The following is a 144,179-nucleotide window of genomic DNA, read 5'->3' on the forward strand; positions in this document are numbered from 1 at the left end:
ATATAGAGAGAGAGAGAGAGAGAGAGAGAGAGAGAGAGAGAGAGAGAGAGATGCAGTGTGGGGTGTATTGCCTATGGAGCATAGATCTAAAATTATGCTGGTCGAAAATCGGGTGTGAATTTTCTTCCATTGAGAGATTGACGACGGTGAACTGCACCAGTGCCAGCATAGAAAGGGCCATTGTGCCCATTCATGCCCAACATTTCCACCTACAGAAAACGAACAACCATTAGAGGATAGAAGGACGTCATACAAAGCCAGCCATGATTTCTTGTTGTTGTTGGATTCTTACAAGGGCATTTTCCTGTCAAGTGCATATCACTATCATACATGAGGCTATACGTCCAGCAGATTGACCCACCCTTTGTTTGTTGGCTCTACAGTGTATGTGCCATGATTAAAAATAAAAATAAAAAAAAATCCTACAAATTGGATGATCTCAACCATTCAATGTGTTATTGACCCAAAACAACGTCTCTGGGGCATCAATCACAATAATAATAATAAAAAACCATAGCCATTTGTGTGCAATGTTGGGAAATTTTAAGTAATGGAATGGGCCAGCCTGGCCTTCCTATGATCCACGGCCAAGGCCTGGTCCATTAATTAAACTTGACCAGAGGATTAGATCTGTGCTTGAGATCTAGAAAATGTTTCTGGGCTGAGTTGGGCCCATGCAAATGATAAATGGATGTAACGAGGTCTGGCCACCAAAACATTCACCATTTTGAACAAAGATGTGAATATGTGTTGAATATAAATGTTAAATCTAGTGCATCCATCTTGAGGGTCCTTCCATGTTACTTAAATGCTTTGTTGGTCCAAAAGTCGGGCCTTCTCACTGTTATAAACAAACATATGATCACCTCCTCATATATATGGAACCCAACTTTTTAACTCACTTTTACTTATGATAGGGCTAGGACTAGCATAGCCCAGCCTCTACGCTCTTTCATCTGGATTTAGGCTAGGGCTAAAGGCCAACAGTGGTCAAGCCCTAGCCTGGCCCATTGCCATGCTTATGGTAAAGGTTTCATTATGTGATTAATTCTGTTTGTATCATTCTTTTAATTTCAAATAGGTGTGGTGATGGACTGGACCATGCAACCTGGCCCTGGTGGCCAAGCCCTATAGGGCTCTGTGTTCAGACCAAGCCAAGCCATGGCCAGTGATGAATGACCTGTGGTCCAATAATCAAGTAGGTCACTGTAATAATAATAATAATAATAATAACAACAAGATGGAAGATGAGACACTTATGAGGGTCTGGTTAAACTTTTATTGTAGTTTAAAGACACCTTTTGGATCTAGGGTCATGCTTCTATCATCAAAAATATGTATATGATGATAGAAGCATTTGGTCAGGTTACCCTTTTCCTTCCTGGGCTGGTCCTGTCCTTTCCCAATTGTATATGACATTTTTGAGTTCGATTAGAGCTTAGGGGACTAGTGTCAGGCTAGTTCCAGGTCCATATCCACACCTAAAGTCAAATGACGCAACATCAGGTTTAAGCAGACACTGAATGATGAGTCCATGGGCCATCCCAAATGGGGTTTAAAGCCTTAACACAAACATGGGTCCACGCACAGCCAGTAGCTTGTAGACCGTTATTGTCGATTGGGGTCCACAGGATGATCGTGTGTACCTCATAAATCCTCATGCCGCTGTTTGCATATAAGTCATTCTCTGTCAAGCCTAAGAAGCCCTGTTGGAACTGAACAAACCCGATTTGGTAGCCCACTTTTGGGTCTAGGAAGAAGCACATTGCATGGCGAAGCGCTTTGGAGTTGTTTCAGTGCATGTCACAGTCCACGTTGATGATGAAGGGTGCATTGCTTATCACCTCCGACACTCGATTCTGCCCAAAACCCCAAAATATTATCAACAATTATTAAGAGGAAATGCTTGGGAGATTGAGATTCCATCCCTCAAAAGAACAAAGCAGATCTTCATGACATGCTCATGTTCTAGCTAGGTCATTCTTCATGTGGGTGGGCCACAAATGTAATTGAAAATTTGACTGCTAGAAAAAAAAATAAAAATTGAAAATGGTCCACTTGCTTACGCAGTCAAAACCCAGTAAATGGCCTTCACAACCCATGCACATTGACACTCTTTGCTCAACTCTCTCCTTCACATACTCCAGTTATCATATAAAAAGAAATGCATATAAGATATCGCTTAGTACTAATCTCTACCATCTAATCAGTGACAAACCCGTCCATCCAATTTTTTGGGACGCATCTTCGTTAGTAGATCAAAATTGGACTGATTGAGACCTCGCTATTGCTTCATCAGTGGAATTTTTTTTTTTTTGCAATATTCCCCATAACATTCCCAGGTCACCAAAAATAGAAAGTTGCTATGATGCTAGGAACATTGTTTTGTGCAAATTCAAGCTAGGGACCGCTGACTGGATGGTCCAGATCGACCAGCACATAAACTAACAACTAGCTAGGGACCCCTGACTGGATTAGCTTGGATACCCAGTTTTAATAATTGATGTCTGGCTTTGTACACATGATCATATATCTTCCATCCAAATTGGGCCAATTATCGAACCCTCTTCAATGAGTTACAAGTATGCAACATGTAGGGAATTGAGTGTCCATTGTTCACCAAACCAGTGGCAATTACGCAATAATCTGTAGCCATAATAATTATTTAAGTGCATTTTATAAAGGGATTAAAAAGAAAAAAAATGACTAAATGCAAAAGGTTGAATTATCTTGTATGAATATCACCATCTATCAATCATCAATGCTGTATAACAATGAACTAATATAGGTAAGAAGTTGATAGGTATTATCACAAGCAAGCTTTCTTTGTGTGTTGGCATATCAGATACTTTCTTGTGCTAAAATAGAAATGACGAAGAAAAGAAGAAGAAGAAGAAGAAGAGGAAAGATAGAAACATGGAAAGATTACCATGGCATTGAGGGGCGCCAGCCTTGTAATGATGTGGGTGGCCTAGTCGTTTTTCCCTCGAAAGGTAAACAAGTGTGGGCATGGGGTTACCATCAGCATCCAAGTCTCCACCATCTCCTCTCAATAGAATCTAATAAATCCCACAAGTTAGTGCAGCCATCCATTTAAAGTACCCACTCTTTCAGAAGGAAAATGCATCTTTTATTGTTGAGTATTACTGTGTCTATACACCGAATGAATGTATTGAGACAATCTAGTTGGACGAATTTTCAATGTCTCTACATCCTTAGGAAATGAAGTAGAAAAAGTTGGATGCAAAAAGATTTTGTTACCTAACTTGTCCAATTCTTCGTACACCTAGAATATTTTCATGGAATTGGGCAACAAGTCGGGATAGCATATCTTAGGGTTACTATCCATGGTGTGCCTGTTGAATGTATGATGAGTACCTGACATGAGAAGACGTCCCGTACAAGTGTAGTTGTGTGTGCATTCTTACACATGAACTAGATTTATAAAGAAGAGCTTAATTTTTAGGGTTTGGCTTGTACTTCTTATGCTTTTTACATTATCCTTAGATTTGAGAGGACCTAGGCTCTTAGTAAGGCTTGATTAGTTACTTTGATTCACCAACATATAAACCTCTCGGTGGATATTCATGGTGAGTTGTGTGGTTAATTAGGTGCCTATTGGGTCCAAGAGTCCCAATGGAGAATCTATGGTCTTTACAAATTTAGCCTTGTATCAAGAATCAGAATGATATATCAACATGATTTGCAAACTGGCTTTTTGTAAATTATTTTGATTAAGCAATTTTGAGATTATGAGTTGTAGTGCTTTAGCTATTATTTTTGTAAATTATTTTGATTATGCAATTTTGAGATTATGATTTGCAGTGCTTTAGTTAGTATATTGTAGGAGTTTTGGGTAAAGAAACCTCCTAAGAGTACCCTAGAGAGAGAATTCTATGACAAGAAAAGGTAGGTGGCAAGAGGGTAAAGTGTATAAATGTAGGTGAGTAATTTAGGGAGATCTTGCAGAGTTCTACACCCTTAGATAATTTCCTTACTACATAGAATACTTACCCTTAGCACCTTCATTGCAGTGATTGTATGAAGGAGGAGAAAATGCATTAAGCTGATTGTCTCGGAAAATTTTGTTTCAGTAATCGATTTTATTTTTTTTATTGAAGTTAAAAATATGCATGTGTAGAAGTAGATGCTTCTAGATTACTCATTGTGTAACTATTTCAACTTCCATTGTTGATTATTAATTATGAATTCCCACAAATTGCATAAGGTCTGATGCCTGGTCACCAGCCATGTTGATCTGAGCTAATGATTTGTGCCCATGTTAAGCCTGGTTCAGCTAGCTAAGGTCCAAGAGCAGATTGCTAGCCCCATATTAAGCTCGAAACTAGTTTAATTTAATTTGTAATAAGGATTGAAATCAGTTTTCATGTACGATTTGGGTCACTTGTATGGTCCGATCAAAGATGTCTAGACTATCCATTCATCCATCAAACATTTCATCAGCTACCATGGAAAATATAGACCCTTCATTTGCCAAAAACTCAGTCTTATTTTCATCACCATCCATTTGCATGTCCAAGCTATCCGCGGGATGACAGGAATTGCCTCATAAGATGACTATTTAATTAGTGATAGTTGATTCCTCCAAGAATTGGATGGTTAGAATCATACCATTGGGATGATTTTGCATAATCGCCAATGCAATGCTCTTTGAATGCAATGGATAGTCCAGAAATTAATTGGACTTACAATGCTCTAGATAATCTCTCATGTGTTGTGCGTGTGATACTTAGTGATCATGTAGTTGAACCTTAGTTTTTGTTTTGGTAAGTACCAATGTAACATGTGTGGATGATATCAAACCCATCAAAAAGGTTGGCCCCTCCCTAGAGATCTTCTATGGAAAAATTGAGCACAAGTCACTCATCAATTGGGCCACACTTGTAATTTGGATTAAATCAGTGACTATGTTATGGTTGGACATGCAACTATCAATTTTCAAGTGTCTTGCATCTGCCAATATGTATAAGTACCACATTTTCTTGTCTATCAATTTCTCTTTCAAGGTGTTTCATAAAAAAACATTGAAGCTATTTTGCTACTTGGACAATTGTTAAAGAAAATGTAGAGAGAGGAGGAAGGATCTCTAAATTGTCTTTAGTAACTCAGAGAAAGCATGAGATAGGTTACCAAGAAAGTTAATATGGTAGGTGTTGGAAAAGAACAGTCCCAGGAGGTTATATTGATATTGTTAAGAATATGCACGAGGTGCTGGTAACAAATGTGAGGACCGTCGGTAAGTAAGCAAGTGAGTTCTTGATTACTATAGGCTTACACTAAGGGTTGGTATTGAGCACATACCTTTTTTGCATTGGTTAGGAATAAGTTAATGGGGCATTTGTGGGAATAGATTGCTAGTATATATTGAAAAGATGAGAGAGTGTAACTAGAAAGCTAGATTTATGGAGGGATTCTTTAGAATCCAAAGGATTAAAAAATTAGTCAAACTAAAATAGAGTATATAGATTGCAATTTTAGTAATAATAACAGTAAAGAAAAAAAAGAATTAGTTAAGATTATCGACAATTTTTTTCTCAAAATGACAACTTTTGAAAAAAGGAATTAGTTAAGATTATTGACAATTTTTCAAAAATGACAACTTTGGATACCCAGGGTCAATAATTCATGAGAGTAGAGAGATTGATGAGATGTTGCCCATAAAATTCAAACTAATGGAAAGAAATGAAGATGTGCCTCTTGAGCTTTATGTGATTATCGTGTAGCACTCAAATTAAAAGGGAAATTTATTAGTATGGCTACAAGACCAGACATGCATTACAGTGCAACATGTTGGGCAGTTAAATAACAATATATCAAAAGGATGAGGATAGCTGAAATGAGAATGTTGAGATGGATGAATGACAAGACCAGGAATGAAAGCATTAGAAATGAATGCATTACATGAAGCTTACAGGTAGTACCAAAGGTAATTAATAAGATAAGGAAAAATAGACTTAGATCATGATTTGGTCATGTGCAACATGGAACAAGAACTGCGCTGGTTAGAAGGAAGTTGGCATAAATTGAAGGATCTAAAATGACAAGGGAAAGGCCTAAAGGGACATAAGTAGAAAGTAGTCAGAAAAGACTTGATGAATTATGTCCTAATGGAATGTTTGGCCCATGATAGAAAATTTCTCACCTTGATTATCGATTCATGGTCACTTGGATCAACCTTTGACTCCCACTCGCTGAACCCCATGTGCTGCTCCCTTGTCTCATTGGTCACCTTCCCACATGCTCCTGCTTGTTCTATCTGATCATTCATTTCTTCAAATTTTTTCTACACAAAAGAAGATTATAAAAATTATACAAGGTCTCTGAAATCAATTAAGCTACCTATTCACTTAGAACTATTGATATATCTACCTTCCTTACCCATTACCAAGCAGGTCCGCAATGTGTGATTCAAAGGGAAAAAGTCAGCTACCTACTGTTATATTCTAAATGTAATTAATGACTAATGCTCTATCCACATTTGGATTAGGGATTTGGATGGTCTAGGCTGTACGTAGTTCAAGACATTTAATGCTACTTTTTTTCTTAGGTGACCAGGCTTTGTGCAACTAGGATTGCCTAGTTTTTGCGGCTTTTGCCTGTCCTTAGCTTTTTGCTCCCATACATCCCGATGTATTGGAATATGATAAAAAGGATTTAGTTGTTGGATTTGGGTTCTTTTCAATGATTCAAACAATTTATTTGATAGGACTTTTTTAAGATGGGGTGTCTGAAATATCTCAGTGGAACAATTAATCCTAGATTATCCAAAGGTCCAAAGGTTCATGGAGACTGCCCACTTTCAAAGCACAAGAGCAAAACTTTAAAGGGTTGAAATAATCCAATTTAATAAATTTTATTTGTTGTTTGTACAACATACAAGACAAAACTCGTAATATAAGTAGTTTGGATCATTGCAAGATGACTCATATTGAAAGTCTCAAGTTCAACTCATTTATAGTGGTTGGAGCTCCAAGTTAAATGGTCTATTACAATTAACCATAGGGTGGCAATGGGCAGAGCTAAGGTTGGCCCTAGCCCAGTCCTGTCCCTAATGGGCTAAAGAGCCCTCAGCCCTAGTCGTGGCGCTTATATGTTGGGCTAGCTAGGTTAGAACAGTCAAGGGTCAAGACAGGGCTAGGCCTATAATTTATGCAAAGCTGATGTGAATGCTAATAAATTCAAATAAAATTATTTGTAGAGAAAAGTTCCCATGCAATTAGCCCATAAGATTATGACCCTTGCATAAAATGCTTGATAGTGTTTACACCCAACCTGACATTGTCAGTTCCAACAACTAGCTAGAAAATCAAGACGTAGTAGCACCACTATATGAAAGATCAAGATGAGATCCTTGTAGTCGATACAATAGTAGAAAGAAGTTATGGAAGATCACAACAACCACCACTAAGGGGAATCCTTACTCTTGCTCAGGTGATAGACTTCCGGGAGTTTCAACACCCAGTCAAGGGTTCGAGTATCCATAGGTGGTGAAATTCCCTTGCGTGAGTGTGTGGGGGTGTGTGTGCGTGTATAAAAATAAAAAATAAAAATAAAAATAAAAAAACCACTAAGGAACACATGTAAGATAATTAAGAAGACTGAGAGCATACGGCTGTCACACAGATGTGACGGAACATGAAAGACAATAATTTATATAATGGCCTAAGAAAATGCGTAATTGAATAGCAAGTTGATGGTGATATGCTCCAAGACATATGGCGAAATGTTATTGGCTACGGTTGGCTAATGACTGCATGGGAACACGAAGATCATAAAGATTGATCCATAAGATAGAAGCATAATCAGCCATGTTTTCTTTTTAGTCAATTGATTAAGAGAAAATCATAGAGATGGATCTCAACTACAATTCTCCAGTAACTGCTTTATGTGTATAAATAAAGCAAAGAGAAAAAGAACTCCAGGCCCACGTCAATCCAATACATCTCCTATATGGCACAATTTTGCCTATCCTTCGTCTCTCATGGACTCTTATATAAGTTTAACTTAGTTTTGATATATGCTATGTTGCCTATCCCTTGCCCCTCATTGATGTTTATCTTAGTTTTAACTTTTCGATCTAACTCCTCCACTAATAACTAGTCAATCCTCTAAAAAACATGGTCCAATTAGATTGCTTATGCTCTCTTCACCTTATGCCCACAATCACACCACTACACTACAAGGATGAACCCTAAGTTTCGAATAAAAAGCCAGCGGGACTTTCTCACTAATGTGGTTAGAGATTTGGTCGACTGTCTCACATATGAAGTTTGACTGTGTATGACAAACAGACGATCATCTAACCACGGCTATCTCGCTTACGAAGCTTGGTCGAGTAACAAACAGATGATCAAATCACAATAGTCTCGCCTACAAAGTGAGGTCTTGAGCAACTAAAAGATAGTCGTTGGCCACGACCATCTCACCTATGAATTTTGGTTCCATGACCATCGCGCCTACGAAGTTTGGTTCCATGACTATCTCGCCTTCGAAGTTTGGTTCCATGATTTTTTTGGCTGGTCTCAGTTCTTCTTCCAATTCCATCTTTTTGTTTTCTTGATTAAAAAATGCCTCCCTTGTAGGTACCTAACACCTCAAGGGTTAGCTGAGACTTTATGTGGTTCACCATTATACATGGCTCCAGAGATCATTCAGAACCAAAAATATGACGCGAAGGTGTTATTACACAACTTGTTCCTCACATCATTACTACCTATGGTAGAGTTTGTGCAGATATTTTTCTGTTCTTCAAGTTCATGAGTGCTCTGTGCAGGCTAACTTATGGAGTGTGGGAGCAATTCTGTTCCAGCTGGTCACAGGGAAGCCACCCTTTGAAGGAAATTGCCAATACCAGGTTCTAATTAAAACATACATGTATTGCGAATTTTTGTTTATTTGTTGGTTTGTCATGATATAACTCAGTACTCATCCATAATGAAAATGAAACCACTTGCCATCATGAATTTCTTTACTCCTACATGTGTAGGCCGACAATGGGTGCTGGAGATAAGGAGGCACTACTTAAAATACTTCTATAAGGAGGCACTACTTACAGTACTTACAGATAAGGAGGCATTACTTAAAATATCTACTTATGGACATCTCATGTTTCTTATATTCCCATATCTCTTAAATTAGTCAGTTTCTCTAATACTTCTATAATATTGTGACTATTTTGCTGATTCAATAAGAGGAAATTTAATTATCCAAACACTTTCCTCACATTTCTTATGATTTGGAACATATTCAAGATATTTTAGCATTCTCAAGTCAATATATTTCTATTTTGTTGGAGTGTTATATGCTAGTTTTATTGATCATTTGTGTTCAATCAGGGCTTTTTTTTTTTTTCTTCTGCATTTTGTATGCTTTGCGAGTAAACATTTCTTTACTATAGGTTGTTCAGAAGGAAAGAGAAGAGAAACTTGCAGAAATATTGAAAGATCGGCTCAACCAATATGTGCAAGGAAACAAAGATGCCTTCATTAGTCAAGCTGAAGCTGAAGTCTCAAGGCTCTCCAATGCGGGTAATATTTTGATCCTCATCTTGCTTTCAGCTTGTTTCTTTCTGAATCTTGCGTACTGTAGTCTGTTTGGGATAACTGGAGGCCAGAAGTAGCTAGACTAGACCCTTGTTTTAGTGAACAGATTTCTCCAAGTTCAGACATAAAAGTTAAAAAGTGGCTGCTTCATAGTAGATGCACCTTTTGTTGATTGGTTGGAAATCACATTACATGCTTGATACAGTTTCAGTTCAAGAGTTTGATGTAGGTCCACCTCTGTCCTATACAAACTGGTCCTCTATTTTCTGATCTCAATAAAAGAATCAAGTGTGAAATATATGAAACAATCATTAAAATTGTTGGAAGACAACTTCATTAGGCTTTAAAATCGTGTTGGATGCACAATTTTCTTTTGGTTCAAGAGTCTTTTTAACTAAAATGGAGCATGAAGTTGATTAGAATTCTGTCCTTACTGAATCTTTGAAGGATTGCAATCCCATCAGTCTGCAATTTTAGGTTGAATTTACATTTACCAGAAGCAGGAGTTGGTGCAGTTGCAGGAGTGGCCACAAAAAGTATAACATATTAACATGAGTTCTTTCAACGCCCAAAGTTTCTGAGGATCATGATTTTTGAGATGGTGGGGGCAGGGCTATTTGGGATTGAATGATTCTGCTCTGCTCAAATCGAATCTTGAAATCCAAAACATAAATGACCTTCATTGTAATTGCAACTTTTTCTTTTTTGTGCATTTTATGCAGGCATTGAGTTTGTGCATGAAGTCATTTGTGGATTGCTTGCATTTAAGACTGTGAACATGTTCTTACTGGTGGCATTTCTTGGAAAGTGTCCACTGGTTCTTGGCTGGCACATGCATCCATATGCCTGTGTTGTGTGCTGTACAGGTGCAGGTTGTGTTTCCTAGCAACTTTTAGCTCGCAACCAGAACAAGCCTGGCTACCTCATTGACCAGGTTGCCTGTTTGTGATAATAAGTGATTAACTGGAATTCAAGCCATCAAATGGATGTGTTTGCAACATTTGAGCTTCCAAAAGATTTTCTTGTGACTATTATGAAAGGTGATATGTTTATCTTGTCTGCAATTAGTAACATAATTACTCATTGTGTTTTTGTCCAATGAAATGCATTTGGAATGGTTAGGATCATGTTTCTCTTGTGCTGTAGTTTATATTTTGTTGCTATTAGTACTATGTTTTTATGATTGCATTTGGAATGATTAGGATCATCTAGTTTTGGGCATGTGCGTTGATTAGGCAATTAATTATTATTATTTTTATTTATGAGAAACATTGACGGCCTTTTGCTGTCGACAATGCTGACGATTTTTCCATCCTCCACAGCTGTCGTAGACACCAATGGCTAAAATCCGTCGGCGAGCAACGCCCTCGTCCCTTTTCCTGACAGACCATCCGACGGCTAAAAGCCGTCGGGGAAGTTCAGTGCCGACGGTTTTTAGCCGTCGACATTGCCCTTTTTTTTGGTAGTGCAATCACACTGCCAGTTGTCTCACCTACAAATTGCTGTTCTAAACGATGAATAGATTATCATTTAACCACGATCGTCTCACCTATGATACCCACCACATGATGAATAGATTGTCATAGATCCACTCACCATCGACCGTCTAATCTTCGAAGCTTAATTCATGCTAAACGAAAAATAAACGACCCTCTCAAGAATCATGATTGCCTCACCTATGAAGTTCAGTCGAGCAATGAATAGATTATCGAGATTAATGATTTTCTTACCTATGAAGTGCAATTAAACGGTGGATAGATCGTCATGACTGACAATTGTCTTGCTTACAAAGCCTAGTATATTGTTGAGGAATGATAATGTCATCAGTTATTCTGTTTTTTTTTTTTATGTTTTTGTTTTTGTTTTTTTTTTTTTTTTCTATCTTTATGTTGATTGTAAGCATTCATTCAATATCAATAGAATACTTTTAGCTTTAGATTGTTTTCCTTTTATCAATATTGTCTTATCGTTAAACAGTATAATTTATCACACGTTTAATTGAAAATATTTTTATTTATAAGGCAAAGAAAACTCATCCAAAGGACAAACTCTCTCCTTTGCAAATTGCCTGATTCTTTATAATCGATGGCTATATAGATGGTCAATCCATATAAAACTTAGTCTCTCTATCAATTTTGGTGCCTTGGGGTCACAAGGCGCTCAGTTCGATTCAAACCACATTCAGCTCTGGTACACCCATCACGTACACACCACACAACCAAAAGAATTTGGGCCAAACAGATTGTACACACGGCACGATTGCACACCACAAAAACTATACAAACCATATAAATTAATGCACACCACAGAAACTATACATACCATATAAATTAATCAAATTAAATAAGTTAAACTAGACCTATTGTTTCTTTTGGAAAGTGAGATTACTAGTCGATCTTCATAGACAAAGAATCTTTGAAAGATAGCTAAGTCTAAACACAAGAAGAATAAAAAGTTATCATACCCTAATAAAATATGAACAATCATATAGAAGTACATGACACTGTAGATATAATCCAAACTATCAAAATGTGGGTCCTTTAGAGATGGCTTAAATGAAAAACTAAACTTTTTTTTAATGACAATGAAAGTTAAATTTGTGGATTGATCAAAATGGTTAGGTTGTGGGCACCAATGAATGTATAAATGAAAGCCATCAATGGTCAAATTGTCCATTAATCAAAGGGTGAGATTCTTCAATCAATCCAATGTTAAAAGAAAATTCTTACACCATGGGGAAAAGTTGAGAATGTTGTATTTGATGTCTTAAATCTAATCAGATTCTACGCAGATTTTTTTTGCAAAACTGTGAAAGTACGAGATTTGTTTCCGATTTCGTTTATGATTCTTTTCGATTTTCTAAGAGATTCTAAGATTTTCTAAAAGGGTTCTAGGGTTTCTAAAAGGGTGGAGCAAGGGAGAGATTTAAGGATTGCTCAAGTCTAGTAAGTCATTCCTCTTTGTAATTTCTGCTTTCATAGTGAAGATTTGTTGCTTTGTGTCGTGGTTTTTTCCCAAAAGGGTTTTCCACGTTAAATCCGTGTTATCTTATGTTTGCTTAGTGCTCTTGGATTGCTATCCTAGATCCATCTCTGTGTGATTTTGTAGCACAACATGTGGTATTAAAGCAATCGTTGGGGCACAGATCTGGATCTGTAGGATTAGCATCGATGGGAAATGCCAAGTTTGATATTGAGAAGTACTCAGAAAAAATAATTTTGAGTTATGGAAGATCAAGTTGATTAGTCTATTAACCAAGCAAGGCGAAGTTAAGGCTCTTATGGATCAAAAATCGACTATGAATGACGAAGACTGGAATACTCTTGACATGAATGTTTTAGCTTCCATCTGTTTATGTCTCACGGATGAGGTTCTCTACAATGTTTTGAGGGAGAAAACTACGGCTAGTTTATAGGAGAAGTTAGGAGATATTTATAGGAAAAAATCCTCCGAAAATCACTTACACTTGAAGCTACAGTGGTACACCTTTAAGATGTGGTAGAGCGTGGAGATCTGGAAGCTCACATTAGCAACTTTAATAAATTGGTTTGCAAACTGCTGGATATAGAGGAAGTGATCAAAGATGAAGAACAAGCATGTATGTTGTTGAATTCTCTTCCGGCATCGTATGAGTCATTCAAGGACACAATGTGCACCGCAAATAAAACTCTAAGTGTCTACACCATTATCTCAGCCCTTCAAGGGAAAGCCATTAGAAAGCTAAACGGCGACATAAGGACATCTTCCGATGCACTGATTATGAGGGGTAGGAATACTGATCGAGGTACAGGATCCTCATGACCTAGATCCAAAGCCAAGGGCAATGGTAAAGGAAAACTAAAGTGTTGGAACTATGAGATGACTGTACACATGAAAAAGGATTGCAATAATCCTAAAGCAAAGAAAGAAACTCAGAGGCTTCTTTTAAGGAGGCCAATGTTGTCACATCTGATGAAGAGACAAGTGGTGGTGATGTTCTGTCTATGTCCATGATTGGTCACTTGTACGATAATCATAAAGATGAATGAATCCTTGACACAGGAGCATCATATCACATGACTCCTCATCGGAGTTGGTTCGCCAGTTACAAGGAATATGTGATGGTGGACAGGTCTTTATGGGCAATAACAATGCCTGTAATGTTATGGTTATTGTTATGGTAAGCATCAAGATGTTTGATGGGATGGAATATACCTTGACTGATGTCAGGCACATTCCTGATATGAAAAAAAGTTTGATTTCTCTCGGTGCACTCGAGGCTATAGGGTGCAAGTTCACTGGTATTGATGGTGCCCTTAAAGTTTCAAAAGGGGCACTTGTGGTTATGAGAGCGCAAAGGCACAGAAACCTTTACATGTTGATCGGGAATACTTCAGTAGGTGAAGCGGCAGTAGCTGTTGCAGATTCCATGTTTGTACATATGTGGCATGCTCATCTGCGCCACATGAGCGAGCGAGGCATGAAGGTACTATCTGATCATTGTTTGATTCTAGTTTTATTAAGAATTCCGATTTAGATATATGCGAGAATTGTATATATGGTAAACAATCTAGATTATCTTTTAAATCCAGAAAAAAAAATATATGTAAGGGAGTGCTTGATTATGTGCACTCTAACGTATGGGGACCATCGCTAGAGGTTTCCATTAGAGGGGTCGTCATGGTTTGTTTCATTCATTAACGACTACTCCAGAAAAGTTTGGGTTTACCTCATGAAACATAAATTTGAAGTTTTCACCATGTTCAACCAATGGAAGATAATGGTAGAAAAATAGTCAGGGTAAAAAATAAAGGTTTTAAGGACTGACAATGGTGGAGAATTTACTTCCATTGATTTTAATGAATATTTCAAAGATGAAGCGATCATTAGGCACAACACAGTGCGCCACACGCTCAAACAAAACAGTGTGGCTGAGCGGATGAATCGAACTTCTCTTGGATAGGGCCCGATGCATGTTAAGTAATGTTGCGTTGGGCAAGGACTTATGGACTAAAGTCGTTAACACGGCTTGCTACTTGGTGAACCGATCCCCGTCTACATCAATTGAATGTAAAATCTCAAAGGAAATATGGAGTGGACATACGATGACCACTCAGATTTGTGCATATTTGTTTGTGAGGCTTACTTTCATGTACCGTCAGTTAAGAGGGATAAGCTAGACCTTAGAGTAAAAAATTACATCTTTGTTGGCTATAATATTGGTGTGAAAGGTTACATGTTATTCAACAAGGTCACATGCAAGGTCATCACTAGCTTTGACGTTAGGTTCGATGAAAGCTCTCAATTCCACAAGAATGATCGGGGGGAACAAGTGGAACCAGAAAGGTTGATCGTATACCACTAGATTGACACAGATGATACTCAAGCAGAGACATGCACAGACAGAGGTACAGGATAAGGTGGAGCAGCCATCTATGAGAAGTAACCCACCACGTGATCGCAGGTTACCAGCAAGATACAGAGATGACTTTAATATCACATATGCCCTCATTACGGATGAGGGGGACCCTTGTACTATTCAGGAGGCTCTTACTGAGCTTGATGCAAAAAAAAGTGGAAGGTGGCGATGGACGATGAGATTGACTCGTTGCACAAAAACCACACATGGGAGCTGGTGGAGCTTTAAGTGGGCTGAAAAGCGATCGGATGCAAGTGGTTATTCAAAAGCAAACAGGATAGATACAAAGCGAGGCTGATAGTGAAGGAGTATGCTCAGAGAGAAGGAATCAACTTCATAGAGATATTTGCACCAGTGGTTAAGCAAGTATCCATCAGATTCGTGTTGGCACTGCTTGCTTAATACGATCTCGAGCTGAAACAGATGGATGCCAAGATTGTATTCCTGCACGGGGAGTTGGAAGAGCAGATCTATATGAAGCAACCAGAGGGGTACAAAGTTAAAAGGGCAGAGAAAAATATTTGCAGGTTAATGCGTCGTTGTTCGACTCGAAACAGTCGCCTAGGCGTTGTTATAAAAAAATTGATTCTTTCATGTTGAGTCAGAAATTTACTCGGAGTGAATACGATCACTGTGTTTATTATAAGACACTGAGTGGTAGAAAATTCATCATCCTAATATTGTATGTTGATGATATGTTGATCACCTATCATGATATATCTGCAATCAACGTACTGAAGACTCAGTTATCAGGAACATTCGAGTTGAAAGATTTGAGAGGTACAAAGAGGGTTCTCGGCATAGATATTCATAGAGGCATGAAGAGGAGCAGACTTTGCTTATCACAGGCAGAATACCTTGAAAAAGTGTTGATCAAGTATGGGATAGACTAGGCAAAGCCGGTGAGTGTTCCCCACACGGCTCACTTCAAGCTTTTTTCAAAATAATTTTCTAAATCAAATGAAAAAAACAGGTTATGTCTCATGTGCCTTATTTGAATGTGGTTGGTAGTTTAATGTATGTCATGGTCTGTACGAGACCATGTATTTCACAGGCAGTCGGTATTGTGAGCAGATACATGTCAAACCACGGTATGCAACAATGGGAAGCGGTGAAATAGATACTTTAATACATTCAAGGTATAAAAGACTATGTTTTAACTTTTGAGAAGACTGACAAAGTTGGTAGAGTATCTGGATTCAGACTATGCAGGCAGTGTGGATTCCAGAAAGTCAACTTTAGGATACTCATTTGTATTAGCGAGTGGAGAAATTAGTTAGATATCGAAGCTTCAGTCTGTGGTGGCACTTTCCATAATTGAAGTAGAATATATAAAAGTGACGGAAGTGTTTAAGGAAGTGTTTGGTTAAGAAGCATGATAAATCAGTTGGGAATTCAGCAGGAGGTTGTGCCGGTTAATTGTAATAGTGAGAGCACTATCAATTTGGCTAAAAATTCTATTTATCACTCTTGTACTAAACACATTGATGTTCGTCACTATTTTATCCGACAGGTGCTTGAGGAAGGAGGAGTAACTCTAGAGAAGATTCACACCAGCGAGAATCCAACAGACATGCGCACCAAGGTTGTTCCTACAGAGAAGTTCATATTATGTGCAATATCTCCGGGCTTGACGATGGCATAAAAAGAGGACGGAGTGTGCATGAGAAGCATTGATGAAGCTATGATATGAGGTAGATATAAGAGAAGAGGATAAAGAGCTACACGTTTGAAGATTGAAGACATGGTGGAGATTGTTGTATTGATGTCTTAAATCTGATTAGATTCTACGCAGATTTTTTTGCAAAACTAAGAGATTCTACGGCTTTCTAATTTTCCAAGGGATTTTAAGGCTTTCTGAAAGGGTTTTAGGGTTTCTAAAAGGGTGGAGCAAGGGAGAGATTTGAGGATTGCTCAAGTCTAGTAAGTCATTCCTCTTTGTAATTTCTACTTTCATAGTGAAGATCTGTCGCTTTGAGCCGTGGTTTTTTTTTTTTCCGAAAGGGTTTTCCACGTTAAATCTTTGTGTTCTCGTGTTTGGTTGGTGCTCTTGGATTGCTATCTTAGATCCATCTCAGTGTGATTCCGTAGTCCAAAACCTAACAGAGAAGAGAGAAGTCTTACACCATAAGGAAAAGTTAAGATGGGTAGTCCCACTATTAAAATTGTCTTAATTGTGTGTGGCATCCAACATTTTATGTATATGTCATCCAATCCTCTCCTTTAATACACCTCACAAGGGCATTCCAAGACTTATGTGGGTCACACCATGTGAATGAAGAATTTTTAGGGATGATTTTCTGCCTTTTTCTATGCTAAGGCACACCTAGGTCTTGGATTGGACTAATTTTTAACTTCTATAGAGAAAATGTAAGAGAGCACATGATGAATTGGAAGAATTAATGTGCATTCTGCCTGGCATGCTGTTCGATTAGTTGTAGACATGGCTAGTGCAGTCCTTTCAAATAAGCTTCAGTTTTTGCCAGAAATCCCTGGTAGCGCTGTACATGAGTCGAACCAAGTCGAGCTTCGCACAACTCAGCTTGGCTCTGCTAGTAGCTAACCCCAGCTCAAACTTGGCTCAGCTCGGTCCTCGAACCTGACTGGTCAGCTCGACTCGGTTCAGTCAGCAACTCGGGTGAGTTCGATCCAAGTTCGAGCCTATGCGGCATTTTCTCAAACACATACAAAGCATCTTCAATTTTTCACATAATGCAAAATGGTAACAACAACATACAGATATTTCATCAAACACTGGGCGAGCAACATCAAAATCATGATTAGAGGGCAATTTTATAATGTGAAGTTTGTTTTTTTAATAATGATTTGTTTCATATCCATTCCTTCCTTGCCACTATCCGATCCCGTGGAGAATGTATGCACATGAAACAACACTTCATTGAGTAATTTCATCAAACACTTGACAAGCAACATTAATATTAAAATAATCAAGTCACCAAGTCGATTCAAGTTGAGGTTCAATCCGAGTCGAGTCGAGCTCGATCAAGCTCAAACTTGGCTTGAAATATTTTTAAGCTAAAAAAATCAGCCGAGTTAAATCGAGATTTTTTAGTCGAGTCAAGCGAGCTAACCGAGCTAACTCGGTTTGTGTACAGCTCTAATTCCTAGCCATATCAAGGGGGATGATCATGGGGAAGAAGGGACTATTGTGGAAACGAGAAACTTTGATACTTTGGTGGAGTTTAATGAAAGGTAAACAACACATGATTCAAAACTATAAACTTGCACATGTAAGTAATTCAAATTAAATTGTTTAATAAATGAGTTTCTAAATCTATATGTTTACACCCGACCTGACATCATCATATTTGACCACTAGAAGTCGACACATGGCAGCACCACCATTTCGAAGATCAGGATGAGATCCTTGCAGCCATTAGAATAAAAAGAAGAAGATAATGGAAGATCAAGATGATCGTCACCCATTAACACATGTCAGACGAAAAGAAAGATAAGAGCACACAACCGTAGCGGAATACAGAATTCCATAATTTATGTAATAACCTGAGAGAGTGCATGCGATCAAATAGTTAGTTGACAATGATATGCTTTAGGACACACTCGAGAAAGTGTACACAATCGAATAGCTAGTTAACAATGATATACACCACGACACATTGCAGAATGTGACTTGGCTAATGATTGTTGAGATTTTTGGTTAAAAGGTAAATAAAAAAAAAAATAGCTGTGTTTTTTTTTAAAACAAGGGTTTTGAAAATATTTCCAATAAAAATTTGAATTTCCCTCATAACCTTTTGGTAAAAAGGTATTTTTCCTACATTTCATTTGTCCAACATTATTGAGGGAGAGGAAAGAAAAGTGTGATAATAAGTATTTGATAGAGGAGTACCTTTACTTTAAAAAAAAGAGTGAGGGAGCATGGGTTTGCCTATTCCAGTGCGGGGCATTGGAATGTAAGAACACACGCACTCTTGCACACGCGGCGTGGGCATAGGCATGGGCGAGGGCGCGAGTAGTGAGGTAGTGTGGTTGTAGAGGCGCTAGTGGTGCACTTTGCACTTCGTACATACGCATCATGTCACAAGTGGTCGTTCCTTAGCAAAGTTACACGAACCATCGCGAGATAGTAAAATCATAGTGTGATAAGAGTGTAAAGTCTGGTCGACCAAATGCTTTATATACGATAATTTTTTTACTGTTGCATGGAAAGAATTGTTTAGAATGGTGTTGGATTTGAAACATTCTATAACTATCTGATCTTTAATCCAAATGGTCAGATCTTTAATCCAATGTTTAAATTAATGATCCAACAATCTAAAACGTTTGGATTAATGAACCAACATTTAGAAATTTTTTTGCAACATTCTAAACTTTAATAGCCTTAGGTGAAACAATCCACTCCCTTCATCTATATAAACTGATGTTGATGGAATAAAAAACACAACCAAGGCAACAAATCTCCTTAGAGACTAGAACTAATATCCCCAGACTTCTCATTTTCTCCTCCTTCAATAAGACCTCTCATAGTTGTAATCGGACTTTTACATACAAAGTCTCCTATTATGATACTGATTGTGTTAATTGAGTTTTTAAGATGGTTCCTTGGTGATTGTTCCATGCAGGACCAAACAAGGCTTGTCATATCCTAGAAGCAATTCACCAGCAACCCACAAGCGATCTTAAATCGATAGGAGGGGAAAAATCACGCGTTAAAGCATATGTAAAACATGCTTCAACCTAGTTTTAATAAACTTATTTAGTTCTTGATTTCCAAAATTTTAATTTCATAATTTTTTTGAACAATCCTAAAGCATGACTAACATGGATACCAAAAGTATTGCATCGATCAAGCGGATTAACCGAGACTTAATGAGGCTTGACTGGATCGATGACACAAACTTCACCAAGTTACAAGATAAGATAAAATTCCTTCTCACCATTCTAAATATCTTCTACATCCTGGACCTGAACTTGCAACCACTTTTAAAAGCAACTAAACATATTTTTTACAAAACAAATCACTATAAGAACCAAACCATAAGAGGATGAATTTTTATGTTGTGATCACATCTTGAACGCCCTATCCGACCATCAATATGACCTCTGCATAGAAACAACTCTGGCCAATGAAATCTGAAATGCATTGGAATTCAAGTATAATGCTGAAGAAGAAGGAACAAAGAAATTCTTAATTGTTAGCTACTTTGATTTCACGATGGTAGATAATATGCATCTACTGACCTAGATCTAAGAATTATAATTGATCGTAAATAAAATAAATGCCTTAAAAATTGACCTACCTGAATTCTTCCAAGTTGGGCCTATAGTAGCTAAACTACCTCCAAGTTGGAAAGATTATAGGAAGAAACTACTACATAAATTTGAAGAATTTACCTTAGAACAAATTCAAAAGTGTCTTTGAATTGAGAAAGAGTCTCATGACTGAGACAAAAAGATGATACTAATGGTGTGTCCTCATCTAAGGTGAATGCAGTAGAAATGTCATCTCAATACAGTAATAACCCTAAGAAGAATGAATCCCTAAAACTTAATAAAGATAACGGGAAATTCAAAAAGTCTCAAAAGAAGAAGAACAAAAAACCCAATGGGCCTTGCTATGTTTGCAGAGAGACCAGGCATTTCCCTTGACTTTTTAGGGACCACAAAAAACTTAAAAAAGAAGTTAGTGCAATTGAAGACAACATAATCACAATGATCAGTGAAGTGAACATAGATCAAGGAAAAGTTCATATGTGGTGGTACGAAACAATTGCAACAGTCTATGTATGCTACGATGGATCTATCTTCAAAACCAATGAAGACGTAACCAATGGTCAATAGGTTCAAATGGGGAATGAATGTTGGTCGAAGGTCATCGATAAATGAACAGCGGAACTTATGTTTACCTTTAGAAAGAATGTAATATTGACCAACATACTGTGTCTCCTGGACATAAGAAGAAACTTAGTTTTAGGAGATCTTCTAGATAAACCCGGAATTATGGTAGTATATAAATCTAGCATATTAATATTTTCGAGGAATGATAATTTTGTTGTAAAAGTGTATACTTGTAATAGGATGATCAAGTTCTCGCTAAATAAAAATAATTGTTCTACTTATATGGTTAAGTTTGTATCCCTGTGGCATGATAGACTAGCACATGTAGGCTATAACATCATAAGACTCATGACTAAAAATGACTTAATCTCATATAATGAAAGTGAGAATGATAAATGTAAGTATGCGTATGGTCAAAGATGATAAATAAACATTTTCCAAGTATTGAGAGATTTAAGTCAAGTGATGGACGTAATACACACTAACATATGTGAGTTAAATGACATTCTAATCCGAGGAGGTAAAATATACTTTATAGATGATTGCTCTATATATATGTATGTGTACCAACTGAGATAAAAATATGAAGCATTTAATGTATTTAAGATCTATAAGTCAGGGGTAGAAAATCAACTAGATAAAAAGATAAAAATTATATGTAATAATAGAGGAGAATAATATTTTTTTTTTGTGATTTATTCAGCTATAAATGGTGTGGCTAAGAGAAAAAAATAAATAATTAGTTGAAATGGTCTACTCAATGCTAATACAAAAAAAAAAGTCATTTAATTTGTGTAGAGAAGCGCTACTAACAGCGTGTCGTATTCTAAATAGGATCCCATATAATAAAATCAAGACCTTTCCATATGAGATATGAAAAGGAAGAAAATCAAACTTAGGATATCTTAGAGTATGATGATGTCTCATGTATTTAATAGCACTTGATCCTAGAAGAACCAAATTAGGGCCCAGAGCTGGTAAGTATGCCTTTGTGAGTTATGCGCAAAAAAGAAAGGCCTCTACACTCTTAGACTTAGAGTCTAATGTGATCATAGAATCTAAAGATGTAGAGTTCTTTGAGAACACACTATTTATAGAGACAAAGGATACTGAGATCTAAACTCCTAGTGGTAATCTTATAGAGAGAACTACGCAAGAGCTTGAAGCTCCTAATGAAACTCATAGTAGTCAAATGGAAAGGGTAGAAAAGAGTCACAATCCTGATTAGATAGAGTCTCAACATGTCTCATTTTATCTTGTTGAGGGTGATAGAGATAAGGTTATAAGGAAGATATATATAGTTTTAATTGTAGAAGATGGCTATAAAACCTTTAGTGAGGCAATGTCTTCAAGAGACTCTTCTTTTTGGAAGGAGGCCATTAACAACGAGATGGACTCAATTGTATAAAATAAGATATGGGAACTGGTATATCTGGATCTAGGTTTCAAACCTATAAGGTGTAAGTGGGTATTCAGAAGGAAATACCACAGTGATGATACTATCCAGACCTTCAAGGCTCAACTAGTAACAAAAGGCTTCCCTTAGAGGGAAGGAATTGATTACTTTAACACATAATTACTTGTGGTTAGAATAACATTGATTAGAATTTTATTCGCATTGGCATTCATACATCATCTTCACATCCACCAAATAAATGTAAAGACAACATTCTTGAATGGTGACTTCAATGAGGATTTATACATGAGCAACCAAAAGGGTTTGTTCTACTAGGAAATGAGAAGAAAGTATGTAAGCCCATTAAGTCATTGTATAGATTGAAACAAAGACCTAAATAGTAGCATAAAAATTTTGATTCAAAGGTATTATCTCATGGTTTCATGCATAATGTAATTGATAAGTGAATTTACTCTAAAGCATGTAATGACTGCATCATTATTATATATTTATATGTTGATAACATACTAATTATTAGTAACACAATGAAATATGTAACTAAAATAAAGCGGTTCCTCTATTCCATCTTCAAAATGAAGGATCTTGGACAAGTTGATACCATACTAGGTATCTAAATTTTATATATATATATATATATATATATATATATATATATATATATATATATATATATATATATATATAGTGGTGTTCAGTCCTATTACATTGAGAAGATAATAAATAAGTTTAATCACTTAACAAAAAAAAAAAAACAAATACCCCATTTGTTCCAAGTATTAAGTTGAGAGAAAACGATGGAACAACAGTTACAAAGTTTGATTATGTGAGTGCTACAAGTAGTCTTATTTATGTTATGCAATGCACAAGACCAAATATAGCATAAGTTGTGAGTAAAGTAAGTAGGTTTACAAGTAATCCCAGTGAGAACCCTATAAAACTATTATTAGGGTTCTTGATTACCTCAAAGTTACTCATAATTTCTGAGTGTGTTGGAAAGAGACAAGGATGTGAGTTAGATATCAAGTATAAGGGACAATAAGTTTACAACAAGTTGGGTATTCACCCTAGGAGGAATAGTTCTCTTGGGGATTCAAGAAACAGACATGCATAATACATTCGACGATGGAATCTAAGTTTATAGCTCTTGCTGTAACAGGAAAAAGGTTGTGTGGCTAAAGGATCTTCTACTAGAAATCTCATTATGTGTGGAGCCTATACCAGTTATTTTACTACATTGTGATAGTGAAGTCACTCTAGCAAGAGCCTATAGTGGAATATATAATGGATAGTCTAAGCATATAAGTTTGAGATGTAACTATGAAAAGCAGTTAATTCGAGATGTAATCATTGCGATCTCATATTTGAAGTCAATTAATAACTTGATAGATCCTTTCAATAAATCTTTAACAAGAGAAGTAGTAAGGACATCATCTATATGGATGGGGTTAAAACTCTTTACTTAAAATTCAACTAGTGATAGAAATTCAACCCAATATTAGAAAATCTCTAATTTTAGGTTCAATAGATAAGAACAAGTCCTTGATAAGTGAAAAGTTTCATCACTAAAAATAATATATAATCTCATCCAGGATAAATAATGTTAGACGTTAGGCCATTATAGATAGATGGCTGAGTCTTAAAATTGTTAATGAAATCTAGTCTAAAGAAAAAGTGTTTTAATAATAAGATGACACTTGAAGGATTTCATGAAAAGGCCAAGCTATATGTCCTAGAGGGGGGGTGAATAGGACAATGCCAAATAAAAACTTATAACAGCGGAATAATAAAGAATATGATAGCCAAAGTAAATCACAATGTAGTAAATTAAAATAACCTCAAAATTCAGATCTTGAGAGGTTGATACAAACGTTGTTCTAAGGACAACCTTACACCAAAAACAGAGCTTATGGTAGGACAACCTTATTTCTAGAAAGATCTTTGTATCAAGTCTCAAACCAAAGAGGAATACAATAATAAATATAAACTGAATTAAAATAACTTGTAATTAAAAATGTATTGTTCTAGGGACAGCCATACACCATAAAAATGGCAGGGCAACCTTGCTGGAACAACTTTCAAATGAAATTGAAAATCAAGCGATAAAGGAATAGCAGAAAATAAATTCTAAGCTATTACAACATTCACACAAAGCTTGAATTAAATAATTACAACATTCACCGCCATACATACATCCCACAAAAGAATAATTAAAAATTAGAAGAATAAATCAATCAAACACAAGGGTTTATAGTGGTTCGCCTGTGTGTTCACCAACTGTTAAACAACAGCCGCACAAAAAGCTACTCCACTCCTAATATCCTCACACAGGGGATATTAGCGTTCACTAAAAATAGGTTTTCCCAGGTTCACCCAAAACCCTTACAATTGTGTCTTTGTATGTGGGCTTACACAATTAAAAAAAAACCCCACTTCTGAGTTTTCCTGGCTTTCCTCAGATAACTAATATAACAAGATTTTTCTGACAAATCTTGAAAGAAACCAAAATAATAGAAAGGAATTTACAATATATAAAATACCTGAATATCTCCTTCGTTGTAGCAGCCCGGTAGAACCAAATCAAAGTAGATGATTGAATGTCCAAGTTCAATGTCCAGTACTTGATTACAATGGTTCTAATTCTAATAGATTTTAAATTAAACCAAATAGGGCTTGCCTTAATTGATTTTGATTCCAAAGAAAGGGAATAACAATTCCTCTTATCAAATTAGATTGGAATAGCAGAAAAAAAATCAATTAAAATAAAGCTAAAGAAAGAGAATATTAAATAAGCACACTTAGCTTAGATGGAGCACAGAATTATCTCTCAGAAGTTCGACGAAGATTGGCTTGAATACTTTTATTAATTCGATGATTTCTTTTGAGATTCGTGCACTATTTATAAGTGAGAAGATCGGGTCTTCGACTGGTCTAGAGTGCTCTTCGACTAGTCGAAGCCATAAAAGATATTTGAAAAATCCGGCGGGATATGCTTTGACCGTTCTACGACTGGTCGTAGGTCTCCTACGATTGGTCGTAGGTCCAGAAAATCTTCGCTGGCCTTCGAGTCGAAGATTGTACGACTGTTCGAAGATCAGTCGACACTGTTCTTACGACTGGTCGAACAGATTCCTGGACTAGTCGAAGGCTAACAGATTTTATCCGGAATTTGTAACAAACTCACGACTGGTCGAGGAATTTCTTAGACTGGTCGAAGCAAGTCTAGGACTAGTCGAAGAAGGCCTAGGACTAGTCGAAGAACAGACCAATCACATGTAAAATAAACATTCGGTTTATGTATCCAAAATGACCTACTTCTAAGGTCAACCTATGGTCAATCAAACCTCAACCATGAAGTATGGACATTGAAACATTCGGAACTTGAGACCTTGAAGTATGAGCCTTGAAGTCTTGATGTAGATCAAACCTTGATGTAGCTCAATCTTGAAAGTGTACAAACTGTCTTGAACTCTTCTTGAAGTCTTGCAGCTTGAGTCTTGTCTTGTGAGCAGTTCTTTCATTCAAGATTGATCCTTGTACTTGTGAGCAGTTCTTTCATTCAAGATTGATCCTTGTACTTGTGAGCTTTGCTTGATGTGAGCTTAGCTTGTTCATGAATGTTGATCCTTGAGAGAGCTTCACTTAAGCAAGTTATATATAACATAACATTGATTTTGGCACCACAAATTTGACAACAGACAGGGATATAAACTATAGCACTTACAATCTCCCCCTTTGTCAAATTAGTGACAAAACACATAATCAAGATAAACAAGAGTAAAACAACTGGTTAATAGCTGCAAATCAATATTCAATATTCAACATTCAACCAGTTTCAACCAGTTTCATTCAACAAGATCAAACATATACTCAAGATCAAACATATACTCCCCTTGACTCCCCACTCCCCCTGAGTAACATAACCAATGCTACTCCTCTCATAATCACATTAAGATCAAACCATTCTCTCCCTTTTTGTCACAATATGACAAAGGAGAACTAAATAAAGGAAGTCATGAGAGGAAACATGAGGAAGTAAGAGAGTATAGCAAAAGAGTCATAGAGATACTCAAGATAGCATCACATATATCCAGCATAAATATTACATCAAGAACAAATATCCAGCATAAAATCCAACTCAAACTCAAGCAAACAAGTGCTAAGTAATAAAGTTATTACAGACCAGAAGTCTCATAAAAACTAGTCAGAACTAGAACTTGATGACGGAGCAGGAATAGAGGGATCAAGTTGGTGCATGCCTTTGTTCAAGCGCCTAAGATATTTGCGCATGTACTTGAATTGCAAATCATGAGCAATAGACATGTTTTCCAACTTAACATTAATATCCTCAACTTTACCCTCTAATGCACTTAGACGTGCATCAACATCAGATGGTACAAAATCTGGATCATTTGCTGAGTCAGAATCCAGTTCCTCAAAAATGATGGATCATCATTGGGAACAAGAATGCCCAAAAAATTCATATTTCTAGCAAATTATACAAAAATTAGAATTCAATCTAGCAAACATATACACTATAATACAAGTAGGCATAAATAATCAATTTAAAATGCACATGCCAAGATCAAATTTCATCTTTTTGAACCTGCTTTTATCAAGAGGTTTTGTGAAAATATCAGCTCGTTGATCTTCAGTAGGAATATATTCTAGAGATATAACTTTTTCTTCTACTAATTCCCTTATATAATGAAATCTAATGTCAATGTGCTTAGTACGAGAATGCTAAATAGGATTTTTTGAAATATTTATCGCACTGGAATTATCACAATGTAATAACATAAAATCCTGTTTAATTCCATAATCACTTAGCATTTGTTGCATCCAAACAAGCTGTGTACATGCATTACCAGCTGCGATATACTCAGCTTCAGTTGTTGAAAGTGATATAGAATTTTGTTTCTTACTAATCCAGGAAACTAGACAATTTTCAATGTAAAAACAACCACCACTGGTTGATTTTCTATCATCTAGATTACCAGCCCAGTCAGCATCCGAGTACACAGCTAATTGGACATTAGTTTCATGAGGATACCAGAGACCAAGATTTACAGTACTTGCGACATATCTAATAATTTGCTTGATAGCAGTCAAGTGAGATTCTTTTGGATCAGATTGATATCTTGCACAAATACCAACACTTAGTGAAATATCAGGTCTACTAGCAGTTAAATATAACAAACTACCAATCATACTCCGATAAAGTTTTGAGTCAACATTTTTACCATTAGAGTCTTTTGATAGTTTCAGGGTAGTACTCATAGGAGTATCGAAATTCTTCCCATTCTCAAATCCAAATCTCTTGATTAGATTCAAGGCATACTTAGATTGAGAAATGAATATTCCTTCAGGTTGTTGCTTTACTTGCAATCCAAGGAAATAAGTCAATTCCCCAACCATGCTCATTTCGAATTGTGATTTCATCAAATCTGCAAACTCAGTAGTCAAGTCAGTACAAGTTGATCCATAAATAATATCATCAACATAAATCTGCACTATTAAGATATGATCATTATGTTTCTTAACAAACAGAGTTTTATCAACAGATCCCATTTGAAAATTATGACTTAAAAGAAATTTCGTTAGTTTCTCATACCATGCCCTTGGTGCTTGTTTTAATCCATAAAGTGCATTTTTAAGTCGATATACATGATCAGTATTTTTGGAATCTTCAAATCCCATTGGCTGTTCAACATAGACTTCTTCATGTAAATCGCCATTTAGAAAAGCACTTTTCACATCCATCTGATAGATCTTTATCTTTCTAAAACATGCAATGGATATAAATAGTCTGATAGATTCAAGACGTGCTATTGGTGCAAAGGTTTCATTGAAATCAATCCCTTCAATTTGAGTATAACCTTGTACCACCAGTCTAGCCTTGTTTCTAATTATATTTCTACATTCGTTAGACTTATTTTTGAAAATTCATTTTGTTCCAATGATGTGTTTATCTTTAGGTCTTGGTATGAGATACCAAACATCATTTCTTACGAATTGGTTGAGTTCATCTTGCATCGCAACAATCCAGTTCTCATCAGCAAGAGCTTCTTTTACGTTTGATGGTTCAATTTGGGATGTAAAACATACATAATTATATATATCCTCAAGTTGTCTACGGGTGCGAACACCGGTGAGAGGGTTTCCAAGAATTTGTGTGGTTGGATGATCTTTAACAGTCCTCAACTCAGAATCAGTCTGATTCGATGAAGTATCGGGTTTATCAATGATTAGTACTTCATCATTATCTGAATTAGAAATTGGTGTGTTTAAGTGATCATCAATGACAACATTAATGGATTCTTGAATCACACCAGTCCTTTTATTCAGAACTCTATAAGCTCGACTGTTTAAAGAATATCCTAGAAAAATACCTTCATCACTCTTCGTATCGAACTTTTCCAAATTTTCACGATCACGTAAAATATAGCACTTGCTGCCAAAAACTCGAAAGTATTTAACAGTAGGCTTTTTGTTGAACCACAATTCGTAAGCCGCTTTATTATTATCTTTTCTAATGTAGACTCGGTTAATAATATAGCAAGCTGTGTTGACTGCTTCAGCCCACAGATTTTTAGAGAGCTTCATGCTATACAACATGACATTAGCCATTTCTTGAAGCACCCTATTCTTTCTTTCTACAATTTCATTTTGTTGTGGAGTTTTGGGAGCAGAGAATTCATGTAATATACCTTGGTCGGTATAGAACTTCTCAAAATTGCTATTCTCAAATTCAGATCCATGATCACTACGAATTTTACTGATTTGAGAAGATTTTTCAGTTTGAATCCTTTTGAGAACTTTTCTTACTTCTTCAAGGGTTTCAGATTTATCCCTTAAGAAGACTACCCAAGTGAATCTGGTAAAGTCATCAACTATTACTAAGATGTACTTTTTCCCACCTTGACTTTCTGTTCTGGTAGGTCCTATCAGATCCATGTGGAGAAGTTCGAGTGGTCTTGATGTGGTATTTGAATTCACCTTTTTGTGTGAGTTCTTTGTTTGTTTGCCTATCTGGCACTCACCACATATTTTATCTAATTTCTGAAGTTTGGGTAAACCTCTTACAAGTTCTCGTTTGCTCAATCGATATAAATTTCGATAATGTACATGTCTAAGATGTTTGTGCCATAAATCAGTCTCGTCTGTATGGACCATGTAACATGTTTGATTAGATTAGCTGGATTCACTAATAATATAGCAATTTTCAGACGTTCTACGTCCAGTTAATATTACAGAACCCTTATTGTTTAGTATTTCACAGCTTTGATTAGAAAACCGAACATTATGGTTATTATCACATATTTGTGATATACTAAGCAAGTTGTGCTTTAGGCCTTCAACGTATAAAACATTTTTAAACACATGAAGATTAAAAAGTTGAACCGTACCTTGGCCTATAATCTTGCAGTTGCTACCATCACCAAATGTGACTGAACCATCAGTCATATCTTTCAGATCGGTGAATAAAGCTTTGTCACCTGTCATATGCTTGGAGCATCCACTGTCTAGGTACCACTTTGAATGACTTGTTGCTTTGAAAGCAGTGTGAGCAACCAAGTAGGTAACTTTAGGAACCCATTTCATAACTGTTTTGGGTTTAGGAACATAGTTGGTCTTCTTTTGTGTACATTTGTAGAAATGACCTATAAAGTTAGATTTTAAGAGCTCCTTGAGTAAATCAACTATCTTTTCAGCTAGTGGATTTCATTTTTGATTAAAGTTGACATGGCTGTTTCTAGGTTTTTAAAAAGTTTTTGAATTTTTAGAAAAATCTTGATAAGTATTTTTCCCTTTTGAGTTTGAGGACTCTCCTTTAACAAACATAGGAGGAGTATATTTTTGTTTAGGACGTAAATTTTTATCATAGCCCAACCCGGATCGATCGCCACATTTTCTTGATCCAGATAAAAGTTTCTCTAACTTTGGATCACCTTGGGCATATTTCCATGTGTCCTTTAGACTCAGAAGAGAAGATACTTCAGTTTTAAGATTCTCAATTTCAGATTTTAAATCAACAATTAGTAAGTTTTTGAATTTCAAATCGCATTTTGATTTTTCAAAACAATCTGAAATTTGTGATTTTTCTAAGACAAGTGATTCAAAACAATTTTTGAGTTTAGAAAACTTTTCTTTTTGAATTTTAAGTTTAACAGCAATTTTACAACTTTCCTTATATAGGGCATTGTAAGCGTCTTGAAGATCATCTTCATTTTCACATTCACTATTCAGATTTTCTTCACTTGTAGAGTCATTATCTGAAAATGTGAATTTGGCTAGAGTCATAAGAGCTTTAACCTCATTGCTCGACTCAGTTTCAGAATGATTCAGAAGAACCTTCAGAATCAAATGATTCATCCCATGTAGCCAACATACCCTTCTTCTTGGGTTTGTCCCTTTTAGGACATCTATTTGCTAAGTGCCCATATTCTTGACAGTTGTAACATTGACTATCTTTCAAAGATTTTCGAGATTTGGGTCTAAACTTCTTTTTATCATTTGATTTTTGAAAATCAACCATTTTCTTGCTTTTCAAAATCTTGTAAAATTTTATAGCTAAAAGAGCCATATCATCTTCTGAATCAGAATTTTCTTCTGAATTACATTTAGAAGATTTTAGTGCGATAGATTTTCCTTTAGGAGCTTTAAAGTTTAACTCGTAGGTTTGTAGTGAACCAACTAGTTCTTCTACCCTCATATTATCCGTATCACAAAGTTCCTGGATCGCGGTTACTTTAGAATTGAACCGTTCAGGAAGTGAGCGTAGTATTTTTGCACACACTTTACTTTCTGGGATTTTATCGCCAAGACCCCACATTGAGTTTACAATATCATTCAATCTAGTTTAAAAGTCCATAAACATTTCATTTTCCTCCATATGAATTTCTTCAAATCTGGTTGTGAGGAGTTGGACTTTAGATTTTTTGACAATTGTAGTACCCTCGTGTGTCATTTCTAATATATCCCAAGCTTGCTTTGTAGTATCACAGGAAATGATTCTTTTGAACTCATCCGGTGATAGTGTGCAAGTAATTGCATTTAGTGCTTTAGCATTTGCACTACTCTCACTTTTCTGAAGAGTGGTCCATTGGTAATATGGTGTTACTTTCATTGATTTTGAACCATCAACCCCAGTAACTTCCATGATAGGAGGATTCCATTCAGTCACTGTGGCTTGCCACACATTTTCATCCATTGATTTGAGGAAGATCCTCATTCTGGCTTTCCAATAAGCATAGTTGGAGCCATCAAAGGGTGGAGGCCTAGTGACTGAAAGGCTATCAAAATTTGACATCTTAAATAGCTTAAATCGTTAGCTCAGGAATTAAATCCAAGAATAAAAAAGAGCTATTAGGCTCTGATACCACTTGAAAAGGTCAAGCTATATGTCCTAGAGGGAGGGTGAATAGGACAATGCCAAATAAAAACTTATAACAGCGGAATAATAAAGAATATGATAGCCAAAGTAAATCACAATGCAGTAAATTAAAATAACCTCAAAATTCAAATCTTGAGAGGTTGATACAAACGTTGTTCTAAGGACAACCTTACACCAAAAACAGAGCTTATGGTAGGACAACCTTATTTCTAGAAAGATCTTTGTATCAAGTCTCAAACCGAAGAGGAATACAATAATAAATATAAACTGAATTGAAATAACTTGTAATTAAAAATGTATTGTTCTAGGGACAGCCATACACCATAAAAATGGCAGGGCAACCTTGCTGGAACAACTTTCAAATGAAATTGAAAATCAAGCGATAAAGGAATAGCAGAAAATAAATTCTAAGCTATTACAACATTCACACAAAGCTTGAATTAAATAATTACAACATTCACCACCATATATACATCCCACAAAAGAATAATTAAAAATTAGAAGAATAAATCAATCAAACACAAGAGTTTATAGTGGTTCGCCTGTGTGTTCACCAACTGTTAAACAACAGCCACACAAAAAGCTACTCCACTCCTAATATCCTCACACAGGGGATATTAGCGTTCACTAAAAATAGGTTTTTCCAGGTTCACCCAAAACCCTTACAATTGTGTCTTTGTATGTGGGCTTATACAATTAAAAAAAAATCCCACTTCTGAGCTTTCCTAGCTTTCCTCAGATAACCAATATAACAAGATTTTTCTGGCAAATCTTGAAAGAAACCAAAATAATAGAAATGAATTTACAATATGTAAAATACCTGAATATCTCCTTCGTTGTAGCAGCCCGGTAGAACCAAATCAAAGTAGATGATTGAATGTCCAAGTTCAATGTCCAGTACTTGATTACAATGGTTCTAATTCTAATAGATTTTAAATTAAACCAAATAGGGCTTGCCTTAATTGATTTTGATTCCAAAGAAAGGGAATAACAATTCCTCTTATCAAATCAGATTGGAATAGCAGAAACAAAATCAATTAAAATAAAGCTAAGGAAAGAGAATATTAAATAAGCACACTTAGCTTAGATGGAGCACAGAATTATCTCTCAGAAGTTCGACGAAGATTGGCTTGAATACTTTTATTAATTCGATGATTTCTTCTGAGATTCGTGCATTATTTATAAGTGAGAAGATCGGGTCTTTGACTGGTCTAGAGTGCTCTTCGACTAGTCGAAGCCATAACAGATATTTGAAAAATCCGGCGGGATATGCTTTGACCATTCTACGACTGGTCGTAGGTTTCCTTCGACTGGTCGTAGGTCTAGAAAATCTTCACTGGACTTCGAGTCGAAGATTGTACGACTGGTCGAAGATTAGTCGACACTGTTCCTACGACTGGTCGAACAGATTCCTGGACTAGTCGAAGGCTAACAGATTTTATTCAGAATTTATAACAAACTCACGACTGGTCGAGGAATTTCTTAGACTGGTCGAAGCAAGTCTAGGACTAGTCGAAGAAGGCTTAGGACTAGTCGAAGAACAGACCAATCACATATAAAATAAACATTCGGTTTATGTATCCAAAATGACCTACTTCTAAGGTCAACCTATGGTCAATCAAACCTCAACCATGAAGTATGGACATTGAAACATTCGGAACTTGAGACCTTGAAGTATGAGCCTTAAAGTCTTGATGTAGATCAAACCTTGATGTAGCTCAATCTTGAAAGTGTACAAACTGCCTTGAACTCTTCTTGAAGTCTTGCAGCTTGAGTCTTGTCTTGTGAGCAGTTCTTTCATTCAAGATTGATCCTTGTACTTGTGAGCTTTGCTTGATGTGAGCTTAGCTTGTTCATGAATGTTGATCCTTGAGAGAGCTTCACTTAAGCAAGTTATATATAACATAACATTGATTTTGACACCACAAATTTGACAACAGACAGGGATATAAACTATAGTACTTACATTTCACTTCTGTGAATGTAGAGGTGATGCCCTCTCTCATGAGAGTTAGAGTTTTTCTCGAGATCGTTCATGAAACAGAATGAACACATGACCATTAAATGTGCTAAGCGAGTAATATAAGGTAACTCATGTAATGTAGATGTGATTATGTATGTGGCCTCTTCAGTTATGTCATTAAGAAATAACTGGTTTAAGGTTGTGGATAAGGCTGTGGCTTCTTTGGTACAAGAAGACTATAAAGTCTGGTTAATCGAATGCTTTATATATGGTATTTTTTTTTTATTGTTGTAGAGAGAGAACCGTTCAGAATGTTATATTATGTGAAACGTTCTCCAATAGTATGATCTTTAATCCAAACGACCAGATCTTTTATCCAACGTTTAGATAAAGGATCCAACGATCTGAATGTCCGAATTAATGAGCCAACGTTTAAAAATATTTTTTTAACATTTTAAACTTTGATGGCTTCATGTGAAACAGTCCACTCCCTCCATCTATATAAACCGATCTTACTAGAATGAAAAACACAACCAAGGTAACATTTCTTGTAACAACCCCAATCCTAGTACGTACTTACAAGCCCTTGAGCATATAAGCATACATCACAAGGAAGGTGGCGAATGCTAAGAGACATGATAGAATACATTATCCTCATTCCCATTTAAGGTAGAAGTATCAAATTTCAGGGACGAAATTCTCTTTAAGGGGGGTAGATTGTAACACCCCGTACTTTTCAGTACTCGGGTGTTACCATAAGAACCTGACTTAGTATAAATACAATCCCGATTTAGGTGAACATTCACACTCTGACCTATCTTAAGTTAATACCATAATAATTCATTTCAAACGTGATGTGAGTGTGTGTGTGTGTGTGTGTATACTATAATAAAAAGTAATTTTATAGTTATACGTAGTAACACATATATTACTTGGATTATTCAAATTTTTGTATATTATTTAAACTATATATAAAATAAATTGTATGCCAACACATTATCATATAATTGATGTACATTGACTAATATTTGTATTTTTCAACTATACATTATTATCAAAGATACGTTATAAATAGTAATGATTGTAAATAGATACTTATCTATGACTATTTATATGTTATACTAAGCAAAGATAAATATATATTTTATTATATAATCTAGCTAAGACATTATTTACTAATATTATTATAATAAATGTATAAGAATACTACATAAATTAACTATAGTACACTTGTAATATTCTTAATGATAATTATGAAAATATGTATATATATGCTATCACCAATTAAACTTTATTAATTAATAAACGATTGTTAATATAAATTATAATATGATAGTAATTGTATTTAAATATAAAATAATGCAATATATATATATATATATATACACACACACACACACACACACACACATATTCTTATGTAAGATAATACTTACATAAATGGGTTGTGGACCTGATTAGTCCACTAGCTAGATGAACGGTCCTGATCTCATAGTGAACCGTAGATAATCAATGGGTCAACAATAATTGGCACTCAAAGGCTAATTTTCAAGCTGATATGGTCCACTTAAGACTTGGATCGGCCTCATTCGTTGGATTGGACCCTTTTTTGGGCTGAAAAAACAGATGAAAGGAGTGGATGGGAGCACAGACATCACTATGGACCCCACATTTTCTGCGAGCACACAGAAGATATGTGCACTCGCTGTGCACTGAAACCGGAAGTCCGGTCATATCGGGTTTGACCCGATATCTCCTGAAATGGAGATTTTTCTCCAGCGTCCCGCCTGGACGATTTTCAAAAAGGGGGTGACTGTTGTGTTGGATCGTGGCCCATCATCAGGGGTCCTATGGACGATCCAAACCGGTCATCTCGTAGAGGAAATGGTGAGGACCAATCCCTGGCCATTTCACTTGATTTCTTGCATACGCGTGACCACAAACACCCGCGCACGCAGGCTGGTTGTGCTTCTTTTCTTTCCAAAAACGGAAAGGCTGGGTTTCTCCCACGCTAGCGATCCGCGCAGCTGTACTTCTTCCCATCCTAGCCCTTCATTTGGGGCGATGTCAGCCATCCGTTTCTGCCCTCATGGATTGGGTTTTCTGTAGAAAACCGGTGCAAGAAAACCACCGGCTGCTAGCTGTTTCTAAAGGCCGGATTGTGGGATTCAATCCAGGTCGTGCATTTTCCATCCGACGATCTCAGATTGCTCAGGGCGTCAAGAAAAGAGAGAAGAAAGAATAAGGATTCGCTGCTCTCCTCCTTGCAGCCGCACCCCCAAAACTCGCCCGTTTTCTTCCAAAACGCGAACCCACCATTGAAACTAGCCTGGAGCTCGGAAATCTCCCTCCTGTAAGCTCCCTTGGATTGATTCTTACAGTCCCAAAGGCTCAGGTTTGAGAAATATCCATCGGATGGTGATTTGCCATTAGAAGCCGGTCATCTTCCTCGTCAGAAACCACCCACCGCACCATCATTTGTGAGCGTTGATTCGTGATTCATTCACCCACCAGGTAGGCATTATCGATTGTCAATAATAGCCCTGAAACAATGTTTTTTCTTCTTCTTATTATTATAATCCAAATCTGTAGAGGGAACATAGTAGCGTGTGAAGCTGCTGACGAGTTGAGGTTGAGTCAACTCGCTGCGACTCAGCTGCTATCACTTTGGTGGAGCGCTGGTTGACATATGTCAGTCTGTTGGGTTTGAGAGGATTAAAAAAAAAGAGAGAAAAATAATAGAAGAAGGAAGTAGAAGAGAGGAATGAGGAAGGGAGTTCGGGGGTGGTTGCTTCTCCTACCCAACTCAGTGAGTCAGCGTGACTCAGGCACTGGTCGGGTCCAGGTTGCTGAATGGTAAAAAGAAAAAAAAAAGGGAAGAAAAAGAAGAGAGAGAGAGAGAGAGAGAGAGAGAGAGAGAGAGAGAGAGAGAGAGCTGTACCCGGTTAGAACCAAGTCGACTCGGCTGAAACCGAGCCTGACTGGGCCAAGACAGGTCTGGACCTATTTCGGTTTGGATCTTGCTGGAGTCCCAGCTGGGAGTGAAAAGAAGGAAGAAAAGAAAGAAAAAGATAAGAAGAGGGAAAAGAGAAAGCAAGGAAAAAGAGAGAGAGAGAAGGGCTTTTCATAGTGGTTGCTGAGTCGACTAAGCGGAACCGAGTCCAGCGAGTCAAGTAGGGCTGGGGCCGCCCAGGTTCTTGCTAGACGTTCTAGCAAAAATTTTACAAAAAAAAAAAAAAGAGAAAGAGAAAGGAAGGAAGATGAGGAGGGAAAAGAGAGGAGAGAGAGCGAGTGGGTCTAGTGGGCCGCCCCGATTGAAGCTCATCGAGCCCAAGTGAGTTGATCCAGGTTGAGGCCATCTTCATTGAGAAGGATAAACCACTTCGAGCCAGTCCAGATCCAAGTTGACTTGGATTGTTGGTAAGCAGGCCCTACTCTATCTAGAATGTTCATTATAAGTAATAGTGGTTAATTTAGGATTTGAGATAATGCACTTCCTTGGATTTGGATTATGCTCTAATTTGTCTAGTTGTGTCAATTTGAATCTAACACTTCAAGAAAGGGGGTTTTTAGCGACGAAATTTTAAATTCGTAGCTAAAAGTCACTTTTAGTGTGGATTACTTTTAGCTACGAAAATTTTCGTAGCTAAAAAACGTGTATGAGACGTTTAGCGACGAAAAGTTTCGTCGCTAAAGGCTGTAATCAATTTTTGGAAAAAATCGAAAGGATTACTTTTAGCTACGAAATGTTTCATAACTAAAAAATGTGGATAAAACTTTTGGCGACGAAACGTTTCGTCGCTAAAGACTGTAGACAATTTTTGTAAAAAATAGAAAGGCTTATTTTTTGCTACAAAAATTTTCGCAGCTAAAAAATGTGGATGAGACTTTTAGCAACGAAACGTTTCGTCGCTAAAGGCTGTAAACAATTTTTTCAAAAAAAAATGAAAGGTTTATTTTTAACTATGGAAATTTTCGTATCTAAAAAACGTGGATGAAACTGTTAGCGACAAAAAGATTCGTCGCTAAAGGCTGTAAACATTTTTTGTAAAAAATTGAAAGGTTTATTTTTAGCTATGAAACTTTTTCGTAGCTAAAAAACGTGAATGAGACTTGTAGCGACGAAAAGGTTCATCGTCGCTAAAGGCTGTAAACAATATTTTTAAAGAATCAAAAGGTTTATTTTTAGCTACGAAATGTTTCGTAGCTAAAAAACGTGGATGAGATTTTTAGCGACGAAAGTTTTTGTCACTAAAGGCTGTAAACAATTTTTTTAAACAATCGAAAGGTTTATTTTTAGCTATGACAATTTTCGTAGCTAAAAAACGTGGATGAGATTTTTAGCGACGAAAATTTTCGTCATTAAAGGCTAAGACTTTTAGCAATGAAAATGTTCGTCGCTAAAGACTTACCTTTAGCAATGAAAATTTTCATTGTTAAAAAACGTAGATGAGACTTTTAGTGACGAATATTTTCGTCGCTAAAGGCTGCAAACAAATTTTTTTTTTTAAAATCGAAAGGTTTATTTTTAGCTATGAAAATTTTCATAGCTAAAAAACGTGTTGAGACTTTTAGCGACCAATATTTTTGTCGCTAAAGGCAGTAAACAATTTTTTATCGAAAGGTTTACTTTTAGCTGCAAAAATTTTCGTAACTAAAAAACATGGATGAGACTTTTAGCGACGAAAAGTTTCGTCGCTAAAGGCATTTTAAAAATTCGAGACTTTTACCTACGAAATATTTCATAGGTAAAAGTTTCTTTTTAAAAAAAAATATCCCATCTCTTCCTGATATACACCTGTTAAAATATATTTCATCATATTCATATTCATATTCACATCCATCTAAACCCAAACTACATAAATCCATCCAGACATAAACTACATCCATCCAAACATAAACTGCATCCATCTAAGCACAAACAATCCTATGGTAAAAACAAATGAAAAGAGAGAGAACATATGAGAGGTGATCCAGACAAATGAAAAGAAAAATAACCTTAACCTAAACCTAAACCTATAACCTACACTTATAGGTTTGGGTTTAGGTTTTAGGTTTAGGTTAAGGTTAGGTTATAGGTTATAAGTTTAGGTTATAGGTTATGGGTTATATGTTATAGGTTATAGGTTTTGGTTTAGGTTTAGGTTATAGGTTTAGGTTTAGGTTTAGGTTTAGGTTATAGGTTATAGGTTATAGCTTTAGGGAATTAAGAATAGGTTAAGGTTTAGGTTTAAGAAATCAGGTTCTGGTTCGGGTTCGGTATTGGGTTTAGGTTTCAGTTTTCAAGTTTATGTTTAGGTTAGAGAGTTGAGATTAGGATTAGGTGTAGGTTTAGGTTTAAGGATTTGAGAATACATTTAGGTTATAGGTTTAGGTTATAGGTTTAGATTTAAGTTATAAGTGTAGGTTATAGGTTTAGGTTTAAGTTAGGTTATAGGTTAAGGTTTAGGGGATTGAGAATATGTTAAGGTTTAGGTTTAGGAAATCGGGTTCGGGTTCGGGTTCGGGTTTAGGTTTGGGGTTTCAAGTTTAGGTTTAGGTTAAGGAGTTGAGATTAGGATTAGGTGTAGGTTTAGGTTTAGGGATTTGATAATACATTTAGGTTTTAGGTTTAGGTTTAGGTTATAAGTGTCGGTTATAGGTTTAGGTTTAAGTTAGGTTATAGGTTAAGGTTTAGGGAATTGAGAATAGGTTAAGGTTTAGGTTTAGGAAATCGGGTTCGGGACCGGGTTTAGGTTTAGGTTTTCAAGTTTAGGTTTAGGTTAAGGAGTTGAGATTAGGATTAGGTATAGGTTTAGGTTTAAGGATTTGAGAATACATTTAGATTTTAGGTTATAAGTATAGGTTATAGGTTTAGGTTTAGGTTTAAGTTAGGTTATAGGTTAAGGTTTAGGGAATTGAGAATAGGTTAAGGTTTAGGTTTAGGGATTTGAGAATACATTTAGGTTTTAGGTTATAAGTGTACTATATAGGTTTAGGTTTAAGTTAGGTTATAGGTTAAGGTTTAGGGAATTGAGAATAGGTTAAGGTTTAAGTTTAGGGATTTGAGAATACATTTAGGTTTTAGGATTAGGTTTAGGTTTAGGTTTTAGGTTTAGGTTTAGGTTTAAGTTTAGGTTATATGTTATAGCTTTAGGGAATTGAGAATAGGTTAAGGTTTAGGTTTAGGAAATCGGGTTCGGGTTCGGGAATAGGGTTTAAGTTTGGGTTTTTAGGTTTAGGATTAGGTCTAGGTTAGGGAGTTGAGATTAAGTTTAGCTTTAGGTTTAGGTTTAGGGATTTGAGAATACATTTAGGTTTTAGGTTTAGGTATTAGTTTATAAGTTTAGGTTATAGGTTTAGGTTTAGGTTTAAGTTTTAGGCTTAGGTTATAGGTTATAGGTTATAGGTTAAGGTTTAGGTTATAGGTTTTGGTTAAGGTTTAGGTTTAGGTTATAGGTTATAGGTTATAGGTTATAGCTTTAGGGAATTGAGAATAGGTTAAGGTCTAGGTTTAGGAAATCGGGTTCGGGTTTGGGATCGTGTTTAGGTTTGGGTTTTCATGTTTAGGTTTAGGTTTAGGTTAGGGAGTTGAAATTAGGATTAGGTGTAGGTTTAGGTTTAGGGATTTGAGAATACATTTAGGTTTTAGGTTTAGGTTTAGGTTTAGGTTTTAGTTTATAGGTTTAGGTTATATGTATTGGCTTTGGTTTTGGTTTTGGTTTTAGGTTTAGGTTAAGGTTATAAGTTTAGGTTAAGGTTATAAGTTTAGGTTATAGGTTATAGGTTACAGGTTAAGGTTTAGGTTATAGGTTTTGGTTTAGGTTAAGGTTATAGGTTTTGGTTTAGGTTTAGTTTTAGGTTTTAGGTTTAGGTTAAGGTTATAGGTTTAGGTTAGGTTTAGGTTTAGGTTATAGGTTATAGGTTATAGCTTTAGGGAATTGAGAGTAGGTTAAGGTTTAGGTTTAGGAAATCGGGTTTGGGTTCGGGATCGGGTTTAGGTTTGGGTTTTCAAGTTTAGGTTTAGGTTTAGGTTAGGGAGTTGAGATTAGGATTAGGTGTAGGTTTATGTTTAGGGATTTGAGAATACATTTAGGTTTTAGGTATAGTTTTAAGTTTCAGGTTATAGGTTTAGGTTATAGGTTTAGGTTAGGTTATAGGTTATAAGTTTCGGTTATAGGTTATAGGTTATAGGTTATGGTTTCTGTTATAGGTTTTGGTTAAGGTTTAGGTTTAGGTTATAGGTTACATGTTATAGGTTATAGCTTTAGGGAATTGAGAATAGGTTAAGGTTTAGGTTTAGGAAATCGGGTTCAGGTTCGGGATCGGGTTTAGGTTTAGGTTTTCAAGTTTAGGTTTAGGTTTAGGTTAGGGAGTTGAGATTAGGATTAGGTGTAGGTTTAGGTTTAGGGATTTGAGAATACATCTAGGTTCTAGGTTTAGGTTTAGTTTTAGGTTTTAGTTTATAAGTTTAGGTTATAGGTTTAGGTTGAGGTTAGGTTATAGGTTATAAGTTTAGGTTTAGGTCATAGGTTATAGGTCAATGTTTAGGTTATAGGTTTTGGTTAAGGTTTAGGTTTAGGTTATAGGTTATAGGTTATAGGTTGTAGCTTTAGGGAATTGAGAATAGATTAAGGTTTAGGTTTAGGAAATCGGGTTCGGGTTCAGGATCGGGTTTAAGTTTGGGTTTTCAAGTTTAGGTTTAGGCTAAGGAGTTGAGATTAGGATTAGGTGTAGGTTTAGGTTTAGGGATTTGAGAATATATTTAGGTTTTAGGTTATAAGTGTAGGATATAGGTTTAGGTTTAAGTTAGGTTATAGGTTAATTGTTAGGGAATTGAGAATAGGTTAAGGTTTAGGTTTAGGGATTTGAGAATACATTTAGGTTTTAGGTTTAGGTTTAGGTTTTAGATTTAGGTTTAGGTTATAGGTTTAGGTTTAGGTTTAGGTTATAGCTTTAGGGAATTGAGAATAGGTTAAGATTTAGGTTTAAGAAATCGGGTTCGAGTTCGGGATAGGGTTTAGGTTTGGGTTTTCAAGTTTAGGTTTAGGTTTAGGTTAGAGAGTTGAGATTAGGATTAGGTGTAGGTTTAGGTTTAGGGATTTGAGAATATATTTAGGTTTTAGGTTATAGGTTAGGTTTAGGTTTTAGGTTTTAGGTTTAAGTTAAGGTTAAGTCATAGGTTATAAGTTTCGGTTATAGGTTAAGATTTACGTTATAGGTTTTGGTTAAGGTTTAGGTTTAGGTTATAGGTTTTGGTTAAGGTTAAGGTTTAAGGTTTAGGGTTTAGGAAATTGGGTTCGGGTTCGGGATTAGGTTTAGGTTTGGGTTTTCAAGTTTAGGTTTAGGCTAAGGAGTTCGATTGCCCTCTCCCCATAGTTGCCTCCTCCTCGTCCTCCTTAGTAGCAATAGCGAGCGCAGCTTCCAGCCGCTGCTCCTAGGGCTCCTCCTTAGCAGCAGAGGCAACCTGGTAGACCTCTCCAGCAGAGATAGCAGCAGCAGAGACAGTAGCAGCAGCAGCAGCATCAGCAGAGGGGATATCCATATGTTCAGTCCTTAAGTCGAGTGTGTATTGCAGCCCAGCAGGCACAGACTTAGGACCCATAGTCTTTCAGTTTGCTTCCTCTGCCAGCTCAGGGCCGATTTTATCCTGCGCAACAAGCGCCAGGCCAGGACCCACAGTCATCGACCGGTGGAGTCGTCGAGCGTATTCTTTTTGTTTCTACTTGCATTGCTCATATTTTATTTGATTCTGGTGCCTCTCATTCTTTTGTGGCCAAGCAATTTTGCCAATCGACCAGTATTCCGTCGGAGTCCGTGTCTGAGGCCTTAGCCGTTTCGACTCCCATGGGGAAGTCCGTTGTGTTAACCTGTCGCTGTCCTTCTTGTCCGGTGTTAGTGGGCAAGATGTTCCTTCCTATTGATTTGTTCATGATGCCGCTGTTAGGCTTTAATGTTATTCTGGGTATGGACTGGCTTACGGAGTATCATGCCATCTTGGACTGTGCCGCGAGGATAGTCACGTTCCACATTCCAGGCTTGTCTGTATTCCAGTTTGTCGCCGAGCCTAGAGTAAAGCCGTTATCTAGTTTTTTGGCTTCTTTCAGATTCTGTGGTAGAGTGTATTGAGCAGCTGTCAGTTGTTTGCGAGTACTTTAATGTGTTCTAGGAGATACCAGGTTTGTCATAGCGTCAGCAGGTGGAGTTTCAGATTGATCTGGTGCCCAGTACTATGCTTATCTCGAAGGCCCCCCACCAGATGGCACCTTTGGAGTTGAGGAAAATGCAGTAGCAGTTAGATGAGCTCCAAGAGTTAGGTTTCATTTGTCCTAGTAGTTTGCCTTAGGGAGCCCCAGTATTATTTGTGAAGAAGAAGGATGGTTCGTTGCGGCTCTGTGTGGACTATCGTGAGCTCAACAGAGTCACCATCAAGAACCAATACCCACTTCCCCGTATTGATGATCTGTTCGATCAATTGTAGGGTGCATAGTATTTTTCAAAGATAGACTTACGCCCCAGTTACCATCAGATTCGGGTCTGAGAGGAGGACATTCCGAAGACATCTTTCCGACACGTTATGGTCACTTCGAGTTTTTAGTCATGTCGTTCGAACTAACCAATGTGCTCACCATATTCATGCATCTGATGAACGAGGTCTTCCGGTCATTCCTCAACTAGTTCGTGGTGGTATTCATTGATGATATTCTTTTATATTCGAGGACCCGAGAGGACCATGTTGAGTACTTGTGAATTGTGCTATAGACCCCCCGTGCCCACCAGCTGTATGTGAAGCTGGAGAAATGCGAGTTTTGGTAGGATGAGGTGAAATTCCTCAGTCACGTGGTGACAAGGGAGGGTGTTGCTATGGACCCCTCAAAGGTTGATGCAGTGCGTCAGTGGGGCCAGCCCACGAACGCGTCTGAGATCCATAGTTTCCTTGGTCTAGTGGGATATTACCGACGATTTATCGAGGGTTTCTCTTGTATTGTAGCACCACTTACCCGGTTGACGCGGAAGGGCGTTGAGTTCATCTAGAGTGACGCCTACGAGGAGGCATTTACGAAGTTGAAGGACCGCCTCACGTCCGCTCTTGTTCTCGCTCTTCCTGATAAGAGTGAGGGTTTTGTTGTTTTCATCGATGCCTCTAGAGTTGGCTTGGGTGCTGTCCTGATGCAGCATGGGAAGCTAGTGGCGTATGCCTCGCGCCAGCTCAAGGTCCATGAGATGAACTACCCCACCCATGATTTAGAGCTTGTAACGGTCGTCTTTGCACTGAAGGTGTGGAGGCATTATCTATATGGGGTCAGGTTCGAGATCTTTTTAGATCATAAGAGCTTGAAGTAACTATTTTCGCAGTTCGAGTTGAACCTGCGTCAGAGGCGATGGATGGAGCTGTTGAAGGACTATGATTTTGTTCTTTAGTACCACCAGGGCAAAGCAAACGTGGTGGTAGACGCGCTCAGCCGTCAGCCACGAGGCTTAGTGGCACAAATGATGGTTGAGGATGTTTCAGAGTTTGACTTTGAGTTCGGTCTGCATTCTTTCATTGTTCAGCTTTCGAGCTTGTCGATTCAACCCTCTTTGGTGGCTAGGGTGATCGAGGCTTAGCAGACGGACGAGTCACTTCAGGAGTACCGAGCAGAGGCCGCATCCGTAGGGCAGTCAGACTGGAAGATTGGTTCCGATGGTGGATTACGCTTCAGAGGCCGATTGTGTGTCTTGGACATGCCAGAGTGGCGTCGTGATCTGATGACCGAGGCACACCGATCGAGACTTATAATTCTCCCAGGCTTCACGAAAATGTATCGTGATGAGGAGGCAGTATTTTTAGTAGGGGATGAAGTGCCAGATTGCAAGTTTTGTGGCTAAGTGTGACACATGCCAGCGTGTCAAGGCCGATCATCAGAGACCCCTTGGTCCCTTGCAGTCGTTGAGCGTTCTAGAGTGGAAGTGGGAGCACGTATCGATGGACTTCATCACAGGGTTGCCGAGAACTCAGCGCAGTTATGATACCATATGGGTTATTGTCGATCGTCTGACGAAGTCGGCTCATTTCATTCCAGTGCATGCTTCCTAGTCTATGGACCGGCTCGCAAAGGTGTTCATTGAGGTGATAGTGAGACTGCACGGTGTCCCAGTTTCGATCGTTTCAGACCGAGACTCCAAATTTACGTCTCTATTTGGAGGAGTTTTCAGCAGGCATTGGGGGTCACTTTGCGTCTCGGCACCACTTATCATCCGCAGACGGATGGGCAGACCGAAAGGGTCAAACAGATCCTTAAGGATATGCTCAGAGCTTATGTGATCGACTTTGCAAGCAGTTGAGATGAGCATATACGCCTCACCGAGTTCGCGTACAACAACAGCTATCAGGCGACTATCAATATGGCTCCTTTTGAGGCACTTTATGGCAGACCATACAGATCTTCTAGTTGTTGGACCGAGGTAGGAGAGTGTCGTCTCTTAGGTCCCGAGCTTGTGCAGCAGACGTCAAAGGCTATTGATGTTATCAGGCAGAGGATGCGCACAGCTCAGAGCTGGTAGAAGAGTTTTACTGATCGTCAGCATCGACCCCTCGAGTTCGCAGTCAGGGACATGGTATATCTCAAGGTCTTGCATATGAAAGGCGTGGTTCACTTTGGTATGAAGGGCAAGCTCGCCCCGAACTTTTCAATACCCGAGTATTGAAAGTCCTTGAGTGTTACTATGAAATCTAACTTAATATGTACATGACTATAATGCCAATCTAACTATCTTAACCCTATATTTATTCTCCAACACGAATCTGACTGTTAAGAATGATCTTCGTCCATAAATCAGGTCATTCGACCATTACTCATGTAGTTTGATATATGTACCTTCCTTTAACTAAAGCAGTGAATAAGTCTTTATCTATAATGATTTAAATATAAGTATTTTTGTAAGAATTGTTCAAAAAATGACATATAATCATCTAGAACCATTAGATTTTACAAAACTCTTAGATCAGCAATAATTATGAAAATGCCATCAACCTATATCCTGAATTCCAATTCATAAGGTTCTCATGATCCGTTTCATGTGAAATTTTATACCAGGTCTAATTATTATAAATTAATCGTACACATCAAATTTCAGCCCTTAGATCACATTAAATTAGCTACTTGATCTCTACATCCGTCCGTACACTTATCAGATCAAGATTCTGATCCATTCATCTTGTTCACACCATATGAATATGCTTAACCCACCATTAGAATTATAAATGAGAAACCTACTCGTGTGGGAAAGTCACTCGAACCTAACGACATATATGTCTTACCCCTAATTACTCCAGAAACACACTTTATGACCATCTGTATACGAAATTGACCGTACATTCACCTAAATACATGGCCAGAGTGCTAACCACCAAATCCCCTATTTTTTAGCTAATCATCTGACCATCCATCATGTTTGGATCCGCCAAACGGGCTCATGAATATCGCGGTGAACCAATCATCATAAAGATCTTAGGGCATAGGTCGAAACTACCCGGTAACATGTCAATCAAAGGTGTACAAATACTGTTTCTAAGTGCGGAAAGTGTTAGCCAATAAAAGGTCATCTTGGCCATCCTTGATAGATCGGGGCCCAAATTTAACCGGTTGAGAGATCTTAAAAAATAAGGATGATTGGTAAAGTTTCACTTCTTTTGAATAACACAGTAGGGAGGAACGAATGACAGAAGATACGGGAAGGGGAAGGGAAAATTTGTAAATACCAAGTGCGTGGCAACCACCTACTAAGAAGGATTGGGTTAAACGGTGAATGACACCTCATGCATCGAAGGATCGTGTGGCCCACCTAGAAATTGGATCTGACTCAAACTTGGGGTTGTGGGCCACAACGACATGTAGAAAATGGTGAACGGGGTGGACTGCTCACCAAACATCGCAGTGGACCCCACCTGATGCCAAAGCCAATTAGCATCTATGTTACGTGTTTCGACAGACACTAATGAGCATTTGTACGGTGAACTGATCAAATGTGTTGTTGCCCACCTGGAACTTAGAATTACCCTATATTAAGGCACCTAGGGCCCTTTTTCAACCATTGGTGTTCAACTTCGAGGTGATCTGACCAGCAGAATAACTAGAATACGCAATTAGAGCTAAAAACAAGTGAAAATAGGTAGTACCAGCCCACCTAAGACTTGGATCCGCGTCATTCTTTGGGCTAGGCCCTAATTTGGGCTAACAAAACAGAGGAACAGAGTAGATTGGGCAAGGCCATCACTGTGGGCCCCACCTGTGGTGCGTGGGCACCGCTCACATGTGCACACCCGAGGTGCACTGGACCAAGGAGGCTAGTCAAGTCGGCTCTGACCGTGAAAGGCAAAGAAAGAAGGAATTTCCTTCCTTTTCAAATATCCTCCCGCCCGCGCCTGACAGACGGACGACGTCCATTTGGGACGATTTGTGGCCCACCAACTTAGATCCCATGTCTGATCCAAACCGTCCATATTAAAGAAGGCCAAAAAATCTACAATCCATGACCATTTTCAGCCATTGAATTGCACGCACGTGCACACAAAAATAGCTGTAAATCGACCTACAAACACAACCACATTCCAAAAACGGAAAAATTCCCATTTCCTTTTCTGTTGCGAGGAGGTCGATCCGCGTGAAGCGAAGCCTCTCAATCTCAGCCATTCGTTTAGGATTATCCTTACCCTCCATTCTTCCTATGGTTTTGGGTTACTGCTACAACAAAACCACAACAGCTGCCGGTTTGAGAAAACCAGCTGTTTTTGGAACCGTTGCAGGCCAACACCATCCGAGCCACACGTTTCGAATCCTATGGTCTAGAGTTGCTGTAAAACCCCATATAAGAGCTGAGAATCGGGTGCATTAGGGTTCCTCCATGTTATTACAGCCGTCCGAGAAAAAGTGAGCCAAGAGCTTCACAGCAAGAACCCATCGCAAAAACATTGCTGGAGCTTCGTTTTTCCTCTTCCACAAGCATCACGTGGAAGAGCCAGACCCTCCAGCAACATTGTTTCAATGGATGGTGGCCCGCATCCAAATCTACCATGGACGCCAATCGTCTTCCCCGCCGCTTCACACCGAGTTAGCTCGGTTCGGGCACGCCGTTCCTCAGGTTTTCAAAGCTAGATGATTTCCCTTGTGTGAAGAAAGAAAAGAGGGAGATGAGAAGTAGGAGAGAAATGAGGGAGGAAGGAGAAGAAAGGAAGGAAAAGAAAAATAATAATAATAATATTGCTGCTGCTGTTGCTGCTGCACCTAGCCGGGTTGAAGGAATCAGCAGCTCGTTGTGAGTCTAGTAACAGGTATCACTGCTCACGTCTTCCTCCATCCACCATCTTCAAAAAGGGGCTAAAACCAACCACTGGTCGGGGCCGAGATCAGCCGCGTGTCTAGACCAGAATTTGGCCATGAACAGCCTCAACTCTGAGCTGGAATCCCGGCGTGAATCGGCGCAGTTCCGAGCGTGCATTGGGCCGAGAACAGATCACACATTGGGCCATAGCTTGGGCCAAACTCGGGCTTCTAAATCTGGTCTGGGCCGTAGTCAGAGACCAGGCCCAGCTCGGCCACAAAATCTGGCCTAGGTTTAGCCACGCCACGCAGCGCTATGGGCCTCACCATGCGCACGTCCGGTGGGCCGCACCTGAGATAAATCTCAGTGGGCCTCGCCATAACTCATGTGGGCCACACTCGGGCAGCAAGCGGGCTGCCGTGCTAGGCCCAAAAGCTGGTCCATTCCAGCCCAAAAATCTGGGCCATCTAATGCAGCAACATCGGGCCACAACCGGGCCTAGTTTGGACTACAACTAGGCAGCCAGATTGGGCGAAGTTCAGGCCTTGATTATTGGGCCAGGTCTAGCCCAAAGTCACATGTAGGTAGGCCCTTATCAACTTACTTGCCAACTTACATATTGGTAGTCTTGAGAACACTACCTGATACAACTCTTGGGTTGGAAACAATTCTAGGTGATCGATCATACGTGTTGGGCAGTTAGTTGACAGCAGAAACCTGAATCGAGGAAGATATTCATCTAAGGCGATGACTCACCCTTTGAGCTTCCCACTTAAATTCATCAATCTAGATATGGATGGTACATTGATTTCTCTTATTGCATTACTTACCTTGTTACATGAATATGTTAATCTGTCGTGGAATTGATTTATATAATGGACATGTCTCTTTAAATTTAGCAAGTATAACTGATTTGATGCTCACATGCTATTTCCATTTGTATAACCTGCTAGTTGATTAGACGTTGCTCTTTGTGATCATTTAATGGATAGAGTGAGATTTGTTGTGGGCTCCATCTTGCGGTTCATGTTTGCCCCACGTGGCTTGGATCGTCTATTTGCCCTTCGTGGCTTTGATGGGTCATTGGTGCCCCTTTTGTGGCTTGATGGTTATATTCGCATATCTTGTTGTTTCCTAGTCATCTTGCAATGTTTAGTCGTATTGTGATTTCCGGGTGGAGCGGGTGTTCGCTTGGCGATTTTCTAGCCATCTTGCGGTGTCACATACGATACGATTTTCAGGTGGTATAGAGTTTATATGTTGGTTTTCTAGCCATCTTGCAATGTTCAGTCATACCATGATTTTCAGGTGGAGCAAGTGTTTGCTTAGCTATTTTCTAGCCATTTTGCGGTGTTCATGTACGATTTGATTTTCGGGTGGTCTAGAGTTTGTGTGTTGCTTATCTCTTCATCTTGCGGTATTCGGTCGTACCATGATTTTCGGATGGAGCGGGTGTTCGCTTAGCGATTTCCTAGCCATCTTGCGGTGTTCACATACGATATGATTTTCGAGTGAAGTAGACGTCGGTATGTTGTTCTCTCTTCGTCTTACGGTGTTCAGTCATACTATGATTTTCAGGTGGAGCGGGTGTTCGCTTAGTGATTTTCTAGCCATCTTGCAGTGTTCACATACGATTTGATTTCTGGGTGAAGTAGAGGTTTAAAGCTTGATTTTCTAACTATTTTATGAAGTTTGTAAAGTTGATTATTTGATTATCCGGACATATTCCCTCGCATTGCGATTTCTATTGTATTTTGCTTGTGATGAGATTATATTGATTAGCTTAATTTTTCAATATATGATCATAATTATGAATTGCCCTGTTTAATATATTTATCCTCATGACTTACGATTTGTATTGGATTATGAATGATGGGTGTGCAATCTTAGAGGGTTCTCTTCACTATAATAGCCATTGACGCTATCAAACCGTAACAGTTAATGCAGGTGTAGAGCGAGCCGATGCTGTTCACAGGGTGCTAGAGCAGATCGGGTAGCTGGGGAGCTAGACGAGGTCCTTGTGATCTATATAGAGCTCCATCATTAAATGATGCATTTTTGTTCCTATCTAATGAACTTTGTATTTGGAATTGTATTAGTCCTGTATGGGCATTACATTTGGAAATTGGTGCCGATCAGATTGTTTTCATACAATGCAAGGTTTAATCTAGCTTCGTTGCTGTTAACTCTGATTAATGATAAACGGTTCAAATTTACACTGGATTTTATAGGCTAACACTCGGGTTTTTGAGAAACGAGTTATATACTCAGGTCCTGAAAACACGGGGCGTTACAACCACCTATCTCTAATCACTACCCACAAGCCTAGAAAACCTAGTAACCCTATGACTCTGGTTGTATCTCCCTATTGCAATCATCATTCTTCTCTTACTAAGGCATGAGAGAAATGATTACTTAGCTTAAAAGAGGTTTCTCTCTCTTTCCCTCTTATTTCTCTCTCTTCTCTTCTTCCCTAGCAAATTCCCTCCATTATTCCAGCCCATCTTCCCTCCATTCCAGCACCATTTCCCCTCTAATCCTCTAAATCTAATCATCTAAATCCAATCTCACCCATTGATAGGGATCCCTTGGTGCACTTGGAGCTAGGAGGTCCAAGTTTGGAGCAATCTAAGGTAAGTGTACTCCTAGGATTTAGGATTTCTATTTTCATTTTCTTAGATCTCTTTTTTTTATATGAAAAGTGTAGGACCCACCAATCAATGGTGGAGATCCTACATAATTATGGCCAAATGGCCTATTTGATGCATGCATGCCCATGCATGGGGTTTTCCCTCTATGGGCCCCATCATGGAGGATTATATGGATTCTATGGCATGATAGGTCATCTAGACCTTAGAATCATGGTTGGGATGATATCCCAACCATTGATTTTGAATCTAGGACATGCATGTGGTGGATCTTTGTTGTAACATATGAATAAAAGGAATGTATGGTATGATAGATGAAGGGGACGACCTCAATGTGGCAAAGCCCCTCCTCCTGTGGTCGATTCTTTATTTTTCCTTTATGATAGAATTCTAATCTTGCATGTGTGGCCCACCTTGTAGGCCAACAAAAATTCAGACCAACCATGGAGCTTGGAGGCCCATAGCGGTCCATCCTTAGACATGTGGCCCCAAAATCTACCTAAATGGGACACATGCAAGGGGTATTTGATGATGGGGAAGATCTGTACATTTGTGAGGCCCACCGGGGTGGTCCACCACACAAATTCCTGGGGTTAAATCCCATGGCAAACAATGTTTATAATTTAATACTTTCAATTACATGCTGCTGTCCAAATTTATCTGGACAGATTTTTGGGCCAACTTGAGGCCAAGATTTGGGGCTTTTAATGGGAAATTGTACACCAAGTGAAATATAATTTTTGAATACGGGTATCCCACCTATAAGCATGCCAAATTCCATCCCCAATTGACCTCATTTCGGTCCCCAAAAGGGTAAGCCAATATGGGTACTTGCTGAGTTTTCTACTGTAATTCCAGCAAGATTATAATTTGGAAATGTAAAATTATAAAATAGTTTCTGATCAGGTGGGTCACTTTGGTGGACTCCAACTTATACTACATATATGAGATAAGGTTTAAATTTAATTTCTCCAATTTTTGGACATCCAGGGCCCACCCCATTGGGTGCTTAACCGTGATCTATCCAGAATTCTGCACTTAGCAGAATTTCTGGACAGATTGTAATTCAGAATTTAAATAAAATACTTATGAGTATCCAAAAATCATGAAATTTTGTAGAGAAATGTTTTACCCATGTTAGGACCTACCTACCAAATTTTAGGTTCAATGGAATCCTATGCACACGTGGAAAGGGCTGGACCGACCCACCACGTTGAGACGTCCAGATTAACCAGATTGTCTGGATAGTTTGTTTTATTTAAATTAATTAAAATACTTATGACCGTCCAAAAATCATGAAATTTTGTAAACGTATGTCCCACCCATATAAAGACCATATTGAAAATTTTTAGGGCCATTGGGCCCCTGTACTGACCGTGGTGCGGCCTGCAAATTTGGGTCAGTTTTGGGCCAAATACCCAGGTCTATAGGACTACCCACCATGGGATGCCCCTACCTTGGGCTGTTGGTGGGCCTGTTTTCCAGCAGCATGACCCACTTATAATATGTGTTGTGCATCCCCCTCTCATCTGGTGGGACCCACAGTGATGTGTGTGGGTCATCAGAAAATAAATACTATAAATTAATTTATTTGCTGAACTCCAACAAACCCAGGAAGCAGGTGGGCTGGAAATTCGGCGATGGGCCTAATGACGCTGCCCATAAATGTTTGTTTGGGGCAGTATGGCTGACCAGATTTAAGGTTCATTTAATCAGCTATCTTGCCTTTTTCTTTCAGTATTTTGGGCTTACTTAGTGCTTATCTGAGGCCCACCCAAGTTGGGTTTTATTGGATCATTATATGTGGTTAGTTGCTAGTTCTTTAGGCCTTTTGGACTGAAACTTTCTAGATAGGCCCATTTACTTTTGGGCCTATAGTCTTCTACCTATTGTGATGGGTTTATGAGCTATAATATGCAAGTAGTTGGGCCATTGACTGCCCACCAAAATTAACCCTGTACTTGGGCTAAGAAGTGAGGCCTAACTCACTAGTATTAAATGTGAAATTGCCCACATGGTTGAACTACTGGGCTGCCCATGAGGCCCATCACAATATGTGGGTTTATGACCTTTATGGTTGGGCCCAAATCTTACTTTAGGGCCTACCATATTACCTATGAGTTGGGCTTTGTGTATAGCCCATTGGGCTGTGGATTGCTTGGGCCTTGGACCTTGCTTTATGCGTAGCGGGCTACCTTTGGGACCCAATTGAGGTTGGATGTCCTCCTTGGTGGCCCTAAGGTAGGCCCATAGGGCTCCTTTGGGTGGTTGAAGGTCCACCTTGGGCCGTTAATTATGACCATTTCTTCCTTAGGATTATGAATCTCTTAGCTTGTGGGCCATCCCAAAGTACTGGGCCTTCATTAGAAGATTCCCTTCTCCTTGAAGTATTTCTCTTTGTACCTAGACCTTGTCCCTCCTTGGGAAGGAGGAATATTTTATATTCTACAGGTAGCGCACTTACATCATTGTAACTCATATGTATCATCTGTGTATATTGTTTGCATTGTGTGGTAGTCATAGAGGGATGGAGTTTCTCCCCTTGTGTACATTGAGTACCTGAAGCTGGTGCATGATCTATATGTGTGACTCATGCATTGGCATCACATTTCATGATGATACCGCCCTTACTTTATTAGGGTCTCGCCTCCACAGGGATACTCGTGGATGGTTGGATGTGTGGACACCAGAAATGATACTTGAGCATACCGGGTGCACAGGATGCCCATGGGTGAAATTTTCAAAACTTTCATGGTACCAAGGATCTACTCCAACGTCGTGACCTAGTGGAATATATGAGCGCACGAGGGCCTTATACCGTTAGGCCATGACTCCCACTGTCATGTAGTCAGTTGGATAGGGGTGTGGCCTTACTCGCTTGATGTAAGAGGGCATTACTAGGCTGAGTCTGACCAGATCGTGAAATGGGTCCGCTACCGTCAGGCCTTACTGGTGATTAGCTGTCCACAGGCGGGTAGTGTGGTCTCTTACGCTCATTTGACTATGCGGGGTCTGTAGAGCGGTAGTCATCCAATAGTGTAAAGGACCCCGGTGATTTCCTTATATTTGGAAATGTACTTGATATGTGAATTGGTTATGAGCACTGGCATTACTTTGCATCACATTCACACCGCCTGTATAAGCCTCTTCATGCATTGCCTTGGTGTGGCACCCAGTACTCATTGCATTGTATTCATAGTGAGCCTTGGTAAGACTAGTAATATTGTCATTAAGCATGTTTCCCTTCCTGTACCTCCTATTCTTCTGTGTACCATTGTCACACACTTTCACCAACCTCTAAGCTTCTATAAGCTTATGCACGATTGATGGGTGCAAATGATCCTAGGCGAGTGTCGTAGAGGCAGAACTTGGATTATAGTTGAGCTTAAGGACTCTAGTGTTACTGACTTTTCTCTCCTTTTCTATTATCTTATGTATGACCTTTTAGACCTTATGAAAGCTTGTAAAAGTTTAAATTCTTAGTAGATTTTATGATGTGTACTTTGTTATTCTCAGATATACTTGCTATGATCTTGAGTATGCTTATATTGGAAATGATTATATTGTTATGAAAATCCTCCTTGTAGGATCCAAGGATCGAAACCTACCTTAGGTGCCGAGAACGGGGTACTACGGAGGCTGTTGTGGCCAGAACCGGCCATCGAGTTCCTTGTGAGTTCGATTACTGAGTCTGGGGCATGACAAAAGTCGTTCCACGACTGGTCGTAGGACCTACACGACCGGTCGAGTGACCTCCACGACCGGTCGAGTCCTGTCCACTACTGGTCGTGTGGAACCCAATTTAGTTGTTGGACTTTGAGTCAAGATTGCAGGACTAGTCGAGTACAAGTCGAGCACTATTCATACGACCGATTAAGTATTCTCCAGCACTGGTCGAGGATTTAATAAAAATTCCTGAAAATCAGTAACAACCTTAGGACCGGTCGAGGAATTATAGGACTGGTTGAGGCAGTGCTACGACTAGTCGAACAAAGTCTAAGACTAGTCGAGAAACAGTCTATTCACTTATAAAATAATCCAATTTAAATTATGTATTCAAAATGACCTACCTTATGGTCAATCTAAGGTCATTCATACCTTATACTTAATGTATGAACATTGTAACTTCTTTTCCTTCAGTTGAAAGTTGATCTTTAAAGTTCACGAAGCTTGAGATCTTTACACATGACGAAGCTTGAACTTAAGACCTTTTGAGGCTTCAACTTGAAATATATTAAAACTTGTATTTGAAACCTGAAAAAGCTTGAACTTAACTTCACACTTGATGTTGTATTCGAACATGACCATGTAAACTTGCATTTCTTGAAGTAAAGATCTTTGTTCTTGAAAGATGCATTGTCTTGAATATGTAGTTGCGCTACACAATACACAGATTCAAAAAGATTTTCACACTACAAAATTTGACAATTATAGGAGCTAGGAACCATAACACTTACATATATGAGGCCCATATGGTGAGGCTCGATGTGATGTATACGTGGCCCTTGAGTGAGGCCCATTGTGATGTACATTAGGCCCTTGTGTGAGGCCATGGACCAACTATACGTTTAGCTCTATGTAGGCCAATCCTTAGGAGCAATGTTGGTTAAATGTCCACATTAATGGGCAATGATGGTTAAATGTCCACATTATGACCTTCCCTTAGGCAGCTTGTTAGGCCCATTCTTATCGAGGCAGATTAACGAGGCCAATTGTCGAGGCCGATTATCAATGCCGATTATTGAGCCGATTGTTGAAGCCGATTATCGGTGCCGGTTACCGAGACCGATTATGAGTATGTGACAGCATAACATCATGATACATGCCCATATGCATCATCTGTATGTTTGTTATGAGATGTGGTTAACCATTGCATATGTCATAGGGCGGATTATTATAGGACTCCCTGATAGGAAGAGTTGCCCCACATGAGCACACAGTACTCGCAGATTTGATGCGTGACTGAATGGTATGACTCATACATCTTGCATTTTATGATATAACCACTGTACACCCTAGCGACATAAGGGTCGTAGCCTCCATAAGCATATCGTGGATGGCTAGATGGACACTAGAAATCTTTTCTACATGGGGTGTCATAGATGCCCATAGGTGAAAGTCCATAAACCCTCTTGGTACTAGAGGACGCCCTAACGTCTAGACCGAGTGGATATATATGAGTGCATGAGGGTCGTATACTAGTAGGTTGCGTCTCCCACTGTGTTGTGGTTAGTTGGGAAAAGGTGTGGCCTTACCCGCCTAAGGGAGTAGACAATGTTAGGCTGAGTTTGGACAGCTCATAAATGGATTTGATATTGACGAGCCAGGCTCAATAATGGCAGGTGGATAGTGAGGTCTCTTCCACTTACCCAGTTGTGTGCTTGATAGGGCAGCAGGTGACGTAGGTGTACTAGACCCCGGTGATAATCCTAGAGATGTACGGTACTGATATGTGGACTTATTGAGCAGGAGTTGTATACTCAGTATTATACTCATTCATTTATTCATTCACTATCCACTCGGGCTGGTGGTACGTAACTAATTATTATGTGTACCTTCGCAATGGCCATGATTTCGGTTGGGGCACGCAACCAACCTCAGATCAGGAGTTTACCACATTAAATCTATCTATCCAAATTTAGGTATGGGACTGGTTTGGATAGAAGTCCCTTGTGATAGACCCTACAGCCCGCGATACTACGTACTATCATCCTGACTTCACACTCTAGCTTGGTCATTTCATTTACACCACATATTGCATTACATCCTCAGTATATGATATTTGATTTACTATGTTTCCGCATAGCTTTGATATTGCATACTTGACACTTATCCTGCACACACACTTACACCACCCTCTAAGCTTTCTATAAGCTTATGCACGATAGATGCGTGCAAGTGACGTTAGGTTGCAGCAGCGTTGAGCTTGGAGCATGCAGCGGCCTTCTGGAGCTTGATTTTCTATATATGTATATTTTCCTTTCAGCGCTGCATTCAACTGTTTATATTAGTGGATATGTGATGATGATGTTGCCTTTGTGATTTGGGTAAACTTGTGGTTTTGTTTATTACGAGATAAATGTACGTTTGAAAATCCTCCTTGTAGGATCCCAGGATCGAAATCTGGCGTATGTGTGCCAAAAGCCGAGAATGGGGCACTACGGAGGCTGTCGGTGTCGGATTCGGCGATCGGGAATTCTGTGAGCCCCGATTCTGAGTTTGGGGTGTGACAGACTTGGTGTTAGTGTGGAGGATTCTTTTTGTTGAAAATATATATGAACTTGTGATGGTAATGTCCACGTGTTGAATTATTAGTGACCACTAGTTGTAGAGGTTTATAAAAATGAAATATTATATATATATTATATTATAATCACTACTTACAACCTTTTAAGTACAGGTTAATTCGATTTTCTAATGTCTCATGAGTCAGGTATGATGGTATGGGATACTATGCCTGAGCTGTCGGCCTATAATGGGTGACAACCCCCAGTAGTGACCTTTAAACTTCTCTGATATGATATTTGTAAATTAGACTAATAACAGTTGGGTTAATCATGCATAAATGGCACATGACCGTTATCGGGTGCCTTGTTAACTATTTGAAAGACCAGTGTATTGTTCGAATGACCCCCGTTGCATTTTGAATGGGTCGACTATTTGAAAGACACATTCTTGCATGAATGATCCAACTGTTTGAAAGGTCCGTTCATTTGTTCAGCTAGATGAGCATCCCTAGGATGATTACATTCATACATTTATGCACTAATCAAAATTAAATTGACAATTGAATATTGTGGTGGTTGGTGTTATATTTGTGAGTAGATTGTATCTTCTTAGGTTATACTTTGAATTATAGTTTGGATGTGTGGATGTTTGTGTTGTACTTGTAAGTTGCGGATTGAAATTTAGATATTACAGATTCTTGTATTCTACAAGTGAAGTGTAGCTTGAATATTGTATTTTTCTAAGTTTATCTAAATATTGTAGATTAAATATTATATTTTTCTAAGTTTATCTAAAGTTACTCTTAATTACTGTGATTCCTTGGTAATCTTGAGGGGTATACGTCACTAGGATAGCCATTGATGCTATCAAAATATATTCAGTTGGTGAAGGAGATATAAATAATGTGCAAGTTGGTGCTTATGTGGAGCATGAGGAGTTGGAAAATCTTGCAGCTCTAGATTCATTAGATTCTAATTTTCCTTTCATTATTAAGTTATTCTATTTTTGAGACTTAAGCCATTAGTTTGTATAAGCCCTTTGGACAGTCTGTTGGTATATTTGGGGATTTACATTCAAACTTTTCCTTTCACGTATAGTTTTTCTTTTGTTGCAATGCTCACTCTAATTTAAAGAAAAAAATTACGTGAAATATGGGCTATCTTTAAATGTTAACACTTGAGAATTTGACAAACGAGTAATAAACTTGGGTTACAAAATACGAAGCATTACATTTAGCTTATATAGTCTCAAGGGTCGAGTTAGGTAGTCCGCGGTTGAAGCGTTTGGCAACTAAATGCACTCTATCGGTCAGACCGATGATGGCTTCAGTGGATTGGCAAGAACCAATAATCCTGTAGGTTGGATCCACCAAACATGCATTTCCAGTTCCCTAGTTCTCTTAGGTCGGTCAAACCGATACCTCCACTAGTCGGATTGACAGAACATGCAATTAACTTGAAAAGGGCCCTCTTTCTCTCTCTTTCTAAGGATTTTGAGGTTGATTAACTAGGTGTTTCAAGTTAGTCCAAAGGTTCTACGGTGTTTTAATGCTAGGGTTTTGTAATAAATCTAAAGGTCTTTGAGTTCTAGAACACGAGGATGAAAGACAACAAATATTATATTCGTAAAAATTTGATGGGTAACACCCGAGGAGTGCAACACCCGAGTATTGGAGGTAAGGGTGTTACAGCCTACCCCTCTTAGAGAAAAATTTCACCCTTTAAATTTACTTGAGATGGATCATTGAAGAAGTAGGGATAGTTCTTCCTCGTCTTTGCTTCTAGTTCCTAAGTGGCTTCCTCCTCACCATACCATGACTATAATACCACTAAGGGAATCATCTTTGTATGGAGGATTTGCTCATTCTAGTCCAAAATATGAACGGGCTCTTCGACATAGGAGACATCATCCGTTAACTCTATTTGTTCCCACTAAATGATATCAGACGAGTCCGACACATATTTCTTCAACATGGACAAATGGAAGACATCGTGGATATTGGCTAAGATAGGTGGCAATGCGAGGTGATATGCCATTGATCCGAATCTGTAACATCCCAAATTTTCACGGCTGGAGTTTATACTCGTGCTCCAGAAAACCGAGTGTTAATAATGTATAAATTGGATGCTTTAAAAATCACACTTTTTTTTTTTCATTTAGATCACATCCAGATACATTTATAAAAGTAACATTCACGAGAATAAAATTGACTGTGCTGATTATTTCATCAGAGTAAAAGAATTCTATAAATAATCAAATGCCCTCTCAATGGGAGCTTATTACATTATCGAGTTTACAGCGGAAGTATAAAACTAAATCATAAAACTTTCTTATTCTCTCAGCATAATCTTCCATAGGGAGATTGTCTTCTAGGTCTTCAAACTGTACGTCACCTGCATCATCTGTACAGTTAAAGAGGGTCAACACCCTACTCATAGTGATGATTATCCTTTAAGATTAACAATAATTCAAGAGATTCATAAAAGCAATATAAAGGTTCTGATATGTCTCATATTCTATTACTATAAAGAGTATCAGTATGCGAAAACAACCTACCTGAGATGCATGCCTAAAAGAGTGTGTGTGACTCATCATATATAGTGATCATCACAATGTGAAATACGATTTATAAAAAACTCGACTCAACTTGCATCCCATAACTACGGATATTTGCCGGCATGGCTAATGTTAACATGGATTTATGCGAACATCCCAAGGTGTCACAGCAACATGGTTGGGGATTTACGTAACATGATGTGTTCATTGAACGACTATTTGCGATATCCAATTCTGAAAAAGTGATATAACATGCATGACGATTTACTTACATCGATTGTGCACCACGCCAACCAACCCACGAAATTGCGTGCAGATGAAGAGGGCCACTACCCATAACACATTACGTCCATAATAAATATCAAGTAAGTATTTGTGCTATCTCTTAACACATCACTTACATTGATAGAGAATATAAACTGAATCACAGGGTTTTGAAATACCAAGACACCTGCTCAAGCCTTAAAGGCAAATAGCATAAGGCTAATATAATAAAGAGGAGAGTGAGAATGGTCAACTCAACAAAGAGAAAAGTGGCATTGGCCAACTTAACAAAAGGATAGTAGCAATGGGTAACTCAACAAAGAGGAGAGTAGTAATGGCTAACTCAACAAATAGGAGAGTGGCAATGTCCAACTCAATAATAAGAAGAGCGGCGAGGGCCAACTCAATAAATAGAGGAGTGACAATGACCAACTTAATAAAGAGAAGAGTAGCAAGGGCTAACTCAATAAATTAATAAGGATAAGGGCAAGGCTTATATCCATTGCCTCACATAAATTCATGAAGATCATGCATAATATCATAATTTCCAAAGGATAAGTAAATGATGGTGGTAAATCAATCAATTGAAAGGATAATTCACAGTAATATGGAAGCATGAAAAAGGCAAGATAATTCATATCAATTTAAATCAAAGTAATCTTAAAGGATAAAACTCTCACCTTTGATGTTTGTTTCTTCTTCGCGTGTGAATTGGTACTGCGGATTGAAGTTTTGACCTAGTGTTTTAACCATCTGAAGGGTTAGATCTTTGCATAGTCTCCCTTATATGTTTATGATTAGGTATTGAAATTTGTCTAAGTCTAGGATGTGTCTTACCAGCATGTTTATATGGTTATAAGTTTAAGAAGTTTTATCCTTATCTTGACTAGACTCGAGTCTACACAAATTTTCTGGTCGAGTCGACTCGTTTTGACTTAGTCCTGGTCATCTTGAATCGACTAGCTGGATAAGAAAGAAAGGGACCTAGAGGGAAGGAAGTACCAAGTATGGATTTACCTCTGTCTGGATTGACTCAACAATCAGCAAGTTGTTGCAATTCTTTCCTGTTTTCTTCCTCTCCTTCCTGCTGCCCAAAGATTTACTCACTTTCTCTCTCTCCTTTCTTCTTTTCTCTTTGTTTCTTGTGTCTCTTCTGATTGTCGGACAAGAGGAGAATATATAGAGGCATGAGCCACCAGACCTTTCTTGTGATCAACTTACACAGCTCTCATTTACGTAAAGAAAACAAAGGAGTCTTCTTACGCAACCCAGGTTTGCACAAAAAGGTCAGAGTGGTGCAGCCAGCGTTTCTACTTTCTTCCTCTGTAGGTCAACCAACTTTGGATCAGTCTACTGAGGTTGATTAGCCCACCAGATCAACGATCCGATCATCCTGAAGTGGGGATTTACGAGCGTTCTTCCCGTGTGTTGCGGCTGTCTTGCGTGAGGAATCAGCGGATGTTGAAGTTTCCATTCATTTTCCATTCTTTTGGACGACGTGGGTGTGATCGGAACTCCATCTCCATGGGGTCGACAGCTCGGATTAGAGCCATGCTTCCGGATCCGATCATGTTTCGCAACAGAGGATAAGGTGCGAGCAGATTTCTTGCGTCTTGCGAAGAAATCCCCTATTTCCGGAATCGTGGAGATCTCCCGAACTTCCAGGTATTCTTGGTTGGGATTGGATCTCCCCCTGACATTTATTGGATGGCTGAGATGCTCTCCATCCAACGGCTGACGTTCCAGAACCGTATATATCCAGCTAGGCAAATTCAAAACAGTTTTCGTTCTTAGGTTAAACTTCTATACGTAGTCCGTTTGTGACTGTATTTGTGCTTAAGTGTGAGCTTTTCTTCATGTGAGTCAACCTAGGATTTGTTCGAAGGTGGGGTCCGCACATGATGGACTATTTGGATCATCCCATTGGAAGATCAAGGTGGGCCACAACTCGTCCTAGTGGACGATGTCCGTTCTCTTTGCGAACGGTGGGAGAAACGCTCCCACCTTTTTTGAATTCTGTTGGGTTAAACCGGGTTCGACCTGACTTCTAGTTCAGTGCACTGCCGGTGCACATGTACCGTGTGCACTCGAGCCTAATTGTCAGGCCCATAGTTATTTTTTTGAGAACTCTACACCGTCCATTCGTTTTGTTAGCCCATGTTAGGGGTTGAGCCGAAAGTTAAAGCATATCCTAAGATCAAGTGAATCATACCACATGCAATAGTGGGTTTTATGGTTTCCATTGTTAAAACCTTTCTAGGCCCTACAATGATGTTTATTTGTCATTTAACCTGTTCATAAGATCATACAGATATCGATGAAGGGAAATATCCTACTACAACTACCCATGACCTTTGCTGGACACCAAAATCAATGGTTAAAGCGTTGATCTGTCAATTGGGTCACTTTTTACAATGATCTAAGAGCTAAAATTCGACATGCATAGTTAATTTACAATACATAGGCAAGGTATATGATTTCACATCAAACAGATCGCGATAACCATGTGATCTAGAATTCAGGGATCTAAGTTAGTGGTGTTTTCGTAATTATTGTTGATTTAAGAGTTTTGTGAAATCTAATGGTTCTATATGGTTATATGCAACTTTTTAAATAATTCTTACAAATGAACTTACATTTAAATCATTACGGAAGGAGAGTTATTTGCCAATTCATTTATGGGAAGGTTTATATGTCAAATCACCTAATGGATGGCCCTGCCATAAAATCAACGGTCAGATGGATTGATCTATCACTACAAGAAAGAGAGTTTTTAGCGACGAAACTTTTAGCGACGAAATTTTTTTTCATCGCTAAAAGTGACTTTCAGCAACGAAATAAATTTTCGTCGCTAAAAGAGTAACTTTAGAGACAAGACTTTTAGCGACGAAAGTTTTCGTAGCTAAAAATTGTGGACGAGACTTTTAGCGACGAAAATATTCGTCGCTATAGGCTCGAAACATTTTTTGCACGATTACTTTTAGCTACGAAACTTTTTGTAGCTAAAAATCGTGTATGGGACTTTTAGCGACGAAACAGTTCGTCGCTAAAAGTAATTTCCTGCTTTTTAAAAAAAATTTCAGCTAAGAGTTTTAGCGACAAATATTTTCGTCGGTAAAAATCAGAAATTTGCTTTTAGCGACGAAAACTTTTGTTGCTAAAAGTATTGTGTATTCCACTTTAAAAAATCTGGAGTAATTTATAGAAGAGTTTTAGCGACGAATATTTTCGTCGCTAAAAATGAAGAGTCTGCTTTTAGCAACGAAAACTTTCGTCGTTAAAAGTGTCCAGTTTGAAAATTTTGGCCCTGACTTTTAGCAACGAACCAAGACTGTCGCTAATAATTTTCCCGTTTTATTAAAAATTTTCCAGCTAAAAGTTTTAGCAACGAATATTTTCATCGCTAAAAGAGTTGTGTATTTCGGTTTGAAAATGTTGGCCCTGACTTTTAGCGACGAAAAGTTGCGTCGCTAAAAGTAATTTTCCGCTTTTTAAAAAATTTTCCCTCTTAAGAGTAACGAATATTTTCGTCGGAAAAAAACAAAAAGTTACTTTTAGCGACGAAAATGTTCGTTGCTAAAAGTATTATGTATTTCGGTTAGTTTATTTTTGGCCCTGACTTTTAACGACAAATCAAAACCGTCGCTAATAATATTTTTAGTGATAAAAATGTTCGTCGCTAAAAGTAATGTTGCTTTTGAAGAAAAAATAGGAAATTTGAAATTTTTGAGAAAAAAATTATAATATGAGAAATTTTTTGAGATTTTTAAAATAAAAATTCTAAATTTGTATTTTAATTTTTTTTGATATATTTTATAATAAAAATGATATTTTATTAAAAGAGAAAAAAAATATACATTTTGGAAAAAATGTTATTTTTAAATGCAAATTGAAATTTATCTGTGAAAAATAAATTTACTAAATTATTAGGGAGATCCACTAATTGAACCTTTAATCAACTCTTTTTGGACAATTTAATTAGTTCAGATTGTACAGTAAATAACTTCAGATGTTTAAATCAAATTCACCAATTTCTCCCAAATTGGATCACTTGCCCTCAAATTTTGAAATCGAACGTTCAAATCCTTGATTTTGTTGGAAAAATATGAAGAATCAAGCATTTCTCACCTATTGGCACTAATTTGGTACGATTTGAACAAAAAAAATGGTACAAAATGCAAAAATATGACAATGTTTGAGAAAAACTTTAAAAACAAAATGATGCTTTTGGAAAAAAAAAAATCAACATTTTGAAATTTTTGAGGAAAAAAATTATAATATGAGAAATTTTTTGAGATTTTTAAAATAAAAATTCTAAATTTGTATTTTAATTTTTTTTGAAATATTTTATAATAAAAATGATATTTTATTAAAAGAGTAAAAAAGTATACTTTTTGAAAAATATATTATTTTTAAATGCAAATTGAAATTTATCTGTGAAAAATAAAATTACTAAATTATTAGGGAGATCCACTAATTGAACCTTTAATCAACTCTTTTTGGACAATTTAATCAGTTCAGATTGAACAGTAAATAACTTCAGATGTTTAAATCAAATTCACCAATTTCTCCCAAATTGGATCACTTGCCCTCAAATTTTGAAATCGAACGTTCAAATCCTTGATTTTGTTGGAAAAACATGAAGAATCAAGCATTTCTCACCTATTGGCACTAATTTGGTACGATTTGAACAAAAAAAAATGGAGCAAAATGCAAAAATATGACAATGTTTGAGAAAAACTTTAAAAACAAAATGATGCTTTTGGAAAAAAAAAATCAACATTTTGAAATTTTTGAGGAAGAAAATAAAATATGAGAAAATTTTTTAGATTTTGAAAATAAAAATTCAGAATTTGTATTTTTAATTTTTTTTTTTGAAATATATTATAATAAAACATCATGGTGATCCATGGGTTTGCCATATCCCGGGACAAATTCATCGGGTTTGTTTGGCTCGTTTGGCATATCATGGGATTTTACCATCCCATCCCTCCTAATCCCTCTTAATCTGCTTGGCCAAACAGGCCTTGAATGTATTTGGTCTATCCATGTCATCTATCCGTTTTTCTGTCTAATTTGAGTTGAGCCCAAAAGATCAAGTGGATCATATCACTGGAAACAATGGGGATAATAATTTCCACGTAAAAACCTTTCTAGGCCCCACAGTGATGTTTATTTGTCATCCAACCTAGTTCATAAGATCATACAGACATAGATGAAGTTAAAACACAAATATAAGCTTGATCCAAAACTTCTAGGGCTCCCAAGAAATTTTCAAATGTAGATGTTCAATTCAATTGTATCTTGTTGTGTGGTTCTTATGAACATTGGATATGCCTCATTTTTAGTCTCAATCTGAAAATTTATCTGTTAAAATTAACGGATGGAGAGGATAAAATACATAAATTATGGTGGACCTCACAGAGTTTACTCGTAGTGAGTTACTCACTATGCAATCCACTTCAATGGTAATAAGCTATATGGGCCCATAGAAGAGTTCAAAAATCAGGCAGATCTAAAATTCAAGTGGGCCACACGTCAGACAAAATAGCCGAGATGAAACATCCACCATTGGAAACTTGGTAGGACATCGGGATGATATTTGTGCCCATGGTTTTATTCGTGTGATGAAAACCTTATTAACGGTTGAGATGGTGTATAAATATCATAATGGGTTCTAGGAAGTCTCAATGGTGGACGTTTCCATTCTCAGTATTTCACTCGGAGTGGCCTAGCTTAGTTTTGAATCTGCCTGATTTTTAAACCCTGTCCCATTACGAGCTTGAGAAAATCATGAACAAAGTGGTTTTGTTACTGCATTTCTGTGGGCCCACATAGCTTTTGGTCACAAGAACTTCCCATGATGCATTTCGTCATCCATCCCTTAGCATGCATTTTGCAGTGAGGATTTTGACAACTCACGGTGCCCCTTATTAGCATATATTGTTGGGGTGGGTTTTCAATCCGTTTTGCTTCCTAAACTATGATCTCTCCTGTTTTTGTTATAATCATGCCATAGATGCTATGGTAACAATGCTTCATTGTTGATCCTAACCTATCATGCTTGGATTCGAATATGAGCCATTTGATCTTTAGTTCTCAATGTTCTAAATTTTCTATCCTAGACAATCATTAGTTCAGTGAATGCTTCTTAGTATAGACTAGAATATGAATAGTTTATTTCATCATCTAAGATGTATTTCGAGTTCTAAACCCATCCTCGATGGCTATGGTATGGTGGGCACCATTCTCTATTAAAACCTTTATAGCGACTGACGCAGGTATGGACGTGATGAGGTCGATCACTATCTTCCTCAAAGTGGATAATTATTCCAATTCCACGGAGCTTTTCTATATTCTTCATAAAGATTCCTCGAATCCACGAGAAAAAATAGAAATAAATTCTAGTAAATTCAAAAATAGCTTAATTGATGATAAAAAAAAATGGAATTACATGCGTTTTTAATTGTCACTTGCACAAATGTGATTCTTTACAATTATAAGCAAACCATGATAATCCTAACAAATGGATGAATCGAAATGTTGATTGGACCTATTTTTGCGTAAATGATCTTGACCATCCATTTTTAATTCCATTTACCGAATGGTCAAATTTACTAAATCAGTGTGATATTTTCATGGTAGTTCTTGAAATATGGATTAGACCTGATGAACCGTATTGATCAATGGTTTGGACCGTCTAGGTTCTGTATAAAAATGGGAGCACTATAACTAATTGTGTTCATAGGCACCAGAGCATTTCTAAATAAATAAATAAAAGAGTCCTTGTGGAGCAACAACATTCATGGGAGATGTGTTGGTGTTTCCTCACATAAAATTTTTAAAATTAAAAAAATTAAAAAAATTAGGCGTTGATACCAAAAATGAGAGGGATATAAATCTCAAGTGGACCACACCACATGATAACAATAGTGATTGGATATCCACCATTAAAACCCTCGTAAGGTCCATTGTACTTTTTATTTGACATTAAATCTATTGATTAGGTCATACATGCCCAGATGAAGGGAAAAAAAATATCAGATTGATCCAAAACTGTATATGGACCCCAAAAGTAACTTAATGGTCCACGCTCATTCAACACTGTTTCCTATAACGTGGTCCAGTTGAGATTGGGATATAACTCGTTTTTTGCCTCATACCATAAAATGATATGGAAAAAAAGATGGACGGCAGGGATGAAACACATAAAACATCGTGGGGCCCACACAACACTGACCACCAGCCAAGAGCGTTGGTGTCAGCGCGAGTAGAGAGAGGGAGATATACTCTCCTCTCTCGGTCTCTCACTCTGTCTGTCTCCTGTCTGCAGCGCCCTCTCTCGGTCTCTCACTCTCTCTGTCTCCTGTCTCGCGCGCCCTCTCTCTCTCTCTCTCTCTCTCTCTCGGTCCCTCTCTCAACCGCGCCCTCTCTCTCTCTGTCTCTCTGTCGCTCTCTCTGTCTCTCTCGGTACTCTCTCTCTCGTGCATCCTCTCTCTCTCTGTCTCTCTCGGTGGATCGGTGGACCGTGATCGGGTATCTCTCTCTCTCTCTCTCTCTCTCTCTCTCTCTCTCTGACCGTTCTCACGGTTGACGGAAATCCCTAATTCTAGATTCGGGATTCGAAATCCCTAATTTGCCTGTATGGGATTTGGATTTGAGGATTCAGAATCAAAAATCCCTGATTTTTTGATTTTTTGGGGATTCATATCTGAAAATCCCTAATTAACAGATTTGGGGATTTTTTGGGGATTCATATCTGATTTTTTGTTGAATGCAATGGGGAATGTTCTGTTATAACTCAGAGTACAAGTAATGTTGTTGTTTTATTTTGATTTAAAATCTGGTTTCAATTTTAGATTTATATGTAATAGTGTATTACATTGTGTTTTTGGATTTTCGGTAATTGGCATTTTTTTTATACGAGGTTTGCCATCTCGTGCACAATATGAAAGGCGGATGTTGATGCAGCAGCAGTTAAAATAGCCATGGCTGGAGCTGGGTGTGAAAATGGTAGTAAAGTGGAACAGTAAGAAATGGCCTTCATATTGTTATATTTAACATTGTTGCTTTGTGGAATAAAACTGCAAATCCTATATAAAAGAGAGGATATGTGGCTATTAGAGTCTTTTTTCTTCACTTTGAAACTGGACTTTATGGAGGATGCATTTTTTAAGGTTTCATTAGATTGGTCTTGGTCTAATCTTTCAATTCTCTAACTGTTAAAAGGAAATAAATTTCCATCTAGAGTTGGTTATGAGTGTAGTTTTCTATGTAACTGTTAAAAGGAAATCAATTTCCCCCTCTCTTTTGGTGACTCAAACAGAAGAAGCCATCTCATAATTGAGGTTTTGTTATAACCTGTGTTGTTTTCTAAGTGCACATGTTTTCATTAGTATATTTATATTTTTACCAATCTGCATTTTCTTTTAAACTTTAATTTCTCGGTATCTTATGCAGGTTGCTTCAGATCATTATGGTTATTCTGTTATTGTATTTGGTGAGCTCATGGAATTCCATGAAACTGATTGAATGGAAGGAGCTTCTGTTGTTCATACAAGTCATGTTTCTGATTTTTTGGATGAATTGGGTGTGTGAAATTGCATGGAACTGATCAAATGAACATGGAACAATGAATGGCCTAGATGTTTAAACCACATCTCGTTGGGTCCACTGTACAAAAAAAAAAAAAAAAAAAGGTTTCAATGGATGTGCATCCACTCTTAACCATTGTTTATGTTGTTGCTCACCTAAGTTGTGGATTGGCCTCATTTTCAAGCCCATGGCTCACCATGAAAGGGTATATCTAATTCATGGGATAGGTGTCTTCAAATTTTGAGGATGTGTTGCAAGAAGAAAACCTTTACTTGATTACTGAGGTAAGTTGCTGATTTTTTATTTTTATTTTTCTGTTGATGAAGTATATTAAATAGCATGATTTAGGTCTTCATCAAGTTGCTGATACAGTTACATTTGTTGCCAGGCTATTATCATTTTGCAGAAATATTTTAGACCAATGAAATTTTAATATGACTGAAATGGACGGACAGCTGAAGGAAGCTGGTTGTCTTCATTTTCATTTTCTAAAATTTTGTTTGTCTTTTGCTTTTTGAACATGCATAGAATCCTACAAGGAATTGGGAAAATACAGACCAATCTTAGACTTCTTAGTGACATTCTATTTGGTTGTAAACAGGGGCACCTTCTGTGATTTGAAGCTTCATCTCATCATCAATAATGCCAGGTTTTCTCTTTTAAGTCACTAGATAAAACCCAAGATTTTTGCACCCATATTCACTCTACAACCGTCATTATTGTCTGACTGTTGCACCCTTCGTGTATTCTAGATCATATAAATGATGGGCCACATTTAAATATTGCATCAATATAGCCTATCTAATGAGTATATTGTTGTAATTTTCTCCCCAAGTGATCTTTGAAATATGAATCACGTTTTTCACAGCTCATATGTTTAGACTGAGATGATAAATTGTAGGAAAATAAAGATGGTGTATGCAAACATTTCTTGTATATCAGTCCCTCGGGAGGACATGTTGCGAGGGAAGGTGGATTGTCTGTTGACACCCTTGTGAGCAGACTTGGCATGATTTGATTGAGTCGCGTGTTGATGATAGAAATGGAAGAGTGGATTAGATGTGCCTTGGCCTCATCTAAGATGGTGCAACCCTTACCTTGAGGCCCACTTTGATGAATGTATTCATGATGCCCATCTATTTTGCTAGGTCATTTTAGCTCATGAGCTCATAAATGAAGTAGATTAAAATCTAAGGTGGACCACACTATAAAAAATAGTTGTGATTTAATATTGGACCATTAAAAACTTCCCAAGGCACACTGTAATGTTTATTTCTCTACCATTAAAAACTTCATAAGGATTATCATAATGTTTATTTTCTATCTAATTTGTTAATATGGTCACAAAAATCCAGATGGAGGAAAAAAAACTAATATCAACTTCATCCAAAACTTTTGTGGCCTCCTTAGAAGTTTTTAATGGTCAATCACACCACTGTTTCCTATTATATGGTCCACCTGATATTTAAATTTATTTCATTTTCTGGGCTCATGCATTAAACTAATATGAAACAATGGATGGACAAAATAGAGCATGGGATTGCCTGGTGATCAAGTCACCAAGGATAACTTTGGGTGACTTGACCTGACCTGACGTGAAAGGATTTGATTTGCCACATGTTTAGCTGAGTATGTATTTGATCGAGCTTATCTTTATGGCACGGTTAGACAACTTCTTTGTCATGGACAATCCCATCCATCATTCCATTTGATTCATGGCCATTAAGGTAGCATTGGAAAGAAATCAGCCATTTTTAAATAAAATGAGCGAAAAAACGTGGCAAATCCAAATCGAAAGTGAACCATACATCATGAAACGGTGGTTATTGAATGCTTGTAGGCTGTAAACGTTTTGAATTTTAAATCTTGGTAGACATGGGCATTTGTAAGATTCTCTGTTTTGCCACTGCAATTTTTATTTTTTTATTTTTCAAATAGTGACCTAATTCTCATTTCATAGTTATCTTTCAGGGAATTCATATCTTTACTCATCTTGATTGATATTTTCCATTAGCATCTTTTCTTTCTACTTTTGGTAATTCAGGAGTACAAATTTGTATTGTTGTATCACCAATGTTGAAAGAAGGTTGCCATTATCAATCAGGGCAGGTGCAAATAGTGTCACCCTTATCTTTATTACATTTGAGCAGCTGCTAAGATTTGTGACCTGAATTGAGAATCTCTAAAATTTAAATGTTATTTATTTATTTATTAGTTCTGGTTGCCTCCTATGTCCTAATTAAACAGAAAATGTGATTAATGTGTAAATATACGCTGGCCATTGTTAGGTTACATTGGTGAACAGAATGGCTGAGGATCAACCAATTGCGAAGTGTTTATGCTATTCAACACTATCAGTTGACGGTCAATATGTGGTGTTGAGAGGACTCCACGACCATTTTAAGGAGTGGAATGCCCCGCTGGGTCCACACCGCGTAGCAGGTGTGGGCCTCACTTATCACCACCATCTGATCATGATCAGTTGGTAGTGATTGGCATACAGCCTATGGTGATAATAAACAATAGGTGTTTTTTTTTTAAAAAAAAAAAAAAAAAACTTTTTTCCTAACATAATCCAATATATTACTGGTGCAGCCTTGCTTGTTCGAATAACTTGACAGGAGAAATACCTATTACCTTCGGCAACTTGAGAAACTTGACGGACTTGTATATCAATTCTTCACTAGTCACTGGGGTTGTCTTTTCCATTTAGAAATTATAAATTATTAAACTCCATTCATATTATTTCTGTAAGATCCTTGATTTCATCGGGAACTGGACACGACTCAAGAGGCTGTAAGAACTTTATTTGATATGTTTTCAATGTAAATTGCTTCTTGCTTCTATATGAGAACATCTATATGAACCGTGATTCTAAACCACTGCAGGCATATGCAAGGCACATCTATGACGGGACCTATTCCTTCCAACATCTCTTTCTTGGTGAATCTAATTGAACTGTGAGGGCACATTCCATGTTCTTTTCTTGCTGCTTTATTACTTGGAATTTTCTTGGATTCATACCCAGCCTTGGAAGTGGTATGAAATGAATTACTTTATTGAATCCAATATATTTTGATTTTCAGGAGGATATCTGATTTGAATGGATCGAGCATGCCTTTCCCTGCATTGGGGGATATGACCAAAATGCAGAAATTGTGAGTTGAATGGATATACCCCTGATGGCATAAATATATCATTGTTCGTTACTTCTTTTGTTCATGAAGTGTCTGTCTTGCTCATATACTGCAGGGTACTAAGAAATTGCTTGATTTCTGACATAATCCCACAATATATTGGGACAATGACAAATCTGAAATCCTTGTAAGTTACTTTGGACAAATCTTTTATACATGGCCTTTATATATTTCTTTTCCCATGCCATTGAGTGCTGACTAGGCATTGTTAGATGCACAATATTCTTAAGTTTGGATGGTCAACTCTAAATTAAGTGATGAAAACATAAAATGAAAGTTGAAGATTCAGCTCCATGAGTTGACATGCAATTCACGACCACTGTCCAGCCAACTGTTTCATGGTTTGAAAGAAGTTAAATTAGGAAGGGAAGTGCAAAACTGAAGTGATTCGACGACAAATTCATGGTGATTTGGCTTTTCACTTTCATTTCTATGTTTATTTTGCTGTGTACTGGCTAATCCATCATGCTACTGGACAAGGAAAATTCTTTTGTGCATTCCATGTTCTTTACAATATACTACAGTCTTCAATCTCATGGCCTGCTATGGATGAGAACACGCATTGAATACATGTAACTTACAAATTCATTTCAGAGAGAATCTTCCCCAGTTTTTTTCTAATGATAATTTTCTCTTGTAGATAACTTACCTTTAACAATTTGACAGGAGAAATTCCAAGCAGCTTTTCAAGACCCTCAGCGCTAGATTATATGTAAGAAAATAGACATTCATTACCAAAATTTCACTGATTCTCTTGCTAGATACTTCAGGAAAATGGACAATCCTTCTGTAATTTTTGGACCCTCAATAATGCTTTAGTGATATTTTTGTCGCAAATTAGAAATCCGTCTCATGATATATATTGTTTTTAATGTAGGTATCTTACTAGCAACATGCTGACTGGGGTCATACCCTCTTGGGTCCGAGGTAGCAACCGTTACTTGTATTACTCAGTAAATCTCAAATTACATTTCACTGGCAACAGGATCTGTATATTTGATGGCTTCTTTTTCCATGCATATTAATGTTTTGTTAAACTCTCTTGCGAGATTACTTTAGGCCTTTCAGATTCCTACTGGGTTATTATTTTTTCCACTCCTGAAAAGGCATAAACATAGCATTGCATGATGCTGTCTTGCACGGACTTATCTTACAACAATTTTACCAGGCCTGATATAACCCAATGCTCAGCAGGAAACTTGTAAGAACAATAATTTTCCACACTTTGTTTGTTTTCCTTTTCCCGGAGTGCTATGTCCTTAGTTTTTCTCTTTCATGGATGTTCCTATCTATTCATATGCAGGAATTTTGCTCTATCCTTTGGTAGTTCTTATTTCCTTTGCTTCTATTATAAATTCTGTTTATTCTTTCTGTCATTACACTGATTGTTTCAAAGATTTTATTTCGAATGGAGCTTGGATATTAGGAACAATGTGTGATCTAGGTTGTATGAATGAAACTATAATAGTTATCAATTGCATCTGGTTTATCTACTTAATGTTAACCATCATTTTCTGTTGCAAAGTTACAATCAATATCTGTTCCTGTTTCTCTAATATGTATCTAATATTGAACTAACTCACCAAGTTGTTCAAGTGTTGATATATCATCATCATACAGGAACCGGACACTTAGAATGCCTTAAATGAGAAGCAACGATAGCTGGTGAATGCCAACACTAAGGATAGAAGCATCTATGAACAAGTAAGAAAGCTTATTTCTACATGAAAAGTTGAATCTAATTAATGCTTCTTACATTGGTATGACAGTGTTGCCCACACCCAATGTGAGATGTAACCAAAATAAAATGCTTGTTATATATGTTCAACAGGCCTATTAGATATCCTTGGTGACCATCTATCTTATGGACATGTCTTTGCAGAGATCTCTTCTTATGTCTGGCAGCATTTATATTCAATGTAAATCCAGGCCTTTCATCAGGTATGTCTGGTTCCCAGTTGGGCCATACATGGGCATCAAATCTGGATTGCCAGTTGACTTGGTTTCCATTCTTACCATACATACGTGGCTCATCTCAAAAAAAGAACCAACCTGATTTTTCTAGCTGCAGCACATACACGGTGGCAACCCACTAGATAAATTGGATCTTGCATACATGTAGGGATGGTAGTAATTAGAATCCTACTCACACACTTCTTATTGTAATTGGTGCATTCTTGCACATGTAATTGATGCATTCAATTGTGAAAGGATTTATGACCCACACCTCCTTATCCAACAATCAAAACACTAATACCAGAAAACAGAAAGAACCAAAATTAAAGAGAAAAATGAAAATTAAACCAAAATTGGACACATGCCATGATGGTTTGTGATTTGAATTTTTGGTGAGGAAACTTGTTTGACAGTCATGTTGAAGGTGATGCTTTTGTCCTTCTGTATCATATGTATGCAACTGATGCTTGATGTGGAAATCTGGCCATTTTGAACCTTCTCTAATTGCATAAGTGGCTGAACCAGCTCTGTATCCACTAGTTTCTGTAAATTTGGATGTTTGATGGTTACTTGCCATTTAGTATTGAGTGGTTTTTTGGAAGGCTTAATGTTGCTGAAAATGAAAAAAAATATTTTTCTACTCTCTAGGAGTATTTTCATGCCATTTGGCGTTGGGTAATTTTGCGCATTGGAAGGCTTACTGTTGTTTCCTTCTTAGCCAATTTTGGTTGAATTGATTTATGTGAGCTTACTATTGATCAAAAGAAATAATATACATGAGCTTACGTGTCCCTGTGTGTGGTCAAAGGGGCATGGGATCCAATGTTGACAGAACAAAGGTCATTGTTAGTACTGAAACTGCCCCTCTTTTTTTTGCTGTTGAGATTTTATCATGGTTCCATGATATCTGTTTATTCTAGAGGAATTTCAATCTTTGCTGAAATCATCTGCAAATTGTTGTGGTCTTGTATCATGGATAGAATTTGTTTCCACAAAAGAAGATTTTGGATCTGAACTAGCTATAAGTACTATAAGCAGATTTTGACATTTTGCTTGTAATCTAGTAAAATGCACCATTACTCACTTGCATATGTGTATTGTATGTTAATATCCCATTACTCTCCCCTGCATTTATGTATTGTATTTTAACGCATGTTTAGATGTATTCCAGAATGAGAATGAAATTGAGTATGCATCAGCTGGTGCACATTCACTGGATTTGAGCTGTTTGGTGCATCTAGAAAAATATTAATAGTTGGATGTGCTAATGCTCATCTGCAAAATGTGCCACAAAAAACATTTCTGTTACAGGTTCATTATCTATCATTGTGCTTTCTCCATGCAAAGACCTCAGCTTTAACAGCTTCATTATCTATTATTCTTCCAAAGATGTCACAATCCATGCATTAAAATCTGTAAATATATATGAATGCACTGTTATGTCCTGGAATTCTTGTATATGGTTTGGTTGATTGTTCATTTCTAGCCACAAGGCCATTTTTGTTGTATTGAGGTGGATATGAACTTATATCATCTTACAGGTTGATATGTTTACCAATGATTGCTAGGTTGAACAAATTCTTGTTCAATGACCTTTATGGATATTGATCCCAAAAACATTTTAGTGCACTGTTTCTAGTCTATATCCATTATATTATGAACTTACGTTTTGTGTTTGCTCTAATATAATAAGATGTCAATTTTAGATTTCTTCTCTCCCTCTCTATGCTTGAAAGAATGGGATTTTGGTTCAAATGCATAAGATGGACATTGAAATCATTGGTCTTCTTTGATTTTGTTTTCTTTACCATTTCTTCTGTAAAGTGCTTCTAAGTTGTTTGAACTGATGCAGGTAAGAAGTTTTGGAATGTGTTTCATCTGCAGCCTATGCGTGATCAGAAGGTACAATTCCAAAAAAAATATCATCTAATTTCACATTATTTCCATTGCTTTATGATTATACAATTCCAAAAAAATGAGAACCAGAGGTTAACAGTACACAGACTGCTGAAATTGATGTTTTACCAATAGATCACTACTATGATGCCTTAGGAGGGCCTGAATTGGATACTCTCAGGGTACATGGACTTTTGTTTTTTCTTTTTTTTGCTGCTACTGTTGTTGTGCTCCATTTGCTTCGTTCAGCTGACAGGATATCATCTCTATAATTATAAATGCTGTTTCAAAGCAAGTGTGGAGTGCTACTAATTTGGAGAGATCTGACATAAATAAAGTCTTCTATTGGTACGAGAGCATAATCAAGTTCTCAAATCTGCACTTGATTGAAAAAGATCTTAATGGCATTAGTGCTAACATGGAATGCATATGCAAAGTTAGTTATTTATGTGCAAAAAAAGAAAAAAAAAGAAAAAAAAAAGGAGAATGTGGTCCGGACCCAATTGAGGAAGTTATGCAGAAAGTGTAGTTAGCATAGTGTCCCAGTGGGAATCAGAAGTTTAACTGGTAATGGTATCATCTCTCCTTGATAGGGGCAATAGTAATGGACTGAAGACAACTGAATCTGCTAAGGCATCTAGAAGACAGTCCGTCAATTTATTATTATTATTATTTTTCATTTTCTTTAGATACTAAATCTGCTAAGGCATCTAGAAGACAACTGAAAGAGACAATCTACTCAGTGCTGTTTGATATGAATGTTCCTGCTGTTTGTAGAAGAACTGCAGGCATGGCAGCTGAGACCACTTCTCATCACATTATTGCTGAAGTGTGCAACATTCGCAGGAAGACAAATAAATCTTCTTAAAAAAAGGTGAAAGAGCATGCTTCTTTCTCCCAAAGCAATTTATAACCTCTTGACAAGAGTGCAGGACCTCATCCATGCTCCGCTCGAGTACTTTCAAGCGCATCTTATCAAGGTGAATGTGGCCAACAAGGCCTGTATCCGCTTCTGAACTTTCAGGTATTTGTCGATGCCTTTAAAGCGACTTTTTTCAAACGATTCTGAACTAAATATGCTGCATTCTCCTTGCAATGCATTTTCCCATAGAAGCACTCATTCAAATATAGAATAACTCTCCGATCTATAATATCATTCTTGAAGTTAACTTTGCACAAAAGTATTTCCTTCATCGATTCCCATGAAGAGTTGTTGCTCTGAGAAGAATCAAGAACTGCTTTATATGCAGGATTTGATACTGCAGTAGCAGCTAATACACCAACTGGTTCACCAACAAGAGACTTGCCAGGACTATTTTTGTCCACCTGTCCATACTCAAATTGAATTATAGAATTGTTGCAGAGGTTTCTCATTGTCCCATCATAACAGATAACGACATCTCTAAGTGTGGCCATTAGATTTTTAAACAAAGTTCCTGGTTCAGTAAGTCCTCTAGAAGAACGGATCAACACTTCCCTGGATGATATGGAATGGACCAACTCTTCATAGGGGGTCAGACCTTGAAAAAAGGAGCTCTTAACTAACCCAAATGCCTTAGAAGGATAGTCAACACCATTAATAGAATACTTATTTTGGAAGTGGAAACTCATATCACCATTAACAGAAAACTTATTTTGGAAGTGGAAACTCATATCACCATTAACAGAATACTTATTTTGGAAGTGGAAGCTCATATCCTCAACCAAACGCCTTGAATAAAACTTCCCTCGGTCATAAAGTTGAAGCCCCAAAAAGCCAAGTTGTTGAACAACCTTACTGATAGCTGAATCATTTTTAGAATCTATCAAATTACCCAAAGCAGATAACTTTAGAATACGAGTCACGATTGGCAGTTTTATAGTTTTCAGGTAGCTTTCCACTAACAACTCTACAAGTTCATTGTAATTTGATCTCAAGTGAAGCAGCAAAGGTGATATGTCCTGAATCTTCTGCTTTATATCTTTAGTAACAGCCTTGGGAATGTCAAAATCATTCAGGCCAACACTATATCCTTCTAAAAAGAGAATGTCCTTCAGCAATGGCTGCAACATATTAAAGAACTTAACAGCCTCTTCTGTTCCCTTCTTGTCAAGAACAGAAGTAACAATCTCTGTGAATGATGACTGCAGTAAATCTCTATTGAAATCAATCCTCACCATTTCACTTTTACTGATCAAATGCCTCTCCCCAAAGCAGTCAAAAACGCAGGTAAAGCACTCTGTACCATTTGCAAAACAGTCCACAGAGGACTTGTATGGTGAGCCTTAAGCAAAGCAGGTTCCAGTAAACTGGTGAAACACACATAGCCAACTGTTGTGCAGTCGCTTTGTTCAAGAAAAAAGTCCTAAACATGAGTTTAAGTGACAATAAAGAATCATGCACCAGTTGTAAATTCAGACTACCACTATGAGAACTACGGATTTGCTTTTCAACACTAAACAGCTCCAAAACTTCTGCCTTTGCTACTAGAGACTGGATAAAATATATGAACACAATCCCCATCAAAATCTGCACCTAGGGAAGCACAAATAAGGGGATTGATCTTAACAGTATGGTCGTCATGCACATAGAAAGAAAATGCTTGTAATGAATGTTTATGAGTACTAGGTGGCCTATTAATGAAAACAATGTCTCCGTCCATAATCCGCCTATTTATGATTTGACCAACTTTCAAATCTGATTTAGTTTACTTTGATTCTCTTTTTTCCAATTCAGTTTTGAAAATTTTGAATGTTAGAGAAGTGCTACTGTGATTTGTCTGGATGTATTTAAGTGACTATTTTGTGTGTTCTCTACACCATAGTGAAGGACCACAGCTGGTTACAGAAAGTTGTGAGGTGCATTGGACACAGAAGGCTGAAGGAGATCTAATAGTCCAATGCTCCTGAGCTTTCACAAAGACCATTTTTTAGTGAAGCTATCATCTAGAAATGCAATAATCATTTCAGTGAAGCTGAAATGACCAATTTGAAACTATCATAGCGTTTGTATTGTGTGATCATTACTCCAAGTTCAACTAGAAAGGAATGTAATTGCAATTTGTACTCCATTATGAATAACACTAACCGTCGATACAGTTCAATCATTGCCACCTAATTGAACTGAACAATTGCAATCCAACTCAGGTGTGTTTCAAAATGCAGCGTAAAATATGCATTTAGATCAATGGATTATTTCTAGCCTGGTGAACCTGTGATTAGCTCTGTTTTGAGCTTGTAGATTATCTTTGCATTAAGTCGATGAAACTCAATCAGGCCTTGAAAGATTTGAATTTTATTTTGTATTGTGACTTGAATAAAAGATATGATGTCATTGAGAAAACCCAAAAGCCACAACTCAGTTTTTCATTTTTTCTTTTTGCAGTGGCTATAAGTACATGCCTTATCAACTTTTGACTTGCCACGTCACGATGGAGGTGAGTTTCTTGGCTGTTAACTGGTAGCTCTTTGTTGGAAAGTATTCTTCTTCATCATGGTTATCAAACAATTCCTGTTACAACAAAAGTGGCTGATGTGCCAGTCCATGTTGGCATTGAGTTGTAGTTTGACCACCAAGTGTGTCAGGTTTTTGGGTATCACTCTGTGATTAGAGTTCATAGAGAACCCACAGACATGTTATGGAGTCACAAATCATATGCCTGTTTCCAGTGACTAGTAGAAATGATGTCACATGATTTTCAGTTCAATTGGTAGGTGTATTACAGTGCAGAAACACTCAGTGTGCCAGTGGAGATGATAGAAGGGAAGTGTGAAGCTAGAAAGAAGCATGATCTTCCATCTCTGGATGACCCTGCAATCTTTGAGCATATCTTCTTCAGTGAATACATGTATGATCCTTCCAAATGTTGGGTGGTGTAGATAAAAGAGAAAGATGGCGATGATGTTAAGATGCAAGGACAAGGAAACAAGTGTGCATGGCTATGGAACTTGACTAGAAAGTAGGTGGTAAGGAAGTTGTCGAAATAGGAAGAAGACGATGATTTTTTGTATATTTGTTTATTATATTAAACTTATATGTATTTATGCGTGAATAAGTGTGATGCGGATAAGATTGTTTGTGTTTGGATGAATGTACTTTTATGTTTGGATGGATTTTCTTGTTTGGGTTTAGATGGATGTGAATGTGAATATGATGAAATATATTATATAACAGGTGTATATCAGGATGAATATGATGAAATATATTGTTAACAGGTGTATATTAGGAATTTTGAGCTAGAATAATTTTTTAAAAAGAGACTTTTAGCAACGAAACTTTTTGTAGCTAAAAGTTTTGTAATTTATTTTTAGCTGCGAAAATTTTCGCTGCTAAAAGTCTTGTACAATTTTTTAACGACGAAAATTTTCGTCGCTAAAAGTAGAATAATTTTTTGGTAGCGAATATTCTCGCTGCTAAAAGTCTTGTACAGTTTTTTTAGCGACGAAAATTTTCGTCGATAAAAGTGGAACGATTTTTTAGGAGCGAAAATTTTCGCTGCTAAAAGTCTTGTACAGTTTTTTCGCGACGAAAATTTTCATCGCTAAAAATGGAACGATTTTTTTAGTAGCGAAAATTTTCGCTGCTAAAAGTCTTGTACAGTTTTTTTAGCGACGACAATTTTCGTTGCTAAAAGTTTTGTAATTTTCGCTGCTAAAAGTTTTGTATAGTTTTTTTAGCGACGAAAATTTTTGTCGCTAAAAGTGGAACATTTTTTAGCAGCGAAAATTTTTGCTGGTAAAAGTCTTGTACAGTTTTATTAGTGACGAAAATTTTTGTCGCTAAAAACCTTGCATTCAGCGACGATTCGAATTCTTCGCTGATAAAACGCTTTGACATCGGTCTTTTAGCGACGAATTTAGCGACGAAAAATTTCGTCGCTAAAACTTTTTAGCTACGAAAATTTGACTTTTAGCGACGAAAATTTTCGTCGCTAAAAGTGAGATTATTTCTCACAATCAGATCAATGTTGGAGAGTGTGTGTAAGGTTAAGATAGTTAGATTGGTATTATACACATGTACATATTAAGTTAACTTCTTAGTAACACTCGAGAACTTTCAATACTTGGGTATTGAAATGTTCGGGGTGTTACAGAATCTGTCTAAAATCTCAAAAGGACTAATAAAGTAGGGCACGAGCTTCCCCTTCTTCCCAAACGACATCATACTGTTTATGGATAAGACGTTCAAGAACACACGATCACCAACAGGGAATTCTAGATCCCGCTAATGGTTATCCGCATAACTCTTATGTCTACTCTGAGTAACAAGCAACCGCTTAAGGATAATATCGATTTTCTCCAATGTTACTTGCACCAGCTCGGGTCCTAATAAACTTCTCTCTCCGACTTTCACCCAACATTGGGGAGCTTGGCACGGGCAACCGTAAAGTGCCTCGTATAGGGTCATGCCAATGCTTGCTTGATAATTATTATTGTAGGCGATTTTGACGAGAGCCAAATGGTCATCCCAGCTTCCTTTGAAGTCTAATACACATGCACCCATCATGTCTTCTAGAATCTAGTCAACCCACTCAGTCTGCCCATCAATTTACAAGTGGAACTTGGTGTTGTACTTTAATTAAGTGCCTAATTCTTCTTGAAGCCTTCTTCAGAATGTTGAAGTGAATTGGGTATCATAGCCTAAAATGATTTCTAGCTGCACCTCATGCAATCACACTATTTGCTCGATATACAACTTGCCAAATTGTCCATAGAGGAGGATATACGAATGGGCAAAAATCGGACCATTATCATCAACCTGTCAATTATCACCCAAATAGTGGCACACTTCTTCTGGGTCCTAGGGAGATCAGAAATAAAATCCATGGAGATATTGTCCCACTTCCAATTGGACATGGGTAGGGGCTGAAGAAAGTCAGGTGGCTTGCAGTGTTCTGCCTTAACCTGGTGACATGTCATACACTTAGCTACAAAGGCAAATATATCTGCTTCATATTATTCCACTAGTATTAGCACTTAATGTCCTTATACATTTTCATGCTGCCTAGATGAATGGTCAACTTGGATCGATGCACATCATTTATAACCGCTTCTTTCCACCAAGGATTATTAGGTATGCATATATGATCATTATATCTGAGTCTACCATCTCTGCTTATTCTCCAGTTAGGGAACTCACTACTCTCGCATTTCTCTTTCATCTCCTTGATCCAATCATCATGATCTTGTGCTTCAACAATCTAGCGAATCATCGATGGCTCCACGTGAGCTAAATACATACTTAGCTCATCCAATGTTAACTGGATGTCGAAGTCCTACACGAACTCTATCATCTCCCATTCCTTTACCATCATGGTGGCCATCATCTCATGCTTCTTCTTTCTACTCAGGGCTTCAACTACAAGGTTTGCCTATCCTAGGTGATATGATACTTCGAAATTAAAATCCTTTAGCATCTCCATCCAACGTCGTTAATGTATATTTAAATCTTTTTGTGTAAAGATATATTTTAGACTCTTATGGTCGCAGAATAGCTTGAATTCTTCACCATACAAATAACACCGCTAGATCTTCAATGAAAATACAACAGTGGCGAGCTCCAAGTCATGAGTCGGATAGTTTTCTTCATGCTTCTTCAATTGCTGGGAAGCAAAGGTAATAACCTTCTCATTCTGTATTAGGAAACATCCCAATTCAAACTTAAACACATCATTATACACGAAGTTTTATTTAAACCAACCTAATTTAAATTGGTTTTAAACTCGTAAGTATACGAATCAGGTGTAGACACGGTACGTATTACAAGATCGTTCCCATGAGGACTGATTATCATAATTCAAATTTTATGATTCTTCTTAACTAATCCAATAAATAGTTTAGCTAGTTATTAAGTAAAATAACAAAAATCAATGAAAATAACTGAGAACAAGAAGGAAATTTCACTCAAGGAGAACACTAGGACTTTTGAATCCACCCCTAATTATCCTAACTCTTGTTTTATTTGTTGATTCACCCTAATTTAGATTGATATAAATTCAATAAATAAAGCACAATCTATGTCCTTGTTCAGGCACACAGGATGTATAATTCCCTTGAAGCCCAAGTGATTTTTCCTTTAACATTAATTGTCCCTAATGCATGCACATCAATTGTCATGTATATACACACATTAAGAATCAACCAAACCACTTAAATCCACATCCACCATATAATATCTTGATTATGAATCACAGAATAAGAAATTGAAAAAAAATCTCAAGGATCACATCTTTCCATCCATGTTTAGGCATCAATATATGTAAATTCCTATTTCTTTCTCTATAGGAAAACATGTTCATGGTCAGACACAAGCACACCTAGAATAAGATTCCAAACAATATCCACTTCTAGACTTTTGGTAAGCTCATAGATTGGAGAGGTATGGAGTTTTCATTGAATCATAATAGAGAAAGAAATAAATCAATCAATTCCGGATGAAATCAACAAACAACAAGAATCATTCAAAATAGGGGCTTCATCTCAGCCCTGGCTAAGAAATTAAAAATTCATGGGATGTAACATAGATTCAAATGGAAAGAAGAAAAATATAATTGATAAGAAACATATCCCTTACACAGCCCTCTAATTTCTTTCAATCTGTGACGAATCTGTCAACCCCAACACCGTCAAAAGAAATCTCTTTTGGAGCAATCTATTTTGGAGTAATCTCTTCTCGAGCAAACTCCCCTAGAGGAGATGATTTAACCCGGCTTTATGGCTATTTCAGCCGTCCAAAACTCTCAACGGCAGCTTCCTCTTTCATCCATTCGCAGCAACAATGGAAACCTGTTACTATTTCTTCTCCTGTTGAAAAACCAAAACAACAACTCTCTCCTGTTTCTTTTTTTTTTTTACCTTGGACCGAATAGAGGCAGTCGCCTCTTTCTTTCTTTCCATGCATTGGACTTCTGTTGCAAGACTCCGATTCTTTCCTTCTATATATATATATATATATATATATATATATATATATATATATATATATATATATATATATATATATATATATATATTTTTTCTTTTCTTTTAAAATATATTATAGTGATTCATAATTCGGACCACCTACTATATTTCAGGCATGTTATTTGCCTATATGGACCATTGGCATAAGCAATGGATGACCAGAACTACAAAAAAATCACTCAAACGTCTATCAATTAGATTTTGATCATTTAGCTTATTGGCATCTCGTATTCCAACCAAATTTGGACCCAACCCCTAAGTTCATGTGCTCTTTAAGGTGAACAGATCAGATAGGCCAAATTGGATCCCTAATTTCAATCTAAAATTTCAAGGAATCAGGATGACATAAGCATACGTGAGGAGCTCATCATATTGTTAATCTTTTTTACAAAAATTGCTAGTTTTCATTTTTCTCTTGTAACTTTCTTCACGGTCATCAGATTAAAGTGAAACTTGACACCTTGGCATTTTTCAACGCACTCTTCACACTGGTAAAAAAATCAGCTCAAGATTTCGCTTCAAGAAAAAGTCGATATTTTAACATTGGTGTATGTAGCGTTTATGCTCTCTCACTGTACTCTGGCCCGCACACATTGTTGTCATTCAATCTGGACCATTTGGCATACTTGTGATACTATTTTAACCGTACAGTTACAGTATCATCTTAAGATTTCATGTTCAACATACGTGTGGCCCCCTAGATTTCCAAATAATTGCAATATGATATATCCATTCATTTTCTCCATTCAATAAAATTCCATGACCTGCCTTAGATAATTTCCTGAGGGTTGGACAACTTCACGGCTCATCTGGACCATAAGTTTGGGAGATGTACATTCTTCCGTATCTATTCCATTTTCACATCATCTTCCATTATCTGTAAGTATCATCACAATCATAAAATCAGATGGAATTTGGGTAAAATAAGATATTGAAAGGCATAATTTTAGGAGTATAACTATCACTATTTCATATATATCAAATACCCCCAAACTTACATTTTGCTAGTCCTCAAGCAAAACAAAATTAACAAAAATAAAATCCTACCTACACCACTTTTGCAGGTACTCTCGATTGCATTTAGCATATGCAACAAGCCTTTAAACCCCTTGGTTGCCCCTAGTGGACGAGTTGTAGTCTTGTGAGGGTTTGCAACAATGTTACCCACAAACATTGAACCAAAAATTAAAAATGAGGATTGAATCATAACTTCCTATCTTTTAAGGCCATGAGACTTCATTACCAACAATGTGAATAGTGCTATGGAAATTACATTCAACCACACTTTTCCTTTTCAGCTATCTCAGAAAAATTGTCAAGAAAAAAATCTTATACATTATCCAATTAGTAGAAACATCCTACTCATGTTCATGCTCAAAGTGTTGTGTGTGTAGCCAATATCAACATAACTTACGATGTTTGAAATATGCATAACTCAATTCCCCATCCAAAAATGCGCTTTGACTTCAAATCTCACCAAGTATATTCACTCACAATAAAGTCACTCAGATGTTGGCTAAATTTTCTCTCATTTATATGTGAGTGGAATAAACAAAGCAAATATCTCACATATGGCATTCAAAAGACGATAGTATAAAACAAATTAAAATTTCGATCTCATGAAAGGAATATCAAATACTTAAGAATGTTGAATCATACACCGTAGTCTCTTCTTCACTATTCTCCACATTATAACCACACTACATCTTAAGATCAAGCAAGACTTCTATATAGGTTGTAATGAGGTTTAGGAAAGGATTGTCAAAGAAAGGTAAGTTAAGAATCAAAATATTTATAAACCCATGCTTTGATGCAAAAATTGATATGATTACCATTCCCGACTACCAATATTCTTCTCTTTTTGTTGTTTTTTTTTTTAAAACTCTTTTCTTGACAAACCTTAGTAATTTTTTTCTTTTCACTCTTTTTTTTTTTTCAATATCGTTCTCTTTTTTTCTCTCTTCAATTCACTTTTTCAACATATTTTCTTTGCCACTCAACATAATCATTCTTTGCATTTTACTGTGAAAAGCATGGTAAATTTTGTCATAGAAGGTTATAGTTAATGTGGTTAACAAAGAAAGGTTATAAAGGCTCGAAAAGGTTGCTACAGAGATATCATTTAGTAAAAGGACATTGTTAAAAGGCTCAAACTTTCCAAAAATGGCCTCTCTCATTTCCTAGATTTCACATGGTTAATCTCATGTCTCAAATAGATCTAGAAAAAATTCAGGTGTAATAATCCAATTTTGAAATGTCATTCTTAGAATTTTGACCAAAACAAAGAATAATGAGATCACAACGAAATTAATGTTGGATTCAAGAAAACATTGAATTTACTTATAACTCTCAGAAAATATAGAATGGTTCAACGCTCACTAAGGTTATTAGTCTCCACTTGTATTCTTCCGGTTCATTGATTTAAGTATTTTCATCCATTCTAAATCACATTCATATGGCTATGTGAATTATTATTTTTTCAAACATAAAAATTCATAAGATCAATCTAGAAAAAGGATAGTATATACCATTTAAGTTGATCTTTTCAATAGATAAGCTAAAAGTCCAAAATTTCATTTCATGCATTTCCTTCACACCATACATTGAAGATTAGCTTATTTGCACATCATGCATCATTCTAGCAAATTTCATCTCATCATTGTATTGGGAAGTTTACTACTCAATCATCAAAACAATTATTTATTTAATTTTTTATCAAAGATTTATTTCAAAGTCACCAAAATTTTGAAAACCTTACCCCCAAACTGAAAACAAACATTGTCCTCAATGTTTCAAGTGAAAAATCAATAGGCACAAGCAATGATTATAAAAAGAAAGGACGATAGGCAAAAGATTGGAAAAATTACGACCTCGGTGAACTGCTCCTATAAGGATACTCCCAAAAGAAAAGTAAGCCGTAAAGCATTGTACAAGCATGCAATAATTAAGTAAAAAGATAAAAGATAGGACATGCAAAGCACCCCCAAACTTGAATTATTGTACAATCTAAACAAAATGATTAAACTACTAACTAGGAAAAAGAAATGAAATGAAAGGTTGGGTTGCCTCCCAGGAGCTCTAAGTTTAACGTCTTCAGCCAGACAAGCAATGCAAGCAACCATGGACCATGAATTAATCAATCTTGATAACCTGGGTCCTCCAAATAAATTTCCTCAACATCTTTATTAACCAAATCCTCTAAATATGGTTTCAGTCGTTGACCATTTACTTTGAAAATATTTTCGTCCTTTAGATTTTGAATTTCAACTACTCCATGAGGAAATACTTTTACTACCCGATAAGGACCATACCATCGCGAATGTAGTTTTTCAAGAAAGAGGCATAACCTGGAATTATATAATAAGACTTTCTGGTCCGATTTAAATGTCTTGCGAAGAATTGATTTGTCATGAAAAAATTTTGTCCGTTCTTTATAAATTTTTGCATTCTCATATGCCTCATTTCGAATTTCTTCTAACTCATTGAGTAGAAGTTTACAGTGCGATCTAGCCTTGTTTAAATCAAAATTAAAGGTTTTGATGACCCAATAAGCACAATGTTCGAATTCCACAGGCAAGTGACAAGTTTTCCCAAAGACAAGCCTATAGGGAGATATTCCAATTGGGGTTTTGAAAGCCGTACGATATGCCCAAAGAGCATCATTCAAACATTGCGACCAATCCTTACGATCAGGGCGAATTGTTTTCTCTAAAATTTGTTTAATCTCCCGATTCAAAACCTCTACTTGACCACTTGTTTGTCGATGGTATGGCATTGCAACTTTATGGGTGATGGAATATTTCTTCATTGATTCAAACGGTTTATTGCAAAAATGAGTACTCCCATCACTTATAATTGCGCGAGGAGTACCAAAACGGGAAAATATGTTTTCTTTCAAGAAACGGACCACAACTTTGTGATCATTCGTTTTACATGGCATTGCTTCAATCCACTTAGAGACATAGTCGAGACAACCACAAGGATATACTTATAACCGAATGACGAGAGAAATGGACCCATGAAGTCAATACCCCAAACATCAAATATCTCAACAATGAGAATATTGGTAAGTGGCATCATGTTCCTGCAAGAAATATTACCCATACGTTGGCATCTATCACAGGTAGAACAAAAGGCATGAGTGTCTCGAAAAAGTGTAGGCCAATAAAATCCACTTTGTAAAACTTTTACAGCTGTTTTCTTTGAACCAAAATGACCACCACATGCATGGTCATGACAAAAGGAGATTATAATATGAAACTCACTCTCAGGTACACATCTCCTAATAACCTGGTCAGGATAAAGTTTGAATAAGTATGGGTCATCACAAAAGAAATGTTTAACCTCAGCAAGAAATTTGGATTTATCCTATTTAGTCCAATGAGAAGAAAATTGACTTGTAACAAGATAATTTCCAATATCCGCAAACCAAGGTAATTGAGAGACAACTAAAAGTTATTCATCAGGGAAAGACTCGTTCATTGGTAAAGGATCCACTGTGGACTCTAAGACAAGTCTAGACAAGTGGTTGACTACCACATTTTCGTAACCCTTTTTATCATGAATTTCAATGTCAAATTCTCGTAGCAAGAGAATCCAACGAATCAATCGAGGTTTAGCATCTTTTTTGGAAAGAAGATATTTCAATGCTATATGATCTGAGAACACTATAACCTTTGATCCTATGAGATACGACCTAAATTTGTCTAAAGCAAATATCACTGCCAACAATTCTTTTTCAGTGGTAGAGTAGTTAAGTTGAGCATTATTTAGGGTCCTACTAGCATAATAAATGACATAAGGCATTTTGTTCAATCTTTGTCCTAAGACGGCTCTAACAGCATAATCAGAAGCATCACACATAAGCTCAAAAGGTAAACTCCAATTAGGTGGTTGGATGATTGGAGCAGAAGCTAATAAATGCTTTAACTTATCAAAAGCTTTCCAACAATCATCATTAAGGACAAATGCAACATCTTTAGCTAATAAATTGCATAAGGGTCGAGATATTTTGCTAAAAATCCTTAATGAATCTCTTATAGAATCCCACATGCCTTAAGAACGACTAATCTCCTTCACCATTCTGGGTGGAGGAAAACTATAAATTAAATCAATCTTGTCTTTATCAACTTCAATGCCTTTACTTGAAATAACATACCCGAGTACAATCCCTTTTTGAACCATAAAATGACACTTTTCTCAATTCAATACCAGGTTCATTTTTTTACATCTTTCCAAGACAGGAGATAGATGGTATAAACATTCATCAGATGAAGAGCCAAAAATTGAAAAATCATTCATGAAAACCTCGAGGAAACGCTCAACCATGTCTAAAAAAATACTCATCATGTATCATTGAAAAGTAGCAGGCGCATTACACAACCCAAATGGCATACGTCGATAGGCATATGTACCAAAAGGACATGTAAATGTGGTTTTCTCTTGATCCTCGGGAGCAATGGGAATCTGGTTATACCTGGAAGAGCCATCAAGAAAATAATAGTAGCTATGCCCTACCAATCTCTCAAGCATCTTATCGATGAAAGGAAGAGGAAAGTGATCCTTCCTTGTGACCAGGTTCAGTTTACGGTAATCAAAACAAACTCGCCAACCCGTAGTCATGCGGGTTGGCACTAACTCATTATCATTATTTTTTTCACCATAATCCCAAACTTTTTGGGAACAACTTGAATTAGGCTGACCCATGTGCTATCTGAAATAGGGTAAATGATACCAACATCTAACAATTTAAGCACCTCCACACGAACGACCTCTTTCATGTTAGGGTTAATGTCACGCCCCAAACTCGGAAAATGGGCTCACAAAATTCCCGATCGCCGAATCCAGCGCCGACAGCCTCCGTAGTACCCCATTCACAGATCCCGGCACTGGCATGCCAGATTCCGATCCTGGGATCCTACAAGGAGGATTTCAGTGTAATTTTTTATTTTTATTTTTTGTAATGGAGCATAACCACAAGCATAACTAAGTCACAAAACAACATCACCACATATCCACTATAACAAAAACTTTAAGTACAAAGTGGGAAGGAAAATACAGGGTGATCAAAAAGCTCCAAAATGATCAGATGCGCACTCCTGCCTCAGCGCTGCTGCTATCCAACGACACTTGCACGCAACGGTCGTGCATAAGCTTACAAAAGCTTAGAGGGTGGTGTAAGTGTGTGCGCAAAGCAAGCGCCAAGTGTACAATATCAGAGTAATGCGGAAATATGCGGTAAGTCCATGGATGCTATCAGTTGTACTAAAGCTATATGATGCAAGACATGAATGCTATCGGCCATACTAAGGCCATGCGATACGAGGCCTATGTAGCCAAATGTCATATGCGAGATGTAAAGCAAGCATGTCAGTCCTCATCAAGTACACATATCAGTACAGTTCCTCTCTGGATATCACCGGGGTCTAATACACCTCACATTGACTGCCTCCTCCCTAGCTGCACAGTCAAGCAAGTGGAAGAAACCACACAATCCGCCTGACCAGTGTCTGCCAATACCTACCCGGCTCGTTGATAGCGGACTCATTTACGAGCTGGTCAAACTCAGCCTAGCTTATAACCCCCTCACTTGGGCGGATAAGGCCACACCCCCTTCCAACCAACCACAACACAGTGGGAGACGTGGCCTACTGGTATTCGGCACTCGGGCGCTCGTATATCCACTCGGTCTAGATGTTGGAGCATCTCCTGGTACCAAAAAGTTCCGGAACTTTCACCCAATGACATCCTAAGTGCCCACAGTGCTAGAACCAAGCATTTCCGGTATCCGATACGGCCATCTATGATGTGTCTGTGGAGCCACAGCCCTGATGTCGCTAGGGCGTGCAATGATCACGACACACAGTGCAAAATGCATGAGACACACCATACAATCATGCAGCAATCCTGCGCATACAGCGTGATAATGTGGGGCACTCCGTCTCAAAAGGAGTCCCGTAAATGGTTTGCCCAATGGCTTATGCTATGATCAGTCACTACTCATATCAAACATACATATGATGCGTATGGGCATGATTCATGGAGTTATACTAGGCATGTTATAAAGTAATGAACTACTCTTACGATGCAGATGGGCCTAGACGGCCTACACACAACTAGTATGGGCCTATCAATGGGCCCTAAGGAGAGATACAATGCGGACATTTAACCAACATTATACTTGCAATGTGGACGTCAAACCAACATTGCTCCCAAGGCATAGCCTGCCACAAACCATGGAGAAATCTCGTATTGCAATGGACCCTAAGGACAACCCATTGGGCCTTGACCCATGGGCCTTAGATACATCAAATGGGCCGTATCACATGGGCCTTACATTCATCAAATGGGCCGCATTAATGGGCCTCACCAACGGGCCTTATGTACATTGCAATGGGCCATAACCCAAGGGCCTTAGAATACATCAAAATGGGCCTAATCTCATGGGCCTTATGCATTCAAATGGGCTTAATCATATGGGCCTTAGATATATACCAAGGTGGGGTCCATTTGAACTACTGATCTATCTTATTTTTAGTCTCAAGCCTTAAAATGGCTTTCAAAATGATTGGACAGCTTGGATACAGCACATGCATCATGGTGGGGGGTCCACATGAAGGCCCACCATTATATAATATATATACAATGTAATATATATATATATATATATATATATATATATATATATATATATACGCACACACACACACACGCATGCATACACAGGGCAGCTGTAGGGGTGGGTCCCACCGTCCAGGGTGGACGGTGCAGATAGAACATATAGATCATGGTGGGTGCCACCGTCCACCGTCAGTGGACGGTGCCCATGAAACACATACATCACTGTGGGCTCCAATGGACAGTACCAATAAAACACATGCATCATTGTGGGTCCCACGTGGGGCCCACCATAACATTTATTTTCCATCCAGACCGTTGATAAGGTCGCATGGACCTAGATGAAGGGTAAAAACAAATTTCATATAAATCCAAAACTTCTGTGTCCCAAAAAAGGGTTCCAAGGGTAGACGTTCAATCCCACTTTTCCTTTTGTTGTGGGCTACCTGAGACGTGTATACGGCTGATTTTTGGGGTGGGCAAACATAAAGTAGGCTTATTTATTAATAGGTTGGATGACAAATAAACATCGAGTGGGCTTATGGGAATATTCGATTCTAGAAACTCAATCTCTACTGTTTCCATGGTGGGTCCACTGCCGCCCCTTATATTTATTTTTTAAAAAAAACCTGTATTTCCATGGTTTTTCACGTGTGGGGCCCGCTTCAAGGTAATCCACTTTAACCATTAGATTTCATAGTCCATAACAAGTTCATCAAGCCCAATATTGGGCCTGTTTCAGTGTGTAGAAAAATCCGGTGAACTTTAAACGGTGGAGATCACTGTTTGTTAAGGAATGGCCCACCAAAATCTCAGATTAGCTCCGTTTTTCGGTTCAACGCCCAAAAAAAACTGAGCAAAGGGATGGACAGTGTGGATTGATCTTATACATCCAGGTGGGGCCTATATGAGTGGCCCCTTTCCAAAGGCTTGAAAAACAAGCCAATATTTGTGTTTTAATTTGCGTCCAGCGACATAATACTTGCATTGAGGTGGGCCCTACTTAGGCGGGCCACCACATGGTGGGGTGGTGTGGATCACATACACATGTAAGGTGGGCCTCACCCACAAATGGATTGGGTCCAAACCATGCATCATGGTGGGGTCCATTCGGGTGGGCCATATGGTCATTCCATCATACACAATATACATAAATCACAAGAGAGAAAAAGAGAGTGGGACACGCATGATGGAGGGACCCCAGCACTATGGGCCCTCCATTTCAAGCATCCAATCGTACATCAAGTGGGTCACATTACACGTGGGCCTATCAAATTGAAAATCAACGGTGGAGATCCTTTCTCCACCAAAATGAAAGGTCTAGATAACCCTATCTATACAAGAAAATAAACATCATGATGGCGTATATGGAGAATGGCCCCATCATGGACTGATCATGAGGATCAAAGTGGTCCATCGGCCACATCAAGGGTCCAAAGTGAGATCCATACCATTGATCGGTAGGCCTCACTTGACCCATCATAAAAAATATGAAAACTAGCCTATAGGAGCACCCACCGGTCTATCTTCTCGGTCCGTTGGAATGCCGATCTCCTTAAGCTTCACTTTGATGGTGGAAGATGAGAAGTGAATGGCTAGGATGGAGGATTTGGGATGGAAAAGTGGGCCACACACATGCACTCTCTCACATGGAAGAGAGCTTGGACATGAGCTCTCTTGTTGCTTGGGATTGAGTTGATAAATGAGAGAGGGAGATGGGATGTAAGGAGAGAGAGTGATGGATGTGAGGTGATGTTGTACTTGACATGTATGGGTGTGTAAGAGAGAGGGTGAGAGAGAGTTGACTTGGTGGTTACTTGGGGATGGGGTGAAAGGTGATGTGTACTTGACATGATGTGATTGATTGATGGATTGATTGATAGGATTGATTTGACATATTGTAGAGATTCTCTTGGGATTGCAAACGCGCAGCGTTTTCTTCGAAATAAACGCCGGCTCACATCTTCCTGCCAGGGTATCGGATCGGTGCGAGAGACACGGCGTCGGAACCGCGGCGACGGTGCGGTCGCAATGATACAAGTCTTGAATTAAGCCAACTCAAATCTATAGCATATGACTTAGGGTCGATCGCAAACGTCGATTATACGTCACAGGTTGCCGAAATTAGACAGGAAGGATCGCGGGATTCGACGGAACAGTACGGACTAGGATACGGGTCTTACAGCTCTCCCCACCTAAAAAGAAATTTCATTCTCGAAATTTGCACTACCATCACAACTCAACATAACTCATAAGGGAATAGTAAATATAATATCATATAATCAAAACACCATGCATCATACAGTTAAACATCGAAAAGATGGGGATAGCGCTCTCGAATCTCCGCCTCACGCTCCCAAGACGCCTCATCCACACTATGATGGCTCCACTGCACCTTCACCAAGGAATGACTTTGGTCCGTAGGACCTGCTCCTTCTGATCGAGGATACGAACTGGTCGCTTAATGTAAGAAGCGTCCTCACGAACATCTAACGGCTGCCAATCAATAACAGGCACGATGTCTGACCTACACTTCCTTAACATAGAGACGTGGAAAACATTGTGGACGCCAGACAACTGAGATGGCAAGGCAAATTGATAGGCCATGGCGCCAACACGCCCGGTGATCTCGAAAGGTCCTATAAATCTCAGGGCAAGCTTGCCCTTCGCTCCAAAACGAACCACACCCTTCATGGGTGAGACTTTGAGATACACATGATCCCCAACGGTAAACTGCAAGGAACGACGCTGACGGTCAGCAAAACTCTTCTGTCGGCTCTGAGCTGTGCGCATCCTCTGCCTAATGATGTCGATAACCTCTAATGTCTGCAGCACAAGCTTAGGACCTAAGAGACTCCGCTCTCCAACCTTGGTCCAACAACTCGGAGATCTGCACGGTCTGCCATATAATGGCTCAAAAGGAGCTATGCCAATGGTCGCCTGATAGCTGTTGTTGTACGCGAACTCAGCCAATCGCAGGTGCTCATCCCAACTACTCGAGAAATCAATCGCGCAAGCCTAAAGTATATCCTCAAGGATCTGGTTGACCCTCTCAGTCTGGCCATCGGTCTGCAGATGATACGCGGTGCTGAGCTGCAAATCAGTCCCCATCGCTCTCTGAAAGCTCTTCCAAAACTGAGACGTAAACCTTGGGTCTCGGTCTGAAACGATCGAGACAGGAACACCGTGTAGTCTCACGATCTCATCAACAAATATCTTGGCGAGCGGGTCCGTATGTCAAGTCTCACGAATTGCAAGAAAGTGTGCCGACTTCGTCAGACAGTCCATGACAACCCAAATAGCGTCATGACTACGCTGAGTCCTCGACAAACCCATGACAAAATCGGTAAATATGTGCTCCCACTTCCACATCAGGACGCTCAACGGTTGCAATAGACAAGGGGGTCTCTGATGATCGGCCTTGACACGCTGGCATGTGTCAGACTCGGTCATAAAACTGGCTATCTGGCGCTTCATCCCCACCTAAAAATATTGACGCCTCATATCGCGATACATCTTTGTCAAGCCGGGTGGATAGAAAATTGCGATCGATGTGCCTCGGTCATAAGATCTCGGCGTAACTCAGGAATATCCGGGACACATAATCGGCCTCTGAAACGAAGTCCACCATTAGAACCAATCAGCCAATCTGTCTGACTCTCAGATGCTGCCTCTGCTTGGTAACCCTGTAATGACTCATCTGTCTGCTGAGCCTCGATCACCCTTGCGACAAGAGAGGGTTGAATCGACAGGCCCGATAATTGAACGATTGAAGGCTGCAGACCAAACTCAAAGTCGTACTCTACTATATCCTCAAGCATCCTCCACTCATGAATCATCATGTGCGCCACTAGGCCTCGTAGCTGACGGCTGAGGGCATCCGCCACCACGTTCGCCTTGCCTGGGTGGTACTGGAGATCAAAATTATAGTCCTTCAGGAGCTCCATCCAACGCCTCTGCCTCATGTTTAGCTCGGACTGAGAGAACAGATACTTCAAGCTCTTGTGGTCGGAGAAGAGCTCGAACCTCACCCCATAAAGATAGTGCCTCCACACCTTTAGTGCAAAGACCACTGCTGCCAGCTCCAAATCATGCGTAGGGTAGTTCAGCTCATAGACCTTGAGCTGACGAGACGCATAAGCCACTGGTTTTCCTTACTGCATCAGGACAGCACCCAAACCAATTCGCGAGGCATCGGTAAATACAACAATTCCATCACTCCCAGAGGGAAGAGTGAGGACAGGAGCGGACGTGAGGCGGTCCTTCAGCTCCATAAATGCCTGCTCACAAGCGTCGCTCCACACGAACTCGGCACCCTTCCGGGTCAACCTGGTCAATGGGGCTGCAATGTGAGAGAATCCCTCAATAAAACATCGGTAGTAGCCCGCCAAACTAAGAAAACTACGGATCTCGGATGCGTTCGTGGGCTGGCCCCACTGACGCACGGCATCAATCTTCGAGGGGTCCACGGTGACACCCTACCTTGTCACTACATGACCGAGGAACTTCACCTCCTCCTGCCAGAACTCGCACTTTTCCAGCTTCGGATAAAGCTGATGTGCACGGAGGGTCTGCAATGTAATCTCCAGATGCCGCTCAAGCTCCTCACGGGTCCTCTAATAGATCAAAATGTCGTCGATGAGCACCACAACAAACTGGTCGAGATACGGGCGGAAGACCTCGTTCATCAACTGCATGAATACTGCGGGCGCATTGGTTAGTCCGAAAGACATGACCTGGAACTCAAAATGACCGTAGCGAGTCCTGAAGGCTATCGGTATATCCTCATCTTGAACCCGAACCTGATGATAACCGAATCGCAAGTCTATCTTCGAAATGAACTGCGCCTCCTGCAACTGATCAAACAAATCATCGATCCTCGGAAGCGGGTACTTGTTCTTGATTGTGACCTTATTGAGCTCGCGATAATCTACGCAAAGCCTCAACGAGCCATCCTTCTTCTTCACGAAGAGTACCGGTGCTCCCCACGGTGAACTGCTAGACAGATAAAGCTTAACTCGTGCAACTCGTCCAACTGCTTCTGCAGTTCCCGTAACTCCAACGGTGCCATATGATACGGGGCCTTCGAAATAGGCACGGTACCAGGCACAAGATCAATCTGAAACTCAGTGTGCCGACGAGGTGGTAACCCTGGAATCTCCTGAAATACATCGAAAAAACCACAAACGACCGGTAGCTAGTCGATACTCAAAGCAACTGACTCCTCAATGTCACACGATAACAGGCAAGAAAGCTGTTCTCTTCTGGGCTCGGCAACAAACTGGAACTCTGGCACGCCGGGTATACAGAACGTGACTGTCCTCGCGGAACAGTCTAATATGGTGTGGTACTCGGTGAGCCAATCCATGCCCAGGATAACATCAAAATTAGACATCGGCAATACGAATAGGTCGGCAGGCAAGAAGATATCCCCAATCAGAACTGGGCATGACGAGCAAAATCGGTCTAATACTGCAATCTTCCCTAAGGGCGTTGATACTGACAAACCCTCACGGGAAGACTCCATCGACAAACCAGTCGATCGACAGAAATCAACAGCCACAAAGGAATGCGATGCACCAGAGTTAAATAATACACGTGCAATGCATGCAGAAACAGGGAGAGTACCCTCGACGACCCCTCCTGATGACTGAGGGTCTTGCTGTGCGGCATAAAATCTACCGTGGGCCTGCTGGAGAGGTGCAGGTCCCCTCTGAGGCCTCTGCTGATGCTGCTGCCATTGTGGCGGCCTGATCTGCTGCCTTTGCTGCTGTGGGGGAGGCCCTGGAGGCTAGTGCTGTGGTCGCTACTGCTACTGCTGTGGTGGCTGTCGTGGAGGCTGATGCGGTGTCCTCGACTGCTGCCGCTGCGGATGGGGACACTCCTGCATGTGATGTCTTGTCCTACCGCACCCAAAGTAAGTACCGGTAAATAGTCCCGAAAGTGGTGCTGGAGGTACTGTCGGTGCTCGAAACGCTGGGCGGGTCGTGCGTCGCTACTGTGAACGATGCTGCTGCTGCGGATGGGAACACCAGAAGGCGCCTTCCTCTTCTGATCTCCCCTCTGGTCACGGGCTCTCTGCAAACTGGCCCAATCTGACTCATAAATCTGGGTCCTCTCCACAATCTGCTCAAAAGTTGGAAGCATGTGTCCGTTCACACGACTCCTGAGGGCAGGACACAAACCGTTCTCAAAACGGCGGGCCTTTTGCCCCTCATCATCAACAAAATACGTCGCGAATCTCGATAGTGCGACGAAACGAGCCTCATACTGGGACACAGTCATGTCCCCCTAGACTAGAGTCTCAAACTCTAGTGCACGATGCTGTCACACATGCTCGAGAAAGAACTTCCGGTCAAACCGGTCCACAAAGTCCTCCCAGGTCCACTCAAAATCGGCCGCTACAGATCGGGCGACAGATGCCCACCAATGCTGAGCCTCACCCTGGAGAAGGAATACAGCTAATGGGACATGCTGCTGGGTCGTACATCTCATGGTGTCAAATATCTTCTCCACCTCGAACCACCATATCTCTGCTGCAGCAGGGTCAGGATTACCCCGGAAACGCGGAGGGTCGTGCTGTCGGAAGTCCTTGAGAAGGGCGCTCGCAAGCTCCTGCTCGGCCTCGGCTGGTGTAACAGTGGGACGCCTACTCTGCCCCTGAAGAATAGCGGTCATCGCCTGAAGCATCTGTTGCACCTGGGTGGCACTCACGGGTACGGTCGGATCCGCACCGGTCTCAGGCAAGGGAGTGGCATCCTCGGGCTGAAAAGCAGGGATATCCAGTGGCAGAACGGGAGTCACCGGTGGTAGAGCGGGAGCAGCAGCTGGTGGAGCGGGAGTCGCAGGTGGTGGAGCGAGATTCACTCAGGTCGATCTTCTAGCCATTATGTCCTATAGGAAGAAACAAGGGCCTATTAGCCTTGAGAATTCTCGAAGGCATAAACGTTAAGGATCTAAGTCGAAAAATCGCTAAGTTATTCAAGCTTAGAACCTATTCATTCTAAGTTCATAGCAGATATGTGATGTCATCCTCAGGTATTCCCAAGTTATGCTCTGATACCAACTTCTGTCATGCCCCAAACTAGAAAAACGAGCTCACAAAATTTTCAGTCGCCGAATCCAGCGCCGACAGCCTCCGTAGTGCCCCATTCTCGGATCCCGGCACTCGCATGCCCGATTCCGATCCTCGGATCCTACAAGGAGGATTTCAGTATAATTTTTTTTTGTAATGGAGCATAACCACAAGCATAACTAAGTCACAAAACAACATCACCACATATCCACTATAACAAAAACTTTAAATACAAAGCGGGAAGGGAAATACAGGGTAATCAAAAAGCTCCAAAATGATCAGATGCGCGCTCCTGCCTTAGCGCTGCTGCTGTCCAACGACACCTGCATGCAACGGTCGTGCATAAGCTTACAAAAGCTTAGAGAGTGGTGTAAGTGTGTGCGCAAGGCAAGCGCCAAGTGTACAATATCAGAGTAATGCGAAAATATGCGGTAAGTCCATGGATGTTATCAGCTGTACCAAAGCTATATGATGTAAGACATGAATGCTATCGGCCATACCAAGGCCATGTGATGCGAGGCCTATGTAGCCAAATGTCATATGCGAGATGCAAAGCAAGCATGTCAGTCCTCATCAAGTACACATATCAGTACAGTTCCTCTCTGGATATCACCGGGGTCTAATACACCTCACATTGACTGCCTCCTCCCTAGCTGCACAGTCAAACAAGTGGAAGAGACCACACTATCCGCTGACCAGTAGTCTGCCAATACCTACCCGGCTCGTTGATAGCGGACTCATTTACGAGCTGGTCAAACTCAGCCTAGCTTATAGCCCCCTCACTCGGGTGAATAAGGCCATACCCCCTTCCAACCGACCACGACACAGTGGGAGACGCGGCCTACTGGTATTCGGCACTTGGGCGCTCGTGTATCTACTCGGTCTAGGCGTTGGAGCATCTCCTGGTACCAAAAAGTTTCTGGAACTTTCACCCAATGACATCCTAAGTGCCCACAGTGCTAGAACCAAGCATTTTCGGTATCTGATACGGCCATCTACGATGTGTCTGTGGAGCCACGGCCCTGATGTCGCTAGGGCGTGCAGTGATCACGACACACAATGCAAAATGCATGAGTCACACCGTACAATCATGCAGCAATCCTGCGCATACAGCGTGATAATGTGGGGCACTTCGTCTCATAAGGAGTCCCGTAAATGGTTTGCCCAATGGCTTATGCTATGATCAGTCACTACTCATATCAAACATACATATGATGCGTATGGGCATGATTCATGGAGTTATACTAGGCATGTTATAAAGTAATGAACTACTCTTACGATGTAGATGGGCCTAGACGGCCTACACACAACTAGTATGGGCCTATCAATGGGCCCTAAGGAGAGATACAATGCGGACATTTAACCAACATTATACTTGTAATGTGGACGTCAAACCAACATTGCTCCCAAGGCATAGCCTGCCACAAACCATGGAGAAATCTCGCATTGCAATGGACCCTAAGGACAACCCATTGGGCCTCGACCCATGGGCCTTAGATACATCAAATGGGCCGTATCACATGGGCCTTACATTCATCAAATGGGCCGCATTAATGGGCCTCACCAATGGGCCTTATGTACATTGCAATGGGCCATAACCCATGGGCCTTAGAATACATCAAAATGGGCCTAATCTCATGGGCCTTATGCATATCAAATGAGCTTAATCATATGGGCCTTAGATATATACCAAGGTGGGGTCCATTTGAACTACTGATCTATCTTATTTTTAGTCTCAAGCCTTAAAATGGCTTTCAAAATGATTGGACAGCTTGGATATAGCACATGCATCATGGTAGCGGGTCCACATGAAGGCCCACCATTATATAATATATATACAATGTAATATATATATATACACACACACACACACACGAGCACGCACACATAGGGCAGCTGTAGGGGTGGGTCCCACCATCGAGGGTGGACGGTGCAGATAGAACATATAGATCATGGTGGGTGCCACCGTCCACCGTCAGTGGACGGTGCCCATGAAACACATACATCACTGTGGGCTCCAACCGTCCACTGCCTATGGACAGTACTAATAAAACACATGCATCATTATGGGTCCCACGTGGGGCCCACCATAACATTTATTTTCCATCCAGACCGTTGATAAGGTCGCATGGACCTAGATGAAGGGTAAAAACAAATTTCATATAAATCCAAAACTTCTGTGTCCCAAAAAAGGGTTCCAAGGGTAGACGTTCAATCCCACTTTTCCTTTTATTGTGGGCTACCTGAGACGTGTATACGGCTGATTTTTGGGGTGGGCCCAATTCTGAAAGTGGCCCACCATATGAACGGATTGAATGACAAATAAACATCAAGGTGGGGCCCACGGCTGGAGCCGTGGGTCCCTGCTGGCCGACCGTCAAAACGCAGCAGCGTGCTGCTGCTATGTCAGCTGCAGCAGGCGCTGCCTCTTATATTTTTTTTTTTTTGAAAAACCTGTATTTCCATGATTTTTCACGTGTGGGGCCCGCTTCAAGGTAATCCACTCTAACCATTAGATTTCATAGTCCATAACAAGTTCATCAAGCCCAATATTGGGCCTGTTTCAACGTGTAGAAAAATCCGGTGAACTTTAAACGGTGGAGATCACTGTTTGCTAAGGAATGGCCCACCAAAACCTCAAATTAGCTCCGTTTTTCGGTTCAACGCCTAAAAAAACTGAGCAAAGGGATGGACGGTGTGGATTGATCCTATACATCCAGGTGGGGCCTATATGAGTGGCCCCTTTCCAAAGGCTTGAAAAACAAGCCAATATTTGTGTTTTAATTTGCGTCCAGCGACATAATACTTGCATTGAGGTGGGCCCTACTTAGGCGGGCCACCACATGGTGGGGTGGTGTGGATCACATACACATGTAAGGTGGGCCTCACCCACAAATGGATTGGGTCCAAACCATGCATCATGGTGGGGTCCATTCGGGTGGGCCATATGGCCATTCCATCATACACAATATACATAAATAATAAGAGAGGGAGAGAGAGAGAGAGAAAAAGAGAGTGGGACACGCATGATGGAGGGACCCCGGCACTATGGGCCCTCCATTTCAAGCTTCCAATCGTACATCAAGTGGGTCCCATTACATGTGGGCCTATCAAATTGAAAATCAACGGTGGAGATCCTTTCTCCACCAAAATGAAAGGTCTAGATGACCCTATCTATACAAGAAAATAAACATCATGATGAGGTCCATGGAGAATGGCCCCATCATGGACTGATCATGAGGATCAAAGTGGTCCATCGGCCACATCAAGGGTCCAAAGTGAGATCCATACCATTGATCGGTAGGCCTCACTTGGCCCATCATAAAAAATATGAAAACTAGCCTATAGGAGCACCCACCGGTCTATCTTCTCGGTCCGTTGGAATGCCGATCTCCTTAAGCTTCACTTTGATGGTGGAAGATGAGAAGTGAATGGCTAGGATGGAGGATTTGGGATGGAAAAGTGGGCCACACACATGCACTCTCTCACATGGAAGAGAGCTTGGACATGAGCTCTCTTGTTGCTTGGGATTGAGTTGATAAATGAGAGAGGGAGATGGGATGTAAGGAGAGAGAGTGATGGATGTGAGGTGATGTTGTACTTGACATGTATGGGTGTGTAAGAGAGAGGGTGAGAGAGAGTTGACTTGGTGGTTACTTGGGGATGGGGTGAAAGGTGATGTGTACTTGACATGATGTGATTGATTGATGGATTGACTGATGGGATTGATTTGGCATATTGTAGAGATTCTCTTGGGATTGCAAATGCGTGGCGTTTTCTTCGAAATAAACGCCGGCTCACATCTTCCTGCTAGGGTATCAGATCGGTGCGAGAGACGCGGCGACGGTGCGGTCGCAATGGTACAAGTCTTGAATTAAGGTGACTCAAATCTACAGCATATGACTTAGGGTCGATCGCAAATGTCGATTATACGTCACAGGTTGCCGGAATTCGACAGGAAGGATCGCGGGGTTCGACGGAACAATATGGACTAGGATACAGGTCTTACAGTTAAGCCTCCTTTACATTTCACATGATGTTTTTACATTTTCTTCAAGATAAATACGATGCACACACACAGTGGGGCTTATTCCCTTTATGTTCGCTATTGTCCACCCAATAGCTGCCTTATATTCTCTAAGAACATTACGCAACTTACCCTCCTATTCCTTATCAAGGTTAGAAGCTATGATGATAGGCAGGGTCTCAGAAGGACCTAAAAATGCATACTTGAAAGTTTCAAGTAATTGTTTAAGGTCAAGTTCGGGTGGTTTCTCAATATACGGGACTAGTTTAGACTCAAATAGTGGAAGAAGTTCCACTTTAGCTTTCCATTTTGTAGTATCCATTACAGGATTAGAGTCAAGCAATGCATTGACTTCTTAGATAGAACTTCCTATGTCAAAATTTATGCCAAAATGTGCTAAACAAGTCTCATGAGCATCTTCAGAAGATTTAAGGAAAAAGTTATGCACTAGACTCTCAATCATGTTCACTTCGAATATATCATTCGAGTCTAACGGTTGTTGTCCAGCATTGAAAACATTGAGTTTAATCTTCATGTTACCAAAAGACAACTTCATAACTCCATTCCTACAATTTATGATAGCATTGGATGTGGCCAAGAATGGACGTCCCAAGATAACCGAGATTTGACTAGTAAGATTTTGGACAGGCTGAGTATCTAGAACGATGGAATCCACTGGAAAATAAAACTTATCAACCTAGATTAACACATCCTCAATAACACCACAGGGCACCTTGACAGATCTATCAGCTAGTTATAGTGTTATTTTAGTTGATTTCAGCTCACCAAGTCCTAGTTGCTCGTATACAGAATATGGCAGCAAATTAATGCTCGCCCTTAAATCAAGCAATGCCTTCTCAATCCTATGATCTCCTATGACGCAAGAAATGGTAGGAGCTCCTGGATCCCTAAATTTAGGAGGGGTGTTGTGTTGAATCATGGAGCTGAGTTGCTCCACAAGGAAGACCTTGTGGACATTCAGCTTACGCTTTTGAGTGCATAAATCTTTAAGAAACTTAGCATAAGCAGGGACTTGCTTGATAGCATCAAGCAACAGAATGTTAATTTGTACCTGCTTAAACATGTCCAATATATCATTAAAGTTGTTTCCTTTCGTAACTGGTGCCAGACGTTGAGGAAAAGATGCTTTAAGTACATAGGATGGCACATGAGTGGTTCCTGGAGAGTCAGAGTGCTTTTGGACTTTAGATGCACTAGTATGTCTATCTGCTTCATTTTGGTCTTCCGATTTGGAATTTGATTCTTCCCTAGGACATGTAAATGTGGTTTTCTCTTGATCCTCGGGAGCAATGGGAATCTGGTTATACCTGGAATAACCATCTAGGAAACAATAGTAGTTATGCCCTGCCAATCTCTCAAGCATCTGATCTATGAAAGGAAGAGAAAAGTGATCCTTCCTTGTGACCAGGTTCAGTTTACGGTAATCAATACAAACTCGCCAACCCGTAGTCATGCGGGTTGGTACTAACTCATTATCATTATTTTTTTCACCGTAATCCCAGACTTTTTGGGAACAACTTGAATTGGGCTGACCCATGTGCTATCTGAAATGGGGTAAATGATACCAACATCTAACAATTTAAGCACCTCCACCCGAACGACCTCTTTCATGTTAGGGTTAAGCCTCCTTTACATTTCACGCGACATTTTTGTATTTTTCTTCAAGATAAGTATGATGCATACACACAGTAGGGCTTATTCCCTTTATGTCCACTATTGTCCACCCAATAACTGCCTTATATTCTCTAAGAACATTAAGCAACTTACCCTCATGTTCCTTATCAAGGTTAGAAGCTATCATGATAGTCATGGTCTCAGAAGGACCTAACTATACTTCCAACTTGGCAATGGATTGTGCATTTGCATTTAAACTTTGCTAGTTAGCTTGTAAAGTTTGTTGGGTGTCTTTTTGAAATTGAAGAGAACTCTGCATAAAAAGATTGAGTGTATCTTCAAGAGATGGTTTCCGTGATTGTGAAGGAAGTTGTTGATATTGTAGAAACTGTTGAAGTTGTTGACTACCAACTTGGGAGGGTAAGGTTGCATAGGAAGATTTCCAGATGGTCCTCCTTGTTGTGGTCCTATTGTCTAAGAAAAATTTGGGTGTCTAGCCCACCCTGGGTTGTAGGTGTCTGAGTAAGGAACATTCTCAGTTCTCTGAAAAGTGTTCATAACATGCACTTGTTCAGAGAGAAATTCCAGAAATGCTACACCAAATGGACAAGACTGCGTAGGATGGGCAAGACTAGAACATATGACACATGACTCAATTTGAGTTGTTTTTGGAGGTCCATTATTTAACATCAAAGCATCAACTTTCTTTGTCAGGCTATCAATCTTGGCATAAAGATCTGGCGTGACTCCTATCTCATGTATACCACCTTTCTTCTATGGTTGTGGACTTCTTTCACCTCTATTTGAATAGTCCCATTGCTGGGAGTTTTCACACAAGGTTTCAAAAAAATTCCAAGCTTCAACATCACTTTTGGTCATGAATGACCCTCCACTAGTGGCATCAACCATGCGATGGTTTTGGGGTGTCAAACCGTCATAGAAGTATTGAACCTGTTGCCACTTCTCAAAACCATGGTGTGGACATTTAAGAAGCAAGTCCTTCCATCTTTCCCAACATTCGTGAAAGTGCTCATCCTCTTTTTGTGTGAAATTAGTAATTTCTCTGCGGGTAGCATTAGTTTTGTGAATGGGTGAGAACTTGTTTAAGAACTTCTTAGACAGTTGGTCCCATGTAGTAATACACCCAACTTCTAGAGAATTCAACCATGCTTTCACCTTATCCTTCAAACAAAAAGGAAAAGACGCAAACAGATCGAATCATGTGAAAAGTTTTGGAACTTAAAGGTAGAGCAAATGTCCAGGAATTCTTTCACTTGATGATATGGATCCTCCTTATCTAAACCATAGAAAGAGGGCAACAATTGTATGACCCCAGGTTTAAGTTCAAAGTGTGCTGCCGTAGTGGCTGGCAACACTATGCATGAAGGTGTAATAAATTGGACAAGAGCTGAATAATCCCTAATAGCTTTAACTCCATTCTCATCCACTATTTCAAATAGAATGTTTCTCAATCTTCTACGAAATGTTCTTTCTATTTTATGATCAAAAGGTGCTAGTTCTATGTTCAGAGATATACGTCCTAGCATAAACTGATTTATTGCAATGTAGGAAAGAAAGGAAAACTAAGATGCAACCTAAGAGAAATAAAACTAGAGCTAAAAATCATGAATTCCTAAAAACAAGATGAAACTATGTAAACAAGAATTGGAAGAAAGAACCCGGAAAAGGAGATGATTGATTTCCAAAGAATTGGGAGCTTCTCCTTCACTTTGAAGACAATTTTTTTTCAACTTCCTTCCTCAATTCCTGTAGAAAATAAAAACAAATAAATTAAGTTCCCTAAAATTTGTGAAATGATGCAAGAAAAATCCTAGGGCTATGAATTATGATAAGTGAGAATCCTAAATCCAATTGGACTGAAACAATCCCCGGCAACAGTGCTAAAAACTTGATGTTTTATTTAAACGAACCTGATTTAAATTGATTTTAAACTCGCAAGTATACGAATCAGGTATAAACACGGTACATATTATAAGATTGTTCCCACAATGACTGATTGTCACAATTCGAATTTTATGATTCTTCTTAACTAATCCAGCAAATAGTTTAGCTAGTTATTAAGTAAAATAACAAAAATCAATGAAAAATAACTGAGAACAAGAAGGAAAATTCACTCAAGAAAAACACTAGGACTTTTAAATTCACCCCTAATTATCCTAACTCTTGTTTTACTTGTTGATTCACCCTAATTCAGATTGATATAAATTCAATAAATAAAGCACAATTTGTGTCCTTGTTCAGGCACACAGGATGCATAATTCCCTTGAAGTACAAGTGATTTTTCCCTTAACATCAATTGTCCCTAATGCATGTACATCAATTATCATGTATATACAGACATTAAGAATCAACCAAACCACTTAAATCCACATCCACCATTTAATATCTTGATTATGAGTCACAGAAGATGAAATTGGAAAAAAATCTCAAGGATCACATCTTTCCATCCATGTTTAGGCATAAATAGATGTAAATTCCTATTTCTTTCTCTGTAGGAAAACCTGTTCATGGTCAGATACAAGCACACCTAGAATAAGATTTCAAACAACATCCACTTCTAGACTTTGGGTAAGCTCATAAATTGGAGAGGTATGGAGTTTTCATTTAATCATAATAGAGAAAGAAATAAATCAATCAATTCCGGATGAAAGAAACAAACAACAAGAATCATTCAAATTATGGGCTTCATCTTAGCCCTAGCTAAGAAATTAAAAATTCATGAGATGTAACATAGATTCAAATGGAAAGAAGAAAAATATAATTAATAAGAAACACATCCCTTACACAACCCTCTGATTTCTTTCAATCTGTGACGAATCTGTCAACCCCAACACCGTCAAAAGAAATCTCTTTTGGAGCAATCTATTTTGGAGTTATCTCTTCTCGAGCAATCTCCCCTAGAGGAGATGATTTAACCTGGCTTTATAGCTATTTTAGCCGTCCAAAACTCTCAACGGAAGCTTCCTCTTTCATCCATTCGCAGCAACAATGGAAACTCATTTCTATTTCTTCTCCTATTGAAAACCCAAAACAACAACTCCTCTCTCCTGTTTCTTTTTCTTTTTTTTTCTTTTACCTTGGACCAAGAGGCAGTCGCCTCTTTCTTTCTTTCATTTTTTCTTTCCAGCAGCTAACGCATGTGACGTGCCCTTTTCTTTCCTTCTGTATATATATAATTTTTCTTTTATTTTAAAATATATGATAGTGATTCACAATCTGAACCATCTGCTGTATTTCAGGCATGTTATTTGCCTAAATGGACTGTTGACACGAGCAATGGATGACCATAACTCTAAAAAAAACGTCCATCTATTAGATTTTGATCGTCTGGCATATTGGCATCTCATATTCCAACCAAATTCGGACTTGAGCCCTAATTTCATACTCTTTAAGGTGAAAGTATCATATGGGCCAAATTGGATCCCTAATTTCAATCCAAAATTTCAAGGAATCAGGATGACATAAGCATACGTGAGGAGCTCATCATATTGTTATTCTTTTTTACAAAAATTGCTACTTTTCATTTTTCTCTTGTAACTTCCTTCACGGTCATCAGATTGAAGTGAAACTTGACACCTTGGCATTTTTCGACGCATTCTTCACACTGGTAAAAAATTCAGCTCAAGATTTCACTCCAAGAAAAAGTCGATATTTTAGTGTTGGTGTATGTAGCGTTTATGCTCTCTCACTGTACTCTGGCCCACACACATTATTGTCATTCAATCTGGACCATCTGGCATACTCGTGATAATATTTTAACCGTACAGTTACAGTATCATCTTAAGATTTCATGTTCAACATACGTGTGGACCCCTGGATTTTCAAATAATTGCAATATGATATATCCATTCATTTTCTTCACCCAATAAAATTCCATGACCTGCCTTAGATGATTTCCTGAGGGTTGGACAACTTCACGGCTCATCTGGACCATAAATCTGAGAGATGTACATTCTTCCGTATCTGTTCCGCTTTTCACATCATCTTCCATTATCTGTAAGTATCATCACAATCACAAAATCAGATGGAATTAGGCTAAAATAAGATACTGAAAGGCATAATTTTAGGAGTATAACTGTCAATATTTCATGTATATCAATACACAACAAGCTTCTCTCCTTCTTCTAGCATGGTGGAGAACTGGGGCCGAAGTCAATCTCATTTTCAGCTCTTAGAAGGCTGCTTCTGCATTCTCATTCCACTCGAATCATGCATTCTTCCTTATTAACAAAGTAAGGGTCGAGCAAACCTCAAAAACTCTCGAATAAAGTGGAGGTAGTAGTCGGCCATGCCCAGAAAAGCTTCTCACATTGATAATTGTAGTGGGCCACTCCTGCTCGCCTACTGCATCTACCTTAGCAGGGTCTACTGCAATGCCTTCTTCTATTACACCGTGCCCCAGAAATTTAACTTCCTTCTCCCAAAAGTTGCACTTAAATAGTTTATGTAAGTGGAGCTATCAATGTCCTAGAAGGGGTGGGGGGAAATAAGATTTAACCAATTTTTTATAATCAATCTAAGAAAATAAATTTAGAAAAGCAATTAATATTGAAATATTAATTTCAATTGAGTCGTGAGACAACCTTCGCCTAATCTCTTAGGTAGGACAACCTTATTTCACGACTTCCTTCATTTCATTATAATAAATACAAGGAAAATATTATCAATCACCACAAGATAAACAGAGTAATAGCGGTTTGGTGTTAACACACACCTACTCCACTCCCAATATTACTTCTCCACATAATTTTGGCTTTCCATTATAACAAAGGTTTTCATAGGCTAACCTCAACAACCTCTTATAGTTTGTAATTTTCACAGGCTATCACAACTAACCTCAAGTGATTTTAATGGACTTATCACTTCTCAACCCGATGAGATTTTTTCAGACAATCTCGATCAACCTAAAATAAATGTAATTTACCAGATGAAAAACGTATCTTCTTGAATATGTGAGTTGAAACAGAGATATCAATGAAGCCTTTGAAGATGAAGATTTAGTAGTTGCAGTGATTAATTCTTTTCTCAGATGAAGACAAATCAATGTATGCACGACCAAGAAGGATCTAAGGATAGATAATTTTTCAAAGAGAAAAATCCTAAAAGCTACGAATTTAATCCTCTATTCTCAAGTTGAGTATATGCCCCTCCCTACGTAAATTTACCGAGGCTTGAGAAGAGAATTGAATAAGCTAAAAAATAATACATGAAAGATAATGCAAATAGTTTGAAAAAAAAAAAATTCACTTTTGTTTCATATGTTCTTTCTCTCTTTTTTTCTTCTTATAAAACTATAAGAAATTATCTCTATTTATTGCAAATATATAGGTGCTTCGATCAGTCTAAGAATCCTTTCGGCTAGTCAGAGTTTCATGATTATGTTTCAACGACTAGCAAATTTCATGAGGCGAGCCCGAGATAGAATTTGGTCGGCTTGAGATTCCTTCAGCTGGTTGGAAAGAGGGTTTGGCTGGCCTAAGATTCATGAAAACAAAAACAACTTATTGCTGGAAACTTGACCTAGGTTGCTCTCGGGCTGACCCAAGATGGTTCGGCTAGCCGAAGACAGGGTTAAGCTAGTTGAACAACCTTGAATTTCAACTTTAAAAACACAATAAGTTACAACTTAGAAAACTACTAAGATGTACTTTAACTAAAGGTCTTTCCTAAGGTCTGCTTTACATGTAAGTTGGCATACAATTGATTTTTCTCTTGAAATTCTTCTGAGCCTTCTAATCCCAAGATGTTAAGTTGTGCTCTAGTCTTGAAATGTTGAATTGAACTGAAGTTACATGTAATATATATTTTGACTACGAGATTTAACAATCTATTTGTGTGCTTAAAACATTAACTCTTACAATCTCCCCCTTTGTCAATTTCGTGATAAAACATAATACATTATACATTTATCACATTCATATCATTCATCACATTACAAGTACTCAAGACTACATAAACTCAACAACCATATTTAGAATGTTGAAGGCCTCGAGCCTGTAACTTATAGTTAAAAATTCTCTTGAAAAATATGATGCTCCCTTGGAAAATATAATTAAAACAAACTTTTTTCCACATGATTCATCTCTCCATATGAGTTCATCGCTCCCCCTTTATGTCACAAGTTGACAAAGGAAGGTGAAGTTTATTAATCATAGAGGAAGAATGAATAAGATACATGTGAGGCCGGTATCCTAACCCATACTGTTCCGTAGGCTTCCACGGTCCTCCCAGTCGAATTCCGGCAACTTGCGATATGTAATCGGCAATTGCGCGCAACCCTGCGTCATATCCCGTATTCCAGAGTCGACTCGACCTGAGACTTATACCCTAGCGACCGTGCAGTCGTCGCGATTCCAACTTCGCGTATTACGCGCCGAGACGATACCTAGGCCAAGAGATGTGGGCCCGTGTTCAGTTCGAGAAAAATGTCACGCATTACAAATTCCAAGAGAATGTCCCATCAATCACATCAAATATCACATCAATCCATCAATCAAAGTCAAGTACAAGCAACTCATACCCTAGCCTTACCTCTCTCTTACACAAGTACCCTAAGTCAACAAGCACCTTACCTCTCATGTCACTCCACCATCCCTCTCTCCCATCACCTCTCTCTCTCTCTCTCTCATTCTCCCAAGCAACCATGGGAGGTGGACGTCCAAGCTCTCCATGAGAAAGAGCTTGGTGTGGCCCACCTTCCTACCATCCAATCCCACCCTCCATGATCGATCTCAATCGTTGAAGTTCATCCATTGGAGCTCTAGAGGCGATAGGCAGAAGAAGGAAGAGAAGATCCTTATGTGGGTGATCTAACTATCGATTTTGTTATTTGAGGGCCCACATATGGTGGGACCCATCTTGATGTATGCTTTGTATTTAGGGAGGGCCCATAGTGGCGGGGTCCCTCCCCTTCTTACCGATCTCTCTCTCTCTCTCTCTCTCTCTCTCTCTCTCTCTCTCTCTCTCTCTCTCTCTCTCGTATGGATGAGGGTGTGTGTGTGTGTGGCCCACCATGAAGTATGTATATTATCCATGCCGTCCACCTTCGTGGGATCCACCCGATGGATGTGTTAGATCTACACCGTCCAGCCTGTTACCAAGTCTGGACGGAAGGAAAACACAAATATCAGCTTGATCCAAGAGTGTGGCCCACCTGACGTGGGGCCACCATGTTGCATGGGACCATTCATACCATCCTTTCACGTGGAGCCTACTATATTAGGTGGGCCCCTTCCATCCAGGCCGTCCATCATCCCTGGACGCTGGACGCTGTCTCTTACACGGCTACACACACGTGTGTGTGTGTGTATAATACATATAATATATATGCTATATAATATAATATATTATATATTGTATAGATGTTGTGGTGGGCCACTGATACGTGGGACCCACCTTTATCTTAACGCCTACACCGTCCAGATGGATCTGGAAGGTGGATATGGTCACCTCCTGCCGCATGTGTTTTATATATATAATGTTATATTATATATGATATTATATTATATTATATTACACACACACACACACACACATAACAGTGGGTCACTACGTGGACCACACCGTGATGTATGGTTGCATCTACACCGTCCAGTTGTTGGACGGTGCAGCAAGCTTGACGTCCAGCCATCTATCCATTTGGCATACGGTCCCACCATGATGCGTGTGCTGTATCCCTACCGTCCATCCAATTTGGAGGGGCCATGCGTGATGTATGGGTCTTATCCACACCGTCCATATGGTGGGACGGTGGGCCCCCTTTTGATACATATATTCTATATTCAGCCATCCATTAGATTAGACGTGGCCCCACCATGCTGCATGTGTTTTATCCAAACCATCCATACATTGGGTAAGCTCGTCCTTGGGCCTAAGACTAAAAATAAAACAGATCTAGTTATCAAGTGAACCACACTACAAACCCCTTTGGGTCACAGAAGTTTTGGACCAATATGATATTTGTTTCTCAGGTTGGTTCAAGTCCTTGTGACTTAATACATGATATGATGGCCCCTGTGAAATTTTGTATAGTGGAAATCACTGTCTCCATTGCTATTTGTGATGTGATCCAACTGACCTTTTGATCACTATCACCACTGTTATTTTTGGTATGGTCCAGATGAACTTTTAATATGATTCATTGTTTAGATAATGCTCTAAAATGATCTCCATAGATGGATGAATGGTGTAGTTGTTGTGGTCCATTTGATATGGCTCGTTTAATGTATTTGGGGCCCACTTGGAAGGGCCCGATGTGATGTATATGAGGCCCTTGTATAAGGCCCAATATGATGTATTTGGGGCCCATGGGTCGAGGCCCATTAAGATGTATTTGGGACCCATGGGTTGAGACCCATTGAGATATATTAGAGGCCCAAGTATGAGGCCCACTTGATTGTATTAGGCCCATGTGTAGGGCCCACCTATTGTGTGTTTGAAGCACATGGGTTGTGGCCCACTGTGATGTATTCGGGGCCCATGGGACGTGGCCCATCCGACGTATATAGGCCCATGTGATGCGGCCCAATGTGATGTATTCGAGGCCCATGAGTGAGGCCCATTGTGATGTTTCGAGGTCCATGTGATGCGGCCCATAGTGATGTGTATGTAGCCCTCGTATGAGGTCAATTGCAATGTGTATTAGGCCTTTGTGTGAGGCCATGGGCCCACTATATGTTTAACCCTATGTGGGCCACTCCCTGGGAGCAATGTTGGTTGAATGTCCACATTGATGGGCAATGATGGTTGGCTGTCCACATTGTGACCTTCCCTTAGGCCTTGTTAGGCCGATTCCGATTGTTGAGGCTGAGTCTGATTGACGAGGCCGATTCCGTTAGTTGAGGTCGATTGTCGAGGCCGATTCTGATTGTCGATTCTGATTGTCGATTCCAGTTGTCGAGGCCGATTCCGTTTGACGAGGTCGATTCCGATTGTCGAGGCCGATTCCAATTATCGAGGCTGATTTCGATTGCTGAGGGTGATTGTCAAGACCCATATGATGTATATGCGGCCCGTAGTTGAGACCCATTGTGATATGTATTCGTCCTATGTTTGAGGCCCAATATGATGTATATGCGGCCCGTGTTTGAGGCCCATAGATGTATATGCGGCCCATATTTGAGGCCCGTTGGGATGTATATTCAGACCGTATTTAAGGCCTAATGTGATGAATATGAGGTCTACGTGATGAGGCTCATTGTGATGCATTTGAGGGCCTGGCGATGAAGCCCATTATGATGTATATTAGGCTCATGTGAGAGGCCCATCGTGATGTGTATTAAGCTCTTAAGTAAGGCCCATGGTGTTGTATATTAGGCCCTTGTGCGACGCCATGGGTCCACTATATGTTAGGCTCTATGTGGGTCATTCTTTGGGGGCAATGTTGGTTAAATGTCCACATTCTCAAGGTCAATTGTTGATGTCGATTATTAATACCGATTATGAGTATGTGACAACATAGTATCATGATACATGCCCATACGCATCATCTGCATGTTTGTTATGACATGTGGTTAACCATTACACATGTCATTGAGCAGATTGTTATAAGACTCCCTGATAGGTGAAGGTTATCTCACATGAGCGCACGGTATGCGCAGGATTGATGCATGACTGGATTGTATGACTCATGCATCTTGCATGTGTGTTGTGACTACTGTACGCCCTAGTGATATCAGGGTCATAGCTGCCACAGGCATATCGTGGATGGCCAGATGGGACACCAGAAATATTTGGTTCTAGCATACGGGCGTCATAGATGTCCCTGAGTGAAAATCTGTAAACCTCCGTGGCCAGGAGACACCCCAATGTTGAGACCGAGTGGATATATATGTGCACATGAGGGTCAAATACTAGGAGGTTGCGTCTCTCACTGTGTCGTGATCGGTTGGGATGGGGTGTGGCCTTACCCGCCCGAGAGTAGGGAGCATTGCTAGGCTGAGTTTGACCAGCTCATGAATGGGTCCACTATCGACGTGCCGAGTAGATATTGGCTGACTACTGGTTAAGCGGATGGGGAGGTCTCTTCCATTTACATGGTCGCGCATCAATGGGCGGCGATTTGCATGTAGAGTGTACTAGACCCTGGTGATGATCTCAGAGAGGAAAGTCATTTTGCAACAACATTATGCCATTTGTGCAAACTGGCTTTTTGTTCGAAGCATTGTCATGCATCAACACTTGGTTGTATTCAGATGAACTCACATAAACCCTCTAGTGATTGTTTGCTCCTCTATTGTGTTATCAATCTTTCATTGTTATTAGGCAAGATCACCTCAATAAGTATTTTCGCAATAGGGTTGAGTGGGAGATGTCTATATAACAACCTCAAGTGAAGGCCCGCGTGTTGGAAAGGGAAAGGAAGGTGATTCCAGCCATACCTTTAGATGGGACACCATCCCCTCCTGCTCCTCTCCATACCTCTCCCTCTCCTCCTTCACCAACTCTTCTCTCTCATTAACAATCTATCCCTTTTGCAACTATTCATAGAGAGCAAAACGAGGGAGAAAAGAGATAAGATACGAAAGAGGAAGGAAAGAAGAAAGACAACGTTCACGTGGGCCTGCTCTCGTGCCGATCAATCAATGACCCTAACGTTAGTCACCTTCTTTGTTGTAGGACTGGGAATGTGAAGAGTTCGAACTTCCCTTTATAGTTGAATCGAGTTGGTTGCATTTCATCTCCTCAATTCGGTCCATCATGCAGTTTGAATCACTTGATCCTTATTTTGTGCAAATCCAGGCATCTAACTATATCATCCTAATTGCCAATATATAAAGAATGCAGCCTTTGTCATGTAGGTAGGAAAACCTGTGTTAGTGACTTAGGACCTAGTAGCATGTTTTTCAGAATGAATTAGACATAATTAAGTCTGGTTTATTGTGCAATATTAGAGAACTTTAAGTTGGTAGGAGGAAATGCCTGGGTCCTACTCTCAACGGGACTGTATAAGTGCATTTTGTTCAAAGCTCTAGAAAGAAAAACATCAAGATCTACTACAATAATGGATAAGAGGAACCCATGTTCTCGAGCAATCTTTCCTTGTGAAACAGATATCATGGTGTTTTATGGAGTACTCTGTGTGTGTGTGTGTGTGTGTGTGAGAGAGAGAGAGAGAGAGAGAGAGAGGAGGATACCTATAACACCATCCAGAGATCAACAGTCTGGTCAAGCCAGGTTGAATCTGGTTGTTGAATCTTAGGTGAGAACAACAATAGGGCCTTACTAGTAATGCGATCAAACTTAATATGATTGGGTTAGCACACTCCATCTCACCATGTGAAGGAATCCAAATGGATTTTTTTGAAGTATAGAGACATGGAGGCTAACTCTCGTTGGGTGTATAGTTTGTCCTGGTTATCAAGCTTGCATGTTTGGCACTTCTTCCCCTATATTGAGAATACCCTAAGGAGAGAAGTTGAGGAAAAATCAAATTTTCTAAGGGTATTGCAAATGGCAACAACACAGAGCAATTCATGTACGTGATTAGTTATATCTCCAGTTGATTAGATGCATGATGATGTTAGAAAATCAAAAGTTCCAATTACAAATCTTCTTTTGGCAAATTATGGACCTTGTAGTGTCCATTCCAGGAAGGCCCTGTTAAAGTCCCTTGATATACATTCATACACCATCTTCTAACGGCTCGAGCTTTTAGATCAAGTGGTGATTTGATATGGTATCAAAGCATAAAGTTAGATCAAGTGGTGATTTGACATGGTATCAAAGCAGAAGGTCATGTATTTAAATCTTGAAAGCAGCAATTGCAGGCCGCAATCTACTTCCTTGTACACTACCTCACACCTACGCAGAATATTGAATGTGGTCTTTGTTCTCCATAGCTCATACTCTTTTGAGTGTAGTGGTCTTTGATCTCCATAGCTCATACTCTTTGAGTGTATCCCTTAGCCATCTATCAATGGGTCTCACCTGATGGATAGACCCCACAGAGCTTGGGTGTTTTAAGCGCGACGAATACAGGTATCATAGATAATTCCACTCCATCGTCTCTAGTACATTTTTTTTTCTGATATGCATGTGCCCAACATGGTAAGCGGCTCTGCCTGGTTCTTGGGTCAGAGTATGTTGACATACAGCAGTTTCCATTGCTATGCAAATAGCATTCCCACTTTTTTTAAGACAACAATCAAGAAAAAAATAATAATAATAATAATAAAATGAAACCAAAGGCTACACTTTCGCTGGAAAAAAAAAAAGTGCTTGAAATGAGTTTTTCACTCTCTTTTTTTCAAAGTAACGAAATAGTGACGGATGGTGAAAATGAATGTTTCAAAGCTCTCCATACTTTCAACATATTCCAAGAGTAGGTTCATACTAGCAAGGGATTGATGTATCAAGAAGAATTCCCAAAGCATTGCAACTACCTATGCTTTAGAACACCAGCAGGCAATTCAATGTGACCCATTACTTCCATTCAAACGGATTTTTTTTTTTTTTTTTTAAATACCTTTTATCAGACATGCCAACACGTAAGCTGTGGTTGTTTGGAGAGACAATTTGGATGTTGGCTTTCAACATACATGGGTTCCTAGGAGTCCATCCAGCTCTTGGAGGCAGTTGGAGTAGAGCTTGGGCTCCCCATTTCCTTCAACATACATCTTCCCACTGGTTGGTTTTTGCTTGCTACAACAACTCTTGTTCTTGATACCTTCCTCCCTGCAGTGGCAAGTACCTGTTCCATTTGTCGCCGGTGACGTGATTTCTCACCATCTACCAGTTGTTCCTAATGGATAGAGATGGAACAAGTTCAGTAAGAAACACTAATAAGCTCAAAGTGTAAATTTGATATATACTTCAATCTTTAAAGCAATCAGAAACCCAATACTGAAGAAGACTAAAACACATAATATAAGGGGTTGTTTGGTGGCATGGATTTTGGGCAGTTAGGAATTGGAATCTAGGATTTTCAATCCAAATCATATTTGGCACCCCCTGAGGTCCTGGATTTCAAATCCGACTTGGATTAAAAATCCTCAAAGGGGACCCTTTTAAAATCCAAGAGAGAAGATGGAGTGCAAAATACTGGAATTTCAATCCTCTCCAACTGTCATAACTGACTCTCCTTGTCTCTTTTAAGACCCCTTAAGTCAAAATCCAGTCTGCCAAACATATTTTCTGAATTCCACATGATTGAAAATCCGGGATGCCAAAAGCAAGTCCAAGAATGCAAAATCCGGTTTTAAAATCTAGGGTTTGGATTCTATATGTCAGAATCCAAACCCATCCTGCCAAACAACCCCAAAGTTTTCATCTCCCAATACAAACATTTGAGCAATATGATTGTGTAAATCCAAGACCCAATAAGTTAAAGCACATATCCATGATATAAGAAAGTCTCTTTCTCTCAAAAATAGTTTTACTGATTGAGCCCGTTGCAGGTAATTTCCAACATCAAAGGTTAACAACACTCTTTCAAACTACTGTGAAGAACAATGTAATTGTTCCTAAAATGATAAGTTGGAGTGAAGTTAAGCTCCCTGCAGCATGGAATTTATCTATAGTCCCAGCTAGGCCATTAGAAAACCATGAACTTGAATCAATCATAAAAACATCTGATGGCAATGCTGAAATTAAATTTTCTTCTAATTAAATAATTCTTCTCAATGCTAGAATAAGTTGCTCATCAATCCCGGCAAGAGCTTCATGCTCTCCAATTCCAGCTACAGACAAAAAGATATAAGACTAATAAAAAACCTACACGCGTAAGTATTGTACTTGCAAAAGAGAATATAAAGAATCATATGAGCCTTCCGAGTCTGAGCTTAATGTTCTTGAAAAAGAATACGAAGAAGAACCTTTTGAAATTGATAAGAATTACTTCGATTAGACCGTAATTCACCCAAAAATCTAGAAAAGAAAAACTGGTTCTTAAAATTTACTCTAAAGAAGAAAGAGAAGCCATTAGAGAACAATTGTGTAACCAGATGAGATTTGAAAGTTTACAAAAAAAAAAAAGAACCTTCTTTTCTATTAATGTCCTGAGATTCCTTATCTAGATAAAATGAATCTAAAAGTAATGTTATAGGTAAAATGACCAGAGGAGAGATGTTGGATTATTATCTAGATAATGAATCTGAAATGAATACCATCGGTAAAAAGACCAAAGAAAAGAGATGTTGGATAATTGGATTATCATTTCTAGATACTGAAATTCTTTCCCTCCCTCCCTCCGTCTCTCTTTCCAAATGGCTCAAAAAAAGCATATTAAGAGCTCTACCTCCCTCCCTCGCAAGAATTGGGCAATTTAAGCCCCATTCCATAGATGACATTCAAGAACCAAGCCGCTGATCATTTAGGCCCCATTGTGGAGTTGATCTTCGCGAAAGATCAATTCAGTCAATTCCACATATTCACACAAGGACACCGAATGCATCATTTTTTAAGTGTTCATAGCTTCTATACTGATGTAGCCTACTCACAGGCAAACAGGCCAGATATTTTGACCCTCGTGTGCACATGACGGGGTTTGCTTGATGAACTGTTTGAATCTTGGATGTCAAATGTGCACCACGTGTTGCTCCTCTTGTGCCAAGCAATGACGTGATCCAGATCACTCGATAAGTAGCTCCCACCATGGACTGGGTAATTTGAAATCCCCACTAATTAGGGAACACTTCACCATCCATCCAAATGATGGTTAGAAACAACAATCTAGCTTTAACACCTTTGAACTGCAAACGAAGGTCTTTTAAATTGGATATTCTCCACATGCCATAACACCTTTGAACTGCAAACGAAGATGTTTTTTAAATTGGATATTTTCCACATGCCACATCCATTGTGAGGCCTTCTAGATGATCAGTTTAGATTGCCAAGTAGCGAGGCGCAATGGGATTGAACAATTACCAAATGCCACATATATGTTGAATTTCAATAATGGACTATCATCTACTTATCCTAAATGTGTAGAGCACTCAAAGACCTCACCGGCATGCTTTTGAAACTAGGCATCAATATAGTGGGGATCGTTTTTAAAAATCTAGACCATTGATTTCATGGGACAAAAGTTTAGATGGCTAGGATCTTCCAACAATGAAGAATTTGGGAAGTGATCCATCCACCACAGGGCGCATCTTAACAGTATCTTGACTTGCAGAGTGATGTAGCAATTATCAAGGGTTGTCCATCTAGTGGGCCTTCTAATGGATGGCTTAGGTTTTAAAAATTAAATTAACTAGACAATCAAATCCATTATCTTTCTTCACTCCTTGATGTCAAGTTCTTGATCATTACCATTTTGTTTCTACAGCTATTTCTTAAATACCACAAATCAAACAACTAGAATCATCTAGCCATCCTCACCACTTGTCAGCAAATCATTGTTTGTCGAATCTGAACCATTGGCTATATTTCATTCTAGAAGTTCATCCTTTACCTACAAATGGGATCGTTTAATGTGATTTTTGGGTAATGGGTGTAAAATGGGCATGATCAATCCTCTTAAGTATTAACATCCACAAATAAACAAATAAAAATCCCATAAATTCACTATTCGTGAAGCTGGGGACTTTGCCCATTTGTCGGAGTCCAATGTTGACCTCCTAGCCACTTGTCATAGTGAAGGTGTTGGTAAAGAAGAAAACGAGGTGCGGCGACTAATCCTAATGGCAGTTCTATGGGCTATATGGGGAGAAAGGAACAAAGTGCATCAATGGAAGAAGTCATTAGGAGGGTGAAGGTCAATGTTGTGGGTTCAACGTCCGACTTAAGAGCTATGGACGATTGTAATATTCTAGCCCTATTTGGGTTGTAATTCTCCTACCTTAGCTCCTTGCTTTAGCAGTTTCCTATCTCTAATAAAATTCATCGTCTTTAAAAATATAAAAATATAAATATAAAAATACATGTAGTTCATCCAACAAGCAAACCATCTCACTTCTTGGCAACTTCATTATTCGAACTTCAATAAAGACATCCAAATGATTAACAAAAAGGCTTCACATCATTGGAATTATTGCATATGAGGTTTTTAATAAATCTGGATTTTTAGAAATCTAGTTCTAAAAAATGGTTGATGTTTCTATCTCTTCTTTTGATTTAGTACTAGTCTCTTAAATAAGCATCTTAAGAAATAGCTAATACACATCATGCAGTATACATGCACAACTCTGGTCCATTCATAGGGGGCCCACATGCATACAAAGAAATGTAAAGTTTGGATTGACCACTTATTAGGTGAGCCATGCACATATAGAGAAATTAGCATTTCAAATTTTACAATCAACAATCTACATTCAATTTACATGTATTGCCCACTTAATGAGTGGCCACCCCAATTATAGGATAGAAAACATGCACCATGGTGGGACCATCCAATGAGCATCCCAGATCCCACATATCTGCCATGTTGGCACATGTTGATGCTTGTTTTTTGTGCTTGAAGATAGCCCAGCCACGAATGACTTTTATCATAATGGTAAGCTATTCACGTAAAATATTCCAACAAACAAGACACGACATGGAGCCCACAAGTGAACCTACCACTGCCCGAAAACAGGCAGGTACTCTCATCATGTAGGCTACATGTGTATTAGAAAAATGGTGGTTAGAAGTAAATGACCAGCAATCTATATTCCATGGATGGGCGGCCCACTTGATGGGTAACATTTACATACCCACTATTAACATGCCCTATTTTCATACTTGCATTTTCTTCAAACCATTTTCTCATACATATGTAAACCACTCTAATTAGTGGACCATGTTGGTTTGGATCGGGCTGCAGGCATGCTCATGATGACCCTACTAGATGATTAGCTCAAATCCTGCATGTCTCTCGTTGGCATGTGTGCCACAAATCTAGCACCATTTGTTCTGCATCTCTGGGAGATAATATGAATACTATGTGCTTAATGAAGCTTATGGAGGTGAAAGAAATTTTGTGTTGGAAATAGGGAATTACATTTAATTTTACTTTTATGAGGGACAGCGGGGAGTTTTAGGGAATCTCAAGGTTTTACAAAGAGGTTAGGACCAAAAAAAAAAAACATCTACCAAATACAATCCATATTTAGATTACAACCTAATCCATTCAAAACAAGTTCAAATATAATTGAACGCACCTACCACATCAATGGCTCTCTCCTCGTCAAACAATTGCTTCATCGGTGTTACAAAGGCCGACTAACAAACCCTCTCCCCACCATCTTCCCCACAATCTCCTCATGCTTCTTGATCTGCCCAGCTTTTCTCAGCTGCTCCAAAACCATCTCATAAACCGGCATCGTCGGTTTCAAGCACTTCTCCTCAATCATCTCCCTAAAAAATTTATACGCCCGGTTCCAATGCCCAATCCCACAAAATGTCGATATCAAAACCCGATAAGTATTCACATTCGGCTCACACCCACTTTGATCCATTTCCTTCTTCAACTTTAAAACCATATCTGTCGACTTAAACTGGGCAAACATCCGCATAAGAACATTGTAAGTCACGGTGTTAGGCGCACAATTCAAGTCCTTCATCTTCGAGTGCAGCCTGTGTGCCGCATTGACGTCGCCCATCTTAAGAATGGATATGAAGATTGGGTTGAACGTATTGGCGTTTGGAGTGCACGCTTTGGCCACCATCTGATTCAAGACTTTCATTGCTGCCTCAAGATTCCCATCCTGGCAGTGACACCCAATAATGAAATTGTAAGTGATCACATCCGGGTCGCACGACATCCTCTTCATTTGATTGTACACCTGCAGGGCCTTCTCAGTCCGCTTTGCCTTTACGTGGGCACGCATCAAGTTGTTGAACGTGACAGCATTCGGTGTGCACCCCACATCAATCATCTCGCTGAATACGTCATGGGCACGGCTGATCTGCCCTGCCCGACACAGAGCATCAATCACAGTGCTGTAGGTGTAGACATTGGGCTGGATCCCATCATCTTTCATTTCCCGGAAAACCTTCTCAGCTTCAGATATATTACGGGCACGGCACCAGCCATGGACCAGACTGGTGTAGGTGACAACGTCGTGGGGCATGAACTTGTGCTTCAGGCTGTCAAAGAACTCATGTGCTTCAGCAGCCCGGCGTTTCTTGCAGAGGATCGCGATCGCGGCAGAGAACGCAATGCGGTCGGGAGGGCAGCCATAGTCGTCCATCTGGTGGAAGGCATGGATGGCTTCAGCAGACAAGCCGGCGCGGACATAACGGCGGATAAGGACGTTGAAGGCCTCGATGGGTATGGCAATGGAACGGGCCTTCATGGAGTCAATGAAGTGCCACGCCAGGTCGAAGTGGCGGGCCTTGCCGGAGAGATCGATCATGGCAACATAGGGGGCCGGGGAGGGAGGGAAATGGGGGAGGCTGGTGGCCCAGTTGAAGAAGGAGAGGACCTGGGCGAAGGGGATGCCATGCCGGACGGAGGCGCATCGGTCGATGACGTGGCGGACGACGGAGGGGGAGATGGCGGTGGGGGTGGTGACGTGCCAGAAGGAGATGGAGAGATTGGGATTAGGAGGGATGGTGTTGTTAGGGTTAGGGTTAGGGTTATTCCGGTGGTGGGATTTAATGACGGAGTGGAATTTTTCTATGAGTTGGGTTTCTACGATAGAGAGACCGTCATCATCGTTATTGTTGTCGTTATTGTTGCTTTTTCCATTGTTGTTGCTACTGTTGTTGTGTTCGTTGTCATTGTGGTCGTCGTTGTCGATGTCGGGAGAAGGAGAAGAGAAGGGTTGGGAAGGGAGATGAAAGAAAGGAGAAAAAGAACAAATGGAGAGAGGTCTCACCTTTGTTTTGATGAATAATGCCATCTGAGAGAGAGAGAGAGAGAGAGAGAGAGAGGAAATGAATGAGAAAACTAATGCCTTCAATCTTTCTCTCTTTCAAGTTTCAGAGCAAGCAGAGGGTACGCAGCTGTAGTGCAGGTTGAGCAGGGCTTGCGACTACTGCGGTTGTAGGGCAGTCAATGGGTTGGACCAGCTATTGGGTCGAGCCAGCATCTGTCTGGGTTGGGCTGACTCAGCCCAGTTTAGTTCTGGGCCATAAGGGGAATGGGCTAGCCTTTCTGCAGCCTAAGCCCATGACTCCACATCTCTCTCGCGCGCACACAAAACGATGTGTGCATGGTTCGGTCATGGGCAATTGGGCTCGTTTCTATTTTTAAGTTACTTTACACGACCTACTTAAAGCATCTTATCTTCGTTTCTACTCATTTATGAGATTATCAACCAAAAAGTATATTAGGTTTCCAACATGAGCATCATGTGAGTAACTATCGCTAAGTTTGTTTGGTCCACCCTTAATATTCACTGTACATCGTGTGGGGTCAACATCAAATTGATGTGAACCATTCATTTTGTTGGGCTCACCTTGGCCTTGTCTTGGTTGCGAACCGTCCATCACGTGGGGCCTGCCTTTGGTGTGGACCATCCACCTTACAAGGCCCACTTTCGATGTAGGCTATCCATCATGTGGGGCCCACATTGGTTCTGAGTTGTCCATCATATCAGACATCAGATGTGGACCATCCATCATGCATGGGCCACATTGGTTTTGAGTCGTCCATCATGTCAAACATTAGATGTGGACCATCCATCATTGTGGCCCACATTTTACATGGACAGTCCTTGATGTGCGGCTGAACTTCAAAGTGGGTTGTCCATCATGCATAGCCCACCTTTGACCTTTGATGTAAGTCATTCATCATTACGGCTGACCTTTGATGTGGATTGTCCTCATGTGGGGGCCATCTTGATCTGAGTCATCCATCATGTGAGGCCCACCTTCAATATCCACTGCCTGTCATGTGGAATCCACCTTGATGTGGACTATCCATTGTGTAGGCCCTACCATTAATGTGAGTTGTCAATAATGTAGGGCTTGCCTTGGATGTAGATCATTCATCATTAGGAGCTGACCTTTGATGAGGACCATCCGTTATGAGGGGCCTACCTTGATATGGGTCATCCATCATGTGGGGCCCACCTTCAATGTCCATTGAACATCCAGTGGAGCCCACTTTTGATGTGGACCATCCGTCATGTGAGATCCATGTTTAATGTGAGTCGTCCATCATGCAGGGCTCACATTGGATGTGGGTCATTCATCATTAAGAGCCAACCTTTGATATGAAACACCCATTATGTGGGGCCCACCTTAACTAGGGTCATCCATCATGTGGGCCTACCATCAATGTTAATTGTCCATCATGTGCGGCCCACCTTCAATTTCCACTACCATCATGTGGAGCCCACCTTTAATGTAGACCATCCATTATGTGGGCCCCACCTTTGATGTGTGTTGTCCATCATGCCGGACTGCCTTTGATATGAACTGCCGATTATAGGAGAAAATGGAGAGAGAGGTTAAAAGGTACAAAATAAAAATATTTTGTTGATATAAATCATTTTCAGTGTTAAATTACTTTTAAAAAGTGCTCACAAAATAATTTAAAATAAAATAAAAGGTAACTAATTTATTGCATACCACTTCATAAGTAACTTTTTTTAACTTATGGCAATATATAAGCTACTATTTTAATAAAAGTTAGTTTGGTAGCCATCTTTCCAAAATTAGCTTATTAGCTCAAACATGCAAGCTTTTTTTCTTCCTTTCTTACTTTCTCTCTTCTCTCTTTCTCATCTCTCATTTGGACTTGGGCGAGACAGTGCCTGTGGAATTTCTCTTGGCCCTAACGATAGTTTAGCCTAGCATGAAATATTTTAAAATGGAAGCTCAACCCAATCGGGCCCATTGGCAATCACACTTGCTTCTAGCAAAATCTGAATCCCACACCTCCACATGAGCGCTTCTGTGTAAACATGCGATCCATTGATGTGGACCTTGTTGTTAAGCAATCGTCTCAATATCACGATTTGTCAGACTTCAAGTGGGCCACACGTGTACATTAAATGTGTATAGTTGATACCATCTGAAGGAAAGAAAGAAACAATATGGAGAAGAGGCAGCAAAAGACAATTCTTGATTACAAATGGGCTTAGGAACTTACTTGCCAAGAGGAATAACTCACTCTCGAGGATTACACATGGTTTCACAATACAGGACCAATAATTCTAGCTTATCTTCCTCACTTAAGATACACATGAATGTAATAGTAAGGGTTGTTGGAATATGACGATGTTAGTGTGTTGTAATAATGTCTTAAATCATGTCTATTACTGGATCTATCGATATCATCGACAGTCTAATTGATGTCACCTTCGATGGCATTGAACATTTCTCGATCCCATCAATGCCATCTACATTTTCTTCATTTAGTTGCTAGACTAATTGGGCACTTCTTTCGATAACATCGATAAATGTTCGATGCCATCAAGAATTTTCAAAAAATCATGTTTTGTCTCTGGACAGTTGAGGTGTTAGTTCGATGTCATCTATGAGTATTCAATAGCATCGACGGATTAATTTCGATGCTATCGGCAGGTCTTCGATAGCATTGACAGATTCTACGCAGATTTTTTGCAAAGCTGCGAATTTACGGGATTTGTTTCTGATTTCGTTTGGGATTCTTTCCAAAGTTATATACATGGGTGTAAACGGAATTGGGAGGTATTGTAAGTGTTTATAAATCGTTCTAGGGTTTCAAAGGGGTGTAGCAAGGGTAAGATTCGAGGTTATTCAAATCAGGTAAGCCATCTCTCTTTGTAATTTCTGCTTTCATAGTGATTATCTGTCGCTTTGTGCCATGGTTTTTCCACATCAAATCACTATGTTCTCTTTGTATTTACTTGGTGCAATTGGATTGCTATCCTTGATTCATCTCTATGTGCTTCCACAGTTCCCCTAACAAGTGGTATCAAAGCTAACATTAGGGCGCATGCTTGATTCTAAAGGATTAGTCTCAATGGGAAATACTAAGTTTAATATTGAGAAGTACTCAGGGAAAAATTATTTTGAGTTATGGAATGTTAAGATGATTAACCTATTAAGTAAGCAAGGAGAAAATAGGGCTCTTGAGCAATGACCACCACCTATGAGTGACAAAGACTGGAATACTCTTGATAAAAATGCCTTATCCTTTATCCATTTGTGTCTTACAGATGAGGTCCTCTACAATGTCTTAAGGGAGAAAACCGCAACGAGTTTGTGGGCAAAGTTAGAGGACTTTATGCTAAAAAGTCTACTAAGAATCGCCTACACTTGAAACTATAGTTGTTCAACTTCAGGATGGTAGAAGGTGGAGATGTGAAGGCCCACATTAGTAGTTTTAATAAATTGATTTGTAAGTTGTTGGACATGGAGGAAGTGATCAAATATGAAGATCATACATGTATGCTGTTGAATTCTCTTCCAGTATCGTATGAGTCCTTCAAAGACTCATTGTGCACCGGTGATAAGTCCCTAAGTGTGGACACGGTAATCTCATCCCTTCAAGGGAAGGTCATGAGAAAGATAAATGGCGGCATAAGGACATCTTCTGATGCACTGCTTACGAGAGGCAGGAATACCAAGCGAGGTATAAGAACTTCAATACCTAGATCCAAATCTAAGGGCAAGGGCAAATGAAAATTAAAGTGCTGAAACTGTGGGATGACTGGACACATGAAGAAAGATTGTATAAATCCTAAAGTGAAGAAAGAAAACTCAGTGGCTTCTTCCAAGCAGGCCAATATTATTACATCTGATGAAGAGACAAACACATGTGAGGTGTTGTCTGTGTCTATGATCTGACATTTGCACGACGATCGTAGAGACAAGTGGATCCTTGACACATATGTCACACCCCAAACTCAGAAACCGGGTTCATAAAATTCTCGATCATCGAATCTGGTACCGACAGTCTTCGTAGTTCACCATTCTCGTCTCTCAGCGCCCATACGCCAAATTTCAATCCTGGGAACCTATAGGGAGGATTTTCCAACGTACATTTAACTCGTAATAAGCATAACCACAAGTATACCCAAATCACGAAGGCAACATCATCATTATTACATATCCACTAATATAAACAATTGAATACAGTGCTGAAAGGAAAATACATATATCGAAAATCAAAGCTTCAGAAGATGGTTGCATGCTCCAAGCTCAACGTTACTGCGACCTATCGCCACTTGCACACATTTATCGTGCATAAGTTTATAAAAAGCTTAAAGGGTGGTGTAAGTGTGTGCGCGAGGTAAGTGTCAAGTATGCAATATCATAGTAAGCAGAAATACTGGCAAATCCATAAGTCATACAATATCAGATCGTGCGAAAACATTCTGGTAAGTCCATATATAAATACCATCAGCCTTATCCAGGTTATGCGATGCAAAAGTATAATAAGCCAATATCATATACTGAGGAAGCAATATAGATCAACTATGCAATGCGGAGACATAGTAAACCAAATATCATATACTGAGGATGCAATGCAATATACAAATCCCGACGAGTCCACAAATACCATCAGTCGTATCTAGGTCATATAAATGTAGAAACATAGCAACCCAAAATACCATATGTCGCAGATGTAATGCAATATACGATGCGAATGAAATGACCAAGCTGGAGTGAAGTTGGGATGATGGTACGTAGTATCGCAGGCTACGGGGTCCATCACAAGGGACTTCTATCCAAATCAGTCTCATACCTAAATTTGGATAAATAGATTCAATGTGGTAAACTCCTGATCTGAGGTTAGTCGCGCAGCCTAACCGAAATCCTGGCCATTGCGAAGGTACACATAATAATTAGTTGCGCACCAACAGCCTGAGTGGATAGTGAATGAATGAGTAAAATACTGAGTACGCAACTCCTATTTAGTAAGTCCACATATCAGTATTGTACATCTCTAGGATCATCACCGGAGTCTAATACCCTCTACACGCAATAGCCACCCACTGGACGCGTAACCATGTTAGTGGAAGAGACCTCACTATCCGCCTGGCCAGTAGTTAGCGAATATCTACCCGACACGTCGATAGCGGACCCATTTACGAGCTGGTCAAACTCAGTCTAGCTATGCCCCCTACCCTTGAGCAGGTAAGGCCACACCTCCTTCCAACCGACTACAACATAGTGGGAGACACGGCTTACTGGTATTCTCCACTCGGGCGCTCATGTATCCACTCGATCTAGACGTTGGAGCGTCTCCTGGCTACAGAAGTTTATGGACTTTCACCCACAGACATTCATAAGTGCCCTTATGGTCAAACCAAACATTTTCGATGTCCCATCTGGCCATCCACGATATGCCTGTAGAGGCCGCAGCCCTGATGTCGCTAGGGCGCTAAATGATCATGTCACATAATGCGAGACACATGAGCCATACCATCCAGTCATGCATCAAACCTGTGCGTACCGCGCGCTCATGTGAGGCAACAATCGGCCCAATAGCACATGCTATGCTCAATCACTCCTCATAATAAGCATGTGAATAATACGTATGGGCATGTATCATGATGTTATGTTGTCACATACTCATATCGGTATCAATAACCGGCATCGATAATCAACATCGATAATCGGCCTCGATAATCGGCATCTATAATCAACCTAACAAGGGCTTAAGGGAAGGTCACAATGTAGACATTTAACTATCATTTTCCATCAATGTGGACATTTAACCAACATTGCTCCTAATGAATGACCTTTGTAGGGCCAAATATATATATAGTGGGCCCATGGCCTCACACAATGGCCCAATATACATCACCACGGGCCTCTCTCAAGGGCCTAATACACATCACGATGGGCCTCACCAAATGAGCCACTAATACATCACAATGGGCAATATCTCATGGGCCTTAAATAAATCATAATGGACCACATCATATGGGTTAATATACATCACATCGGGCCTCATCATATGGGCCTCATATACATCATATCGGGTCTCATCCAAGGCCATAAGCACATCGCAATGGGCCTCATATACATCATGTGGGCCACATTAATGGGCTGCGCCAATAGGCCTCATATACATCAAGTGGGCTACACTAATGGGCCTCATATACATTAAGTGGGCCGCATCCATGGGCCACACCAATGGGCCTCACCATCTACACCATTCATCTATTTTAGAGATCTTTTTAGAGCATTACCCAAAAATGAATCACATCAGAAGATCAACTGGACCATACCACAAATAACAATGGAGATAAAGATTTCTACCAATAACAGTTCACAGGCCCACTAAAATGCTTATTTTCCAATCTGTTCATAAGGTCACAAAGACTTGAAGTAAGAGGAAAACAAATTCCATATTAATCCAGGACTTCTGGAACCCTAAACGGGTTTCAATGGTAGGCGTTCAACCCTCCACTAGTTTCTGCTGTGTGGTCCACCTGATAGGCGGATCTGCCTCATTTTTAGTCTCAAGCCTTAAGATGAGATCGTAAGGTGGATGGACGATTTGGATCTAACACAAACCTCATGTGGGACCCATAGAACCGTTGACATCAATACATCAGATAGGGTCCCCCACCGTCCAGATGGACGACTGGGATATAACACATATCTCATGGTCAGACCCTCAGGTCTTGTCGACGTCATATACAACAGCTATAAAGCTGGGTCAGCCAATAATGGACGGTCTAGATTACATCACATACCTCACAACTAAACACTGACTTCAAATATAGGAGCAACATGGCCCACCGTCCATCAGACGGACGGTTTGGATTTAACTTATTAGACCCACCATCTTGCTGACGTCATATACAGCAGCTATATAGGTGGTGGGCTACTAGCCCACCAGCAGACGGACGGCTGGATATACAGTTACCTCATGGTGGAGTCCCACCGTCCAGCAGCTAGATGGTGGGGATGAAACCATACATCAAGGTGGGTCCACACGTGTGGGACCCACCAGCTTTTAGATTAAGCTGATATTTATTCTTTCTCTTCATTCACGGTCAACAGCACTGCTGCTGTTATGGTCCATCCCACATCTGCAATGGATGAACGGTGTATATAATTTAAGGTGGGTCCACATCCCTGGACGATGGCGTGTGTCAGACCCGACCCAAGTACATGTGTGTGTGTGTGCATTTCGTTTCTCCTGGTCCTACAGTCCTACCGGTCGAATCCCGGTGACCTGCTACCCTCGGATAGTGTTTGCAGTCATCATCAAGTCTGGTCACGTTGACTCGAACTGGTTTGACCCGAAACCTATGTCATCTTGTCCGCATCATCGTTGCGGTTTCGATGTCGCGTCCCGTTCGTCCATCCGATATGTAGATCATAAGTTGTAGGTATTTCATTCATAGCCCTTTGAACATGATCATGTGGCCCACCTAGAGAGATATGCATGTTTTCCCAAGATGGCCTACCATTTGCTCAATTTCCAACACACACTACCTAAAGTTCCATCTCCCACACTACCCACATCCCTAACACTACCCATCCCTAGTTTATAGCCACCATTTAGACCTCCTTTTTACTAGCCCATGATTTGTTTATCTACCCCATACACCTCTTTCCTAGAGAAAAATCATGTCTTTCCTCTTCCCAAGCCACCTAGCAATAATGGTTTTCCTACACCTCTCCCCTCTCTCTTCTCTCCCTCTCATTTCTCCCTTCTCACTTCCATTTCTCCCTAGCAAGAGAGGGTGGGACGTCCCCACCATCCTCTCATATTGCAGCCCCCTTCCCCTCCATTTTCCCTCAATATCCATCCATCCCAATCCCATCGTAACCATTAATCTTGCATCCTTGGAGCATTAGAAGCCTAGAGTTGGAGTTTTTGTGCAGATCAAGAGGTGAGTGCTCCTCTAGATGTGTAATTTCATTTCTCTAGTATAAATTTTTTTATTCCTTTCATTTGGGAAGTGTAAGACCCACCAATCAATGGTGGAGATCTTACACAATCCCTTGAATGTGGCCAAATGGCCTATCTTATGCATGCATGTCCCATGCATGGGGTTTTCCCTTTATGGGCCCATCATAGATGTTTTCTTTGGATTTCATAGCATAAAAGGTCATCTAGACCTTAGAATCATGGTTGGGATGGCATCCCAACCATTCATCTTGATTATAGGACATGCATGATGTAGATCTATGTTGTAATCCTATATCAATGAAGATATGTGTGGTGTGATTGTTCTTGGGAGGGCTCATTAGTAGTGCAGCCATTTCCCTATGGCCGGAATATTCTTCTTCTCTCCCTTTTTCTCTTATTTTTGATAATGATATGTGTGGCCCACTTGGTGGGCCTGGGACATCCAGAAAATCCAGCAATGGTGGGACGCCCCTACTACCCATTTCTTGATTTGGGGTGTCCTACTTGCTGCATATTTGATGCATGCAAAGTGTTTTGGCTTGAGGCCTTGATCTGGACATTAGTGGGGCCCACTAAGGAAGGCCACACCACCCTTGATTTGATAGATATGTCCAGATATGGGCTGATATGCCCAGCCATATATGGCTGCCCGGAATTTTGGACAGTTTTATTGGACTGTTATAGCCGATTTTTAGGATGTAGTTTGCCCATGTTTGTGGGTTCTTTTCTCCCTGATGTGGGATATCCTTTAGAGTAGTAGACCACACCTTAAAGTACCCTAAACCCCTCCTCCATCTGTCCGTCCAAAGGCACCCAAAAATGCAGGCTTATAGGGGTGGACGGTCCACTTTGCTGGAACGTCCAGCCCTATAGGATGAAGGGAAAACACAAATTTCAATTTGGATTTTGAGGGGTGGGCCACCTTTTGTGGACCCCACCTTACTATACCTTCCAACAAAAATATTAATCCCCCTCCCCTTTTGGATAAGATTGGGCCTACTTTATTGGGTGTACATTGTATGGATAGCAATATTTTTTTTATACAGCAGATTTTCTGTTTAGACCTTGTTGTCCATGTGGTTGCTTCATGTTTTGCTTGGGCTTAAGGCTTCCTAATTGGCCCATCTTGTGGCCCAGCATGTTGGGACCCATCTTGGGAGTGTCAGCCACCATTTTTCTACCCAACATAGGAGTTTTTGCTACTTGACTAGCAGCCATAGCTAGACGTTCCAGCTGGACTGACGTCCAGCCATGGTTGGCCATCCACCCTCCAAGCGGCCCACCTTGATGTGGTGTGTTATCCACACCGTCCCTCCATTATGTGGTCTACATGAGACGTGGCTGGCCCGCTTGATGTTTATGTTGTATCCACTCCTCTTATCTAGTGGGACCCACAGTGATATGTGTGGGTCACCAAGGATTAAGATATTTATATAAGTTGATTATTTCTGGACTCCAGCCGGCCCAGAGAATGGGTGGGCTGGAATTTCAGCAATAGGCCCAAAGTTGCTGCCCATAATTGTACGTTTTGGGACAGCATGGCCCACTAAGATTTGGGGATGTTTGTACACACATCTTGCCCCTTTTTCCTATCATGCTTTGGGCTCAATTAATGCACATTTGAGGCCCACCCCAGTTGGGTTTTATTGGGTCCATGTATATAGCTAGTTGGTGGATTCTTTAGGCCCAGTTGGGCTGGAACTTTCTAGATATGTCCATTGGACCCTTGGACTTATATTCTAGTACATATTGTGATGGGTTTATAGGCCAAAATTTCATAAGTAGTTGGGTCTTTGGATTGCCCACCAAAATAACCTTATACTTGGGCCAAGTTGTAAGGTCCAATTTACTTGAATTAAACATAAGAATTGCCCATATGGTTGGAATAACGGGTTGCCCATTAGGCTCACCGCAATATGTGGGTTTATGACCCTTATGTTTGGGCCCAAACCTTGTTTATGGGCCCAGAATACTGCCTATAAGTTGGGCTTTGTATGATTGCCCACTAGGCCCATGATTGGTATAGGCCTTGGTCCTAATTCGTATTTGGTTAGAGGCGGGCTACCTCTTGGGAACCAGTTGAAGTTAGATGTCCTCCTTGGCAATCCTAAGGTAAGTCCATGGGTTCTCTATAAATGGTTAAAGGCCCACCATAGACCCTTATTAAGATTGTTTATCCTTCTAGGCTCAATATGAATGTATATGAAACCCACTGTCTTGGGCTACTGCTGGACTCACAGTCCAGTAGCAGGCCCACTTGATCTTTTTATGATGTATGCACACTCTCCATCTGGTGGGGCCCCCTGTGAGTATTGTTGGCCTTCATGAGATTATTTCCATATAGTTTGACTAATTTCTGGACTTCTGCAAGTTCAGGAAGTTGGGTGGGCTGAAAGTCCAGCAAGGGGCCTTAAATGTACATTGTTGTGACTAAAACTTTATTGCATGTGGGGCCCACCATATTAAGGAACTTGTGTACATGTTTCATGCTTATATTTTATTTTATTTTAAATTTTTCGGTTTAATTAGTGCATTTCTTTTGGGTCACCTTTAGTGATCATATGAAGACCCTAACTTAGATCAGATTTTTGGGACATCCAGCCGGCCTAGATTGGGCTAGGACGTCCCAGCTTAGCCCAGCCATGTGTATGGGTTGTTTCCCACCATTTTGCTAGACTTGTGGGCTGAGATAAGGGTGAGATTGGGCCCTTGCTTTGCCCACTTATATTACCAATTCTTGGGCTGATGTTCTGAGGCCCCTTTTACCCAACTTAGACCTGGCTTTGGGCCATGTACTTGTATTCATGCACTGCCCACCAAGTCCAACTTAATGTATGGATTCGGTGGCCATTGAGATTTAGGCCTTGATTCCCTTCTTTCGCCCATATTGTTGTATGTAGATTGGACCATTTTCTTATGGCCCATTATGTGGGATATGTGTATGTGGCCATCTATTTTTATCTTGAATGTGGGCCTTGGGTCTTGTATCTATATAGTTTATTGTTAAAATGCCTTTTGAGAAATAGTGGTTAAATGTCTCAATTATGGACCCCTCTAGGCCCGCTTGTATCTAAGCATGGTTGAATGCCCACCTTCGACTTTTGCTAGGCCTATCTCTATCTTATTTAAGTTCATAGCTTGTATGCTTAGTCTCGTGGGCTACCCCAGGTAAATGGGCCCCCACTAGAAATTGATTCCTTATGGAAATTCGTCTAAGTGCCTAGACTTGGTCCCTTCTTGATAGGAGGATTGTACTACATTGTACATCACCGCATAGTGCATCTAGATGCATCTTTATGGCCCATGTACATCATTGTATGCTTGGTTGACACTGTGTGCGGTCATGGTTGTGTTATTGGGCATTGCATGTTAGCTTCCCCGAGGGACGTAGTATCCCCTCTTGAGCACGTTGAATGCTTGGGATTGATGCATGGTTGATTGTGTGATTCATGCATCTGGCACTGCATAACATATGGATATTCGCCTTTGCTCCATCAGGGTCGTAGCCTCCACAGGTATATTGTGGATGGCCATGTTTGGACACTAAAAATGTTACTTAAGCATTGGGGTGTATAGGATATCCCTGGGTGAAAGCCCCTAAACTTCCACGGTACCGAGAGGACGCCCCACTGCCGAGACCGAGTGAAAAATATGAGCGCACGAGGGCCTTATACCATTAGGCCGCGACTCCCATTGCAACGTGGTCGATTGGGATGGGGTGTGGCCTTACCCACCTGAGAGAGAGGGCAATAACTAGGTTGAGTCTGACCAGCTCATGAATAGGTCCGCTACCATCGAGTCTCACTGGTGATTGGCTGTCCACAGGCGGGTAGTGAGGTCTCTTACGCTCACTAGGCTATGCGGCTAGCAGAGCGGCAGTCAGCATGTAGTGTATCAGACCCCGGTGATTTCCCTAGAAAGGAACTATACTGATATGTGTATTTATGATGAGCACTCGCAAGATTGCATTGCACCTTTGCATATAGCATTGGCTATGTAGGCCTCTTGTGCATCGCCTTGGTATGGCGCCTAGTACTCATGTGTTGCATCGCATCGCCTTGTGATAGCTTATGGCATTCACGCTTAGTATAGCATCGCCTTGGTATGGCGTTAAGTACTCATATGTTTCTTTACATGGCCTTAGTACGGCTTATTGCATTCATGAGTGTCATAACTTAGCCTTGGTATGGGTAGTGGTATTGATAGTGTTCATGGCTCATGCTGAGCTTCTGCATTCTCTGATATTTCTTCCTAGCATTGGTATTACACACACTTACACTGCCCTCTAAGCTTTCCATAAGCTTATGCACGATTGATGCGTGTACGTGATTCTAGGAAGCCACAGTAGCTGAGGAGCGTGTCGAGGGCCTTTTGGAGATTTCCTTATCGTGTTTATGTATTTTCCCTTTGAGCCTTGTATCATGTATAAAGTTTAAATTTTTAATGGATTTTATAATGTTGTTCCTGTAGTTATCATTTGTGGTTACTATGTTATGATCTTGGGTATGCTCGATTGAATTAGATTTATAATATAAAAATCCTCCTTGTAGAATCCCAGGATCGGAACCTGTCTTAGGAGCCGAGAATGGGGTACTATCGAGGCTATTACGGCCGGAACCGGCTCTCGGGTTCCTTGTGAGTCCAATCACCAAGTCCGTGGCGTGACAGCGTGAATATAACATATATATCAGGTGGGTCCCACACATGTGGCCCACCTGCATTAGGATAAAGCTGATATTCATGTTTTCCCCTTCCATCCAGTGTCAGCTCATGGACGGCAACAAGGTGTTGCTGCTGGACAGCGAGCGGGGTGGACCTGCTTAGTGGACGGTGTAGATAAAATTCATGCATCATGGTGGGCCGCAAACAGGGAAGAGAGAGAGAGAGAGAGAGAGAGAGAGAGAGAGAAGGAAAGAAATGAAAAGTGGGGAGGAGCTCCACCACTATGAGCTCCCCCTTAATTATACAACACACACATCAATGGGTCCCACTTGTCCCATACATCAAAGACCAAGATCTACTCTAAACACCACTAATTTCGCTCCTTCTTGGTCCTTGGACTCATAAACTCCTTAACTTTCCCTTTGATGGAAGTTGAAGAAGGTTGGATGGTGGAGATGGGTGATAGGGTGGTAGGGAGTGAGCCACACTATATCTTCTCCATGGGAAGCTTGGACAGTCACCTCTCCTTGGGTTGCTTGGAATAATGGTGGAGAAAATGAGAGAGAGGAGATATAAGGAGAGAGGGATGGGTTGTTGTAGAGAAGGTTGACTTTGGGGATGGGAGAGATAGGGGTGCCATGCTTGTTGGTAAGAGAGGCATGGGTGTTGTACCTATTGTACTTGACTTGATTGATGTGATTGATTTGATAGATTCTCTTGGGATTTGCAACACGCGGTGTTTTCCTCGAGATAAACGTGGGCCCACAACTCCTGGCCTGGGTATCCGATCGGAGTGTTAGACACGGCGTTAAAACCACGATGACGACACGATCGCAAGGGTGCAAGTCTCGGGTCGGGTCGAGTTTACTCAGATTGATAGCACGCGACTCAAGGTCGCACGCAAATGCTATCTACGAGTCACGGGTTGCCGGAATTCGACCGGGAGGATCACGGGAGTCTACAAAATGGTATGGTCTATGACACGGGCCTAACACAGGAGCTTCATATCACATGACTCATCATTAGAGTTAGTTTGTCAGTTAAGGAGAGTGTGATGGTGGACAGGTCTTTATGGGCAATGATAATGCTTGTAATGTTATAGCTATTGGTACGGTGCACATCAAAATGTTTGATAGGATGGAGCATACATTAACTGATGTCAGGCACGTTCCTAATATGAAGAAGAGTTTGATTTCTTTTGGTGCACTCGAGGGTATAGGGTGCAAGTTCACCGGTCTTAATAGTGTCCTTAAAGTTTTAAAAGGGGCACACGTAGTTATGAGAACGCAGAGGCACGGAAGCCTTTACAGGTTGATCACTTCAGTAGGTGAAGCGATAGCGACTGTTGCGGAATCCATGTCTACACGTATGTGGCATACACGTCTGAGCCACATGAGCGAACGAGACGTGAAGGTACTTTCTGATCGATGTTTGATTCCAGCTTTTGAGAATTCTAATTTAGATATATACGAGCACTGTATAATGGTAAACAATCAAGATTATCATTTAAATCTGAAAAACATGTATGTAAGGGAGTGCTTGATTATGTGCGCTCTGACGTATGGGGGCCATCGCCAAAGGTTTTCGTTGGAGGGTTATCATAGTTTGTCTCATTCATTAGTGACTACTCTCGAAAAGTTTGGGTTTACTTCATGAAACGTAAATCCGAAGTTTTCACTACATTCAGACAATGGAAGGAAATTGTGGAAAAATAAGTAGTATTAAAAATAAAAGTTTGAAGAACTAACAACGGTGGATAATATATTTCTGCTAATTTTAATGAATATTGCAAAGATGAAAGGATCATTAGGCATGGCACGGTGCGCCACATACCTAAATAAAATGGTGTGGCTGAACGGATAAATCAGATTCTCTTGGAAAAGACCTGATACATGATAAGTAATGCTTGGTTGGGTAAGGACCTATGGACTGAAGCCGTTAGCACGGCTTGCTATTTGGTGAACCGGTCGCCTTTTATGGTAATTGAAGAGGAAGTATGAAATAGTCATAAGATGGACTACTCAGATTTGTGAATATTTGGTTGTGAGGCTTACTCTCATGTATCGTTGGTTAAGAGAGATAAACTAGACCATTGAGCCAAAAAGTACATCTTTATTAGCTATGGTGTTGGTGTGAAAGGTTACAGGTTATTCGATAAGGTCACACATAAGATCATCACTAGCCGTAACGTCAGATTCGATGTAAGTACCCTATTCCACAAGATTGATGAAAAGGAGCAAAAGAAACAAGAAAGGTTGATCATAGACATCCATATTAACACAAATAATTCTCAGGCAGAGACAAATGCGCAGACAGAGGTATAAGAGCAGGTAGAGGAGCCACCTATGAGAAGAAACCCACCGCCTAATCGAAGGTTATCGGCAAGATATATGGATGACTTTAATATTGCATATGAGGGGACCCGTCTACTATTCAGGAGGCTCTTGATGAGCCTGATGCAAAAAAGTGGGAGGTAGCTATGGATGATAAGATGGACTCTTAGTACAAGAACCACACTTGGGAGCTGGTGGAGCTTCCAGTGGATCGAAAAGCGATCAGATTAAAGTGGTTATTCAAAAGGAAACAAGATAGATACAAAGCGATGCTGGTAGCAAAGGGTTATGCTCAGAGAGAAGGAATCGACTTCACAGAGATATTTGCACCGGTGGTTAAGCAAGTTTCTATCAGATTTGTGTTGGCGCAATACAATCTCGAGCTAGAATAGATGGATGTCAAAACTGTATTCCTGTACGGAGAGTTAGAAGAGCATATCTACATGAAGCAACCAAATGGCTACAAAGTTAAAGGGGCAGAGAACAAGGTTTGCAGGTTAATGAGGTCATTGTACGACCTGAAATAGTCACCTAGGCAGTAGTATAAAAAATTTAATTCTTTCATGTTGAGTCAGAAATTTACTCGGAGTGAATACGACCAATGTCTATTATAAGACACTGAGTGATAGCAAATTCATCATCATAATATTGTATGTTGATGATATGTTGATCGCTAGTCATGATATATCTGAAATCAATGTACTGAAGACTTAGTTATCAGGGACATTCGAGATGAAAATTTGGGGGCTGCAAAGAGGATTCTCGGCAAAGATATTTATAGAGATAGGAAGAGGAGCATGCTTTAATTATCACAAGAAGAATACCTTGAAAAGTTGCTGATCAAGTATGAGATGAACCAGGCAAAGCCGGTGATCATTCCCCACACGACTCACTTCAAGCTTTCCTCAAAACAATGTCATAAATCAAATGAGGAAAAACAAGTCGTGTCCCATGTGCCTTATTAGAATGTGGTTGATAGTTTAATGTATGTCATGGTCTGTACGAGACCAGATATTTCACAGGTAGTTGGTGTTGTAAGCAGATAAATCTCAAACCCCGGTAAGCAACATTGGGAAGTGGTAAAATGACTACTTCAATACATTCGAGATAAAAAAGACTACATCTTAACTTTTGAAAAGACAGGAGAAAAGTAGGTTGGGTATGTGGATTCAGACTACGCAGGTATTGTGGATTCTAAAAAGTCAACTTCAGGTTACTCGTTTATACTAGCGGGTAGAGCAATTAGTTGGATGTCGAAGCTTCAGTCTGTGGTAGCTCTTTCTATACCAGAAGTAGAATATATGGCAATGACGGAAAAGTTTAAGGAATGTGTTCGGTTGAGAGGCATGATAAATCAGTTGGAGCTTTAATAGGAGGTCGTGCCAGTTAATTGTGACAGCGAAAGTACTATAAATTTGGCTAAAATTTTTATTTATCACTCTCATACTAAACACATTGATGTTCGTCACCACTTTATCCAACAAGTGCTTGAAGAAGGAGGTGTGACTTTGGAGAAGATTCACACCAGCATGAATCTGACGGACATGCTCACGAAGGTCGTTCCTATAGAAAAGTTCAAGTTCTATCCAACTTCTCTGGGCTTGGTGATGACATAAAAGGAAGACGGAGTGTGCACGAGAAGCATTGATGAAACTATGATGCAAGGCAGAGATAAGAGAATAGGACAAGTAGCAACACGTTTGATGATTGAAGACATGATGGAGATTGTTGTAATAGATGTCTTAAATCATGTCTGTTACTAGGTCTGTCGATGTCATCGACAGTCTGTTCGATGTCACCTTCGATGGCATCGAACAGTTCTTAATCCCATCAGTGTCTGTGGAGGTTATGGCCCTGATGTCACTAGGGCATACAATAATCACAACCACACAAATGCAAGTGCATGAATCACACTACCAATCATGCAACAATCCTGCGCGTACCACGCGCTCATGCAGGGTAACGCCGCCTATCGGGGAGCCCATAAACAATCTACCCAAAGGCATATGCTATGTTCAGTCACTCCTCACATCAGGCATACATATGATGCATATGATCATGAATCCTGGATATATACTAAACATGTCATAGGGTGATGGCCTTGTGCATAACGGATATGGGCCTAAACGGCCTACTCACTACAATTATGGGCCTATCAGTGGGCCTTAGGGAGAGTGATAATGCGGACATTTAACCAACATCATCCTTACAATGTGGGCTTCTAACCATCATTGTTCCCAAGGCACTACTCGTTATAAACATCATTATATACACCACGGAGGAATCACGCATTGCAATGGACCTAATTGCACCCCATTGGGCCTTAAATGCATCAATTGGACCGTATCATGTAGGCCTTATATTCATCAAGTGGGCCGTATCAATGGGCCGCATCAACAGGCCTTACGTATATTGCAATGGGCCATAACCCATGGGCCTTGCATACATCACAATGGGCCTTATAATATGGGCCTCATATATATATTATGGTGGGCCTCAATAATGGGCCTTAAATTATCTCCAAAATGGTTGGACGGTTTGGATGAAACACACGCATCATGATGGATCCCGTAGGGATGGAAAGGATGGTCAGCATAGATGAAGTACATACCTTATGATGGGGCCCACACTAATAGAACGTGTGGATTACAATACATGCCTTAGTGGGTCCCATGTGGGGCCCACCATAATGTTTATTTTCCATCAAGCCCATAAATAAGATCACTCAGACCTGGGGGCTCACGGTAATGTTTATATGACATCCAAACTGTTCATAAGGTCACTCAGACCTAGGGCCCACTGTACTGTTTATATGACATCCAAACTGTCCGTAAGGTCACTTGGACCAGGGGGCCCACGGTGATGTTTATTTTCCAACCAACCTGTTGATAGGGTCACATGGACCTGGGGCCCACCATAACGTTTATTTTTCATCCAATCTGTGGACAAGGCCACATAAACATGGGGCCCACCGAAATGATTATGTGTCATCCAACGGTTGATAAGGTCACACTGACCCGTATGAAGAGGAAAAACAAATATCATCTTGATTCAAAACTTTTGACCCCCAAAGAGGGGTTTCACTGGTAGGCGTCCAATCCAACTATTCCTTGTGATGTGGGCCACCTGAGCACCACATGTAATTGATTTTTGGGTGGCCCACAGCTGGGAGGAGGGCCCACCAAATGCAAGGTGTTGATAGCCGACACACATCATGGTGGGGCCCACAGCTGGGACCATGGGTCCCTACCAGACCGTCCGTCCGCTAGGCGCAGGTAGCGCTTGCGTGCGCTCTGACAGCAGCAGCGTCAGCTGCTGCACCTTTTTTTTTCTGCGATTTTTGATAGGTGGGGCACGCCTCGGACAAATCCGACCCGGCCATTGAATTCCATAGCTCACGACAGACCCATCGAGCCCGATATGCAGTGTGTTTTGGCTGATAAAGGCATCAAGGCGGGTTTTAATGGTTAACCCCACTATTTCCTATGGTATGGCCCACTTAATTATCGGATTGACTCCATTTTCCGGCTCAATGCCTAAAATAGGCTGGGCAATGTGATGGACGGTGTGGATTGTATACATATATCAAGGTGGGGCCCGCATAAGTGGCCCACCAGAAAGTATAATATAAATATTATATTATTATTTTTATTAGCTTATTAGTACTCACCCATGTTAGTACACGCACTCCATGTTAGCTACCCCTGCCTCACGTCCAGCCTCCAGAGACGCTGGACGGCTGGGATAGACACAGCATCGTCGTGGGTCCCACATGTACGTGGCCCACCTGTTTGGACCACCTGATATTTATGTTTTCTTTCCATCCGGGCCCGCTAATGAGCTAGATGACGTAGATCCAACACATTCATCCGATGGGTCCCACATGAAATATATGATTCATGGTGGGCCACACTCACCCCTTCATCATCATCACCATTCAAAGAAAGAGAGAGAGAGAGAGAGAGAGAGAGAGAGAGAGAGAGAAAAGGTGTTAGAGGGACCCCGCCAGTGTGGGCCCCTCTTGGATACAACACGTACAACAAGTGGGCCCTTAAAAATTGAAATAAAAGATGGATCACCCACCTATCGGTCTTCTTCTTGATCCCTTAGCCTCTTTAGCTCCTAGCCTTTACTTTTAGTGGTGGTTGATGATGAATGGATGATTGAGATGGGAGATGAGATGGTGGGAAAAGTGGGCCACACTTGGAGTTGGGAGAGAGTATTGGACGTGTGGAATTTCTCATGGGATTTGGATATTTGCTAGAGAATGAGAGAGGGAGATAGAAATAATGGGTGTAAGGATGGATGGAGTGGTGTTGTAAGGATGGGAGATGGATAGGTATGGGTGAGTTTTGAAAATTTGTAAAAGGAGTATGGTTATGTTTGAAAATTATAAAAAGGAGGAATGGTGAGGGGAGAGAGAGGTTTGACTTGTGGGAAAGGGGAGAGAGGCCACTTGTACTTGTTGTTGGGTGAGGTGGCATGGAGGTAAGGTGGTGTACTTGTCTTGATTTGATGTGACATTCCGTAGAGATTTTCTCGAAGTCCGCAATGCGCGGCGTTTTCCTCCAAATGAACATGGGCTGACATCTTCTATCCTGGGTATCGGTTCAGTATGCGAGTCGCGGCGTTAGAACAGCAGCGACGGCGCAATCGCCAAGGTACATGTCTCGGGTTGAGCCAACTTCGACATGCAGGACTCGGCTTAGGATCGCGCGCAAACATCTAAAACGGGTCGAGGATTTGTCGGGATTCAACCAAAAGGACCGCAGAAGCATACAGAATAGTACGGACTAGGACACGGGTCTTACAACTCTCCCCTCCAAATAAAATTTCATCTTCAAAATTTACACAATCTTTGCAAGTGAACATAACTCATAAGGAGAGAGGAAACATAGCATCATCGTATAAAAATCGGAGACAGCATACAAGATACAACATATAATCAATCATCAAAGAGATGGGGATAGCGCTCTCGAATCTCGGCCTCGCGCTCCCAAGACGCCTCATCAACAGAATGGTGACCCCACTGAACCTTCACCAAGGAAATGACCTTGGTCCGGAGGACCTGCTCCTTCCAATTAAGGATACGAACTGGCTGCTCAATGTAAGAAGCATCCTCACGAACCTCCAACGGCTGCCAATCAATAACAGGAACTATGTCTGACCCACACTTCCTCAGCATAGAGACATGAAAAATGTTGTGGACACCAAACAACTGAGATGGTAAGGCAAGCCGATAGGCCACAGCGCCAATGCGCTCAGTGATCTCAAAAGGTCCAATGAATCTTGGGGCAAGCTTGCCCTTCGCTCCAAATTGAATTACGCCTTTCATGGGTGAGACCTTGAGATACACGTGATCCCTTACATCAAACTCCAAGGGACGACGCTAGCGATCAGCGAAACTCTTCTACCAGCTCTGAGCTGTGCGCATCCTGTGCCTGATGACATCGATAACCTCTAACGTCTGCTTTACAAGCTCGGGACCTAGGAGACGCCACTCTCCGACCTCGGTCCAACAACTCAGAGATCTGCACGGTCTACCATATAATGCCTCAAAAAGAGTCATGCCAATGGTCGCCTAATAGCTGTTGTTGTATGCGAACTCAGCCAATCGCAGATGCTCATCCCAGCTACCCCCGAAGTCAATCACGTAAGCCCGAAGCATGTCCTCAAAGATCTAATTGACCCTCTCGGTCTGGCCATCGGTCTGCGGGTGATACGCGGTGTTGAGCTGCAAATCAGTGCCCATCGCTCTCTGAAAGCTCCCCCAAAACTGAGACGTGAACCTCGGATCTCGATCAGAAACGATCGAGACTGAAATTTCGTGCAGTCTCACAATCTCCTCGATGAATATTCTCGCAAGCCGGTCCAAAGGCCAAGTCGCACAAATCGTAAGAAAATGTGCGGACTTCGTCAGACGATCAACGACTACCCAAATGATGTCATGACCGCGCTGAGTCCTGGGCAAACCCATAATGAAATCTGTAGATACATGCTCCCACTTTCACGTCGAGACGCTCAACGACTGTAATAGACCAGGGGGTCTCTGATGATCTGCCTTGACACGCTGGCATGTGTCACACTCGGCCACAAAACTGGCAATCTGGCACTTCATCCCCGCCTAAAAATATTGTCGCCTCATATCACGGTACATCTTCGTCGAGTCAGGATGGATAGAAAACCGTGATCGATGTGCCTCAGTCATAAGATCTCTGTGCAACTCAGGAATATCCGGAACACATAATCAGCCTCTGAAGTGAAGTCCACCATCAGCACTAATCTGCCAATCTGTCTGACTCTCAGATATTGCCTCTGCTCGATAATCCTGTAACGACTCGTCTGTCTACTGAGCCTCGATCACCCTTGTAACAAGAGAGGGTTGAATCGACAGGCTCGATAGCCGAACGATAGAAGACTGCAGACCAAAATTAAAGTCGTACTTTGCTATATCCTCAAGCATCCTCCACTCCTGAATCATCATGTGTGCCATCAGGCCTCGTGGCTGACGGCTGAGGGCATCTGCCACCACATTCGCCTTACCTGGGTGGTATTGGAGGTCAAAATCATAGTCCTTCAGAAGCTTTATCCAGCGTCTCTGCCTCATGTTTAACTCAGACTGAGAGAATAGATACTTCAAGCTCTTGTGGTCAGTGATGAGTTCGAACCTAACCCCATAGAGATAGTGCCTCCACACCTTCAGTGCGAAGACAACTACTGTCAGTTCCAAATCATGTGCGGAGTACTTCAGCTCATGGACCTTGAGCTGGCGAGACGCATAAGCCACTGGTCTCCCATGCTGCATCAGGACAACACTCAAGCCAATACGCGAAGCATCAGTAAATACAACAAATCCATCACTCCCAGATGAAAGAGTGAGGACAGGAGCGGACATCAGATGGTCTTTCAGCTCCACCAATGCCTACTCACATGCGTCAGTCTAAACAAAATATGCGCCCTTTCGAGTCAACCTGGTCAACGGGATTGCAATACGGGAGAAGCCCTCAATGAAA

At 39.7% G+C, this 144,179-nt stretch overlaps 2 protein-coding genes, 1 non-coding gene and 1 pseudogene across 7 annotated transcripts; 2 read left to right on the forward strand and 2 right to left on the reverse strand.

The window, feature by feature from the left end:
* The first annotated feature begins 8,531 nt into the window (after positions 1-8,531).
* LOC131219273 (serine/threonine-protein kinase ATG1a-like) lies at positions 8,532-72,267 on the forward strand. Of its 5 annotated transcripts, XM_058214332.1 has the most exons (5): positions 8,532-8,697; positions 8,795-8,875; positions 9,419-9,548; positions 71,964-72,035; positions 72,201-72,267. In XM_058214332.1, exons 1-4 carry the CDS (start codon positions 8,656-8,658, stop codon positions 71,984-71,986), a joined length of 276 nt encoding a protein of 91 aa, XP_058070315.1. In that variant the 5' UTR covers positions 8,532-8,655; the 3' UTR covers positions 71,987-72,035; positions 72,201-72,267. The 5 variants fall into 5 exon arrangements, 3 of the variants coding, with proteins under 3 accessions (XP_058070315.1, XP_058070316.1, XP_058070314.1); XR_009158087.1 differs by lacking the exons at positions 71,964-72,035; positions 72,201-72,267 and adding an exon at positions 9,008-9,158 and having other exon boundaries at positions 9,419-9,781; XM_058214333.1 differs by lacking the exons at positions 71,964-72,035; positions 72,201-72,267 and adding an exon at positions 10,436-10,690.
* Positions 72,268-75,838: 3,571 nt separating this feature from the next.
* On the reverse strand, positions 75,839-77,844 carry LOC131218415 (DNA-directed RNA polymerase V subunit 1-like; annotated as a pseudogene).
* A 26,593-nt stretch (positions 77,845-104,437) lies between these two features.
* On the forward strand, positions 104,438-104,541 carry LOC131219689 (small nucleolar RNA R71). The gene has a single exon (XR_009158335.1). It is a non-coding gene; the product is annotated as a small nucleolar RNA R71 (small nucleolar RNA).
* Positions 104,542-120,378: 15,837 nt separating this feature from the next.
* Positions 120,379-122,373, reverse strand: LOC131219274 (pentatricopeptide repeat-containing protein At1g20300, mitochondrial). The gene has a single exon (XM_058214334.1). It carries the CDS (start codon positions 122,256-122,258, stop codon positions 120,621-120,623), a length of 1,638 nt encoding a protein of 545 aa, XP_058070317.1. The 5' UTR covers positions 122,259-122,373; the 3' UTR covers positions 120,379-120,620.
* Positions 122,374-144,179: the final 21,806 nt, after the last annotated feature.

The sequence above is a fragment of the Magnolia sinica genome, chromosome 11, assembly GCF_029962835.1.
Source record: "Magnolia sinica isolate HGM2019 chromosome 11, MsV1, whole genome shotgun sequence".
NCBI classification, from domain to species: domain Eukaryota; kingdom Viridiplantae; phylum Streptophyta; class Magnoliopsida; order Magnoliales; family Magnoliaceae; genus Magnolia; species Magnolia sinica.

What these genes read in the sequence shown, in the direction of transcription:
- LOC131219273 (XM_058214331.1), top strand. Translation starts at nt 8,656, where the DNA reads ATGGCTCCAGAGATCATTCAGAACCAAAAATATGACGCGAAG. An exon ending in ACCAAAAATATGACGCGAAG is followed by an intron (nt 8,698 to 8,794) that starts GTGTTATTACAC and finishes TGCTCTGTGCAG; the next exon opens with GCTAACTTATGGAGTGTGGG. An exon ending in AAGGAAATTGCCAATACCAG is followed by an intron (nt 8,876 to 9,418) that starts GTTCTAATTAAA and finishes TCTTTACTATAG; the next exon opens with GTTGTTCAGAAGGAAAGAGA.
- LOC131219274 (XM_058214334.1), bottom strand. Translation starts at nt 122,258, where the DNA reads ATGGCATTATTCATCAAAACAAAGGTGAGACCTCTCTCCATTTGTTCT.